Source organism: Molossus molossus, unplaced genomic scaffold (assembly GCF_014108415.1).
Source record: "Molossus molossus isolate mMolMol1 unplaced genomic scaffold, mMolMol1.p scaffold_m16_p_33, whole genome shotgun sequence".
NCBI classification, from domain to species: domain Eukaryota; kingdom Metazoa; phylum Chordata; class Mammalia; order Chiroptera; family Molossidae; genus Molossus; species Molossus molossus.
In genome coordinates this window covers 837,414-972,136 of record NW_023425370.1, presented here as the reverse complement: position 1 = coordinate 972,136, position 134,723 = coordinate 837,414, and the positions used below count along the sequence as shown (strand labels likewise).

Genomic DNA, 134,723 nt, shown 5'->3' with positions numbered 1-134,723 from the left:
TCCCAGCCACTTTTCCGAGGGCAGTGCAGTGGCTCTGGACAGTCACCCTGCCAAGCAGCTGCCCCCACCGCTCAGTTCCAGGACTCTGTCCTCTTCCCAAAGGGAAGCTGCCCCCACCAAGCAGCTCCCCACTCCTGTCCCGGCCCCGGGCACCCCTCCTTCCTGTCTCCTGTCTTGACTGTTCAGGGGGCCCACCCAGCGGGATCTGCAGGGTTTGTTCGGCGGCCGGTGCTCCAGGCCGGTCCACACGTGGTGCGAGTCCGTGCAGCGCAGCCCGGGCCGCACCCAGGGAGGGCAGGGAGCCCCGGGAGACCCCAGGAGTGGAGGGTTGATGGAGGAGGCAGGGCGAGCCGGCAGCAGCGGTAACTACAGTCCAGCAGCAAATTGATGTCTCCAGGCCTGCGGCCGGCGGCCGAGAGGGTTTTAATGGTCCCTAAAGCCCTTGGTCAGAGGCGCTGAGCTCAGCATCCCCCTGTGCGGCCCGAGAGGCCCACCTCAGCGCTCATCTCCCCACCACCTCCTCCTCCCCACCAGGGCCACCGGAACACCATAGAAGGGGGGGCAGAGCCCTGTTCTGTGGGTCCCCAGACCCCGGTGCTGACCCCTTCCTGCTGCCGGAACTACCCCACCCTCAGGCCCTGTTGGGGGGCAGGGACGGACGGAAGCTCCCTCAACACCCCCATCCTATTTGTCACAGGGCCCATTAGGTGTGACAGCTGCTTCCCTGTCTGCCTATCAATCATGGGCCCTGGGGTCTGCAGCTCCCTCCACCTTGCTCTGGGCTAGGGGACTCTGTGGGCAGCCCCCACTGTGGGCCCACCAGAGAACCGTTTGTCCAGGAAGGATGTTGTTGAAGACCGGGCAGCATCCCCAAGCCAGGAGGGGCTGCAGAATGGCCACCCCCCCACACTCGCACCCTCCACACACCCCCTGCCCCCAGCCCAGTCCTATGGCAGCCCCAGCAAGTGCCTGGACCACAGGGACCCAGAGTCTGGCTGGTCAGCAATGCTGCCCCCTGGCCCACCCTCTAGCGGGGCCTGAGGCAGACCCTGCTGGGGCTCTGGATCACCGTCGCCAGGCTAGAGGGTACATGGGAAGCCACCCAGACCCCAGGACACGGGGACAGGGTGCAGCCACTGGCCTTCTTGGCCTGAGACATGGGGTGCTGGCCAGGGAGGAGGGGCTGGCGGGAGGCTGGCAGCTCCTTCGCTCTTCCCGGAGGCTGCGGGCAGGCCTGGGTGCAGGAGATGGCTATCAGGGCTGCCTGGCAGGCTGTGGTTTATTTATAGGGTTCCCCTTGGGTGGTGCCAGCCCGGGACTGGGAATGCCCGGCACTAGAGGCCCCACTGTAGAGGCCCCCCTGCAAGCTGGCCAATGTCTACCCCTCACAGGAAGCAGTTCCCATGTGCCCCCTGTGGGGAGGCAGGGGCCACACAGGTGAGGGCCACCGAGGGTGTCAGGCCTCAAAGGTGCGGCATTGCCAGGACCGTGACCACACTCCTCCAGGACCGTGCCCATTGCGCGCACACCCGGGCCTGTTCCCAGCACTCTGGGTGGCCTGCTGGTCATCAGCCCGGGAGGGCGCTGGGATGATGGGGGCCGAGAGGCCTGGATCTTCACAGCAAGACCCCCACTCGCCAGGTCTCCAGGTTGGACGCAGCCGCTGTGCAGAGGGCTGTTCCCTCTGGATGTGTCCCCAGCGGCGCGTGGGGCGCACCCTGGGTCCTGCCATTGATCCGAAACCGGGTGTAACTGGGCCTCGTGTTCTTCTCTGCTGAATCCGGACCTCGAACACCTGCCCCGTGCCTGCCCAGCCCCTGCTGAGGGAGAAGGGCCAGCACCCTCCCACCCCCACTCGGCAGAGCCTGGGGTGGGCCCTGCCTGCTTCCTTCCCATATTTCAACCTCCCACTTGCCCTGGGCCCCGCCCCTGCTGCCCAGATTAATTTGGGAAGGACAATGTTTATATTAACCATTCATTTATCGACGTCTGCTTGCTGGGTCAATGGCCAAATTTATTGTCTCACAAGATGGGCCTTATCGAGCCGAGTACCCCTCCCCCGCCAGCCTGGGGTGGACAGATGCTGTCAATACTCAGCCACTGACCTTGGGCCTGCCAGGCTCTGCTGGGTCTCGTCCTGCACCCCACCATCGCCGCAGCCCCCTGAGGGCTGCACGCTCCCCGACAGCTGGGGTGGCACTCCCCCTAGTGTCCTGGGGGGACATGAGACCACAGGCGACTGGGCTCCTGCCCAGTGATGGGGAGGCAGCAACAGTGGCCCCGGGTGTGTAATTACAAAAGGGGAAGGGGCTGTGGGGGCACCTCGGCCCCTGTGGAGAGGGCATGAACACCCCCACCACCGCCAGGCAGCAGGGGGCAGAGGAGCCAGGGAGTGCAGAAGGCCTGAGACCTGGCTGCCCACCTCTCGGTGTAGATGGCCGGTGTAGACACCTGTGTCAGCCTGGGCAAGGAGGAGCGCTGAGGGTCTGTGCAGACAGATTGGGAGGGGGCAGGCCTCAGGGAGACCTGTGCCCCAGGCCACGGGCAGGGGGCTGAGATTCCCTACAGCCCAGGGGCAGGTGAGCTGTCTCCTCCCTCTGTCTGTGGAAATCCCATGGGACTTAGGAAGGTGGTGTGGAGGACATTCTGCAGGGCACCTGCAAGTGCAAATGTCCTGAGGCAGGAGCTTGTCTGCAGTGCAGGGAACAGGGTTCAAGGGAGGCGCTGTGAGCTGTGTGTGAGAGCAGGCTGGATGCCAGGCACAAGCAGGTGAGAAGGGCAGTGCCACTCTGAGGGTGAGTTCTGGTGACCTGTGAAGGGAGATCACCTGGTGCGAGGGAGGTGGGGCCCTGTGGCTGCTGGTGGGCTGGCCAGAGCGGGGGAGTGGTGATGTGTGCTGCTTCTGCTGAAGACATCCTCATGTACCCACCCCCTCACCTACCCCTCACTGAACCCTTCCCAGGTCCTTCCCTCCGCCACCAGGAGCCTGGTAGGTGGAGGCCAGGGGACTGGTCAATAGGCTCATTTGTCCGTGAGCAGGGTGAGAGGCGGCGGGGCAGGCAGTCAATGGACCTGGGACAGCCGAGGCCCCTGATCACGATGCCACACTTGACTTAGAGCCTCCAGCGAGCAGTGACGAGCCATTGATCAGCTTGTCAGAGAGCAGGGCCCAGAAGTGGGGAGAGGTGGAGACAAGGAGGAGGGGCCAGGGACAGAGATAGGGAGACAGAGAGACAGAGAGATGGTGAGCGAGACAGAGACGGGAGGAGAAGAGAGACAGAGATCGACACTCCGAGATGAGGGACCCAGAAAAAAGAGGAGGGCATACCCAGCCCCACCCTACCTGCTGCTGTGTCCCCACCTGTATCTCAGGATGGGAGAGGGGGAGGAGCCCCTTGGGGAAGGTGGATCCTAGCTCCTCAAAGATCCCCCTCCCTTCCATCCCTTCCAGTGTGGGCAGGGCCATCCTTTGTTATTTCCTTTGATAGATATAGATAAATACATAAAATTATTGTATTTTTTTTATCCTCATCCGAGGACTTTTTTTTTTTTTTTTTTTGCATTTATATTCAGACAGAGCGGGAGGGAGAGAGGGAAGAAGAGACAGAGAAACATCGATGTGAGAGAGACACATCGACCGGTTGCCACCCACACAACCCCAACCTGGACAGGGGACAAACTGCAACTGAGGTACGTGCCCTTAGCAGGAACCGAACCCCGAGCGGGCCAACGCTCTGACCACTGAGCCAAACCGGCCAGGGCAGGGCTTCATACTTTTAAAAGCACTTTATATTTACAGGAAAACGAGCAGAAAGTAGTTTCCATATGCCCTCTCAACTCCTTCCCAACATCTGGATTCGTGGGATTGTTTTGTTACCATTCATGAGCCAGAACTGATACATTGTTATCAACTACAGTCCATAGTTTACATTACGGTGGCTCTTGGTGGTGTACATTCCCGGGTTTTGACAAATGCATGAAACGTGTTTCCACCGTGACAGTGTCCTACAGAAGTTTCAGGCCCTCAAGCCCCGGTGCCCCATGGGCGCATCCTCCCCCCTCAGCCCTGGCCACCACTGATTCGTTCCTGTCGTCATGGTTTTGCCTTCTACAGAATGTCATTTGGTTGGACGCACAGTACGTAGCCTTTTCAGACTGGCTTCTTCTATTTAGTCGTATGCATTTACGGTTCCTTTTCACGGCCTGACAGCTCCTTTCATTTTATACTGAGCACTAGCCCACTGTCCGCACGGCGGTGTGCTTGCCTGTCACCTGCTGAAGGACATCTCGGTGTCGCCAAGTGGGGCGGTTATGATCAGAGCCGTGGCAAACGTTCTCGTGCATTTTGCGTGGACCCACGTTTCCGGCTCCTCTGGGAAAATGCCAAGCAGCACGACTGCTGGAGCGGACTGGGGGGCTGTGTCCACTTCTGAAAGGGACCGCCAACCTGGCTTCCGAGTGGCTGCGCTGCTGTGTCCCCGCCAGCAGCAGAGAGGGTGGCCCTCGTCCTCCAGCACCGGTGTTCCCTGTTTGCTCCAAAGCATCTGTGGATGTGGCTCTGCCTTGATGTCTCAGCTTCACTCTGTCCCTGTTGCCTTCCTCCCACAATAGGAGTCTCTGCCCCTTACCCCTGGTTTGCCCACCTTCTCGTCCCTGCCAGCGGTGTGAGGGCCCCATCCCCGCTTGGTTGTTGCTGTGACAGGGGAGATTCTGTCCACAGCTCAGCACTGCGGTGTCCCGGTGTCCCGGGGCTCACAGTTCCCAGTCAGTCCCTCTCCTCCCCCCACTTTAATCTCTGCCTCTGTCTCTCCCTCTCCCCCTCCTGTCTCTGCCTCTGCCTCTCCCTCTGTCTCTGCCTCTGTCTCTCCCTCTGTCTCTCCCTCTGTCTCTGCCTCTGTCTCTCCCTCTGTCTCTGCCTCTGTCTCTCCCTCTGTCTCTGCCTCTGCCTCTCCCTCTGTCTCCCCTTTCTGTCTCTCCCTCTGTCTCTCCCTCTGTCTCTGCCTCTGTCTCTGCCTCTGTCTCTCCCTCTGTCTCCCCTTTCTGTCTCTCCCTCTGTCTCTCCCTCTGTCTCTCCCTCTCCCCCTCCTGTCTCTGCCTCTGTCTCTCCCTCTGTCTCCCCTTTCTGTCTCTCCCTCTGTCTCTCCCTCTGTCTCTCCCTCTGTCTCTCCCTCTGTCTCTGCCTCTGTCTCTCCCTCTGTCTCTCCCTCTGTCTCTCCCTCTGTCTCTCCCTCTGTCTCTGCCTCTGTCTCTCCCTCTGTCTCTGCCTCTGCCTCTCCGCTGTCCTCTCCCTCTCCCCCCGCCTGTTCTGCCTCTGCCTCTGTCTCTGCCTCTGTCTCCCTCTGTCTCTCCCTCTGTCTCTCCCTCTGTCTCTCCCTCTGTCTCTCCCTCTGTCTCTGCCTCTGTCTCTCCCTCTGTCTCTCCCTCTGTCTCTCCCTCTGTCTCTCCCTCTCCCCCTCCTGTCTCTCCCTCTGTCTCTGCCTCTGCCTCTCCCTCTGTCTCTCCCTCTCCCCCTCCTGTCTCTGCCTCTGTCTCTGCCTCTGTCTCTCCCTCTGTCTCCCCTTTCTGTCTCTCCCTCTGTCTCTCCCTCTGTCTCTCCCTCTGTCTCTGCCTCCGTCTCCCCTTTCTGTCTCTCCCTCTGTCTCTCCCTCTGTCTCTCCCTCTGTCTCTGCCTCTGTCTCTCCCTCTGTCTCTGCCTCTCCCCCTCCTGTCTCTGCCTCTGTCTCTCCCTCTGTCTCTCCCTCTGTCTCTGCCTCTGTCTCTCCCTCTGTCTCTGCCTCTGCCTCTCCCTCTGTCTCTCCCTCTCCCCCTCCTGTCTCTGCCTCTGCCTCTCCCTCTGTCTCTCCCTCTGTCTCTCCCTCTGTCTCTCCCTCTGTCTCTGCCTCTGTCTCTCCCTCTGTCTCTCCCTCTGTCTCTCCCTCTCCCCTCTCTGTCTCTCTCTGTCTCTCTCTGTCTCTCTCTGTCTCTCCTTCCCTCCCTTCCTCTTCCTGACACGCTCAGCTCTGTCCCTGCCTCGCGGGGCCCTCCCCCACCCTTGATGCCAGCAGCGTGGAGCCCCCGGACTTTCCCAGGCCTCACTTAGGGACCTTCCACCAGCAGTGTGTGCCTGGTTCTGGGACAACTGCCATTGTCCTGCGGTTGCCTCCCTGGGCCTCTCTCCTGTGCTGGAGTCCGCCTTCCTGGGACCCGTGCCCCCCTTCCCTGCTGTCTCACACGCGTGGCTCACTCCCTCAGGAAGGACTCCCGAAGGCAACCCTTCGGGGACGTTGCACCCCTTAGAATGTCCTTATTCCACAGCCCCGGAGGGGCAGCGGGGGAAGGGGTGTTCAGCGGGGGGAGGAATCTCAGATTCCTTCTTTGCACGGGACCTGCCCCCACCGAGGCTTTGAGGACCTTGAGGACCTTCTCGGCCTCAGCTGGGCGAGTTCCACGCTGGTGTCCGTCCTCTCACTCTGGCCCAGAGGAGGGACATGTCTTGGGTGCCAGCAGAGCCTGGCAGCCTCCCTCCTCAGGAGTCTGAGGGACAAGCCCTGGGGACCTTGGGACCCACGGGGGAAGCTCCCAGTCTCCATGTAAAGGAAGGGCGCCCCATCCCCAGGCTGCCCCACCCCATGCCTGCCCCGCAGAGGCCAGGGCACAGATGGACAGCCAGCTGGATGCTCAGACAGAGCCAGGACTGGGAACCCTGTGTCCTGGTGGGCAGGCGGGAGGCTCTGGGGGTGCCCCCACCCCCAGGCTGAGGTCACCTTCCAATCTCAGCCAGCTGCATTATTCATGGCCAGCAGAGCGGCCTGAAACCCAACCCCACAGCTCCAGTTCCCTGTGCAGGGCCCGGGCTGCCCGCTAGGAATGCCTTCCAAAAACGCCAGAAGGCAGTGGGGGAGCCGGTGCGCCCTCTAGGGCCAGAGCAGGTGAGACAGGCCAGGGTGAGGCCAGACACCATGGGGGGCACTGCCCACAGTCGCCTGGCCAGGGCCCTGCCATCTCCATCCACTGGCCAGCCTCTGCTTTTCTTCCCTGGCTGTAGGTCACCTGGGAGGTCATTTCCGATGCCAGGAAGCCCTCCCTCTTGGCCACCATCCCTCCACCTCCTCAAGGCCCTTGTGATCCAGCCACGTGGTCAGCGTGGCCCCTGTGTGTCCCTCCCCAAACCCCCGAGGGCACATTCTGGGCAGGTCCCTGGCCCCTGGGCTGTTCCAGCACCTGCCTGGGCCCCCTGGTCGGGAATCCCCTGGCATCTGTCTGTCCGTGGTTTGTCCATGGATGCCCCCCAGCAAAACCAATGCCCCTTTCCCATTCCAGCCTGCTCCTCCCACCCCACCCGAGGCTTGGCCTTCTGCATGCCTGACCTAATGACGAGAGTCCTCATTAGAGTAGGTGGCAAGATCTCTGGGTGTCTGTAAATATTCACATTCTCAGGCCTGCCCCTGGGGTGGGGGCAGCAAGAGTGTGCACCTCCAACTCCTCCTGGTGCGGGGTGGGCACTGGGTGGGGCCCTCTGAGGAAGCCATCACAGCACCCCAGTAACCACGGGGCCAGGACCCCTCCAGAGCCTCTGGGATGCCAGGAGCCTGTGAGAAGCTCTTGGGCTTCTCCCTTCTTGCAGCCGCCTTGCTCGCCCTGAGCGCCCCCCACCCTTCTCAGCCCTGAGCGCCCCCCCCACCCCCGCAAACGTGTGGTCCGTGCCCAAGTGCTCCACTCCCTTCCAATGGGCCTGACTGGGGAACCCGAGATGGATTTTACTGCTTTGAGAAAACAGGGAATGTGAGCTGGATGAACTTATTTATTTCAATGAAAGAGTATTGGCCTGAGTGGCTTTTATTCTTTTTATTATTATTATTATTATTATTTAAAATATGTTTTTATTGACTTTTTAGCGAGAGAGAGGAAGGGAGAGAGAGTTAGAAACATCGACGTGAGAGATACTGGGATCGAGCCTGCAGCCCAGGGACATGCCCTGAGCCACACTAGCCGAGCGGCCTGAGTGGTTTTCAAAAGGCTTCGCCCTGGCCGGTTGCTCAGTGGTTAGAGCGTTGGCCCGCACACCAATGAGTCCCAGGCTTGATTCCGGTCAAGGGTACATACCTCGGTTGTGATTCGTTCCGAGTCGTGGTTGGGGTCGTGAGGGAGGCAGCCACTCAATGTGTCCCTTTCACGTCTTTCTCTCTTCCTCTCTCTCTCTCCCACTCTATCTGAACAAAAAAATGGAAAAATGTCCTCGGGTGAGAATAAAAATAATAATAATAAAATAAAAGGAGGCCGCACCCCAAAGCCCTTCCCAGGTCCCTCACCGCTGTCCGTAGCCTCCAGGTATGTAACAAGTGGCACCACCCCAGTGGTCAGGGCCTCAGGACATGCCCCTCAGGAGCAGCTCAAGATGAGGCCACACGGCCCTCTAGACCCTTCTGCAGCCTTACCCCGCTGCCCGCAGCCCCCCGGTGCCTGCTCCCCTCAGCTCCCACCTGCCCGATCTCCTCCAGGACCTGGAGACCCCTCAGTCCTGCCCCCACGCCTCCACCTTGCCCTCAGCACCCAGCACGGCACCCACAGCCCAGGAGAGGAGGCAGGAGGGAGGCGGCCCTGGCTTCTGCCCGCCGCTCACGGGCCTGCCACCTCCTCCTTGGTCTCCAGCTCTACCCCCCACGTTGGGAGCCTCACAGGTGCTCACAGACGAGGGCTCAGCTGTCCCTGAGAGCTGTGGGGCTACCTTCCCTGCAACCCTAAAGCCCACGCATAGGGGCAAGGCCACTCCCCGGGGACTCCCGCCTCCTCCCCACGGAGGTCCCCCGCAGTCACCCACTGGCCGCCTGTGCCCACTGCCTCTTGGCTGGAGGTGCGCCCCTCCAATTGGAACAACCTAAGTGGACCCCAGAACCCAGAATCCACATCCTGAGGGGGAGGCCGTGCCAGCCCCCATCCCAGACCGAGCATGCGCACCGGCGGCCCGACGCCCCTCCACTCGGGAGACAGATGCGCCAGCCCCCGTGGTTCCCACCTCAACCTCCGCCTCTCGCATGGGGACAGCCTCGGGCACCGGGGGTGGCAGCTCAGCGTGTCACCTCCCCTGCCGCCCGCACGGCACAGCGGGCACCCGGCCCCTCCAGATGAGCAGAGCCCAGGGCCCCAGCGCGCTTCCTCGGCGCCGGGGGTCCCCCAGAGGCGACGCCATCTGACACCCCCTCCACCTATCTCTTCACCCCCGCCCGCTGCCATCTGTCAGGGAGCCGGGCCAGGCCACTCCCCCAGCCTGCACCCCAAACCCTCCCACGTTCTCCTGGAGATGCCCCCCAATGGAAGGGTGGCAAGGGGGAGAAGCAGAGGGCGGGGAGGGTGCTGATGTCTACGTGGAGCCCAAAGTGGAGTCACCGCTGGGCCTGCTCTCCTCGGGGTCAAGCACCAGCCCGCCCGGTGCCCGCCCGGTGCCCGCCTGTGCCTGCAGTGACTGGAGCTCCTCCCAGCCCTGGTGGAAGGCCTGCATCATCGCCCACTTTACAGAGGAGGAAACTGAGGCTGAGAGGGGAGATGGCTATACCAGGCTGGGCGCCCTTCCGCTCCTGCCCATCGGCTCCCTCAGGGAAAGGAGGGGTGTGGTCCTCAGGGCTTCCCTGGGGGGCCCGCAGCCAGGGACTGTGGGCTGGACAAGGGTAGCAGGAGGTCTCAGGACAGACCCCAACCCCTCCCATAGCACCTACCCCCCCCCCCCCCGCTTTTCCTCTCTCCCCTTCCTCATCAGCCTTTCTTCCCCTCCCCCTCCTACCCCATGAGCCCATGGGGGAGGGGCCATTCAGAGGTGATGGGCTCCAGAGGAGTGGGGGTCTGGCCACAGTCCCTGCCTGTCAGACCACTGTTTCCAGTCCCCCATCAGTCTGACCGCTTGGAGTGGAGAAGGGAGGGCCAGAGTCTCGAGGAGGTCAAGGAGGGTGGTGACACCACCCTCATGGCCAGGCGTCAGGGCCGGTGGCCGGAGGCTCCAGGACAATGTTCCCCAGGAAGGGAGCGGGCTCTGTCACTGGTGAACACAAGTCCACTGGCTGTCCCTAGGGCAGGGGTGCGAGGAGCAGCGAGAGCGGCCAAGGGCCCTTGTGTCTGAAGTGGCCACGGGCCAGGGCCAGCGGGCGCAGGGAGAGGAACCACACAGACGGGGAAGGGCCGGGTCTGGGCCGGGCCGGCAGGGCTGGGGAGGCCGGGAAGGTGACAGGCTGAGCGAGGCGGCCGAGTGGGTAGGGCAGGGCTGGGGCTGCAGAGCGGCAGCGGAGGCTGACTGCCAAGGTTGCCCTTCACCCTCCTCCAGTCTCAATCAGGCTGCTAATTAGCATCCTGACCACTCAATTAATTAGGCAGCACGTGCCTAATTATGACAGAGTGTGTCTGCGGGGGTGGGGCAGTGCTATCAGCCCACACCCCAGGCCCCCCAGGAGGCAAGGTTTATTGACCAGAAAAGACATATGAGGAGATCCTGGCCATATCAGAGCGCGGGGTATGAAATGAGTGGAGAGGTAGGGAGGCAGGCAGGAGACCCTCTGCCCTGTGGGAGTACTCCCTCATTCTCGTCCAGTCCCCCCAGTTCCCTGAAGGTGAGTCCTCCTCAGTTCACCTCTGGCCTCCAAGTTTCTACCTGCACCCACCTTCCCGTAGACTGCAGTTATCTGAAGTTATGCCAGGCAGGGTGGCTGTGTGGCCTGGATCCCCAAACTGGCCCCCCCTGCCCAGCCCTCTTCTTTTGGAGCCTGTGTGAGTAGGCTCCTCCCTGCAGCCTGTCTCAGGCCAACAGGGATGCCTAGAGTGAGCTCTTCCTGCCCCCCCAATCCATCTGGCCATGTGGTCCACCAATTCATTACTGTTCTTCCTAACCACCAACCACACTGGCCAGGAGCAAGGCCCTCTCAGAAAACCCCAGCCCAGAGACACCTCCCTGTTTACTGCTTCTTGGGCAAAAATAGCCAATTTGGCACTTAGTGTTTTTCAGAAATTCATGAGGTTGTGTCTTATGATGTTGATGATGGTGGTGATAGTGATGATGGTGGTAATGATAGTGATGATAGTGGTGGTAGTGATGGTGATGGTGGTGGTGATGGTGGTAATGGTGGTGGTGGTGGTGATGGTGGTGGTGATGGTGGTAATGGTGGTGGTGATGGTGGTGATGGTGATGATCGTGGTGATGGTGGTGGTGATGGTGGTAATGGTGGTGGTGGTGGTGATGGTGGTGGTGATGGTATAATGGTGGTGGTGGTGGTGATGGTGGTGGTGATGGTGGTAATGGTGGTGGTGGTGATGGTGGTAATGGTGGTGGTAGTTATGGTGGTGGTGATGATAGTGGTAATGGTGGTGGTGGTGATGGTGATGACAGCAGTGGTGGTGGTGGTGGTGGTGGTGGTGGTGATGATAGTGGTGGTGGTGGTGGTGATGGTGGTGGTGGTGGTGGTGGAGGTGGTGATGGTGATGGTGGAGGTGGTGATGATAGTGGTGGTGGTGGTGGTGGTGGAGGTGGTGATGGTGATGGTGGAGGTGGTAATGATAGTGGTGGTGGTGGTGGTGATGGTCATGGTGGAGGTGGTGGTGGTGGTGGTGATGATGGTGGTGATGATGGAGGTGGTGATGGTGGTGGTGGTGATGGTGGTGATGGTGGAGGTGGTAATGATAGTGGTGGTGGTGGTGGTGATGGTCATGGTGGAGGTGGTGGTGGTGGTGGTGATGATGGTGGTGATGATGGAGGTGGTGATGGTGGTGGTGGTGGAGGTGGTGATGGTGATGGTGGAGGTGGTGATGATAGTGGTGGTGGTGGTGGTGATGGTCATAGTGGAGGTGGTGGTGGTGGTGATGGTGGAGGTGGTGGAGGTGGTGATGGTGATGGTGGTGATAGATGCAAGGGCCTATGCCTGTGGATGTTCCTCACAGGCTTGAGTGGCATGTGTCCCGAACATAGCCTGGTGAGTCCGAAGGAAGCCCTCTTGTCTGGGGATGGCAGGGAAGGGCCTGGACCCCAGAGAACTGGGAGGTTGTTTGGAGAGGCTGGAGGTCCTCAACAGAGACCAGTGGACTCTTGGTTCCTGTGTCTCTTGAGACCGGGCCTGACATCACCATCTGTGGGAACCAGAGAGCAGAACTCTGCCTCACCTCCGACACCTACCCAGGCTGACTCAGCCTGGGCACACAGTAGAGCCAGTCACTGTTGGAGACCTCGGCGCCCTCTGCCCAGCTGAGTGTGGCCTGGTATGTGACAGGGACCTGGAGAGACAGCACAGGAGAGGGAAGAGTGGCATACTGGGCAGGGAGGAGACAGGAGCCACGGAGGGTCTCTGACACGGGTCTGAGGGGCTGACAGCAGCTCCCTAGCGAGTGAGGCTGGGGCAGCAGTGCATGGGGTCCGTCCTGCAGGACCCTGCGAGACCGAAGCTGCCCACTCTGTGCTGGGCCTGAATGCAGCAGCGCAGGGCTGGACGTGCCTGCTGGTGGAGCAAATGTCCCAGCGGAAATGGAGGCTGACCAGGGACAGCCTGTGAGGCCAGGGCCCCCCCATGACAAAGCCCTTTGGGGAATCACAGAGGCCGAGCCAGACCCAGATGGGAGCTGCCCCAGGGAGGGAGGGTGTGCAGCTCCGCCTGGGCTCTGCTGGGGGCGCAGTGGGACCCTGCCCGGGAGGAGGCCCCATCAGCTCTGGAAAGCTGAGAGCCTGTGTTCTCCAGACAGCAAGTCAAGCAGGACCTCTGACCAGGCTCAGACCCGGGGGGCCGGTCCCAGGCAGTGGGCAGAGCTACTTGAGCTGAGAGGGCCACAGGCCCTGGGCCCCCCACCCCTCTCCATGGTGGGCACTGGAGTCAGATACAATTACTCACTCAGTGCGTCATAATTACTGCAAATAGCCCATTAAAGAGAAATTATCATCAATATGATATTAGCAGGCGGCAGGGAAATGAAGAAAGAAAAGTGCTTATTCTCCCATTGTCCCCTTAATGGGGACAAGGAATGGGGAGCAGCGGCACCCCCTGTTTATTGACCTGACCCCCTCCCTTCTGCCTGCAGCCATGAGGGAGCCTGCGGCCTACGCAGGTTCAGTGGCCACAGCCTGGGTGGGGCCTGGGTCCCAGCCACGTCCAGCTGCAGCCCGCCCAGCTGGCTCAGGTCACCTTGCCTGGCCTCAAACCCTGCCCCAGCCTCCTGGGCCTCCCTGGGGAGAGCCTTGGAGTAGGAGAGGTCTCAGCCCCGGCTCAGGGGAGAAACACCGCAGTCCCTACAGGCCCCAGGGCCCAGACCTCTAGGAGACATGGGGCCTGGGCGTCACTCCTTGGGGCCTCCCCAGAAGCCACCAGTATGACAGAGAAGAATACAGAGAGGTGGGACCGAGATGGGGAGAGGACACACAGAGTCTGTGCCTGTCTGGCCAGCGGAGGGGACTGTGATGCTGGCGGCTGACCCTGGAGCCCTCAGAACCCAGAGGTTCCTCTGTGGCCTGTTGGATGGTCGGTGGTCTGCGGTCAGAGCCACAGGCCCATCACGGCCACAGGAACCAGAGAGCGGTTGTCAGGGAGACTGGACCTGGGCCTGGCTCAGGGGATGGCTGGGAGGCTATGGCCGAGCCTCGTGCCCAGTGTGCCTACCTTAACGGGTGGAAGACAGCCATGGGGACCACCTGGATCCAGGTGGTTCTTACTGGGTGAAGGACTCCCCAGTGGGTATGAAGCAGAAAACGAGCCAATGTGGGAGTTGTCCAGTCCTGCCAAGGGTCCCACCCGTGTGCCAGGCCCTGGGCCGACTCTGGTGACAGACTGGAAGCCCACTGCAATGCTGGAGCGAGGTGGCAGCAGGCAGCCTCTAAGGGACAGTGGCTCCGTGAGCCCTCAAGGGGGCAGGGACAGAGAGGGAGGGTCTCAGGACAGCTTGAGCAGCCAGGCTGACCTGGAGAGATGTGGGAGCCACATGCGGGCTGTGGGGCAGTGGGGACAGCTGTGCGGGAAAGATGACCCTGTAAGGGAAGGGGAGGGATGAGGGCTGGAGGCAGGGCCTGGAGGGGCTGCGACAGGGTCGGTCCATCGCTGCGCCCTCCTTTCCGTTTTCCCCCTTCAGCAACTGCTTACTGAGCGCCTGGGAGCCAGCACTGCGAGTTCCAGAAAGCCAGCCCTGCAGACCACCACCCCCACCCCCCACCCCCCGAGCTGACGTGCTGGCAAGGACGCAGGAGGGGCAAGCATGGGAGGGGAGAGGAGGAGAGAGCAATAGGGGTGCCAGGGGGTGATATGGGTTTCTTGAAAATGGGGTGCAAGATTTGAGGAGGGCTCAGAAGAGAGGAGGGAAGGAGAGAGATGTGAGAAGGTTTTAGTGTGTGAGCCCTACTTTTGGAGTTTCACCTCAGCTTTCTGTAGCACCCACCTACTCTCTATCACCTGCCCATGGATCCACCCAGCCAGCCACCTACCCACTTATCCACACCTATGCACCCATCCATCATCCACCCATCCATCCGTCCATCGATCGATCCATCCATCCATCAATCATCCATCCACTCATCCATCCCCCATCCATCCACTCATCCGTCCATCCACCCATCCACTCATCCATCTACTCATCCATCCATCCCCATCCATCCACTCATCCGTCCATCCACCCATCCCCCATCCATCTACTCATCCGTCCATCCACCCATCCACTCATCCATCTACTCATCCATCCATCCCCCATCCATCCACTCGTCCGTCCATCCACCCATCCACTCATCCATCCACCCATCCATCCCCCATCCATCCACTCATCCGTCCACCCATCCATCCACTCATCCATCCATCCATCCTCCCATTCCTGCATCCACCCATTTGTTCACCAACCCATTAGTCCATAGATCATCAACCATCTATATGTCCTTCTGTCCAGCTACCATTCTCCCACCTTCCCACCCATCTTTCCATCCTCCCATCTTCCTGTTTACCATCCAGTTTTCTGTCTGTCCATCCATCCATCTCATTTGTATTGACTGTCTCTGTTCACCCCCGGTGGCCAGTCCTGACTCCAGGTTTCAGCTGCCTCCCCAGGGGTGGTCTGGACTGCACGGTAGGAGTTTGAGGGTCTGGTTCTGGCCCCAGTTGCCCAGGGCTGTAAGTTATGCTTTCCTGGGTCATAATCTCAGCATAGCCCATGTGCCCCGTTCACAGCCAGAGTTTCTGGACTCAGCCTAATTCAGATCCTCAAAGTTAGCAAGAAGTGCGTGTCCCCTGGGAATAGCCCCAGGTGCACAGTCTGGGTAGGGGCAGTGCAGGGACAGACCCAGACTGGAGTGGAGGCCATCTGAGGAGCAGGGCTGGGAGCTCTGCACACCCCTTGCAAGCCGCCTCCTTCCCTGCCCCTCCCACCGGGACCAGGGACCAGGGGCCCAAGCTGAAGCTCCTGCTGAGAAGGCATCCACAGACATGGCCCAGGTGCCCCTGATGTGGACTGGGGGACGCCCTCCCCTGCAAACCCTGCCCCAGAGCTCCTGGAGAGCAGTCCAGCTCCAAGCCCTGCCCCCCACAGAGCCTCTCTTCCAGGAAGCTGACCCAGAGGACGAAGAACCTGCCTTTTCTCATTGTCTCTCACAAGGGCCCTGTGTGGCTGTGGGGGGTAGACAAGGGGAGTTCTGTGTCTTTTTTGTAGGTGAAGTGACAGCCCAGAGAGTCAACCCCCCGCCTCCGCTGAGGGACAGAGCTGAGTGGCATTGGACCTGACTCTAGCCCAGTAAGAAACCCTGTCTCTCCATCACCTTGATGTGGTCAGTGGTGACTGGGCTGGAGGACACTGAGGAGCAGGGGAGGTGTTCCCCCAACCGGGCCAGGCCCCCGGGGTGGCCTCCACTCACCCCACACCACCATGACATACCTCCAAGGCCTGGGCAGCCCCCACTTCACTGCAGAGAAGGGGCACCTGCTGCTCCTCTGCCTGGGGGGGCTTCCCCCTTCTGCCCTCCCCCACCCTCCCCCTTCTCTCCTCCCTTTCTTCTGTACGTGTTACTCTCAGACTCACTCTACCATTTCACTCTTTTTTTTTTATCCTCACTCTAGGATGTGTTTCTATTTATCTTCAGATAGAGTGGGAGAAAGGGAGAGAGAGAGAGAAACATCAATGTGAGAGGGACAGGGACACATTGACTGGCTGCCTCCCGCAGGACCCTGACTAGGGCCCGGAAGAAACCTCAGCCGAGGTTTGTGCCCTTGGCTGGAACAGAATCCGAGACTCATCGGTCCACGGGTCCGATGCTCTACCACTGAGCCAAACCGGCCAGGGCCTCTACCATTTCATTGTTTTACTGGCTGACCAGCTCTCTTCCCAGCTGGGCGGGGCTCCCACTGCCCACGTGACCCTGCAGTGATGGTGCTCACACTCACGCCCTGGAGGGACAGGCCCGCTGTCCTGTGCAACACAGCCAGAGTGTCACACACCCAGACATCCGGAAGCACCTCCTCTTGACACCCTCAGCCGCCACACTGCAGTCATGTGTCCCCCCACCCCCGCAAGGCACAGCCCCGGCTGGTAGCCACAGGAAAGGAGGAAACCCTCAGGCTTGTGGGTGCCAGTCACACCCCACCCCCATGAGACACACCCCTCTGTGCTCCCCCACTGGCATGAGATACACCCCTCTGTGCTCCCCCACTGGCAGAACCCCCCATCATTCAGCCCAGTCACATCCCAAACGATGGGGTCCCCCTGAGGAGAGGGAGGTGTCAGCTGTGTTGTGGCCCCAGGCAGTGGGGGTGGAGCTAGGGTTAAGCCAAGGTTGGGGTGAGGGGGCGGCAAGGATCCTCCTAAGAGAAAGCCGTCAGGTTGTGGCCTCTGCCCCTGCTTGTGGCTTCAGACCAGAGCGCCCTTCAAACGCGTGGGGTGAGGGGGCCAGACCTGCACGCCTGGAGGCTTCCTGGCGGAGCCGGTGAAGGAGGGGGAGGGGAAGGATGAGCAGGCTGAGCGCCCCCCTAGCGGAGGGGGGACTGACCAGGTCTGGTGCACGAGGCTGGCCCCTGCCCCGTCCCCCGACCTCACCGCCCGGCTCTCGGCCCTGGATTCCGCCGCCTGCCCGCTGCCCCTTCCCACCCCTCCGCCCGCCCGCATTGCCCCCACCGCGCCCCCAGGCCTGTCGCCTCCTCGGGGCGCAGGCCACTGGGCAGCGACAGCTGGCGCCCCGCAGCTGAGCGGCGTCACCTGAAGGAGGCGGGCGCTGAGCCCACCAGCCGGGCGCCTCCTGCCGCTGGGCTCGGGCCGAGCGTGCTCCCGACGGTTCCGCGAGCTGTGGACGCGTGAGCCTGCGGACGCGTGCGAACGGGCTCCCGTGTGGTGGGAGTGGGGGCCCGAGGGGGTTTGAGGGAGGGGTCGGACTGTGGGCACCTGGCAGGGGCCTGTCCCCTGTCCTGGAGCCTGGCCCTGGGGACCCTTCAGGCCCCCCCTCCCCTGCTGCCCACACCCCTGCCTTTTCCGTATTACTGCAGAGCCTCACCCCACCCCAGCTGAGGGCACCCGCTTCGGCTTCTCTCCCTCATCCCCAGGTGCAGCCCCACATCTGCTCCTGCCTGGTGCTCTAGCTGTCCCCGCCCCCACCCCAGCTGAGGGCACCCCGCCTCGGCTTCTCTCCCTCATCCCCAGGTGCAGCCCCACTTCTGCTCTGGCCTGGTGCTCTAGCTGTCCCCGCCCCCGCCCCCGCCCCAGCCCATCGACCTGCCCTTCTTTCAGCAAAATGTCCCCTAAAGTGACTGAAGTCACCCCCACTTCCTGGGCCCTTGGGCTCTGCAGTCACCAGGAGCCAAGTCAGACCCGCCTCCGGCCCTGCACTCACTCTCTGCACCTGGGCCCTGGCTCCCCAGGCCCCTGGGGCGGGCTGGGCTGGGCTGGGCTGGGCTGGGCTGGGCTGGGCTGGCCAAGTGCCCTTGTGGTGGGGCGCAGGCCTGCACCCTGTCCTGGGAGAGCTCTGGCTCTCCACACCCGTCTGGGTGGACCTAGGGGCACTGCCCGCCTGTCCCCCTCAGCCTGAAGGCACCCCGGTCAGGGCCCCCGTCCTGCCCACCCCGCCCACCTCTCCCGTCCCTCCACCTGGAAAGTTCTTCCCAGGTGTCCCCTCTCCCAGCTCGCTCCCTCCCTCTCCTCAGTTTCCCCACTACAGGGCCCCAGCGGTGTGCTTCCCCTCACGTGGCCAGTTCTGTCCCCTGCTTCCCAATAGCCCTTGGCGCGCTGTAGGTTCCAGTGACTGAATGAGTCCCCTTGGGTGTCAGGGCCCTTGGGCTTTGCTCCGCTCTGACCCTCCCTGGATCCTGGGGCAGGGAAGGAGGTGGGGGGTGCTCCTCTGAGGGCTGCGCTGGGCTGACTCAGGGAGGCAGGGGCACAGAGCCCCTGCCCGCACCCCTGCAGGGCCCAGGGCGGTGACAGGCAGGCGGGGGCCCTTCCCTGCCCCCCAGCTGTGCCCTCAATGCTGGAAGCTCTCACACTGCTCCCACTGGGGTCTGGGTGGCCAGTTTCTTCGACACCCGTGCTGTTCCAAGTCCCCAGGCCTGGGCCAGAGTCCCCAGGCTCCTGACCCTGTCTGGTGGGCAGGTCACTCTGCCTGTTCCCCATAGGCTGCCTGGGGGGCAGAGCTTGTCACTGTTCCTGGTGCCCTTTCAAAGCAGCTCAGGGCTGGCCCTGGCACCCACTGGCCAGTGAGCCCTGGACACGGAGTCCCCCAGCTCAGTGCAACTGGTGATGGTCCCTCCCAACTGAGGCAGGGCCTCGGGGTGAGGGGGACACACCTCCATCCTGAGGGGCACCTAGGCCCTCACCGGTGGCACCAAGAACCCAGTTTACCCGGAGTCTTTACCAGCTGGAGGGTGAGGGAGCAGCTGTGCTGTGTGCCCGTTGGGGGCGGGTGTGGGGACCCTGGGAGATGAGGCCCAGCTGGTACTCTGGGCAGGGTGGGTGCTGGCACGGGCTGTGGGGTGCTGGGAGTGGGCAGCTGGTGCAGGGGAGGCCCTGGCTCCCGGGAATTCCAGGGACACTGAGTACAGCTGTGGTGGGGAAGGGCGTGGAGTGACCTCTGTCCTGGGCTGGTGGCTGCGGCGCGGCAGCCGGGCTTGGGCCGTGTGTGTGTGTGTGTGTGTGTGTGTGTGTGTGTGCCCACCCCAGCGGACCTCTCCCCCCAGACTCCTGGGAACTGGCAATGCTCATGCCGCCCTCCAGGAGGCCCCAGTCGAGTCTAATGTTCCAACCCTCCCCAATATGAAACCCAACCCCCCTCTTCACTCCCACACACTCAGCACTCTGACCAACTCCAGTCTGACCACTGGATGGGTTACTGTCTACCTCCCCAGGGGCCTCATTTTGGTCCCTGCGCTGGTCCTGCACTGGGCCTGTAAAGAGGAGGGACAGACTGAGCCAAGTGACACGTGAATGAATGAATGGCACCCCCAGAGGTGGAGTGGAAGTTGGGGGTGGGTGGTGCTGGGGAGGCCTGGGATGGTATGGCCCCGAGGCTACAGCGTCATTTCTGTCAGCAGGGTGGTTCCTGAAGCCTCCTCAGGGAGGGCACGAAATGGACCTGCGACCGACAGGGCCCAGGGTGCCAGGGGATAGCCCTTGCCAGGAGTCACTGAAGCAAGGATGCGCCACAGCCCCCGAACATCCAAGCAGGGCCCCCCCGCAGCCGGCAGCTGGCACCCTGCCCCAGGCGATCGCTGCCCTGCCAGCTCCCCTCCGACCTGAGAGTCCAGGTGGCTCCTTGCTGGGCATCTGGGTGCCACCTCTGCCCACACACACCTCCCGGGGCTGGGACGTGAGTGCACACCCACAGTCACACGCAGCGGCAGGTGTGGACAGACCCGCCTGAACTTCCATCTGTCCACACTCCGAGACCCCTGCTCTCTGTCTGTCCCGGGGCCCATGAGCTCCGAGGCCTCTGGTGGTTCTCACACAGTCCCTCCCTCCTGTGCCCAGCCCCAGCCTGGCCGCAGCAGTTGCTCCCCGAGAGGCCTGATGGGGCTGCTGGGGGGCTGTGGAGGGCAGCGGAGGAGGCCGGGGCACCTGCAGGCACGGCAGCCGCAGTGGAGAGAGGCGGGGCCTCGCTCTGCACTCCTGGCCAGGAGGGCACAGGACTCAGGAGCCCGAGCGGTCATGGACCCCAAAATGCGTTTGGGAAATGTCTCGGGACACACAGGAAAAGTGCACCTCTTGCCTCCTGCAGTTAAGCCCACACTCTCTGCCTCCTTTCACCTTCCCTGGTCCTATCCTGGGGGAAACTGGAGGAAGGAGGGAGAGGGAAGGAGGAAGGAGAGAAGAAAATGAAAGAGGGAGGGAGGCAGGAAGGTAAAGAGAAACTGGAAGAGAAGGAACATGAAATCAAACCCAGCACCACCAGGCTCAGGCTGGAGCCACGGAGGAGGAGAAGCTCCTTCCTACCCTCCACCTTGTCCCGCTTTCTCTCTGGAGGAAGGCCCCCCAAAGACCCCTCAGGCGGTAACAATGAAAACTAAGGTGTCTTCATCAAACACAAGCCAGTGGGCCTGCCCGTTAGTGCCCAGGCTCCAGCTCCTCCTTGGCGAGACGGCCTCTGTGCCAGGATGCCTAGGCCCATGGCAACCTCAGGTCTCAGCTGGTGGGTCCCCCATCCCCGAGGTCTCTCTGTTTAGTCCCTTTAACTCACCCCATCCTGCTCCTCGCACAGCGGGGTCCTCCTGGGCGCCCCGGAGGTCTCGCCCGTGGGTGGAGGGCTCTGCTCAGACCTCATCGCTCTGCCTCACTCGGAGGTGAAGGTGCAGCAGCTCCCCCGCCTCTTCTCCCTCTTCCCCGGGTCTCGGACTAAGACAATAAAAACAAACCCGCGACATGGAGAACCGGGCAGGGGCAGAACACAGCTGTCTGGGCCGCCCTTGCCACCCAGAAGAGTGCCAGGGGCTCTTCTCTCAAAAGTGCCAATCCTCTTGGGAAGGGAGGTGACAGTCAACTAAGCCCTGGCCCCCTTCAGGGCCGCCAGATTTCCAAAGGTGCTGCCCCTCCCCAGGGCTCGGAAGTCCAGCCTGGGCCCTTCAGGTGGGAGACCCTGGGCTCGGAAGAGCTGGGTACAGTGTTTGCCACCTGGACACCATGCATTGCACATGGGGTCACCTCCAAGGGCGGCCTCATTCCACCTCAGTGGGAGCCCAAGGCCATCCCGGTTGCCCTCCTCCCCTCAGGGCAGCCCTGGAGGGGGGACTTAGGGCAGGCACCCTGTTCACACTCCTGCTCCATTTCTCCCGTGGCCCCGGGCTAGTGCCCTCTCCTAACCAGGGAGAAATACGACAAAAACAAAAGCCACAGAAAAACTAGCCAGGCTCCAGTGACTTCTTTTTGGATCTAAACGGATTTATTGTTTGTTTCTTCCCCTTTCCTCAGTTTCGTAGCAAATGAAAAAAGAACCCAACAACACAACAAAACTTTGAACGAGTTCCACGCTTCCTGCTCCCGGCGTTCAGCAGGAGCCAGGACCCCATGCGCATGGGGCCTGCAGGGCCAGGGCGCCGCCCGCCTCCCCACCCTCTCCCGCTAGTCCAAAGAGCGATCAGGCTTTTTAAAAAAAGATCCCACAAACAAAACGAAACACAATTTAAATGAAAATAAAAACACTTTCTTCACCCACCCCCATGCCAGGAGGTTCAGGCCAAAACCTCCTCTTAAAAAAATTTTTTTCTGCTAGAAATACTGTGCATACTTTTATTTCTTTCATTTCTCTTGAAGGTTAAAATAAGATATATTTCCCCGGAGTCGTAAACACGACCTGGTGCGTGGAGAAGAGCAGCACAGGTCCCAGCCCCCCCTCCCCCCAGTGCAGCAGGGCAGCGGGACTGAATAGGGCCGAGTGTTCCCGGGCTGCAACCTCCAGGGGACACGGGGGCAAGTGGGGGCAGACAGACAGACAGGGGCCAGGCCCCTTCGAGCGAGCGACACATGCTGGGACACGCGGACGTCCAAGGGTGACCCCGGCGGGAAGGAGAGAGCTTCTTCCGGGGCCTTCTTTTCTAATTACCAAGCAAAATAAATATAAATACTTCGAGAATAAGACCGCTTCCAAAAGGAGTAGTAAAAAAGGGCAAGGGTGGGAGGCGAACGAAAGACGAAGAAGGGCGGGTGGCCCAGGACGGGACCGCGGCCCCTCGCGGGCCGCGCGGCGTCGGGGCGGACACCGAGAGCCGTGTATGTACACGCGGCCGCCAGGAAGAAGTTCCGCCTGGCGCGACTTTCCTGGAAATCACTGCGCTCCACGCGAGGAGGAGTCGCGGCCCCGCAGGTGCGTGGGCGCTGGTCTTCGAGCGAAGGCGCCGCGCCTCGGGAGGGGCCTCCCGTCCGGCGCCTGCGGACTTGGAGCGGGGTGTCCGGCGCAGGCCGGGCCTGGGGCGGCGGCGCTGACTCCCGACAGCCTTGCGTCCTCGTCCTGGGCCGCGGAGCCTGAGCCTCTTGCCGGCGGCAGTGCGGGCTCGGGCCCGGAGCTCACAGGAAGAAGTCGGGCGCGCCCTTGGCTGCGCCGGGGCCGGCCTGCGGCGGCGAGGACTCCCGCGGGAAGCCGGGCCCGCCCGCGCCCCCGGAGCCACCGCGGCCCGCCAGCTTCTCGTATTTCTCCTTGTACAGGTCCCGCTCCTTGGCCAGGCGCCCCACCTCCAGCTTCAGCTGCTCCACCTGGCTCTGGAGCTGGCACTTCTCGCTCTCCAGAATGTGCCGCTGCTGCACTCGCTTGAAGCGGCACGACTGCGCGTAGCCGCGGTTCTTGAGCGTACGTCGCTTCTGTTTCAGCCGGATGACCTCCTCCTTGCTGAAGCCGCGGAGCTGCCGGTTCAGCTCGCGCACCGACATGGACACCAGCTGGTCGTCGGAGAAGCGCTCCTCCAGGCGCACGTGGTGGCCCGCACCGCCGCCGCCAACGTGGCCCGCGCCGCCGTGATGGTGGTGGTGGTGATGGTGGTGGGCAGCGTGGTGGTGGTGGGTGGCGTGGTGTGCGCCGTGGTGGTGGCCAGCGCCCACGTCGTCCGCGCCGCCGCCGCCGCCTGCGAAGCCCTGGCCCCGGAAGGCCTCGTAGGCCGCGGCGGCCGCCGGGTGGTGTGCACTGTGGTGCCCGGCGTGGTGGCCGCTGCCGATGAGAGCCTCCACTGCGTCCTCGGGCGTCAGGTTGAGCGCCTCGGGGTTCAGGTGGTGCTGGTAGCCGCTCATCCAGTACAGATCCTCCAGCGCCGGTTTCCCCGAGGCGCCTCCGACGGCGCCGGGGCCCCCGCTGGCCGGCCCCGGGGCGCCCCCGGCCTGCGGCGCGCTGCCGCCGCCCCCTGAGCCGCCGCCGCCGCCGGTGCCCGGGCTGGGTGCGCAGAAGCTGGGCGAGGAGGGCACGGAGGAGCAGGGTGTGCTGAGCGGCGTCGAGGACAGCGAGCCTGGCGGCAGGCGGTGGCAGAAACGCTCAGCCTCGGGTGGCTCCTTCTTCACCTCGAACTTCATCAGGTCGAAGTCGTTGACGTACTCGATGGCCAGCGGGCTACTGGGCAGCTCGGCGCCCATCGCCAGCTCTGCGGCCATCGCCCGGGGCCCCGGCCCCGCCGCCGCGCCGGGTTGCGCCCCGAAGGAGGGCGGCGGGGGGGGAGCCGCGGGCCTCTCCCCCCCCTCCGATCCCCACCGGCTTTGGGTCCTGGCTGGGCGACCGCGGGCGGGGTGGGCAGTCAGCTCCCGGCTGCCGCGCCGAGGCGCGCGTGTAAAAGTTTCGCGCAGTCAACTCAGGGACGGCCGCTGGGGACAACGCCGGCCACGTCTCTCGGGCGGCCTCGGGCCGCTTCCGAGCGGGCGCAGGCCAGCCGCCTCCCGGTCCCCGCGCCGGCGCCCAGGCAGGTGGCCCGGCGGGTGGCGGTGCGGCCGCCGCCTCGGGCTGCTGGGACTGCCCCTCGCTCTGCTCGCGCTCGGCCGGCCCCGCCTCCGCGGCCGAGCGCCGCGCCGCGCGCTCCCCTTTTATAGAGCCGAGCGTCCGGGCCCGCCTCCCCGGGAGGGGCGCGCGCCCCCGGGCCAATCGGAGCCCCAGACCCGCCGCTCTCATTTGCCTATCCCCATGGCAACCCGGAGCCCAGCTGTCAATCTCCTGCGGGGAACAGCTGTGGGAAGGGGTGGTGACCGGCCGCGTGCTAGAGGAGGGGGCAGGGCCCTCTGGTGGCCACCATGGGGAACTGCAGCGGCGGGGACGTAGGGGGCGCGGGGGCGCGAGACAGAGGGGCGCCGGGCGTGGGGACCGGCTTGCGATCTCTGGAGCCTCGAGTTCGCGACGGGGCGGCCGGGGAGTCTCGGGGAGCAGAGGACGATCCTCGGTGTTTCAGTCCCCCCGCCGCCTCGCGGGCCGTGAGCGGCAGCCCCTTCTCCGGCCTTTCCAGGCTGGCGGAGAGGCCGCGTCCAGTCCGCTAGTGTGGCGGTGCGGGGACCTTCTGGCCTCTTGACCCCGTGACCCTGAAGCCCGGCGGGCGCGGCGCGGCGCGCACCGGTTATTTTTAGCGCGTGGTTCAGGCTGGTTCAGGAATTCAGTCAACAAAGTTGCTGGCACCTCGGTGCCGCGGGATCCAAGGGGCGCAGCGCAGGTGGGGAGCGAGATGGCAAGAAGGGCCCGCGGAGGGGGTGCTTCAGGGACCAGGGTGGGGTCACAGAGGGGCGGAGGCCACGCGGCGCGGGGGCTCGGTTTGGGAACTCGGAATCCCCGGCCCCAGCTGCCCACCAGCCCGGGTTTGGCGCGGGACGGGGTACGATGGGGCGCGGTGCTGGGTCTGGCAGTCATGGGGAACCGAGGCGGGAAGGCTCCAGTTCGAGGAAGTGGCAGAACCGAGCCCCCAGGACAGGTGTTTGGACAGGACGCACAGGGTGCCAGAAGGGTTGCAGGGGTTGGAGCTCCCTTTAAAGACCCGTGTCCAGAAGGAGACTGACTCAGAGGAGTGAAGCGTTGGTCTGTCTGCCAAGGAGAGCACCCGCACTGGGCTGCCATGCCTGCCTGGCCTCTGTCTCTCATACTGTGACTCCAGCCAGGCCGCTGGGCCCTGCAGGGGTTCGGTCCCAAGCCTTACAAGGTGCTGGGGTGGAGGAGCCCAACCCCAGGGGCCAACCTGGGCCTCCTCACAGCTCCTGGTCTCAGACTTAGGGGCACGGACCCACAGCCTTGCTCAGGCTCTGTGGCACCACCCCCTAGTCTGCACAGGTGCCTCCCCTTGTCCTGAGAGGTGCAAGCAGGCAGCTGAGACCAGGGAGGCCTTACAGAGCAGCCTGACCCACCCACCCGGAGCCTCCTCCAGGCCAGTGCTCAGTTACCACCAAGACAGTTGCCCCCACAATCTGCCCTGAAATGTGATGTGCAAAGATGCTGGGCCTTGTGCTGGCCCAGAGCCCTCCACCCCTTCACCTACTCTCACACAACTGCATTCACCTTGTCCAGCCATTCATTCCTCCACGGAGAGAGAGGGACAGCCAGAGCAGGCAGCAGCATTCAGAAGTGGGGGAGAGGCACAGGGACATTCAGAACTCAGTGACCCGGAGGGGGCTGCCTGAGGCTGAGCAGGGCACTCCTGTCCCCAGCTGGCTTAGGCACCAGGCAAGCTCCCCCAGCCCTGGGCTTGGCCTTGGGTCAGACTGGCTTTCTAGAAGTTCTCTGGGTCAGCAGCCTGCCCTCAGCTCTTGTCCACGCCTGAGCCCGGGAGCAGGAACCTTGGGGAGGTCCACTACCCTCCTGGGCCCTCGCCAGTCTCTCTGTCCACTCCCAGGCTTCTGTGTGGTCTCGGTCTCGTCTGTTAGTCCCAGCCTGTCCGGGGGGGGGGGGGCACAGTGAGCCCCATAAAGACTTTAGAGGGTTCATCTGTCCAGCTGCCCAGCGGGCCCTTGTGGGTAGGCATGACGGGCCCTCCCAGTCCAGGGAAGGTGCCAGCCTTGGTGGGAGGCCAGGTTTGGGGAGCAGAGGCGGGGGGGCAGGTCTCCCCTCTTGTCTGCCAGGAGTGGCCAATAGAAGTGCCACAGAAAAACCAGACAGGTGTGCTGTGTGCCAGGGCAACACTGTCCTGTCTGCTCCCTCGACAGTATATCCTACCCTAGAAAAGGCCTTTTTGTTCTGGTCCAGCAGCAGGATGCCCTCCTAGGGCCTCTCACACCCATCAATCAGCCCTGGAACCCATGGAGTTCAACAGGCACCACTTACGTGGCTCGTGATTAGACGCACCCCACCAATCTTTGTTGAGCACCTACTATCTGCCAGCCTGCCTGCCCCAGGGGCACCTTCCATCAGGGTGGTGGCTCAGGGATCCCTGGCTGAAAACAAGCCCTCAAAGCTTGACAGTGGAATGCAGCATTTCAGGACGTCTTGGGGTCTGTGGTGGAAAGTTCATCCTGGGTGCAGGGGACAGCTGGTCTCTAACACCAACAGCTGGGAGGACTTGAAGATTAGCTAATGGCTGGAGCCATGGGCACTGTCTTCAGGTCCACACCTGGCAGATGATGCTGGCTGTTGTCTGGACTCCGTGCGGTCTCCACACCTGGCTCATGAGGGCTGGGTGGGCTTCCTCCCAGCATGAAGGCTGATTCCCCGAGGGAGCAAGTGTCCAAGACAGCCAGGTGGCATGCCTGGCATTTCTGTGAGTCCCAAGGGGCACTGTTGGCTGAGGTGTGACAGTGGGAGGGCACAGATGCCACCTCCTATTGTAGTATCTTTGGAAAAAAGTCTTCCAGAGTAGAGGTCAGAGGGCAGAAAGTAAACCATAAATAATAAGTAAATCATTCAGTGTATCAGTTTCCTGTTGCTATGTAACAAATTAGCACAGTCTGACCACTTAATTCAGTTATCTCCCAGCTTCTGTGGTCACGAGTCCCGCAGAACCAACCGGTGGGGGTCTCTGCTCAGGGCCTCAGGGGGCCAGGGTCTCTTAGGAGCTTCCTCTGGGGAAGGGCCCTCGGGGGCGGGGGGCCCTCAGGTTGCTGGCAGGACCATTTCCTTGAGTCTGAGGCCCGGAAGCCCCTCTTCTTGCTGGCTGGGGGCTGGGGCGTCCTTGGCTACCTCTCCCTGTGAGTGCCGCACCAGGGAGCTGGATGTTTATTAGGTGATGTAATTACACCAGGTTCTATGTGGAAGCAGGTCCCAGGTCCTGCAGGCTCTCATGGGTAGGGGCCCCGTGAGGGCAGGACCAGCAGCACTGGGGAGACACCATGGGCCTGCCCCCTCGCCCGGCATGTGAGGTGAAAGGTCAGCAGGAGTGTGAGGGACCTAGTCTGATGGGGGAGGGATCGAGAGCTGCAGGTGGCCCCAAGGTGGGGTGCCCACTGTGCAGATGGGGGGCACAGCTCCCCTCACTTGGCCCTGTGATTCCCCATCTGTCCTGTTTGTGGGGCACGAGTTTTCTCATGCTCACTGTGTAACGCTCCATCAGAAAGTGCTGTGCTACCCAAGAAGCCATGCAGGGGGTCTAGGTGGGTCATTATTGTCTCTGGGAGGCAGCTCCTGAGCTGGGGCAAGTGGTCACCTGGCTGGCCACCGGCACGGAAGTGGAGACGGGAAGCTGCAGGCCTCCTTTGGCCAGCAGGGCCCAGCTGGCCTCTCCCTGGCCCGCTTCATCCCCAGGCATTTCCTCTTGGGTTGTGGCTGCAGGGCCAGCGCCCTCCCCGCCCAGGAGCCTGCTTCGTCAGCCACCAGTCTGGGTGCACTCAGAGCTGCCACCGGCCGGCGTCTCCCCCTTGCAGAGTGCCCAGCCTTCTGGAGCCCTCCATGCTGTCCTCCAGCTGGCTGCTTCTGGGCAATGGGCTACAGTGTGGGCAGTGGGTCTTGGGTCCCACTCCATCTGCCATCAGGTCTTGCGGGAGGAGGGGGCGGAGCGGCTCCCCAGTGAGTGCGGAGCCATTAGGGCTGACTCTGGAGAGGAGGGTGGGTGTCCAGCAGGCATGGTCCAGCTGCCCACAGTGGACACACCTGCCTTTCTCATTTCCTGTTGGTACCTACCTGGCACCTGGGGGGCAGGCATGTGTACCCTCATTTACTGAGAAGGGGAGTGCAGGGAGGAGGGAGGTGCGGGCCGCAGCTCCCACCAGGCTGAACCAACAACTGTGTCTGTCATTCTGTCTGTTCAGGCAGGAAGTGGAATTCACCCCCAGCCCCTCCCATCATCAAAGCTTCTCCCTTTGTGGAGAGATTAAGAAGGGCATCAAGCCCTGACCGGTTTGGCTCAGCAGTTAGAGTGTGGGCCTGCGGAACAGAGAGACCCGAGTTTGGTTCCCGCTAAGGGCACCTACCTTGGTTGCATTTTGTCCCCAGGGCCCCGGTTGGAGTCGTGTGGCTGGCGACCAGTTTGTTTCTCTCTCACATAGACGTTTCTCTCTCTCTTCCTCCCTCTCTCCCTCCCACTCTACCTGAAGATAAAAATGTAAAAATCCTCGGGTGAGGATTAAAAAAAGAAAAAGGGGCACCTGTGGGAAAGGCAGGCGGCCAAGCTGTCCCAAAGGCTCTGCAGCAGGTGGGCACTTAGCCCAGGACCCAGGTTGCCACTGGGCCAAGCACCCTGCACCTCCAGTGGCTGGAGGGGTGGCCAGGTCAGAATCCTGGCCCTGCGAACATTCGGCCCTTGGGCCAGGCCAGGGTAGGTGAGCTGCCCACAGCGGGCTCTGCTGTTTCCTGACGGGGTGGAGACCCCTCCAGACCCGCCGCCCTGCTGAATGAGTCTGGTGGCAGCCAAGGTCGCTTGTTGGACCCTAGGGAGAGCGTCATGGGACCCTGCGCAGTGCACCAGTGACGACCACCAAACGACTGAAAACGACTGCTCTGCTTGGCTGAGACCTGAGATCAGCCCTGGTTCTCGGCACCTTCCGGGTGGTACGGAGACACCACATCCCACAGGCAGAGCCTGGTGGAGAGCAGGACCCCTGGGTCCTTGTGTGACCTCAAGGGGGTGGGGTGCCCACCACACCCAAGTGTGGGCTGGGCCAAGGGATTGCATTTTTGAGCTGTGGACAGAGCTGCCCCTTATACCTGGGCTTAGAAGGGGCAGGCAGGGATGAGGGGTTGCACAGCAGCGCCACCTCCAGGCAGAGGGCGGAGCTGCGGGCCAGGGAGCGGAAGGACCCGCAGCACAGGTGTCGGGTAGGCAGTGATGTGGGCCTGGCTGGTACCAGCTCCCGGTCACCAGGTGGAGCCACCCTCCCTCTCTGCAGGGAGTCAGGAAACACCCAGGAAGGCCCTGTGCCCTCCAGGCCGTGGCCTTGGCCTCCCAGAGGCCCTGTCACACCAGACCCTGCCCCAGGCCCCCAAGCTCAGGTCACAACCCTCAGCCAGGCCTCCCTGGGGCCCCTGCAAATGGAGACACTTCCAGGGTAGGAGGTGCCTGAGCCTGGACAAGCTGACCCCCCCCCCCCCCCGACTGCTCAACCTGCCGCCTCCCTGCCTTGGCCTGGCCACTCTCTTGAGATGCCCAGGGGCTCCGGGAGGACCTCAGCTTGAGGGATCCTGGCCCCAGCATGTTGCATCCATGTCCCCAGGACTCCCTTTGGGCCTCTCTCCACAAATCATGTTGGCTTGGCCATGGGGGACAGGCTGCCCCCAACCCTCTGAACCATCGCAGGGGGCAGGAACAAGCCAGCATTCCCGCCCAGGGGCAGTGTGGAGGGTGCACCTTCCCCTGCAGGCCCTGTTCAGATCCAGGGCCTGGGGGGTGGCGGGCAGAGCAGAGGCCCTGGGAGGGGCTCTGCAGCCAGCCCCTCACCTTCTCCAGGACGCCTCTCCACCCAGCCTCCAGGTCCCACCAGGGGCAGCCTGCGTGAGTGAGTGGGCGGCAGGGTGACAAGCAGACAACCCAGCAGACAGACAGAGGACACAGACCTTTATTGCTGAACGTAAAATACCTGCCAGGGAGGCCTGGCTGGCAGCCTCTTCCCCAGGCAGGCGTCCCAGGGGAGGGCTGGGGGCGCACTACCACAGCCCCACCCACAGTGGGAATGGGCCTGTGGGTGGGCCCTGCCTGGCATCCCTCAGGGCAGGACGCGGGGGCGTGTCCTGGGTGGGGCTGAAGACCCAGAGATGGGAGGTGACAGGGCTGAGGGCCGGGCTGAGGGCCCGGCAGAGACCAGCCCGAGGGAGAGGGAGGCCCCGGGCTCGGGCTCGCACTGGTCAGGGAAGGCTGAGGGCCGGTGGGCAGGGTGACAGCTGCGTGACCCCACCTCTGGGGCGGTAGCAGGCGGAGCCTCCTTCCTGTCCAGGACTGAGGGGCTGAGGTAGGTGTGGGCTGGCACCCTGGGCCCTCACAGACGGGGTTTGATGTGCAGAGGTTTCCCTGTTCCAAGAAGGGCAGAGGTCAGGTGCCAGGAGCTCCGAGCAGGAGGAGTGTCCCACCCCAGAGCTCCCAGATGGAGAGTCTGTGCTCCAGGTCTACACAGCAGGGGCACTAGGAGGGCGGCAGCTCTGGACAGGCCCCCAGGGTCCAGCTGCCCAGTGGGGTGCAGGCCTGGCTCGCAGGGCTGAGGAGTGGTAGGTGGGCCCAGGCGGGAGCCACCACAGTGCACAGCTGAGCTGAGACCCAGGTGGGCCCAGGGCGAGACCGCCTGGCACATGCGTGGTGGCCGCACAGCGCCCGAGAGGGAGAAGCCAGGGTGTGCAGGCAGTTGGCTGAAGGGGCCGGGGACGCCAAGGGCCCTGTGCAGGGACACAGGGCGGCAGCTGGTGGTCAGGAGCAAGGGGCCAGAGGATGGAGGGTACCATCCAAGGGGCTCCTGCCCTATGTGCCCACACTTGTGGAGCACCAATGCCTCTCCCTTCCCATGAAGCCACAGGCCATGTTCCCGGGGGGCCACTGGTGCCTCCGTGTAGCTGCCTACAGAGGACTGTCCGTGAGCCGCTGCAAGCCCACCCTTCCTCCCGGGTGCCCTTCAGGACTGAGGACCCCAACCACCTGCTCAGCTGAGCAAAAACCCAGAAGCCAGGCCCAGTCAGCTGGGGCCCCAGGCCGATGGTCTTCACTGGCCTTGGCCCCTAATGCGTGCAGCCCGGGCAGGTGTAGTCTGGCCTCCTGCCCTGGGGCCCTCCCAGGCCCACCTCCATCTGCCCTCCAGTTCCCAGCCCTGGCCAGGCAGGGGTGAGGCCTGCGAAGGGAAGGAGGGTTGATGGGGGCCTGCAGGCCAGGAGGTCTTTGCAGCCTTCCTGGGCCCCACCTGCCCACCTGCGTCCTCTGAGTCTGGGGTTGGCTGCCGGGCCTTTATCTTACAAAGTAAAAGAGGGGGCTGCCCCCCCTCCCCAGTGAGCCACACCCAGTGGGAGAGCCCAGCCCAGCTCTGCCCCTGAAGTGGGGGCTGGATGAGGCGGCGCGGCTGAGCGTGCTCAGCGGAGCTTTGGAGGAGGCTGTGCAAGCATCTTCCATTAGCGTTACGACCGTGAAATATGACAATAGAATGACGGCCGTATGGTCGCAGATTTGCAGCCCGCCGAGCTGCGTGGGGTTTATCGTCACTCGGACGCGCAGAGAGCTGTAAAATGTTTACAGAGAGGGTCGTTTGCAGCCATAAAATCCTCTTTTCTCTCCTAAACAAGGCTGAGTGGAGCCATTTACCAAGCCCCAAATGCTCTTCGGGGAGAGGGAGCATCTGTTCTCTCCAGGAGTGTGCGCCGATCTTCCAGAACAAATTAACAGAAATGGGTGCTTTCTAATTAAATCAGCCCTTGGCTGGGGTGGTCTGTGCGCTCGCACCTCGGCGCCCGCCCCGCCCGCAGTGCAGGTGCTGCCCTGGGCTCCCGGAACCGTCGGCCCGCTGGGGCTCCAGGCCTGCTGGGTCCGAGGTGGGCATGAAACCCGGCCGTGCCGAGCTGGGCTCTGGGGCCGGCTGCCTACCTGAGTCCTTGGCCGGGGGACTCCGGGGGGCCTGGGCCCTGGGCTGGCCTGGGCTCGGGGAGGACCGCAGGGAGATGAAGGAAGGCAGCCTGGACAGGCTGCTGGAGCCCGTCGCTGCCGAGGCAGCCTCCTCCTGGACAGACGGCTCCTCCTGGTCTACGGACAGACAGGGGGAGGTGGGGGAAGGGGCAGAAGGGGAGGAAGGGGAGGAGGGGGCCTTCGACGACAAGGGACCAGCTGCGCCTGCAGCTAGGGCCCTTGCGGAGGAGAGAGGAGAGGCCAGGCCAGCTGCCGGTCTGGTGGGGCGCTGGGCAGCAGAGGACTTCCTGCGGGAAAGAGCCGGGGAGCAGCCGTGTGAAGTGGGCAGCTGCTGGCAGGGCAGGGTGCCCATCCCAGCAAGGCTCTCAGGCCCCCCCCTCCACCCTTCCTTCCCCAGCAGCCACCAGGCATCACCTCCCAGGTTCAGGGCCAACCCGCAGGCCCAGGACAGGCTGGGGACATCATGGGGCCGGTGAGCCCTGCACCACACTGCCCCTGACCTCGCCGTTCAGGGCCTGCCCTCTTCGTCCACACCCACAGGCAGGCGAGCAATGTGGGCCCCCGCTGTATGCAAGGCCCGGGAGGGGTCCTTCTCCCCTGGGGAGTGGGAGTGAGTGGCCAAGGATCCCCACCTTCCTCCATGGGGCAGGGGCTGGGGCACCTCTGAAGGCCACTTGATCCTCAACTTTGGACTGGGCTTTCTTTTTGGGTCTGAAGCTGAAAGGGCTGGATGGGGGGTAGGAGCTCCCTAGAGGGCCCTGAACGCCCCAGGAAGGGACAGGACGCTCTCTGACACCCCCCCCCACCCAGCTCACACACAGTGCCCACCCCCACCTCACCTGGGCCCGTGCCCGGTGGAGGCCCTGCACCTGGGGGGCACGTCGCTGGGCTCCAGGGCTGGGGGTGCAGCTGCCCGGCGGCCGAGGCGCTTCTGGTTGCGGTGGAGCAGCTGGCACTGGGTGCCCCGGGGGCAGGAGCCCCTGCGGGCGAAGTCGGGGCACAGCAGCGTGTGCTTCTTCTTGCACTGGAGGAGACGGTGCAGCTGCGTCAGGCCTTTGCACTGGGGGGGGGGGGGCAGCCTGCCTGCTCTGCGGGCTCAGAGCTGAGCTGGGCTCAGGGCCCAGGCCCAGGCTGGAGCAGCCCCGCAGGTGATGATGTCTGTACCGTGTGCCCTGAGCCACCTCAGGGCAAGGGCACCACCCTGCTGGGACTGAGGGCAGGCTGGGGGTCCTGCCAGGCTGGGTGGAGGTTCCCAGGGTGTTAACCCTTTCTTCTGACCACAGCTTGCCCACCCTGGAGGAAGATGGGGAGGGGTGGGATTGGGGGACTTGAAGCCTGGGGGAACCTCATGGGGCAGGGTTCAGGCTTCAAGCCTACGGGTGCGGCAGGTCGGCCCGGGGTGCGGCAGGTCGGCCCGGGGTGCGGCAGGTCGGCCCAGGGGTGCGGCAGGTCGGCCCAGGGGTGCAGCAGGTCGGCCCAGGGGGTGGCAGGTCGGCCCAGGGTGCGGCAGGTCGGCCCGGGGGTGCGGCAGGTCGGCCCAGGCCAGAGCAACCTGACCCACCACAGCCGTCAAGGCAGCTAATTATACCCTGGAGGGGCAGGGCCTCTAGGAGGTGCAGCTCCAGCCCCGCTGCGCCTCTTCCAGTGAGGGGGGTCCTGTTCTCCCCCACTCTCTGCCCCTGGCTTAGGAGGCAGGATGAGGGAGGAGAGGGCCAGACTGTAATAAGCCTGAGCACCCTGATGTCCCTCATGTTGGATCTGGAGAGAAGACCTGGACGAGAACCACTGCGCAGACCCTGCTGAGCCCAGCCAGAGCTGCCGCAGTCACAGTGCTCAGGGGGGTGCGCCAGCACCACAGGCCAGCGTCACCCTCTGTCGGGAGAGTCAACTGGCGGCAGCAAGTCTCCTCAGGACACAGAGCAAGTCTTGATGTCAAAGCCGGGGAGCTTCCTGTAGACCACGCACACTGACGAAAGGGCAAACCCGAACAGAAAACCCCCAAAGATCTGGAAATTCAGGTCACCACGAATAACTCATGAAAATTCGACGACGTCTAGAGCCCAGCGGGCCAGCGCCGGAATCCGCAGGCGCAGCCAGAGCAGCTCTCGGGTTAGGGGAGAGGGTCCCGCAAAGTCAGGGGAGACAGCAGAAGGACCCGAGGAAGCAGAGGGAAGAGAAGAACAGAAATGAACGAGAAGACAAAATCACAACAAAACCAGGAGAGCTAAAGCTGGTTCTCTGAAGACATGAGTGTGTCTGCAGTCAGACTCGTCGGGAAACGAGAAGGAAGATGCCGCCACACGAGGAGCGACGGCCGGGGCTGCCAAGACCCGCGCAACACAAGGGCCACTTCGTGAAAACACCGGCGAAACGGACAAGTTCTAGGAGGCAGACCGACAGGAAGGAAAAGGAGACCTGAATGACTGTTCCCAGGACCATAGAAAAACTTGGATCAGTGGTTAAAAATCGAGGAAGCCCAGGCCCAGGGTTTGACTGGTGGTTCCGCCCAGCGGTCAGGAGAGCAGAGAACACAGCCCAGCCCAGTTTATGGGCCAAAATCATCCTGAAACCAAAGCCTGACCAGGACTCGGTGACACTGACCGGGACTTGGCTGATAATGACCAGGACTCGGTGACAGAGAACATTTCGGCCGACCTCGCTGACGGACAGGCTCCGAGTCCTGCGTGAACTGGAACAAGCAGCCTCCTGAAGGGCCTGCGCTCACCGTTCGCGGGCTGTGCTCGCCACGACCCGCCTCGCTTGTCCAGTCATCATTCCCGAACTGGTACGCAGAGCAGGGTGAGATCCCAGCACGCGAGACAATCAGTGGAAACGGGGCTGCCCACAGAGCCCGCTCTGAGGCGGGCAGTGAGGAAGGTCCGGTTCGGAGAGGTGCTGACCGGGGGACTGCGTGCGGGGTGCACGTAGACTCTGCACTATGTTCACAATTTTTCCACGAACCTACAATTATTACAACGTAACAAGTTTATACTGAAACCCTGGATAGAAGAGACCAATTGCAGGGAAAATAAGCCAAAAGTGGCCTAACGAGAAAGAGAAGGGACAGTGTCCCCTGGAGGGCGGAGCAGACAGGCCTCTCCCGGCTCCTCCACTGAACCGCACGAGACCCCTGCAGGGGACCCGAAAGGCGGAGCGAAGGCAGCCCGCCAGGACCCAGGGACTGAGGAGGGACACCGCAGTGGTCCTGGGACTTCCTTCTGCTTTGTCATCCTGACTTGGAGCTGGAGAGGCTGCAACCTGGAGCATGAACAGGTGCAGATGAGGGTCAGCCAAGACAAGAAATGGCCTGCCCCAGCCAGACACCTCAGACACTGCAGCCCCAGCCACCCGGGACAGCAAAGGTGAGTGGGAATCTGGGCCCCTGTGTGCCCCCTCCCCCCACCCCTGGGCCAGGGTGGCTCCAGGGGAGGCTGAGTGGGAAGTAAGTACAGCCACCCCGCCAGGAGCAACAGGGACCCCCTCCTCAGGTGTCAGGGGAGGCTGAGTGGGGCCCACTCCATGCCTCCACTCCCCACCCCTGACTGCTGAGTGGTGTCGAGGAAACCAGCTGACACAGATTTAAGTAAGATCCGGACCCTCATAACGTAACACCCCAAACGCCCAGGCCTCCACAGAAAGTGACTCATCCTGACGGGAACAGGAAGACCTCAGACTGAACGACAGAGCAGCCGATGCCCAGGTGAGGCACAGCGGAGCCGGGGTCACGGCAGAGACTTGAAAGCAGCACAATAAGTATGTGTCAGTGAGCAGCTACAAGTAACCTGACCCCACAAAAACATGGAAGCTCTCAACAAAGAAAAGAAGATATAATGAAAAATTTATTTTCTAAAAATATGTTTCTATCCATTTTTAAAGAGAGAAAGGGAGAGAGAAATATCACTGTCACATCATTCAGTTGCCTCCGCACCTGATCTTGCAACCTGGGCTTGTGCCCTGACCGGGAATCGAACTGTCGGCCTTTCAGTGCACAGGACGATGCCCAGTCCACTGGGCCACACCGGCCAGGGCAGAAATTTTAGAACTGAAAGATACAATAACAGAAATAAAAAACTCAGTGTATGGGCTCCTCAGCAGAGTGAAGGGCACAGAAGAAAAAACTGGTGACCTGGAAGATAGGGAAATAGAAACTAACCAATACAGCCTGGCCAGTGCGGCTCAGGGAATTGAGCGCCGTCCCCTGGACTGAGAGGTCCCAGTAGGACTCCGGGTCAGGGCACATGCCTGAGTTTCAGGCTCAATCCCCAGCAGGGGGCGTGCAGGAGGCGGCCAACCAATGTTTCTCACAGCCATGTTTTTCTCTCTCCCACCCCTTCCCCTCTCTCTTAAAAAAAATCGAAAACAATTAGAGAAAAGTTAATGAAACAAAGAGCTGGCTCTTTGAAGATTAATACAGGGTGGGGCAAAAGTAAAGTAGGCTAACAGTTTTGAGTACAGGAAACAGAGTTTATTCCTGTATTATTGCTCATTAATTATTGTATTATTGTCCACACAAACTTTATAAACCTACTTTTGCCTCACCCATATTAACAAATCTCTAGCAAAACAGAGAAAAAAGAAAAGTTGTAAATTTCCAATTCAGGAGAGAAAGGGTCCCTACAGACCCTGCAGACACCGGCAGGGAGCTGGGGTACATCGACAATCCTGCACACGTGCATCGAACGACACAGGCGGAATGGACCACCAGCTCGTCAAACAGCCTCCAGAACTGACTCGAGAAGAAACAGAAAACCTGACTAGACCTGCGCATAGTGAGGAGACTGAATCAGCACCGAAACCTGTGAACAAAGAAAGGCCCCCACCAGACGGCTACCCTGGTGACTTATGCTGAACATGTGAAGAATTAACACCCATTCTTCAAAAAAACTGAAGCGGGGGAAATACTTCCTAATTCCAAACAGCCAAAACAGTCTGTGAAGCCAGACTTACCTTGATACCAGAACCAGACACAGACACCACAAGAAAAGGAAACTAGAGATCAATATTCCTTGTGAACACTGATGCAAAAATCTTCAACAAAATACTGGAAAACAGAATTGAGCAGCACATTAAAAGAATTATATATCATGACCAAGTCGGAATTATTCTCAGAATGCAAGGATTCTTTGACATCCAGAATCAATCAATGTAATTGTGACTCAATACAATTGATTGACTACCTTACTAAAACAAAAGGGAAAAAAACAGGAAGCCTGCCCGGTGTGGCTCAGCGGTTGAGCGCTGACCCATGCATCAAGAGGTCGCCGGTTCGATTCCTGGTCAGGGCACACGCAAGGTTGTGGGCCCGATCCCCAGTGGGGGGCGTGCAGGAGGCGGCCAGTCGATGTTCTCTCTCATCCATGTTTCTATCTCTCTAAAATCAATAAAGAAAAATTACAAAAAACAACCACAATCATCTCAATTAAGGCAAAATGATTTGAGAAGGTTAAACACCTTTTTCTGACAAAAAACACCAAGTAAACTAGACACCTGTGGAAGGGAGCACCCGCAACAAGCTGACGATGTCTGTGACAAGCCACCACTGCATCCTGGTGGCGACGGGAACCAGACAAGGTGCCCCCTTCACCCTTTCAGTCCACACAGTGACGGGAGTTCCGGCAGAGCATTAGGCAAAAATAGATCTAAACAATAAAATAACAGGCATCCAAATAAAAAGTAAAGAAAATTATCTGTTAGCAGGTGAAGAAGCCACACACAAAAAAAATTGTCAGAGCCAATAAATTCAGCAAAATTCCAAGATATAAAATCAACACACAAAAACAATTACATTATCACAGACTTGCAACGAACAATCTGAAAAGGAAGTTCAAAGCACTTCATCCGTAACACTCAGGAGCAGACCTGGCCCGGAGGCGGCAGTGTCGCTGCACCGAAAGCCACGGAGCGCAGACCCAAGTGAAGGGGACACGTCTCGCTGGTGGACCGGAAGACCCACAGCAGGAGGACACCATCACCCAAAGCCATCTACACACTCTGAAATCCCAACAAAATGCCCAAGGCCTTCTTTTATTTTAATTTTTTTACAGAAATAGAAAAACCCATCCAAAAAAATTCATAGGGAATCTCAAGGATCCCTGAATAGGAGAAATGATCTTGGGGAAAAAAGAACCAAGTTTGAAGGACTAACATTTCCTCATTTCTAAACTTATTTCAGAGCTGCAGGGTTACAAACCTGCACAAGGACAGACGTGCAGACCGATGGGCAGCACAGCGAACCCGGAGGCCCACCCTCATAAACGGCCCACAGACTCGTGACAAGGGTGCAGGACCAGCCGCAGGAAAGCAGTCTCCAGGCAGCGGCGCTGGGAAGGCTGGACACCCGCACGCAAGAGAATGAGGCTGGGCCCAAATCTAATGCCTGTACAGAAATTAACTCAGAATGGATCCAAGACCTAAACTTTAGGGTTAAGACTACAAACTCTTCCAAGGAGAGACTGGGAGCTTCCTGTCACTGCACCTGCAAAGCTGCTCGGCCACGACCCCCGCAGCACAGGGAGCAGGGCGACAGCACACAAGCCCGTGCGCAGAGGCCACCGCGAACCCCACGGCCTATGTTTATTTCCAATTCAAAAATGGGCAAAGGACTTGAATCGACATTTCACCAAAGATGACACACCAATGACCAATAAGCACACGCAAAGATGCTCAGGACCCCCGCAGCACAGGGAGCAGGGCGACAGCAGACAAGCCCGTGCGCGGAGGCCACCGCGAACCCCACGGCCTGTGTTTATTTCCAATTCAAAAATGGGCAAAGGACTTGAATCGACATTTCACCAAAGATGACACACCGATGACCAATAAGCACACGCAAAGATGCTCAGGACCCCCGCAGCACAGGGAACAGGGCGACAGCAGACAAGCCCGTGCGCGGAGGCCACCGCGAACCCCACGGCCTATGTTTATTTCCAATTCAAAAATGGGCAAAGGACTTGAATCGACATTTCACCAAAGATGACACACCAATGACCAATAAGCACACGCAAAGATGCTCAGCGTTGTTAGCTGGGGAAGCGCAAATCAAAGCCTCAACAAGAGCCCACCCACCAGGATGGCTATTAACAAAAGGGCAGTAACAGTGCCCGAGGGTGGGGGAAACCTCCGTGCTCTGCTGCAGGAAGGTGAGCAGTGCGGCTCGGGCTCGGGCTCCGGCTCGGGCTCCGGGAAGCAGCTGACAGGTCCTCGGGAGCCAAGTGGGGAATCGCCGTGGGCCCCGACAGTTCCACTGCGAGGTGTCTGCCCCAGCAGCGAAGCCTGTGTGCACACGGACGTGCACACGGATGTTCTCAGCAGGGCCATTCAAAACAGCTCCCAGCTGGAAACGACCCGAATGCCCGTCCACCGGTGAAAAGCCAGACTGTGGTCCCTCTGCAAAGGAGACCATTCAGCCACAAGGCTGCCGACCCCCACGTGGCTGGTTCTGCCATACCCGGTCTTACATAAAGGAAGCAGGCCCGGAAGGGCTCATGGCTCCACGGGGCAGGGAAGAGGCAGGACTGGGGGACCTATGTCGAGCCTGCCCCATTCGGCCCGGAAAGCCACACTGGAGATGAGGAGGAGGGTCGACCCCTTGTGGCCTGGAGTTGGGGCAGATCCTGGAACAAAGACCCAAAAAATGGGAGAACTCTGCCCCTAAAAGGAGGAAGGGTTCCAGCCTAAGGGCGAAGTTGCAGGTGGTGGCAGAAAGGGAAATGCTGTCTGTAGTCTGGAAAGCACAGAATGACATCCAGAGGACACAAGAGCTTCTGCAAGGCAGGAGAGGCAGGGGACAGGCCCGCGCAGAGGAGGCGTCCGCAGGGCAGCGAGTCACTGCTGGAAGACCCTGGAGGCAGCGGAGACTTGAGGAAGCCCAGGGAGGACGGGAGAGAAAAGGGCTGGCTGCAGTCTGCGTGGGGGGCCAGTGCGACCTCAGTTTCTGTGCTGAGGGGTCCGTGGGGTAATTCACACGTACGCAGTATTCCCCAGCTCTGTACGTACTGGACACAGTGAGCACCGGGCGCCCAGACCAAGGGTTTACCCACAAGGAAAGGAGCAGCCCCAGGAGGGCGCCTGTGCAGGGCCGGAAGGAGCAGGGCTGCAGCAGGGGAGCCCGAAGTGCCCAGACGCGCAGCAGGGCCACGTGCACCTTGGAGTGGACAGGGACAGTGATGGTCTGCGGCCCACAGAACCCCTGCTGTGCGGACCCACGGCCAGGCCAGTCTCTTCCTCAGACAGCGCCGCCAGGAAAGGTGGAAGGGACGCGCGGGCGGGCACAGCGGACAAGCAGTGGCTGTCAGGCCGGTGGGGGGGTGGGCTCCCCGGAGTCTCTCCCCACACATGCACTAGGCAGGAGACACGTGGGCAGCTCGATGCCGTCACATCAGGTGATGGGAGCCCAGGGCGTCCACGGGGAGGAAAGCACCCTTGCTGTGCCTCTGGTTATCGGCCCGAGAGCCCAGAGTCAGAGGGCTGCGGAAGGACCAGAGGTCCCTCCCGGTCTGAGTTGTTCACAAGAAAAGGGATGAGCCTCTTTAACAGCTGGGCTTCAGGAAGCAAGGTTAACAATTCCACTTGGCTCAGTGGGGTACTGTAGACTCTCTGGGGCCCGCTCGAGGACGTGCGCCAGGCGAGGTGCCCGCTCAGCACTCTCTGTATTATGTAGAGAATCGAGTTAACCCTCCCAGGCCCGGGCTGCGCCCGCCACTGCAGCCTGCTCAGCGCTTTCCCGCATGATTACGAGCTGCCATCCGTCATGTGGCGGCCACGCAGCGCCCACACGCTGGAAGGGGCTCAGTAAGCACTTCCACGAACAGAAGCAGAACTTAAATATAGCTTTGATACTTCATTTAAGTTGGAATATTTTACAATAATCATCCACGTCCTCCATGGGGGTCCTGTCCAACCCCCCACCTGGGGCTGGGCGTCCTTCAAGGTGACCTGTCCACTCCGGTCAGGTCCCCAGGTCTCCACCTGGTGGAAGGAAGAGGCCAGGCCCGCACCCCGTGCCTGCGGTCAGTCCCTGTGGCCTCCGCTTCCCGGGGAGCCCAGACCAGCCGCAGGCCCGAGGCAGGGCGGTCATTCACAAGGGTCAGGTCAGGGTGCCAGTGGGCCCCTGGTCAGGCCTTCTCTTTGGGTGCCAGGGACTGAAAAGACCCGTCCAGAGGTCCTGAGACCAGGGCCATTTGACCACGAAGCCCTCCGCCCACAGGTCCATGCAGGGACAGGGAGGGTGATGGGACATGGTGCGGAGGAAGGAGGCAGCCTGCTCAGCTGTCCGGAGCCCCGCACCGCAGCCCTCACACTGACAGGAGAGGCCAGGCGGCACTGCAGCACCTTGAGCGCCCCAACCCCAGCTCCCTCACCCCTAGCGCCGCCTTGGGTCTGCAGGCTCCAGGGAGGGCCCAGGAGCCGCTGGCCCGTCGCTGGGTGCCGCCCACCCCGCTCACCTTTGCGCCCAGCGGGCAGTAGCCTTTGAGGAAGTCGGCGCAGACCTCCGCCTTCCGGGACACGTAGACGTGGCTGTAGGGGCAGCTGCTGTTGCTGCAGACGCCCTTCAGGAAGTAGGAGCACACGGGCATCTGCGGGGGGCAGGGGTGAGGCCAGCGGTCCGGCAGCCCTCCGCCAGCCTCGGCACCCAGGACTCCAAGGCCCTGCCTGTGCTCCACGGACAGACTGTGGCTGGAGACCCGCACAAGGTCCTACCCAGAGGAGAAGCGGACACAGGGTGCTGGCCTGCAGCCGCCAAGAGCACCTGGTGGGGACGTGCAGCCCGGGCGGCCAGAGGTAGAGCCCACCTCCTTCCCACTGGGCACAGAGGCCTGAGAGCCAGCAGGAGGGTCTCTGATCTCACCCACCTGACCTTTGCAGTCACCCCTGTTCTAGGTAACTTCTCTCCGGGACCCTTGGACCAGGGAATGGTCACTGCCACCGCCCACACCGGGTCACCCCTGCGGCCTCACCCCTCCTGGGGTACTCTACAGGGGGAGGGGGGAGAGGGGGAGAGAGCTCGCCCTCCTCATCCTTCCTGCTGGCCAGCGCCCCTGTCGGACCCCGAGCTCCTCACGGGCACTGTTCTGGGGGGAGGCTGAGGAAGGAGAGAAACAAAGGGCGATTTCTGTGCCTGTGGGTTTATTTCTGATCGTCTTTAACTGCAGCGCAGAGGGGAGAGGGGCTGGCACGCGGGGCTGGCGGTGGAGGGGCTGCAGACAATCCCCTTAATGTGGCTTTTGATCTAGAGCCCAAATTAGCTCTAATAAAAAGGATAATAAAGCCAGCACTACACCAAACGGAACTCCTCCTCACTGTCAGCACGGCCATTATCCAGAGAAAACGCGTTCTCATTTCAATTAACCTCGTTTGCACCCACCACGTCCACACAAATAACAATAACATTAATTCAGGGCGCTGGCGCGGCGTCCACATTAGACAGCCCGGAAGGCGCGCAGGCTTTGGAGCTGGGAGCTAATGAACCCGAAACTCGACGTGAATTTCCAAACTGCTCACAGCAGAACTTGGAGGCTCTATTAGGGAGGAAAATGCTGATTCTTCTCAAGCTCCTCAAGGGGAAAAGCTGTTGTAGCAGCATCGCCCCTGCCGGATGCACCTCCCTAACCTCGCCACAGGCCCACTCTGCACGTTCCGGGCTCCCCACCAGCACTAACCTATGACCTGAGCGCCCTCAGCATGTGCTGGGACGACAGGCCCTGCCCGGGCTCTGCCCCCACCAGGGGCCTGCATGACGGGTCCTCTCACCTCAACCCACAGGGTAGGGCCTGGACCAGAAGGCCCAGCTGTGTGCTTCCCTGTCCCCTGTGACGGGCACCTCCAGCCCCTCAGCACACCCATGTCACAGGCTGTCCCTTGCCAATCCTGGGTCTGCACCCTGCACAGCAAGGGGGCACCTGTGGGCCACGGGCCCGGCGTGTGGTAGGAGGTGGGGGTGGAGGCCTCCCATGTGGCATGTGGACACCCTCCAGGTCGGCTGGGGTAAGAGCCAGATGAACAGAACAGCCCCAATGTGGAGGTGGAGGGGCAGAACCTGCGGGGCAGACACCCAGCTCCTCACGGAGACCAGGAGACCAGGGTCTGTGTGTCCTCAGCCCCGAGAAAACTTTGGGGACACCACCTGCCAGGAGCATACCCGGTACCTCCGAGCACCCACCTTCTCCTTGGAGACCTGATGGGAGAAGGGGCAGGTCCCGTCTGTCTTCTTGCACGTGCCCCGGACAAACCTGTGCACATGGTGAAGGGAGTTTGAGGGGCTGGTGAGGCCGGGCAGGCCCTGGCAGACCCCACGCCACCCCACCGGGAGGCCCCTGGGCGGCACCTGGTGCACACGGCCACCTTCTCAGGGTCGTGGATGTAGGGGCAGTGCTGGCCGCGGTTGCACCTGCCGAAGCGGTTGTAGTACATGCAGTACTCCGGCTCCGCTCTGCGCCGCCGCTGCCGGGCCTGCCGCACGATGGCCAGGCTTCTCTGCACGGCCCGGCTGTGGGCAGAGGGTGGTGTGAGGGACGGCACACAGCCCTGCCCTCCGCACAACCCCGGGCACCTACCTGGCCAGGGAGCGGCTGCAGCTGCCAGCAGGGTCCAGTCGACCTGTGGGGAGAGAGGACAAGTCAGGCCAGGTCGTACCCTTGGCCTAGGCCCCTTGGGGTCCCCTCCCTCAGCTTAGGCACCGCTGTCCCCTCCAGGAGACCATCCCCAACCCTCCCCTGGGGCCAGGACCCTGACAGGCCCCTCAGGGACAGGACGCTGAGAGGAGAGCTGATGGGCCACCCGCACCTCCTACATGTGCACTGCGGGGTCGCACCGGGACAAGGCTCACCTCAGGGAGGTAGTCCCAGGGACGGAGGGGGGACCTCCTACATGTGCACTGCGGGGTCGCACCGGGACAAGGCTCACCTCAGGGAGGTAGTCCCAGGGACGGAGGGGGGACCTCCTACATGTGCACTGCGGGGTCGCACCGGGACAAGGCTCACCTCAGGCAGGCAGTCCCAGGGACGGAGGGGGGACCTCCTTCACACACCCCTCTGCCTGGAGCAGAGCCCAGAGGCACGTGACTCAAGTTGGTCCTGGAGATGCCTCCTGGCTTTTCATGAGCCAAGAATGGGCTTTACACATTTACAGGTTGTAAAAGAAAGACAGGAAAAGAAGCACGTGCCACAGGCCCGACACACTGCCCAGGTCTGCAGGGAGTGGTGCCCACGGCACTGCCGGGGTCCTGGTGGCCCAAGGGATTCTGCTCATAGAGTGAACAGTGGTGACAGGAAGGAGCAGCAGGGGACGCTCACGGCCAGGGCAGCGGGGGTTCGTGTGGGGCCAGAGACACAGGCAGCCCTGTTCTGCACCGGTGTGAGCTCACCCTGCAGGGCAAGGGTCCAGACTAACATAGGGCCCCTGCCTGCCTTTTAGACACAAGGTCACCTCCCAAGGAGGGCGGGACGGGGCAAGAGCCTCCTGCGGATGACCACCAAGTCCCCAGTTACACACATACAGAGCCCTTCCCAGACCAGATCCAATTTCCCACAGGCAACTGCTGCAATGGATCAGGTGGTAGGAGGCAAATGTGACATCACTCAGAAATTCTAGGGACCTGGGCAATGACAAAGCACCCAGGCTTTAAAGGGCCATCCCCACGCTTCCTAGCCCTGAGCCGCCCCATCAGAGCCGCATGGGAGGCCTGGGCAGGTGCCCCTGCCCCTGCCTGCTCTCCCCAGGGTGACCTTTCCCAGAGTCCATCGACTCTGTCCAGCTCCTAAGCTCCAGACCCAGTCACACAAGCTTTGAGATGCCACACAGCCTGTCCAAACCCAAACTCCCTTGTCTCCCACAGGCTGGACCTCAGATACCCCATCATCTCCACATCGTACCCGCTACTAAGCCCTGACCACTCCCTGGGTACTCCGTGTGCCCTCTCCACACCTGGCCCTCACTGCCGCCCGGAGCGACCCCCCGCCAGCGCCGGCCCCTCTCTGAGCCTGTCTCAAGCCGAGAAAGGGTGTCTCCCAGGCTGGCGGCGGGAGCCCAGGAGGGAAGTGCCCTGCACGCGGCCAGGCTGGCAATGCTGCAGGAGACCAGGGCGTGGACGGGGCTCTGGGTGTGAGGGGCCAGCAGGGAGGGGTCTTAGGGCAGCCCCAGGCTGGGGGCACCAGTCCTGGGGGAACACGGGGGGCCGGCCCAGGTGGCACGTGGTACCATACATCTGCCAGCTGGTGGGTGACAGTGCAACTGGATAGCTGTCGGTGATCGCGGCTCCTGGGCTGTCACCCAGGCTGCCGGTGACGCTGTGGCGCCATCTGCTCCTGCCAGGGACTGCTGTCATCGCGTGTCCACGTGTCAGACCGTGGCCCCGGCCTGGCCTCGCCTCTGAGGGGGACAGGTTTACTCCCCTTCCCACTTTTTTACTCTTAAAAAGATGCTGGTGTGGGGTTCACGTGGGAGTTTTATCAGGAACAGGAGGCACTTTTTCAAATGCTTTGCAGTGTTAAAAAATGCACATAAAGTAGCTCACTTGAACGGAGGCCGAGGAGGCGCTGAGAGGTGCTAAAAAGTTCAGCTGAAACCCGCAACCTGGGAGCAGGAGGCGCTGAGCCTCGGAGAGAACTTGCACTCCCTGGGGTCGTCCCGAAATAGACCTGCGCAGCCGCAGCCCCACCCCCACTGTCTGTCCCTGCCCAGGCTGCACCCCTTCTTGGACAGGGAAGACTGGCACCTGGGCTGGCTCCAGTGACAGAGGGAGCCCTAGGAAGAAGGGAGGGAGGAGCAGTGGATGGGTGCAGGCTGCAGACAAGCTGATCAGCCCTCTGTGGGTGTGACTCGCAGCAGCCACGGTGGGGTCACCTGTCACAGGTCACAGGCGGGAAGCAGCACGCAGACCCAAGACCTGCCTGGGGGCTCGTGATGGCCGCCAGCAGCAGGGAGGAGACTGCCCACGTCTGCCTGGCTCTAGGGTCCAGGGGCAGCCCTGCAGCCCACGCCAAGCAAGGTGGCCCTGGCAGGAGGACTGGGGACTCTGCTCCTCCACAGGGACCAACAGGCTCTCGGGCCATGCCGGGCACAAGGCCCAGGGGAGCACCCGTCGCAGCCCACTCGAGTGCACCCAGGTCTCTGGCCAAAGCATGGTGCTTGGGGTTTCGGGATGGCCCTTTGGTGGGCAGACCTTGGACCCACAGGGAGACACTTGGTCCCAGGGTTCAGGGAGGCTGAGGCCCACCCCCAGGAAGACGCAGCCCTGAGACTGCACTGCTCCCCGAAAGCCTGGGATGCTCACCAGCGCCGGAGGGACAGAGGAGGAGGGAGGTCAAGGAGGCTGCGCCTTCTCGCTGAAGGCGGTCCCTCTGACACCACGGGAGGGAGTTTACCCTAGTCACCACCCTAGGTGCGCCCTCAAAGGGGATGCTGGTCAGGGCACAGACAGGGAGGCGCAGCGAGGAGCCCACCCACAGGGAAGCCGGGCCCTGGCACAGTGGGGAGCCCTGGTGGGTTCTGTCCTGTCCTGTCCCCACTCCCTGCCTGGGCCCTGAGGGTGGGAGGCTGAAGAAGAGTCAGATGGGGCCTGTGCTGGGGAGGAAGGGAGCACCCCCAGGTGGCCAGTGGGGCTCTCCCTGGGGCCAGACTCGGGGCCCAGCAGGTGGCTGCAGCGTGTTCCCAACACAGATGTCTGAGTGCAAACACCCCTCCCCTCCTGCCTCTGGGCACCTCTCCGGCCATGGATGCCAGGGGGTTGGAAGGGACAAGCAGGGACAGAAGCAGCCAGGTATGGGTGCAGCCCCATCCCCACGGGCCCACGTAGCCTACCTGGGATGGGGTTCATGTGGAGATGGTCCCCATGCAGTTAGGGCATGTGGACAGTCATGATGGCCCTAAACCACAACCCGCACCTGGGCCCCTGCTGTGGACAGTGTAAGAGCTAAGACAGGCAAGGTCAGGTCTGGCCAGAGAAGAGTCCCTAAGACCTGGTTTGTGTACACGGCACCCAGATCACTGAGGGCGACATGGGGGGGTACGGTGGCCCCATAATGTTCCCAGTAAAGGAAACAGCAGACTGTCCAGTGAGGACTGTGGGGAGCAGAGCCTGGGTCCTGCCAGCCAGCAGGTCAGCTTGGGGGTCAGGGTAGGACCACAACAGGAGGTGACGTCAGCCAGTGCCCAGTGTGCCCTATGCCAAGGAGGCCCCAGGGGAGACTGGGGCCAGGGGTTTCAACCCAGAGAGGCCACCACAGGGGCCAATCAGACGTCACTGGTTGAGTGGGCCATGAGCCAGCCCCCTGAGTCTCCATCACCCTGTGTAGAGCCCGGCTCAGGGGTGGGGGGGCAGGTGGGGAGCGCTCTGCTTCGTTCATGGGGAAACAGTGGATGGAGGAGGGTCTGAGGCCCCTGACCTCGTCAACGCCAACAAATGTGCATGGGGCCCATGGACCATGAACACAGATGCCAGGGCCTTTGGGCTCTGAGGGTCAGAGGCAACCAGAGTGGGGCCTGGTGGTGGAGGGACGGCCTGACCCAGCACAGCATCTGTGGGCGGAGCCTCTGCCATCCCACCACCTGCAGTCTTGCCCTTGGTTGTTTTTGGGGTTTTTTTTCCCCTTTCTTTCTTTATTGATTTTAGAGAGAGGGAAAGAGAGACAGAAACGCCGATGAGAGGGAACATCGACTGGCCTCCTCCTGCCTGCCCCACACTGGGCATCAGACTCAAAACCTAGGCCTGTGCCCTGACTAGGAATCGAACCAGTGACCTCTTGGTGCAGGGTCAGCGCTCAGCCACTGAGCCACACCAGCTGGGCTTGCCCTTGTTTTTTGATAGAAAACGAAGAGGGTAAAATTGAACTGAAACCAAAATATTTTTCTAGTTAATTTGTACAATAAGCGAGTCCAAAGCACTTCCTCCTGCTCGGCCTGCTTCCCCTGGCCACGGCACACGTGTGGCGGCGGTGGCCGCCTCCTAACACAGTCGGGAGGTGTTGCCAATGTGATTCCGGGTGCCGTGGCCCCAGGTGTTCACTCGCCCAGCCCTGTTTACCATACCTGGCTCATCTCCTTCGTCCAGGAGTGAAACAGAAAATCGGAGGCTGCTCAGCCAAGCGAGAGCTGTCGCCTGCCCGAGGGGCCTTCCCTAGGGACGCAGAGGCTGCAGGGCTGCCCACGGCGCCTGGCCTGCCCCACCCCCAGAGGAACAGCAGGGCAGCGGTGCTGTGGGCGCTGAGGAGCGAGAGCACGGCTAGGACGCAGCCGTACGGACAGCATTCATTCGGACGGGCATAGGAGCACCTCAGGAGCCACCGCAGAGACTGACCTGCACGCAGGAGGGGCCTGCTCCCCTCACCACTGGGCCGGCCGTAGGTCTTGGAGAGCTTGTTGGCCGACACCCTGTAGAGCACCCCTCCGATGCAGCGATAGCCTCTGTCCCGCCACCGAGGGGAGCCAGGCTGGGCTCTTCCACCCCCTCGAGTAGGGCGCAGGCGATTCAGCACCAGGGACCTGCAGGCACAAGGAGATGCCAGTCAGCCCAGCCCCAGGGCCCCAGGCCGGAGACCTCGTTCCCCTGCCCCACAAGGCACAGAAGGTGGTGCCCCCAACCCCATCAAACAGGTTGGGACTGCATGAGCCACTGAAGGGTCACAGGGAGGGGACAAACCTCCTCCTCCAACATGCACCCCAGAGACATGACTGCCGGGCCCCGGAAGGAGACCCGACACCCTCACTTAGAAATGCCCCTGCAGACACCAGGCACCCCAGTGGGATAGCCACAGGCCCCCAGGCTGCCTGGGCAGCACCGCCCATGGCCCTGCAGCTGTCACATGGGCAGGCGTCACCAAGACGGGGGGGGGGGGGGAGGCCAGTGTGCAGACCAGCCAGCCTCGTGACTCCAGAATGGCGTGGGGTTCACCCCTCAGGACAAATTTCAGTAGTGATTTGTTTATGCAAATTGAGCTTAACTCCACATCATCTCAGACTCTGTCCATGACGCTGTTAACACTGAGCCCCTGTGCTCACTGGCCAGTCTGGGCAAAGGAGTAGGGCTGTCACCTCTCCCCAGACAGCCCACTTGGCCCCGCTGGGGAGCAGGCTGAGGTGGCAAGGAGACGATGAGGATCCAGGCCCTGCTGACGCTTGTCCTGGGTGCTCATGCTGAGGCCCCCACAACTGTGCATACGAACCCCCAACTCCACCCCGGGCAGCAGGAGGCCCTTTCCTGGCACCCAGGGCCACAGGGGTGCTGAGGCTCTGAGGAGTGCCACGGGACAGGCAGGCCTCGGGGTGTCCTAGCACCAAGGCAGCCAGGTGGACTCGCCCAGAAAGGAGGTGCTGTGTGAGCTGCCCTGCAGCCCGTGGGCCTCGGCCTCTCCATCTGCGAGCTGGGGTGACTCTCGCCAGCCAGCAGCCTCCAAGACCCGCTGGGGAGTGACGTGTGCCAGGGAGCGGGCACCGGGGGACCCAGAGCTGCGGTGTCAGTACAAACGCCAGGCGGGAAGCGCAAGGAGGCCGCCCGCCGGGAAGCACTTAACCCAGTTTCCCTTCATTAACTTCAAGTTCGCAAGCACCAGTCTTGGAGGGAACAAGCCCCAGGCAGGGACCTGGCCACACGGGCCCGGCTGTCCCCGCCCGATGTGTGCCAGCTGCCCCACACAGGGCACGTCTGGGCAGGAGGGCGGGTGGGCGGGCACCCTCGGGGGGAGGCAGGCGATCTCCAGCTCCCTCAGACTGGGGGCCAGGCCAAGGTGTGAGGAGAGAGGGGCAGGGCTGGCAGGGGTCTTCTCCCGTACCAGCCCCTCACTGCAGAACCCTGTCAGCCCTGGGGACACGGAGGTGGCTTGGACCCTCTGCAGGAACTGTGGCTACTGTTCTCGAGGTGCAGCTCCACCCGAGTCCTGATTCCCACAATCCAGAGCTGAGCCCAGGCCGGTGGACAGCCTGACAAGTCCCTAACAGCCCCGGGGGACCCCATCCTCCAGGGCTGTGGAAGAAACTGCATTCCTGCGTGGTGTCATGGGGCTGCCTGGAGGAGGCGGACACGCCCACAGGACTTGAGGAGGGCTGGCCAGGGCCTCAGGGAAAGAGCCCACCTGTCCATGGAAACAGGCCCAGTCTGCAGACCCACCTCGTCCCTCCCTCACCCTGGCTGGTCCCTGACTGCAGACCTGTGGCTGGGCGGGCACCGGGCAGGAGCTGAGATGGCGAGCAGGGCGCCCGCCCCAGTGCCCTGCAGCTTCTCGTGGCTGCGGGTGTCACCGCACTCCAGTAAATTGTTACCCTAATGGAGAGGACAGCCTTTGGAAACGAACTGTATTGAGAAGAGGGGATAAAATTAACGAGATAATAGCAGGGCCAAGGACCTGGAGAACGCTCCTGCCCTCACCCAAGGGCCTGGTAATTCCTTTTCTACAGCAGGAGCCTCAGGTCTAAAGGCTTCTCCCCTCGTCCGGCGGGCCCACGCCGCCAGGAAATTTCATTAACGCTGGAAAATAGGAAAGGTATTAAGCGTGGATAATGAAGGCCAGGGAGGGAGCCGTGCCTTCGGATGGTCCTCTTTCTCGCCTTTGTAATGGGAGGCATGAACTTTCCCTTCAAATCCATTTCTAATCCATTTGAAATACTACAGCAAATTATCTCTCCTTCAGCCCGAAAGCGGCCAGCCAATTTACTCCGAATAGAAGTGACAATGCCCCAGGATTTATCACCATAACCTTGACTACACCAGGGTGAGGGCTGGGCTCCCCTCGGCTCCCACCCCGGGGGGGCACAAAGGACGGGTGGGGGGAGATAACATTTTAAATGAAAAGCGGTGGTAACGGGGACAGACACACACACCACAAAAGTACCTTTGAAGGGAGAGCTGTCCGCTGTCTGCTGCACGGGGAGCAGCGGGCAAGCTCCGGGCCCAAGGCCGTGCCGCTGGTCAAGGGCCCTGTGTGAGGGCGGGTGGGGACAGGGCAGGCTGTGCCAGGAAGTGGAGTGGAAGAACCAGGGAAGAGACCCCGAGGAAGGTGTCAGGGTCTGGGCCAGACAGGGAGGCTCTCCTTGCGAAGCCGGGGACCAGGGCAGGCGGGTGCGGAGTGCCCACTCTGCCAGGCCTGTCCAGCCCTGCAAGGGCTTTGTAGGCCCACTCTGGACACCCAAGCTCTGCTTATTCAAACCCGAGGTTCCCAAGGCCTTTCCTGGCACAGTGTGCCCAGCCCCAACCGCAGCCTGGCACACTTCTCCTGGGCCTGAGAGGGGCACGGACCCTCCTCCTGGGGACAGGAGCTGCTCCACGGCTGGGCACAGGCCTGTGTGCAGGTCCAGTGTACCCAGACACGAGGTGTGCTTTCCCACGGAGAGCCCTCGGCACAAGTGCGGCGGGTGGGCTGAGCCTCGGCCGTGTGGACCCAGGGTAGCAGGTGCGCTGCTGGCAGAGGACTCAGGCTCCCTGGAGGAATTTAACCTCCGACCCCTCTGCTAGGGCAAGGTCAGTGAGTGGCCAGGGACCCAGCAGCCTCCAGGCCACGCTGCCCAGGCAAGGGTGACCAGGCAGGAGGCGGGCAGGCTGGCTGGGAGCAGAGAAAACAGCCGGGGAAGCAGTTTTAGATGGAGCCGGCGCTGCGGGCTGCGGGCTGCGGGAGTGCGCTGTCAGCAGAAGCGGAGGCGGAGGCGGCTCTGCACACAAATCCCAAGTAGGTCAGGCCCGGCCGCTGCCACCGTGACAGGCTGCACACTGCTTAAGTGCGCTTTCCCCGGAACCACCGACAGCCCCGCCCCGCCGGCCCCACCCAGCCCCGCGGCCGCAGGGGCAGAGAGGTGGCCCAGGGCCCTCAGACGCTCCCAGCTCTGGGCTAGCACAGCACAGGGCCCGCACCTCGGAAGGCCCCAGGCATGCTGGGGTCTGTAGGGCAGGTGCTGGCAGAAGGCTCTGGGTTCTGGAGGGACAGAGATCGAGTCCATCTGGTGCACAGGGCCAGCAGCTTGGGAGGTGAGAGGTGCCACTAGAGGTGGCTTGGAGGTGACTAGAGCAGGCTCCACAGCGGCCAGGGACCTAGGGGACCGCGCAGGCCTCATGGTGGATGTGGTCACCTGGTCTCACTCCCCCTGCCTGCAGCTGCCCCCTGCAGTGCCTGGCTCCGCGTCTGCCTCCCGCCCGTTCCGCCTTGGAGCAGAGGCAGGCCCACTGCTGGGAGCTGAGGGCTGGGGAAGCAGGGGCTGTGTGACCTTGGGGCTGAGCTCCCAGGGCGGAAGGGAAGGTGAGCGCTGGCCCCGCAGGTCACCTGAAGGCTCCCTCCTGTGCGGCTCCTTCCGAGGGAGCCCCCATCTCTGCCAGGCAAGGGACAGAGCCGACTGAGCGCCCTGGCCCCGAGCCGGTGAAGGCACTAACTGTGCTGCGTCCATCATGGCACCGGGGCTCCGTCGTGAGGGGCCGGGTTATTTTATGTGTTCACATCTATTCAATTGGTATTTCGATCAATGGATGCATTACAAGCTTTCCCTTTAAGAGCCTAATAAACAACAAGATGGAAAGTAAAATTCTCCATAAAATGACACTTTAAAAAATCCATTTCAGCTGAAGCTATTGGTGTTTTGTATGTTAGCTGCAAAAAACAGGTATTATTGGGCCTTAATGGTCCCACTAGGGAGTGCAGAGTTCAGCTCACAGGGCCCTGCACCCGTTGCACCCGCCTGCCACCCCTGTGGCCCACACACCGGTCCACACAGCACCCCCTGTGCCCTCCATCCAGACAACTTACGTTGTGTTCTGACCTTTATCACCAGGGATTTGGGGACCCAACCCAGAAAGCACCTGCCGAGCCCAATCACTGTGACCTCTAGTAGCAGGTGCCTCAAACTCCTCCGAGGCTCCCCCTCATCTGCCTGGAGAGCCGCCTCTGGGCCTCTGTCGGCTGAGGGGCCCGCCAGCCTGACCGCACCTGGACCAGCCACTCCTTTGCTGGGCTCCGGGGCCTGCCCACTGCTCCAGGTGGAGGGCCCTGGCCACTGCACCCCAGGGGCTCCAGCCCCTGGATGTGGCCCAGCTGAGGGTCGCTGAGTCCAAGCCAGGGAGTGACAAAGTGACAACATCACAAGACCCAGAGCCACGAGCACTAGTCCTCAGGGCCCTGAGTGTCACTGCTACCTGCTACCGTGAGACTCACACGAGGGGGGAGGGGCCAGCACCCCCCACAACACACTCACACAAACCCCAGTGGGATGCCCCTCCTGGGATCACAGAGCAAGAGCGGACTGGCTCCCCTGAAACAGAGGTGGTGCCCCAGCGAGCTGTAGATGGTGGCACCCACACCACAGGGAAGGCGCACAAACCGAACAGCAAAAGCTCCCGAGAGTCTGGGAGGGTCAGGCAGCTGACTGACAAGTGAACGCTACCAGGACCGGCTGGGGCTGGAGCGGACGGGGGCAGCGACACAAACGCAGAGGGAAGCCAGGCAGACGAGGAGCCGCGCAGCACTCCACCCAGCCCCGTGCAGTGGGCTGAGAAGGAGATGCCCTCGACTGGTGGAGGCTGAGAACCTGAGCATGCTTCTCAAGCTCACCTGGAGGAACACACACGGAGCAGCAGGGAAGACAGAGAAACAAGCAAGCGGCCTGTTGGCCTGTTTCAATAACACATGCACCTGTGGGGAGACAAAGGGACCTTGAGCCTGCCTCAGACCGCAAGTGAAAGTTAACTGAAGCCCTGGCTAGTCTGGCTCAGCGGTTGAGCATCGGCCTGTGGACCAGAGAGTCCCGGGTTTGGTTCCTGCTAGGGGCACGTACCACACACACAAAAAAGTTAACTGAAGAAGGATCGTAGGCTCAAGTGTAACGGCTGAAACAGTCGAGTGTCCAGAAGAAATGACCCGGGGCCGGTGAGTGCTTCCTGGGCAGGACAGAGACCCCATCACCGAGGAAACGGCTGGGAAATCAGTCCCATTACCGAGCCAGCCCAGGTGCGAGGAGACACCCGAGAGAAGGACGCATCCGGAACAGAAAGGGTGCCAGGGCACAGTAACAGACACACCGACGCAGACGTGGGCAAGTGTCGTCACACCCACCCGAACGGCTGCGACCGGAAAGGGGCCCCGAGCTACGCACACAGCGAACAGACCCGACAGTGCTCAGGGGCTCAGAGACAGGGTGCCCCACAGCAGAGGAGGCTCCTCGCAGTCCTGGAGGCTGGAAGTCCAAGGGCAGGTGCCGGCTCCCGCGGGGCCTCCTTCCTGCCTGGCAGACAGAGGCGCCTCTCAAGGTGCTCACAGGCCCTTCCTCTGTGTCTTCTCTTCTCACAGACGCCAAACCCACTGGATCCGGGCCCCACCCCAATGCCCTCATTTAACTTTAATCACCTCTGTAAAGGCCCTGCCTCCCAAATACAGCCCCACTGGGGTTGGGCTTCCAGCCCTAACAAATGTGACAAGAGAAGCCAGGCACAGCCCCATGTACACAGACTCTAGAACTCTGGCGCAGAGCCAGCCTGGCCCAACAGGGGCAGTGGGCGCACAGAATAGAAACCCACAGAACTGGCCCATGAAGACACAAACCACAAGTGTTTGCAAAGGGAGATCAGAGGAGCCTGAGTTCAGGAGTAAGCATTTGTACGTGATAGTGGTGACCTTTTTTGGTTTTTTGTTTATTCCTCACCTGAGGATATTTTTCTACTTATTATCAGATAGAGTGGGAGGGAGGGAGAGAGAGAGACAAAGAGAATGTCGATGTGAGAGGGTCACATCAACTGCTGCCTCCCGCACGACCCAACCAGGGCTGGGGACAAACCACAACCAAGGTACGTGCCATCCTTGACTGGAATCGAACCCGAGACTCAGTGGTCCACGGGCCAACACTCTAACCGCTGAGCCAAATCAGCCAGGGTGATAATGGCAACCTTTGCCTGAATACTGAATAAATGGTTCTGACATAACCAGGTAACCATTATACAAAATTTAATTTGAACTTTAGTCTTACACCATGTCCACAAATACATTCCCAGTAGGTTAGTTTTAAACTTGAAGCCACAGCACTGAATTCATTTCCTCTTGGCGGGGGGGTCTGTTTTAAGCAAATCAATATACTGTCTTAAAAGAATGACAGATGTAAGTACACAGAAAAGTAAAAATTCTGTTAAAAATTCTCACAAGCCCAACTGAGGCAAAACTGAAGGAGGAAAAGCACCACAGGACAGGTGGACAGCGCGTCCGCAGAGGCAGAGGCAGAGGCGCGGGGAGCAGGGCAGCGCTGACTCGACGCAGAAGTGGATCACGCTGGGTCCGAGTGGCCGCGCTGCCCTGAGCTGAGGGCACGGGAGACGCCAACAGGCCGCGGTCCGCGCCTGGCCACCCTGCAGGCTCCCCGACGGCCAGACCAGCCTGTCCTGGACCAGTGGATCCCCGAGATGGACAAAATGATGATGAAGAGGAGAGGTTTCAGCAGCAGGCCCAATGTGGGACCCAAATGGTGATCAAGTTGTGTCTACCGGACAAGCCAGGTCTCCTCCTCCAGCCCACCTGCAGGAGGGGGGAGGCGGGGCAGCAGGAGCCAGACCTGGTGCTCAGCACTGCTGTGGATGACACACCCTGGCACCCACTGGGCAGAGGGCAGTCTGGGTGGACAGCACTCTGCCGCAGCCGGCCCGAGAGGGCCCCAAGGCTAGGTGTGTGGGAGCTGGCGGTGAAAGGTGCTGAGGTCTGGGAGCCCAGGAGGCTGAGGGGCAGAGGGAGCAGGATGTCCGAGCCCGCCCCCCGCAGACCCCGCCCCCGCCGCCCCCCGCAGGTTGTCGGGACGGGTGGGCGGGGCTTCTGGCGGGCTGGGTAGGGAGGAGCCAGGAGGAGCATCTGTCCTCACCCCGCCCCCAAACGAGCCAGGATCGCAGAGGGGACAGAGCTCAGGCCATAATTTATGCTCCCCCGCCTATGCTTTATGGCCTTTTTAATTCGGCTCCTGCTACTATTAATGTAGTTAATGCTGAGATTATATCTATTTTCTGGCGTCAGGCAGTGATTTATTCAAGCCATTTTTCCGGTGGAGGCTCCCACGCTGTTAAATCAAGCGCCTTGCCAATTAAGTGCTGACTTGGGAAGTGGACGCAATCTTAACAGACATCTAACCGCAAATTAAACCGGGGCTCCTTACTCCCGGGAGTGGGCGGGGCAGCCACGGAAACCTTGCTGACTTCGAGGAAAGAGGAAAATAAAACCACTGTGCACCTGCCTGCTGGCTCTCGATTTGGGCCAGAGCCAGGCTCCGCGGGAGCTGGGGGGTCCCACCCGGCAGAGTGACTGCCCTGCCCGCAGAGAGGGTGGCTGGAGGAAGGGCAAGCAGGGCTCACTTGGCCTGTCCACACACTGCAGCCACCTGGGGACAAACATTAAACAGCACACCCCTCAGACATCCTCACGGTTCCGGAGCCGCCTTGCAGCAGCCCTGATCCTGGCCGAGCCCAGAATGGACAGGGAGGAGCCCTGAGGGGTGGGGTGGAGGAAGGCTCACCCACAGTCCCACCTGACAACACGCAGCAGCACATATAGCGGATGAAGGGAGGCGTACAGAAGGAAGGTGGGAGTGAGGAGGGAGGGGTGAAGGTAAATGCCATGGCAGGGGATAGACACCCCCAGGGCCCCACGCCACCTTGGGGGGCCTCCACACCTCACAGGGGCCTCTTGGCCACAGAACCTGTGAATGACACTGGAAAATGGATCCTGGAACAAGGCAGTGGCCAGGCCACCTGAGGCTGGCCAGGGGCCTGAGAGAGCGATCCCCGTGGGAGCCCTCTGCCATGGGACCTCAGCGGCTGAGTCCTCCTCAGCCCGGAGTCCACACAGGGGCCCTGGGCATCTGCAGAGGCCCTGGCCTAGGCCGAGGGGAGGGAGCCCTCAGCCCTGCCTCACTGCCACCCCAAACCAGGACGAGTCCTCAAGAGGTTGCTGACTGTGTGAGGCACCCGGCACTGCTGAGCGGTGAGGTCATTTCATCTCTTCCTATCAGGGGCGTATCTTCAGCTTCATCTGCTCGGCATTGCCAAGGACACCCAAGGCACCAACACAGTCACACGAGGGCCCACGGTGCTGGCCAGGTGTGGCCGGGGACAGGGCTCGACGTGAGGGCAGACCTCCAGGTCTCACGGGGACGCACCGGAGGGGTTCTGGCGAGGCTCCCTCCTCACCAGTCCTGCTGCTTCCAGAGCAATGCTTCTCCCGCAAACCCAAGGGGCAGCCTCTGGTCTGTCAGGAAACACCCCCCTTGGCCGTCTGCCGGCCCACAGGGTGGCCACGCCACGCCCTGTGGTTTTGCCATAGTGGTGGCTGTGCCCAAAAGAAGCCAGACCTGGGTGAGGACACGCCTGCTTGACCCCTCCAACCAGGGCCGGCCTCAGCCACACCAGCTGACTCATAAAGAAGCCATGTGCATGTCACGCAGATCAAGACGCAGTGCACTGCAGGTGGGACAGGCCTGGCCCGGGCGCAGGGTCCCCGTGGGCAGGGGAGCAGGAGGGCCGCGCACTGCAGGCAGCAGGACGGGGGCTGTGCTGAGCCGGAGAGCACAGGGCCCTCGGCACCTGCCCGGCCCAGGGACGGAGGAGAAAGACACAGGTGCCTGAGGCAGCGGCAGAAAAGGCAGAGCAGAGGCTGAAGCACAAGACCAAGGCTCAAGGGCCTGACAGAACTCAGACTCCAGAGACCAGCAGTGCTGGGGGGCTGCCCAGACAGTGGGGACCATCCCCGGCCATGGAGGCAGAGAGCACTGTGACCCCCCACCTTAGCCGTGGCCCTGCCAGGCACCTGCTACCTATAAGCATGACCCGCAGGGACACAGACAGCAGGGATGTGGACACACCAGGCCAGCTCACCATGGGCCCAGAGGGGCAGGGAACCAGCCCTAGTGATAGTCCTGGCCTGAGATGAAACGGATGGGGCTCCAGTGTCTGCCTGCACCCCTCCCCACACTGCCTGCACTCAGTCTCACCACTCAGGCCCCCAGGCCTGCACCCCAGGCCCCGACAGGGAGGAAGCAGCAGCACAAACCCTCCATGGAGGACAACTATCACGGGCCAGAGGCTCAGACTAACGGCACGGCATGTCAGCCTCCACAGCTGCCCACTGTGCCAGTGCCCAAAAGGCTCAGATCTACCCACCTGGGAGCACAGGGGCCATGTGGCACTGGGGTGGCCCAGCTGAGTGCTCAGTCTGACCCTCTTCACACTGAGACCATCCTCCGTCACCGCACAGGGGGGACAGGGACCAAATGAGCAAACAGACCCGGGTACTTGGCTCCCAAGGGCCAGGTGCCATAAAGGAGGGGGGTGACGCCTCCACCTGCTGCCCTCAGCGCCGGGTGTTTGGTTTGAAGTGAGCACAGAGGGCCCTCGGAAACCTCAAAAGGAGGGAGGAGGCAGGGGGCCATCTCGGCCAGTGCACCAGCCAGACCCCGGCACGCAGGGCATTGTCTGCCAGCCAGGGGCTGGGCTCTAAGCTTCTGGACGGGGCTCCAGAGGGAGATCGGGGCCCTTACACTGACAGCCTCGGTGCCCTGGCACGGCTGCCCCCCCAGCTTGCAGACCAAGAGGGGGTGCAGGGGCAAGGCCCCACGTCCCCGCCGAGGAGCACTGGGGGGTCCCTGCTGCCGGGCTGCCAGCGCAAAGGCCGCCTCAGGCAGACAGGGAGATGGATGAAGAGCCCAGGCAGGCTTTGAACCGACTCCCAAATTAAGAGTTGCATCCTCGCTGTCAGGCCCCCGCAGGCAGACGCCGGGCACCTCCCGTGCAGAACGGTGGCGCAGCCCATCCATTAGGATGATGGAGGCAGAGGGGCTGCCACGGCACTCCCTCCTTAATGAGCAGCCGAAGGGATCGGTAAGCATAATCTCACAGGCAGTAATATTTTATATAATCGCCGAGTAGTTTAAATTGAAAACCCCCAACTGAATCAATATTTACTGCATTGAAACGAAATGAATAGTAATAAGTCACTAAGTTCCCTGTCCTGTTTCATAAAATAAAAAATTATAAAAATGAGCACAGCGCATGAGGCTATCACATTAACTTTTACCGCACTTGGGGAGCCGTAACCACCGGTTCCCATAAAACAGGGCTCTCAAAACCCTGCCCAGAGACCTGCCTCAGCACCACTCGGGGTCACCTCAGGGCCCTCCCACCGCCCGGCGCCTACCCTGTCCTCCCTCGCCTCTGGCCAAAGCCTTGGCACCAAGAGCTCAGACACACATGCCTGTCACCCTCAGGTCAAACTCCTCTAAGTTCTTCCCTTATTTCCTCAAAGTCCACCCTGGCAAGGGGACAGGGGCTGACCCTAGACAGATGCTCTTGGCGAACTCCCCGTGGGCAGAGAAAAGGCTGTGCTCTGACCAGGCCGGGCCCTGGGCTGGCGCACAGGCAGGAGCCCACAGGTAGGCTCTCAGAGCCCAGGACAGTCAGGCTCCCCCCAGGCTCCAGGCCCCCAGGCCCGCCTCGGTCTGCAGCGCCCCTGGAGCGCAGCCCCAGGCAAGGGTCCTTGAGTATGTCCTCTGAGCCCGGGGCCAGGCTGGCGGCACGGCAGCCACAGGACACAAGCCCCCCTGGAGGGCCGAGCACCCACCAGCAGACTCCTGGGCAGAAAGCAAGGCCCCACGCAAGCAGGGGAGGCCAACTCAGCACAGGAGGCGGAGGGCACCGCCCTCAACAAGCTACACTTGCTCCTGCCAAAAACAAAAGATAAACTGCCAATTTAAAAGGAGCAGAGGGCCTGAGGGTCTTTCACAGAAGACGACCAGGAATGGCCTTAAACAAGGCATGATGAGCGCTCAACATCACCGGTCACCACAACGAGCTGCCGAGCTGCCGGGCGCAGACAGCCGTGGAAAACGAAGGGCGGACACCACATGCTGTGCTGGGAACGGAAAGGGCGCCAAGGGAACCAAGGCCGGCAGGGAGGGGCAGCTCCACATGAGGCCAGACTACACGCCATGTATCCCTGCTCCCCACTCCCAGGCGTGACCACAGAGGAACCGGGGCAGCAGCCTCCGTCCGTCATCACGCAGAAGCAGCTGCAGGCCCGTGGAGAGGGCGGGCGCAGCCGTGGGCACACACTGGGATGCTGCCCTGGCTGTGGGGCCGCTGCTGGGAGAGGCAGCTGGCTCTGGCCCGGGGGAGGGAAGTGCCAGGTGAGGCAGGGAGCCCTGTGGTGCAGGTGGGGTTGGCTCAGAGAAGGCTGGTGCCCAGTGGAAAGGACCCAGGGCCAGAGCAGGGACAGACCGAGGGTTCAAAATGAATCACGGTGATAACAGAAGAAGCCTGCAGAGTGAACTCAGGACCTGGAGTCCATGTCGTTTCAAACAAAAAATGAGTGTGCAAAGCAGCAGGGGTAGGGGCCGCAGCCTCACAGGGACGAGGCCTGCAGATCACTGGTATCTGGAGTGGGTAAAGCCCACTAAGGAACAGGGGCACACCCAGGCCGGGTGTGCTCCCACAAACACCCCGGCAGAGAAACCCGTGGCCAGGGCAGCCCAGTGGTCAGGCTCACACAGCACCGGGCGAGGTGCCACCACAACTTCCTGCCCACAGATCTGAGTCTTGTCACATGTGAGCCCAGAGACATGGCACAAAGCACCTGCCTCTGCTCTGCAAAGCAGCAGGTCCTGAAAGACAGAGCACAGCTGAGACTGAAGAGGTGGCTGTGACCCCTGAGCCGCGGCAGCCCCCTGATCAGGGCCTCACTCAGTGCCCGGTCCAGGGCACAAGGCCCCAGCCCCTCAAAGACGGCGGTGCACGAGCAGAGAGGGGCTGGGAGAAGCAGTGGGAAGGCTGCACCCAGCCCAGGACGCAGGTGAAGAATCCGGAGCAGGCGTATGCGGCTTCTGCAACTTTCCTGGAAGTGCAAAAAGTCTATCAACACAAAGTTACCCCCAAATAGTTAAATGCTAGAAACTATTAGGACGGGGGCAGACTGACCCCAGGAGCCCAGGACAACTGTCCTCCTTCCACCTCCGGCCCCTGCCCCAGGGCGTCCCTGCCCCTCTTCCAGACACCTCCCCCCTGGCAGCCCCTGCTGCCTGGAAGCCCTCCCTGCGGCTCTGAGGGGTGATCAGCAGCAATGGGCACGGCCCCCACAATGTGCGGACACAGTGGGTGGGAGCAGGCTTCGGTCCCCTCAGACCACAGCCACAGAGCAGGTCTGCCTCGGGAGGGCTGCTGCCCAGCCATGACCACCCGCAGGGGCCCTGGGCAGCTGGGTGTCCCCAGAGTGGGAGCTAGGTCAGGGTTACACATCAGCTGACCGGCACTGCCCAACGTGGGCCGCTCCGCAGGCTCCAGGACCTGGGCAAGCCTCTGCCTCGACCCAGCCTTGCCTGCTGCCCGGGCTTCCGATCTCAGCCTGCACTTCCTCTGCTCGGAGAGCCCCCGCCTGGCGGCTCCCAAGGGCCACTGCAAGACTGCTGGGCCAGGCCACGCAGAGATTCACCCCAAGTTCCTCTGACGCCACAGCCTTCGGGACAGGGAGCAGGCTGCGGGAGCTCCAGCTCCCCTGGCCGGGTCAGGACAGGTCTGGGAACAAGCAGAACACTCCCTGCTATGGACTGATTGGTGTGTCCCCCAAATTCCTGTTTGGATGTGATGATATCTGGACGTGGGGCCTTCGGGAAGTGACTACAGTTAGATGAGGGGGTGAGGGGGGCCCCATGAAGGACTGGGGTCCTAGAGGAAGGGACACAGCTGGAAGGCGGCAGTAGGCAGCGGAAGAGGAACTGACCGAGGGTCCCTGATCCCAGGCTTCCAGCCTCCAGAGCCCTGAGAAACGGACACACTGCTGAAGGCACCAGCCTGCGGTTCGCTCTGGTTTCCGAGCGGCCCCACACTCCTCCAACCAGAGGTGGGCAGGAGGCTGTGCGGACCTGCCTGGGGGCAGGCAGGGAGTGTGGGAACCCTGGCCACCCAGCAGGCCGCTGCCCATCCTCGGGCTGAGTTTGAGTTTCTCTGTAATGAAGCCTCACTTTGGAGAAGCATTTCAGAGCTTCAAACTCACAGCTCAAACCTCACCAAACGGCCCAGAGAGTCTTAAGACGGACTGCACAGACATACAAGTAGAACAGGACACAGTGAGGCAGCCCGGCAGCGGCAGCCCCGACAGCGCCACTCGTAGCCCAAGGAGCAGCCCGAGGCAGCTGCTTCAGCACGGGCTTGCTTATTTCTCACTCTCACGTCAAATGAATTTGGAAAGAAAAAAAAAGCGACAGGCAGTTTAGGGATATAAGTCACACTTCAGCTTCAGTGCAGATTAATGAACTTGTTGGAAACCAGCGAGAACACAGGCAAATCCACAAATCTTACAACAAAAAAATCAAACCCTCGCTCATCATGAGCCTCGGCCCTGGGGGTCCTTCTGTTGCCCCCAGACCCCGTACCTAACAGACCCCTGGTGCAGGCCGGCTCTGGGCAGCAGTGGTCTGGAGCCTCAGTACCCGCCAGGCCTCCCGTGGGACCGTGGTCGGGAGCAGTACGTGGGCTGTCGCATAGCTTCCCACGTGCTGGGCCGAAGCCGACACGGGGCTGAGAGCAGGGTTCTGTCCAACTCAGGGGAGCAAAGCCTCTTCGTGAGGCAGAAACGCACTGGTGCCCTGCACGCCAGGGCCAGGGGAGGACCGCGAGGGAGGGATGAGGCGACAACTCGGAGCACTCAAAGGACCAGGCGTCCCCTGAGAGGGAGGCCGCCAGCTCCCTGGGGGAGGCGAGGGGCCCTGACCCAGGGGAGGCCTCGGGCCAGGAGTGCAGTGGCTCAGTCACCTCCACCGTCTTAAAATGCCGGGCCCCTCGCGGTGCAGGGTCAAGCGTGCTGATGCCCCACACTGTGGGGGTGGGCCATTGCTCAGCAGGTCACCAGCTGCTGGTGCAGGGACGGGCGCTCAGGATGCCTGGCTGCTCCCAGCTGTTCTCCAGTCGGCAGCCGGAGGCTCCACCCCAGCCCCGGTGGCCACCCCACCTGCCCAGGGCCACACAGTGTGCACCACCTGCTGGGGGTCCTGGCTCCCCAGGCCAGCAGCCCCCGCCCACAGGCGCCTCCCCTGCAGTGAGCACGTCTACCCGGTGAGCATCAGCAGGAGAATGGGCCCGGAGCCACCGTCTCAACTCCCGTCTGTGTCGCCTGCCGGCCCCTGCAGGGTGTCCTCCCTCCAAGGGGTACAGATCAGGAGGCCCAAGAAGAGTCCTTAGTGCCCTGGCCCAGGCTGGCAGCCTGGCGGGACAGCCTGCATTGTCCCGTGGCAGCAGCCTGTCCCACACTGGCCTGAGCTCCACCAAGGGTCGCCCCTTCATCTTCTCCTGGGGGCACTGAGGAACCTGCAGCTGCTCAGGGCAGAGGTCAAGGACTTGGCCAAAGCCAGTCGGCCCCAGAGCCTCACCGGGTGAAGCTGACGGCAGCAGGGGGGCACCAGACTGGCCCCTGGCCCCAGAGGCGGCCCTTTCTGCTGCCCCGACAAGCAGAGCCACGGTGCACTGCTGACAGCGCTGGGCAGCTGCGGGCAGCCCCTGCCGAGAGAGCAGCCCTGGCCAGGACACAGGGGACTTTGGCGAAGGAAGTCCAGCCCACTGGCAGCCACTCAGCCCTCGGCACCGGCACCCAAGCCCAGGGGCCAGGCCCCCTCAAGGGTCCAGGGCTCTGTGCTCAGGTTGCATCCCGGGCAGTCAGGGCAGAGGGAGCCCACGGAACACGGCCCACACGTGCCCTTGGTTAGTGCACAGCCATCCCAGGGGGCTTCACCGTGCTTCCTCCCACAGGGAGGTGCTGAGGTCTGAGAGCCAAGCCAAGGCTGCAGGAGCTCCGCCTTCTGGTGCCCAGCACAGCCCTGGGGGCTGCACGGAGCTAGGGCATCCAGACAGCAAGGCAGCAGAGGAGGGAGCGTGGGGGGAGCAGTGGCTATGCCCAGCTGGCAGCTGGGCCTCCCCTGTGGCTGACCCCATCCACCTGACCCAACGTGAACCCTACACACCTGCCTGCACGGCACATGGCCACTCTCTCAGCCCCACCTGCTCTTCGTGGCCAGGCGGCTCTCTGCCCAACAGCCTGGTGCTCTGCTGAAGGCAGGCTGCCTCGGGGGCGCACATGGGTGCCGCCTGCGCCAGGAGCCCTCGCCCCACTGGGCCTGCAACCAGTCCCCAGAGCCCCCGGCAGGCCCCAGCTGCGCCCAGACCCTGACCCTTCCTGTGCTCAGAGGCTGGGAGGAGGCGCCGGATGGTGCCACTCCGACAAGTCGCCCCAGTCCTGGCTGCCCCTCGGGAGGGCAGGCCTGGCCAGCAGGTGGGGTGGGAACACCTACGACAGGAGGGGCGCAGGAGCAAGAACCAGTAAATCTGAAGCTCATTCACGGTGATCTGGGGCTCTTATTAAGTAAATTAATTCCAGTTAATTCAGCTCGATCCCGACTCCCGATCGCAGTGATTTAATGAGGGGCTGCCTCAGGAAAGGCCACCCCACCAGACAGAAGAGCGAAGGAAATTAGACCCACTTCTCACGGTGAGTTAGCATGGAAACAGCAGGTGTAAATTTAACCTTATCGAGAGAGTGAAAATTATCTTCATAAATCTGTAGAAATAGCCCCCAAGGTGCTTATAAATCAATTTAAAACAAAAATATTACAAAAAGTGCAGTAAAATTAGTTTAAAATACACTTCCAGCTATTGTCTCCAGAGAAGCAGGTGGCAAGGCCAAGTTCCCTGTGGCCTAACAGTGAGGGAGGAGGGCAGTGGGCACACGGACTGCGGGGCAGGCTGAGCGCCCACACATCTGCAGAGGCCAGCAGGCCGCCCTCCTCTGCCCACAGCCCAGAGCCAGGCAGCCTGGCGCGAGGCTGGAGGGCTGCTGCCTCCCCTCCCGCCCTTGGCAGTCAACACACTACCAGCAAGCCGGGCCCGCAGGTTCCAAGGGGCTGCTCAGGGCCCAGCCTCTCACCACAACTTGCTCCCCGAGAGACACCTCAGCCCTCCCACGCCAGCTGACAGCGTGCTAATAACAGGAGCGGGCGCGAGTGTGTCCGCGGGCACGTGGCACACAGGCTGGCCATGTGTCTGGGGCAGAAACTGCTGAACAGAAAGACCACCCGCTCCCCAGCCAGCAAACTGGAGACTGAGCACTTCCCAATGCAAGCGCAGTCCCCTTGGCCTCAGCCCGGCTCCGTGGCCTTGGAGCCCACCAGCCCGCCCCGCCCACGGGAGCCCGGACAAGGGCCTCGTACCTGGACAGAGAGCGCCGACGAGTCCGCCAGGAAGACTGGGGCAGGGGACAGGGAGCTGCGTTGAAAGGTGAGGCCTGGGTCTTCTTGACAATGCGGTATCGGGTCTTGATCACTTTGCTGGTGGGAGGGGACCGCAGGGTGTTCAGGTTGGATGCTGCAAAGAAACCCAGACAGTGGGTCAGTGGGTTGGCAGGGATGCCCTCACGCTCCATTCCAGCTCCACCCCATGTGGCACGCCCATGTCTCCAGAAAGCCCAGCACAGGGGCTCCAGGAGAGCTGGACACAGGTCACCAGGACATGAGTGACGTGGGTGGGAAAGCAGCTCGTACCCTCAGCAACATGGCTGAAACCCGGAACTCGGCGCTGGCCCCGACCCCGAGCTACATGGGCAGCAAGGAGGTCCCTCGGGCGGTCCAGGGGGCTGGGGGTGCAAGCGGGTGCCTCCACCACGTGCAGACGCAGACTCCTGTGCTCAGTCACCTGTTCCCCTAACATCTCGCAGGCCGATCCACACGCTTTCCTTCCCGCTTCGTGTTCCACGCAGTTAACGGGGATGTTTTGCCCGAGTCCCTTCCACTTGATAGCTGGCAATTTCTCCACAGCTTCGAGGAACATGTCTAATTGCCGACTTTCATAATATCCGGCTCTAACCGCCCAGAGAGTTAAAGCTGACAGCACAGGACACAGCACCCCGACGCCCTAAGGACGGCGAGGCTGCCTCGGGCTCTTCCTTGTGACCCCAACCTGCCTGCGCGGCGCCTAGGGCTTTGCTCCGAAAGGGGTTCCGGGCAGGACCCTGCACCAGGGGCTCCTCAGGGTCTCTGCCCACAGAGGCGCCCACAGCTAGGCAGCTGCCCAGACAGCCAGCTGTGGGGGGGCATCGGCAGAGACCAGGGCGCGTGCACCAGGCGAGGCCTCCAGGACAGCACGCTCCCAGCCTCACTGCCGGGGCGGCAGCACCAGGGCGAGCCTGTGACCAGTGGGTAGGGACTAGCTGACCCGCAGCTGAAGGCCACCTGATGTCCGGGATGGCCTCAGAGAGGAAGCAGGACAGGCACACAGTGGCGCCAGACCCACAGGTCACTTTGGTTCAGTGCCGCCCTGGCTGTGGTCAGCTACCCTACTCCCCTGAAGGCACAGTCCAACGCTCCATGACCCACACCTGCTCCCCTGGGCACCAAGGAGACAGCCTCCCAGCACCCATGAACCCCTGACGCAGACCCAGAGCCTCTCCATTACCAGCCCACAGGAGCTGGTACTGATCCATGGACAGTGACAGGAACTGTTACTAAACATCATCTCTCAGAGCCTGAGACCAAACAGGCCTCCAGCCCACCGTGGGGCCTCCGCAAGTCAGCACCTGGCCCACCCAGGCCGCGGGGCGCAGGGCGTGCTGAGATCAGAAGGCAGACACCCGCTCCCTCCCTCCGAGGACAGCAGTCAGGGAAGTCGGGGAGGAGAGGGAAGTTCAGCAAAGCCAGTCACTGTGGCATCACCTGGGGTACCTGCTCTTGCTGAGTGAGCGACCAAAGTGAGTCGCTAGCTCTGGGCACCCTGCACACACCGGGGATGTAGGGGACAGCCTGCACACACAGTGGACGTTAATAAAAAATGTCGAACTGGATTTTCAAGGACTTACAAGCAAGAAGATACCAATGAGAACAAGTGACAGCTTGTTCCAGCCGAGCGCTCGCGAGCACAGGAGCTCCTGTGAGCCACGAGCCAGCAGAGCTCGTGACCCCAGCCCTGCTCCCTTGGCCCTCACGGCCTGCCTGCCCACAGGCCTGCCCACAGGCCTGCCCTCGCCGCACACCCGAGGGCCACACCGTCCTGGTTCTACAGCCTGGGCCCCTGGAGGGACACCTCTGCACAGGGTGGGAAGGAGGGCTGGTCCTTGCTGGGGCCAAGTCCCCTCCTCAGCAACCTCATCACCTTCATCCTGAGCACAGGGAGCCCCTGACCGGGCTCAGCTCCACTGCACAACACTGCCTTTCCCTGCCCTGCAACGTGGTCAGGCAGATGCCACCTCCTCCAGGAGGCCCCAGTGCCAACACCCACAGGGCTGGACTTTGCAGCCCGAGAGCTCCTCAGGGCCCAGCTTGCTGCACTCAGGGCCAAGCCGCCGCTTCTCCACCAGCGCACACTGCGGGCCTCCCTCACAGCTTGTCTGTTGTTAGCCCTCGCCCGAGGGTGTTTTCCACTGATTTTCAGAGTGAAAGGCCCTGGCCGGTTCGGCTCAGTGGTTGGAGCGTCGGCCTGTGGTCCAGAGAGACCCGGGTTCGGTTCCCGCTAAGGGCATGTACTTCGGTTGCAGTTTGTCCCCGGCCCTGGTTGGGTTGTGCGGGTGGCAGCCACTCGATGTGTACTTCACGTCGATGTTTCTCTCTCTCTCTCTCTCTGTTTTCCTCTCTCTCCCTCCCACTCTATCTGAACAAAAAATGGAAAAATGTTCTTGGGTGAGGATAAAAAATAAAAATATTCGCGCCCTGGCTGGTTTGGCTCAGCGGTTAGAGCATCAGCCTGCAGATCAGAGTTGAGGGCTCGATCCCCGTCAAGGGCACGTGCCTTGGTGTGGTTCGGTCCCCAGCCGTGGTAGAGGTCCTGCAGGAGGCAGCAGTCGATGTGTCTCTCACATCGATGTCTCTCTCTCCCCCCTCCCATTCTATCTGAAGATAATCGGGAAAGTATCCTCGGATGAGGATTTTTTAAAAAATGTTTGAAAGGCCAGCCTCTTGTCACTTCCCCGCTGTCACCTGTTATCACCCCAGCCCACGCCCCATTCCCACAGGCCACTCGGTCTCTGATGACAGCAGCTCAGCCACGAGTGACGGACGCTCTGTGGCGATGGCCCTGGAGACCCGTGCCAGGGCACAGAGAGCTCGGCAGAGTGGACAGACGGGGGTGGCCCCCTGTCCAGCAGGAGTGAGGGCTCTGAAGACCATGCAGGGACCAGAGCGTCCGGGCCCCGCTCCAGGCCCGCGCAGGAGCCCCCACCCCACCCCACCCCACAGCAGCCCACCAGGCAGTGCTGAGGGTTTGTGTAGATAATCATGTTATTTAGATAGGATGTTGGTTTAATTCCCTTCATTACAGACTCCCAGGGTTGTAATTTTTTTCTCCGCATGATGTATTCCCCGTGGCACATTTCACTCAGATCAAGCCCTTCGCGCCTTTACTGCCGACGAGGCCCGGGCGCCTGTTATCAGGCCCGCACACAGCCCTCCCGCCCCGCCGTGCGGAGGTCAGTTCTAATGACTAATCGATCTCATTAGCTTTCCTAATTAAAAACTTTACTACCGCAGTGGAAGACAAACTACGAAAAACTGCTGGCATCACATCTGAATGGAATATGAGCCCATCCATCAGCAGGGCCCTCGCTCCTGCACACAGCGGCTGCCCAGCCTTTCCTGTTCCCACGCTCCCGGCCTGCGGGCACAGGGGCCTCCTCTGCACCGAGCTCGGGCACAGCTGCTGGGACCAGCAGTCAGGTGGCAGCGCCCAGGCGGTCTGGCTTGGCCCTCAGCATGCACCGCCCTGTGTCCCAGCTGTGGAAGCAGGGAGCTCACCAGGCCCTGAGGTTGGTGCAACACGGGGTGGCAGGGCCCCCCGCACACTGGGAGGATGGCAAAGTCCTGAGCCGTTGGCAGAGGACCAACCCCTCCAATGGTGGGCACACTCTCACTGTTTTACTGTGGAGTGGGAGTCGAGAGGCAGTTCAGATTTTATGGAACTTCGAAGGGAAATAACTAGGATGAAAATGAATTACTAATTTCACAATTCTTTAATGCGTAGTAAGATGAACCCAGAACTGCTAGTCTGTACAAAGAACTGCCTGAGGCCACTGACCAGGAGAGAGTAGGCTGCTCCCCAAACACGCCCCTCGAGCCTGAGGCGGTGGGGAGGGGACAAGTGAGTGTCCCCAGCAGCCATCCACCTGTCTGTCCAGCTCCCCACATGCCGATGGAAACAGGACCACGCAGAGCCTTCCGGACACCCAGAAAGCAAGCCGTGCCCCAGGGGGCACCAGGCCAGTCCCTGAGGGCGAGGGGAGTGGCAGGGCCGGCAGAGGTGCCGGGACCCTCGGGCAGGGCCGTGGCTGGGCTGAGGGCGCAGAGTCAGGGGACGGCCGCAGGGCCGGGGGCTGTCAGCCAGTCCAGCTTTTCCCCTCCGTCCAGTACGATTCAGCTTTCCCCAACCACTGCCCGATCGCTTTCTCTCAACAGCCACCCTGACCCGGTGCATCGCCTCCCCACGGCCCACGCCCTCACCGGCTGCAGACAGCTCTAAGGGCCGCACGAGGCTCAGCCTTTCCGGAAGCCACTTTCATTTCTGGCCATGAACCATCCTCCCTTTCCAGTCACTCGGTCCTGGCTGGCCCATCATCAGCGTCAGTGCCCCAAGCACACAGGATGGGCCCAGGACCTGAGGTCAGGCAGCCTCTCCCGATGACTGAGCTGCACTCCTGGGAAGAGGCCACAGAACTGCAGGCATGGCTCGCGGGAGGCCTTTGGCAGCTGGCACAGCCCCTGCACCCGAAACCCTGAAGCACATCTGAGCCGTGCACAGAGCCCAGGCCTGGCAGGGCTGCAGTGCCGACTGCTGGAGCTGAACTCGTCAGCAGGGCGCTGCTCCCAAGGGCCATGCAGGCACGTGCTGCTCCCGGGCCCGAGGCTCTGCCAGGGGCCCAGCCCCTCCTGGAAGACCCAGCGCACGTGTAGGGCGAGGGCTTGGCCTTCGAACCCTGCTTGGCTCCAGCCTGCCCTCTCTGGACACTGCACGTCCATCAGGGCATTTCTGAACACTGGCCCCATCTGAGATGTCCCCTCGGTGACTACTATGGTCCTAGAGACCGTGAAGCTGGGGGCTGCATTTGGGGGTAAAAAGGGCCCTGGGCTTCAAGGTGAAGGGTGACAGGCCCCAGGAGCCTCCAGGAAGGCGGCGTGGATGCCATTTGCAGGAAGCAGCCGAGAGGCAGGCAGAGTGGGGCGTGGGCTCTGGTGCTCAGTGCAGCAAACGGGGTCCCCAGGAGCGCTCTCCGTGTCCGCGCCCCTCTCCCACCCAGGCTCAGGCCTGCTCCTCCTCGGTCTCCGCGGCAGCCACCACCACCCTAGTGTCCTCACTGCTGACCCTGGGCTGCCCCATCGACCCTGCACCATCCTGCAGCTGCGCCTCCACGACACGTGCAGACACACACGCACCACGTGTGTCACCTGCTCGTGTGGCCTGGCTGTCAGCCTATGACCACCTCCACTCCCAGGTCCTTCAGGTCTGTGCTGAGCTGGGCGGGATGTGTCCAGATGCAGGGCTGGGGACCCCAGATGCCACTCCATCGTGCTGCTGGGAATAAGCCACCAGACTGTCCCTGCAGACCACTGTGCTCAGCCTGCTGCTGCTGCAGCCAGTGTCGGGGCGAGAAGCCACTGCTGTGAGAGCAGGCTGGTGTGGACGCCCGCGGGGCAGGCTGTGCTCTGGCCGGAGGGAAGAGGGGGTCTGTGCCCTTCTAGGGGAGGCACTCCCACGGACTGCTGCCTCTGCAGCCCAGGGGCAGCCAAACTTCCAGAGGGAACACAGCGCTCTGCCCAGATCTGTGACCAACTGCGTGAGCTGCTTGCTAAGGAGGCCGGCAGTGTGGACAGAGCACCTCCCAGAGGGGCATTCCCTAAAGATTCTGGGCTCCTTAGGGAGACACCCGGCCTGCTGCTGCCCCAGACTTAGTGGTTGAGGAGGCCTGGACCGCCTGCTGCTCCCGGGGACCCAGGCCAGGCCCTTCCCAGGGCCCCTGGCTGACAGACCAGAGGGGAGCCCAGCCTCACCCCCACCTCACACTCGGTGTATCACGCTCACTCTCCCGCAGGTGACTCGTGGACCTCCTGCCCTGCAAGGCGGGCCCTGGGGGACGTGGGAACCCGCCGCTGCCTGCCGGGAAGCAGTGGGAGCAGGCACCATAGGAGGCTGGGTCACCCCAGGCCTCCAGACCGCTCCACTGTTTGCAGAGGAGGACCCAGGGAGGGTTGGCGCTGACCAACTCTGGCAGAACATCCTTGTTGGGAGAAGTGGGGCGTCCCTGTCCCTTACCCCACACAGAACCATGGTGCCTGCTTCACGGCACAGCCAGCAGTGCTCAGCGGCTCCTCCGTGCACAGATGGGAGGCGGAGGCCCAGAGAAGGAAAGTGATTGCCCACCATGCCCAGGAAGACAGCCCAGGCTGGGCCAGGCGGGGCTACTCCAAGGGGCATCTGCTTTGGAGTCTCGGGGAGAATGGAGAAGGCCTCCACGCCCACTGACACCTGCCTGGACAGCACCAAGAAAGCCACGCCACTGCCGGCCCAGACTGCTAGACACGCACCGCAGACCTCTGGTCCCCGCAGGGAGGGGTTCTGGCTGTGCTCTCACACAGGTGCCCTGTTCAGCGGGCCCAGCCCAGCTGCAGGTGGGCGGAGCCGGCAGGCGACAGGGCTGGGCCTTTCTGCTCCCACCGACAGGAACACACTACAGTGTTAGAGCACAGCCCCGCCCAGGACAGTTACTCCTGCGCCTGCAGGGCGTCCATTTCTCCAAATGAGCCGGGTGCAGCCCAGGCAGGCGGCTCTGCGTGTCCACCCAGCGCTGACACGGTGGGAGCTGCCAGGGACCGCGCTCTAACAAGCCTCAGACGTGGGATGACTGGAATCGCAAAGTATGAATTTTTATGAGTCTAATAAATCACTCCCCTTTTCCTGTGCTTGCTTGATGGTCCCCAGCACTTCAAACGCTGGGAAAGCCCTGCTGCAGCAGGGGCCTCAGCCCTGGCGTCTGCTGGCCCGCGGGGCGCAGGCACACAGCTCCCCGGGGTGCAGGAGGGCTCCAGGCCCTCAGAGGACAAGGGTTCTGCTGGCCCGCGGGGCGCAGGCACACAGCTCCCCGGGGGTGCAGGAGGGCTCCAGGCCCTCAGAGGACAAGGGTTGTGCTGGCCCGCGGGGCGCAGGCACACAGCTCCCCGGGGGTGCAGGAGGGCTCCAGGCCCTCAGAGGACAAGGGTTCTGCTGGCCCGCGGGGCGCAGGCACACAGCTCCCCCGGGGGTGCAGGAGGGCTCCAGGCCCTCAGAGGACAAGGTTCTGCTGGCCCGCGGGGCGCAGGCACACAGCTCCCCCGGGGGTGCAGGAGGGCTCCAGGCCCTCAGGGGACAAGGGTTCTGCTGGCCCGCGGGGCGCAGGCACACAGCTCCCCGGGGGGGTGCAGGAGGTTCTGCTCGCAGGCACACAGCTCCCCGGGGGGTGCAGGAGGGCTCCAGGCCCTCAGGGGACAAGGGTTCTGCTGGCCCGCGGGGCGCAGGCACACAGCTCCCCGGGGGTGCAGGAGGGCTCCAGGCCCTCAGAGGACAAGGGTTCTGCTGGCCCGCGGGGCGCAGGCACACAGCTCCCCGGGGGTGCAGGAGGGCTCCAGGCCCTCAGGGGACAAGGGTTCTGCTGGCCCGCGGGGCGCAGGCACACAGCTCCCCCGGGGGTGCAGGAGGGCTCCAGGCCCTCAGAGGACAAGGGTTCTGCTGGCCCGCGGGGCGCAGGCACACAGCTCCCCGGGGGTGCAGGAGGGCTCCAGGCCCTCAGAGGACAAGGGTTCTGCTGGCCCGCGGGGCACAGGCACACAGCTCCCCCGGGGGTGCAGGAGGGCTCCAGGCCCTCAGGGGACAAGGGCTTTGACTGGTGTCACAGCCCAGGCCCATCCCCAGGGCCCTCCAGGAGCCAGTCCACACACCCTGGAGAGGACGAGGGCAGCAGCCTGCCCGGTCCCTGGGCCTCACGCCTGCACGTCAGGAGCACAGGATGGGCTCCATTCGCTGGTTCTCCCGCCTGAAGCCCAGAAGCCCGAAGGCACTCACCACGGGCATTCCTACAGCAAGTCGTGGGATCCAGGGATGGGCCTCTGACAAACGTGTACCAATCATCAAATCGCAGCAGCAGCCCGACAGGGCCATGCGTCACCTGAGCAGCCTCTAGCACTGCGGGCTGAGGAGCGTGGGCAGCTCAGTGATGACAAACAACCGTTGTCAGCCGCCAGTCCCGTGGCGGCCGTGTTCTCTGCTGTCCCACACTACCTGGTGTTTAATGACAACACTGTCAGCCAAGACGCAGCGCCAACACCGCGGACTGTCAGGGCCTATTAGAGGAAAGATTGAGACCCTGCTCTTCTTGAACTCACTCAAGCAACACGAGCGCTAGTTCCTGTAATTGCTGAGCGGGGCTGTCGATCGCACGCCAGTGCCGACCTGGCTGTATGAAGGGGCCCTGACAGTCGCTATAGATTGTGGGTGATGGGTTCCCCGCCCCTCTGCACCACTGCTCTACAGGACACAAGAGGGAAGAGAGCACCCCACCTGCCTCACCCCAGTTGTTAGACCCAGGAAGCAGGGAACCCCAGCACATCCCCAGGCTCAGAAGGTGTACCCCAAAGGCAGAGGTGACAGTCTGGCAGGAAGCTAGGGTGACCCAGGTGGAGCATGCAGTAGCAAGAGATGGACACAGCGCCAGGCCGTGCTCTCCCAAGGGCAGGAGATCGGTGCCATGCGGACAGCCTACTCTCCCGGGGCCTCTTTCAGAGAAGGGGCAAGGCCAGGACCATGCCAGTGAGCAGGACCCACACTGTTGCCCCATCCTCCTGCCCTGCGGCCACCAGCCCGCATGGGCCCCTGGGCCAGAGGCACCAGAAGAGCTGGGCCTGGGGCCCATCATGGAGGCTGGTGCCCCTTCCTGCCGGGCCTGGGAGGCAGACACGCAGGCGAGCCAGCAGTAACTGGACACTCAAGGACTAGGTAGGGGCTGCTGGATTTATGGTCATTGTGTGTGACTATAGATTTCCTCTGCAAACTCCATCAATTCTACGCATTTAAACATGATCTTCGCATTGGAAAGTGACCTGCGTGAGCAACGAGAGCTCCAGGCCACACAGGGCGCCGTCCTGGGGGCTCCAGCAGGGCCCGGCTGAGCTGTGGGCCTTCCTGGCTCCTCCCAGCCTACTCCCTGCCAGCCTGGGCTCCACTAGGAAAAGGTGCCAGCCTCCTGCTGGGAGCAAGGGCCTCTGACCGTCACTGTCCACAATCCTGGGGGAGCCACTACCTCCTCCCATCGTCAGAGAAAGGGAACAAGGACGCAGGAGGCCCATGAAGAGCACAGGGCCCCAGGAACATAGGCACCGTCCCAAGGGTCACAGCATCCCCCTAGAAGCTCCAACAGCTGAAGAGGAGCAGCCCCTCTGCAGGGCGACACAAGGCCCTGCCCTCCTAGGGCAGCTGAACCCACAGCCCTCACATCCTGCCCTCAGCCCTTCCTGAGGGCTCTGCCCCCTACCCCATCCTCAGTCCCTCCTGCACAGACCTGCTCAGCAGGACCAGCCTGTTGGCAGTGAGCAGCCTGGCCGTGAGATGGAGGGAGAGCGGAGCCGCAGCCCTCCTGGTGCCCACAGGCCGCCCAGCGCAGAGCCCGCCACAGGGCACAGCCCACCCCCTTGAGGCTATGCTCAGGCTGGCCCCCAGCAGCCTGCTGGAGCATCCTCACTGCTGGGGTCCACACTCCCCACACTGTCTTCCCAGGGCTGCACATCTTGAGTGAAGGTGATGTCATCCAGCCATGACTCCACCTACAATGAGGGCCACTCAACACAAAATAACCAGTCATCAGCAAATCAGATTTGACCCAAAACTAAGATGAAAAACCCAAATAATAGAATGGACAGGGCCTGGCCCATGTGGCTCAATGGTTGAGCGTCAACCCATGCAGCAAGAGGTCGCTGGTTTAATTCCTGGTCAAGGCACGTGCCCAGGTTTCAGGCTCAATCCCCAGGGGACTGCGTGTAGGAGGCGGCCTATTGATATTTCTCTCTCACATCAACGTTTCTATCTCTTTCTCCCTTCCTCTCTAAAAGCAATAAAATATATATATATATATTTATTTATTTTTTTATCCTCACCTGAGAACATCTTTGCATTTATCCTCAGACAGAGCAGGAGGGAGGAAGAGGAGAGAGAGAGAGAAACACCGATGTGAGAGACACATCGACGCTGCCACCCACACGACCCCAAGCGGAGCCGGGGACAAACTGCAACTGAGGTACATGCCCCTAGCGGGAACAAAACCCAGGTCTCTCTGGGCTGAGGGCCAATGCTCCAACTGCTGAGCCAAACTAGCCAGGGCAAGAAAATTTTTTTTTTTTAAATAGAATGAACAGGGATTCCGATAACTAAGTGGATATATCTGGTGCTTAAAGACAAGATTGAAAATTTTGGCAGGGACCTAGAAACTACTTAAAAAGACAAATGGAGACCCTGGCTGGGTGGCTCAGTTGATTAAAGCATCATCCCGATACGCCAAGGTTATGGGTTCAATCTCTGGTCAAGACACATACAGGAATCAACCAGTGAATACATAAATAAGTGGAACAACAAACTGGTATTTCTCTCTCGCCCTTCCTCTTTCTCTAAAATCCGTCAATCAATATAAAAAGACAAATGAAAATTGCAGAATTTAAAAATAACTGAAACCAAGGCCTCAGCGAATGGGCTTAGCGTATTACGATGAAGCTGAACAGTCGATAAGCAAACTAGAAATAGGTTGGAAGAAGCCGTCCAGATTTGAGCACCAAGAGAAAAAGTTACGGAAGACAGAAAAGAGCACAGGGAGCACCCACACGCGATGAGAGCGTGTCCTGCGCGCGAGCTCCCAGAGGCAGCACCGAGAGGCAGCACCATGCTCAGGGTCTTCCGACGTGGCGAAGACCATCAAGCCACAGCTTCAGGAAATGTCACCAATGCAGCAGGACAAAGCCACAGCAGAGGGGACGCCACCCACGGGGGAAGGACGGCAGGTCTGAGCCGCGCAGCTGAGCTCAGGCTGAAGGACATCCTGCAGCCCAAGGCTTCTCACTCTTCAGGGACTGGGGCAAACACAAGGGTCGCTCAGATACGCCGACCCGCAACATCGCAGGCAGCATTAGGAGGCGTTCTTCGGGCAGAAAGACAGGGAGGGAGGCAGGGAGACAGAACACACAGCTGAGCCCCAGCAAGAGCAGACTGTGAAATGCTCTGAGCACCCCGTACACGGAGACCTCGTCGTGGCGGTGCGGCAGATGGGGAGAGCAGACTCTCGGACCTGGGGCTCCTCGTACCACCTGTACCACCTGGGAGGTGATCGGACAGTCACCTCTAAGTATCGTCAAGTGAGGAATGCGCACTCTGACCGCTGGAAAACCACAAGAATAAAAGTACATCCAGTGAACTAACCAAGGAGTCATGGGATAAAAAGTATACATTCAACAGAAGGAAAACAGGAGAGGAAAAAACAGAATCGGCAGAATGAAGCAGCAGCAGATAGCGAGACGGGTTTCACACCCGGCACCTTGGCAGTTACACGGTGAACAGAAACGCTCTCCTCCTCGATTCCAGACTGCACGGCATGCAGAAACCCGTGCTGGCTGCACAGAAAGCAGAAAGGCTGGGGCAACGCGAGCTGTCACGCACCCGCCCAGACCACGCACGCACACCCTGCAACACTCGCTCTGCTTGTCTCGGAGAAAGGAGACTTTAAGGCAAGAATCATTCCTAGAAACAAAAAAGGACATTTCTTAACATTAAGAGATTCAGTCCACCACGAAGATGTAACAATTCTCAACTGTTCTGTACACAGCAAAGCAACCTCCAACTAGTCAGTGCAGAAATGACCACTGGAGAAGTGGACGGTCACGGCACAGTGAGACAGAGCACATCTCTCGGTGCCCATGGAAAACACAGGGAAGGTCTGAGACCAGGGCTGACAGTTCACCCTCTAGAGCCCCACACCCGATGGCAGGAGCCCCGCCCTCCTCAGCACACACAGGGGTGACCTGGCCTGGCAGACCTCGCAGGACTGACACCACACCGCTGTGCACACACTGGGGTTCAGCTAGAACACAAGAAATAAAAATAACTTCGAATCCCACAGCTTTGGAAATGAAACAATTTCCTTCTAAATAACCCATGGGTCAAAGAAAAAGTCAAAAGAAACCAAAACAATGGGAGGAAAACAGAAATAACTAACCTGCGAAATACAACTCTGCTTAGAGGGATCTTATACCCTCACAACTACCTACTCTCGGAAAACGAAAGACTAAGGCGCTGTCCCACCACCTGGTCCTCATGTCCGTCTGCTCTCAGGCCCACTAGCCCATGGGCAGCTCAGACCATGAACAGCAGCCCCTCTCCCGACTTGCTGCCCCCTTAGGGCCCAGAGCCAAGGACGTGTGCCAGTCATCCCTGCGGCTTTGCAGCCCCTCTGTCCACTGCCTCGTCCTTCACAATCCCAGGGGACAGTAGAGTGTGGGGACAGCAGCCTGAGCCAAACCCAGATAATGACCCCACCTAGCACCCCACCCCCTTTTGTCTTTGGTACATGCCCCTAATGGGAACTAAGCCTGGAACTCTGGTCTGCAGGCTGAGGCTCCAACTGCCGGGCCAACCCTGCCGCGCAGCACCTCCCCCGTCGGAGACAAGAAGTGAGGAGGCCAAGGAAAGGAAGCTCGGAAGGAGAACTGCGTAGAGCCCCCTGCAAGGGCCTTGCCCCCAAGCCTGCCGCCAGGTAGCAGGACAGACAGGGCGGCCCTGGTCTCAGTCTCGGGGCCTGGGATTCACAGACCCCAAGCCCTCCCACAGCAAGTGTGCCCCAGTCCTTGAGACAGAGGTGTCAGCAGCCCCAAGGGCAGAGGAGGAAACAAGCCGAGGGCGATGACCTGCTTAGCCACCAGCCCCTGCCTGCATGCCCAGTCCCCTCAGCACCGCCCAGCCTGGGACACCCTGCTGAGCTGGCACTCAGGCCGCTGCGTCCTGGTCCTGTGAGCTCTACAAGGGACACGCCCACTTAGCTCCCGGACGCCCCGCTAGGATGCCATCACCCAGGACCAGATGCGGCAGCCTTCAGCCTGTACCAGATTCTCGCCTAGGGAGGGCCAGGATTCGTGCCCTCCTGGGCTGCCACCTCGACATCGGGACGTCGTCAGACACGCGGCGCCCATGCCTGCCGCTCCCACCTGTCCCACCTCAGTGCCGACCTCCGTGTCTCCCGCGCTGGCAGGAGGCCTGGTGACTGCACGGCCCCGCAGGAGTGGCTCGGCAGGCCACACTCAGGTGCAGATGGCTGCCCCCCCTCACTCTCCACCTTTGGGAAGGTCACCGGGGTGCAGGGTGTGGAACAGCACCACTCAGCAAACAGCATGGCTCCGTGCCCTCCCTCGGCCGCCTCCCAGAGCCCAGCGCCCAGCGCCCAGCACCGCGAGCAGCACTGATGGTGCTGACAGTGCTGCAGTCTGGGCCGGCACCTCCCAGGGCAGCACCACAGGGACAGCCCGCGAGGGGTGGGTGACAGGGAGCCTGGCAGCCGAGGAGGAAGGTGGAGCAGGAAGGTGGCCCAGAGGCTGCAGAAGCAGCATTATGGTTAGCTGACTTCGGGCCTCCTGCCCGGGCGGTCACTCTCAGCGTCCCTGCCCCTTCATTCCAGGACTCCAGGTGAAGGGAAACCACACCTGCTCCAACACCTGCCCTGACCCTATTGGTACTCACTGTGCACTCTGTCAGAAGCCCCCGCCCTGCCCCAACCCCATCCCAAGGTTCCGCCACCCTCTGGCCCTCAGGAAGCCCTGCCCAGCCTGGCACCACCTCCCGCCAGCTGGCCAGTCTGTCTGTCTTCTCTCTGCCATCATGAGTCGCATCTGTGCTGGCGTCATCCCTTTTTGTCCCGAGGCTGTTGGGGGGGCCTCCCAGGCTGGCCCATTGGCCACATGCCCAGCATAGCACCTAGGGCTTGCTGACATTCAATGACCGTCAGCTTACCAGGGACAGGGATGGCATAGAGAGGAGTGAGTGGCCAGAACACGAGATGCCCTGTGGGCAGGAAGCACAGCAGGGCTACTTCGTCCCCACGGCCCTCCCTTCCCCAGCCCGCCTGCCAGCCCTGCACTGGGCAGGAGACGCCAGGGGAGTCAGCTCTTCCTGCTCACCAGGAACTTGCCCCAGGCACCAGTGGACTAAGATCCACACCCACTGAGGGCCAAGGGGAGAGGCAGGGTGGGTGGGCAAGGAGGCTGGGCTTGACTCCGACGTGTGAAGCCCTGGGCACTCCATCTCCGGCGTTACACAAGGAACAGCCAAGCCATCCCCAACCTGGGACCCAGCCCACAAGAAGGGTGCTCCCAGACTCCTGGGGTGCAAGCTCCAGCCGTCCTGAGAACAGCCCTGCTGCCCAGGCTTCAGGTTCTCCGGTCGTTTCCCCCACCCCTGCTCCGCAGAGGGCAAGGCGGCCCTAGAGGCTGTGACCCTGCCGAGGCTCCACTCGAGCCCGTGTGCACACGATTCCCGCCAAACTGGGGAACAATTACTTGGCGCAGCCACAACCGATGCAGGACCGGAGCCGTGCCCAGTAATTCATGCAAGACCCAGGACTGCGCTGCCGCCTCTCGAGCCCTAGCTCAGCACTTCCTTCTCCCTTCTGCAGGCCGGGCTGCAGACCTAACTGCTGGCTCGCCCCTCGCTCGCTCGCCACAGGAGAAAGCGAGCCCTGCAAGCAGCGTGTGGGGGACCGCAGACCCCGTGCGGCAGCCCCACAGCAGCAGGGAGACGGCCCTCAGCCGGTCACAGGCACGGAGAGGGCGAGGCCGTGCAGCACCAGCCTGGAGCCCTTCCTGGGCTTGCCGGTGCCTCCAGAAACCCGGGACGGGCGCAGGGCGCAGGGCTGCTTCCCAACAACTGTGGGAGAGGACAGGGACGCAGGGGAGAGCCGACCGGCCCGGCCTGCACCCTCCCGCCTGCCCTCTTCCTCAGCTCTGGGGCGGGAGACTGGGGCCAGTGGCCTTGGGCTACCTGCGGAAAGAGAGCTGGCCAGTGCTGTGCTCCCGAGGCGGGCTGGGCAGGCAGACCCCACCACCAGGCTTCTCTGCTCCCACAGTGCTGAGCCCGGGAGTTTGGGCACACAGCCCCTAACAGTCAGTCCACCCAGCAGCCTGCACTCTAAACTGGACCCCTGCTCCCAGTCACCCAAAGCACCCTGGGAAAGCACTAGTGGTGCGAAAACACCTCCTGTCTGTGGAAACCCAGAGCTGGGCTCCCTCTGCCCACGGACGCTCTCACAGCCCTGAGGCCTGCACGGGCCACACACACGGCTGCCCAGGGCCAAGCAGCAGGCTCCTGGCCACCGGACTGCTGCCCGGCCCACTAGGCACACCTGGTCAGAGAGGTGGAGCCTGCTGAGAGGGGTGGGGGCTGGTAGAAGGGCAGCTCTGGTCGGAGGGATGAAAACGGGCCTTCACTGTCGACCACAGCCCTGCCCAGACAGTGGTGAGCAACTTGCCTCCCTCGCCCTCCATGCTGGCTATACTTCTGTGCGGTCTGGGGCTTCATGGGCAGGGCCCCTGGCTCAGGAAGGAGAGGAGGGTGGGCTACCACCACATGTCCACCGTCCTGAGCAGGTGAGGCAATAGGACTCTCCCATCCCAGTAACTTCTGACACCACCACCTACCCCAGGCTTGTCCTTGGCACATGACAGCAAACATTTTCCTCTGGCTGTAGGAATCCTGTGACCTGCTGCCACCATGAAGCCCCATAGTCTGGGGCCCACGGGGCCGGATGGGCTGCCAGGCCCCACGAAGCCGGCAGTATCACTGGCTCTCCCTCCCGGTCTGGGTGCCTGTGAGCTGGGCAGCATGCTCTCTGCATTTGGAGCCAGGCTCAGTGGCACACACCCAGCCTGTCACAGCACTGGGGCCCAGGGTGGCTGGAAGGGGACACCCCGGAGCTGGCCCTGGGCTCCTGGGCCTGCACTGAGGGACAGTCTGTGTGGGCTGCGTGTGCCGTGAGCTCCTCGCTGCAATGACTAACTGCCACAAGCACACAGGTGGTGAACTGCAAACCATGTCTGAGGTCTAGGAGAGGTTTCCTTCTCTGCTGCCTCCTCCAGCCTCTGTCTGCCCTGAGGCAGACCACACGGGTCTCTCCAGCCGCAATGTGGGAGCCCTGCCCGTCAGCAAATGTGCTCCCCGGGCCCCTTCTCAGGTGTCCTGCTCGATCCCCCACCTGCCAATGGCCTGTCCCCAGGACAAAAGGGAAGCAAGGCAGGCAAGAGGCATGCTGACTGCAGAGTGGAGACCCCAGGCCCTCAGCTCCCTCAGCACGTGGTGACCCCAGGGCCCTCGCCCTGCACCCCAGCCAAAGTCTGACTCTGATCCCAAAGAACCAGGCCCTTCGGAAGGCAGGGGAGCAGGGAGGGGAGTGAGGGGACAGAGCAGGGGAACCAAGGAGTTAGGCTGGAACCTTCACAACTCAGTCCCCAGGGCGCCGCGGCCCCAGCCTGCTGAACAATGCAGTTTTGAATTCAATTAAAGCGATTATCTGTTGTGCCAAATACACTGTGTACAGCATATATCCTGCGGCACGCCGCACCTCCGGGCTCATCATCCCCTAACTGTTTCCTCCTGTTTATGCGCTCTCAAATTAAATTGCTGATAATATGCGCCAAAATAAAAAATGAGCGCACCTTGTCCCAGGAAAATTGATTCTCCTTCTCCCTGAACCGGCGATCACCAGGTTTTATATACTCTGTTCCTGGTGATCATTAGTAATTCAATTTTCTTTTTATTAGCCCCTTATCTGCTGAGCAATACAGTGGCAGAGCTGACCTCTTTCGCACGGGTAAATGTTTAAAATCTTTTCCCTGATTAATTTTGCCAGTTAAGAAAAAGAGGAGAAATGGCCCGGCTCTTAGCCATCACAATGAATAAAGCTTAATGTTGATTGTGATGGAATTTCTAATGCCAGGGAAATTGATTGAACGCGGCAATTACACTGCAACAGTAACTCAAGGGAGATGGGATCGCCTTCTCCTGGCCACAGCCTTTTGGTTATTTAAAACAATCCAATTTGCAAGGATAATTATGTATTAGTGTTTTATCTGCCACTTGAAATGAACAGGGGAGTTTTGATACTGGCCCAGCATTAGCAGGTTATTGCTGCAAATTACTTGATATCTGCTTTCTTTCACATAAAGAGAAAATTAGGCAATCAATTACCAGAAAAAGGTGGACTGAAGGATAAGAGGGGCAAGTGCGCCCTCTGCTGACCACCAGGCCACACGGCAGGGCTGAAGTGGGGACGGGGCTGGGCTTCCACCACCAGCAACCCTACCCAGCCCCTTTGCTCTGAAACTCTGGGATGTAGTCCACACTCGCCATGGCATACAGGGTGTGGCAGCCAAAGAAGGCAGGTGGGCAGCCAGCTCCCTGCAGCCTGTCCTCCTCACCTCCTCCTGTGGCCCCACGCCCGCCCTCTAGTGGCCAGCTCCCACGAAGGTGCTCAGCTCTGCCGACAGGATCTCCCCGGCTTCAAGCCCTCAGCTGGGACCTGGGGTACCAGGCACAACACAGTAGAGAGAGCTTAAGTCCCAAGCTGAACTGCCTGGGGCCAAGCCTGCTGAGCCCCAAACCTTGTTACCTCCATATTTCACAGGCACCAGCCTGGGAAGCCACTACCCCTTGCTCCCCCAGCTACTCAAAGGGGAGGGAAAGGGGACACTACAGGGCCAGGTGAGTGATGCTCCAGGGCAGCATCACGGTGATCGCCTGCCTCCACCTTGCCCACTCCCCACAGCCCCTGGTCCCGGCCATGGACCCCCCCAGCCCGTGCCAGCCTGGCCACAGTTCCCCCAATGTGTTGCCATCACCTTACTGCAGGGCCATGCCCCACAAACTCCCCCCAACCCTGTTCACTAAACACCAGTGACTCACAAAGAAGGCAAAGCTGACCCTCCCAGGCCAGGAGAAAGGCAGGGAGGCCTGGGCCTCCTCCTTCAGGACTTCATGGTGGCCACCCTCTCAGCTCCTTCCCATTCCTGCCACCAACAGGAATGCAGCGGGGCCAGTGTGGGGCCACCTCAGGGCTTCCCAGAGCTTGTCCTCCCCAGAGCCCCCCCTCCTGTCCTCATACCTTCCTTGGGGGGAGGCTGGGCCCGGCTGGGAGGCAGGCAGCATAGCCGGTGCCTGGTGACCTGCATCAGGCCCTTGGTGGGGGTCTTCTTCTGAACGGGACTGCTCTTCCCCCGGAGGGCCTGCCTCCTCCGCAGGCTGAACTGGCTCTTAGCAGTGGCAGGTGTGGGGGGACTGCTCTTCTTGTCTCCAGGAAGGCTGCGGAGATAGAGTTGGCTGCTTTCAACAGGCCGTCCTGCAGCAGACGGCTCCCCCAGCCACCCTGGCCCACTTGGACCCCAGTACCTAGGAGGCAGCTGACTGGGCCCCATGGGTTCCAGCCCTACCTGCTCCCCGTTCCCACCTCACCAGTAGCAGCAGATCTGCCAGCTCCCAGCCACAGTGGGGGAGAACCCAGGATCCCCAAGCCAGGGAAGGTTGAAAGCAGAGGAAAATGGCCCAGCCCTTGACCCCCACCCAGACTGTCTCCTCCATGTCCCCAGGCCCAATGAGCCCCCAGTGGAACTGGGATGGCAAAGGAGACTGGGGATGTCCAGAGACGCTGCCACAAGCATCCCAGCCCTCTCTGCAGGAGAGGCTACTTACACAGCTTCCCTCCTGCCCACCCTCCTGAAACAGAGGCTGCCATCCAGAAAAAGATGGGGTCATTCAGAGAGGGACAGCAGGGTCAAAGATCAAGATCAGTGGGAAGGACCTGTAGAGGGGCACTCACAGTAAGGAGGGGCATGGGCCATGTCTGATGGACTTGCCAGCAGTAGCGGCCTCAGATAAGTCCCTGACCCCAGACCATGCACCAGGCCATGGTGCCAATCTTTGAGCCTCCTCACAATCCATAGGGTTGGAGGCTGGGAGGGGGACATGTGGTCACCAGGCCACTATGAGGCACTCTGCTTCCCTAGTGGAGAGACAGCTCCTCCAGCAGACACCCTGTATTTGCCCGGCCAGCACCGGGCCAGGCACAAAGCCTCCTGTTCACAAATCGGGCGCCCAGAAGGAAAGCTGTCCCAGCAGCGTCTCCCAGCCGGAGAAAGAGTGGGCTAGCTGGCACTGGCTTCCACCTGTCCCTGCCTGGCTGGAGGCCTGAGGCAAGGCCCTGGCCTCATCTGCTCTCACTCAGGCTCAACCAGGCAGTGACCAGGAGGTGGCAAGTGATACTTCATTTCCTCCTCCCACACCCCTGTAGGCAGGCCCCTCCCACTGGCTCTGCAGACCAACAAGAGAGTGCCAAGTTCAGCCCCACTCTGCTGGCCCATACAGGACCCTGGGGTGGCAGCTGGGACACATACTTAGCACTCCCCCGCCTCTTGATGATCTTGGTTCGGCTCTTCACTTTGTAAGCAGAGAGGCCTGGGGTCTCACAGAAGAGGGGCTTCAAGCCACTGGGTCCCCCTGCTGGTCTGTCCCCCGGGGGGGACCTAGATGGGACTGGAGAGAGCTGGGAGGCATGGTCCTTGCTGCCAGCCTCTGACTGCCAACGGAAGGAGGAAGAGGAGGAGGCCGAGGGGCTGGAGGCCTTCCACTTGTACTTGCTGGCAGTGGCCCTCGGTGTGGAGGACATGATCGACTTCTTGGGCTTGGCATCTGGGTCAGCTCTTGGTTGCAGCTTCTCCACTCGCTCTGTGGCACACACATTCTCCGCAGCTGCTCTGGGACTGAGGGCCCTCCGAGGGGCCCGAGGACTCTTTGTCGAAGCAGCCACCCATTTGTAGTTGTTTTTCCGGAACTTGTTGGTTCGACAGGACACAAGCAATGAGGCCTCCTGGGCCTGCCTGGGTCCGGAAGCTGGCCTAGGGGACCCTGCCATGGAGCCAGAGGGAGCTGGCTGATCTGAGTGGCCAGCATCTGCTCTCCCATCACCACAGAGCTGGGCAGCACAGCTGGCCACAGGGTGTGAGCCCGCCTTCCCAGCCAGGCCCATGCCACTGCGCTGGGACAGGGTGGAAGACAAGAAGCGTGCCTTAACAGAAATGGCGCTCTCACTGACCGTCCGCCGGGACTCTGACAGGCTGTCACTCAAGCTGCTCACAGATTTGACCACCCGGGGCTTGCCAGCCTCTTTCTGGCAGACCAGATGGGAGTCCTCTGTGGTACAGGTCCCCTTGGCCCTTCCTGGCTTCGAGGGCTGCCGCTGCCTGCCAGGGGTCTCACCCTGACCTTCCTGAGGCCTGTGATCATTCCAAGGCGGGTTCTCATATTCTTCCAAGGAGCCCCGAGAGACCCCTGCATTGCTGGCCAAGCCAGGCTTTGAGGGTGGCTTGATCTTGATGACCATGCTCTGATCTGGACTGAGCTGAACCTGCCTCTCTAAGACATACTGCTGGGGGTTGGGATCCTGGCTGCCTCCAGCCCCGAGGGTCTGCTGTGCAGCACAGTCGCCGGGAGGGTCCAAGGATCCTGGGGGCCGATTCACAAGAGAGTACTTCTTGCGCCATGCAGGCCCATGGCTCGGGGCGAAGCCCCTCCAGCTTGCACGAGGATAGCGAGCACTGAAGGCTCTGCTGCTGTTGTAGGCTGGTGGCTGCCACCGGGAAGTGGCTGAGGTGCTTGGGGCAGGGGCATTGCCATGGAGGTTTTTGTAGTCATCAATCAAACCTAGAAGACAGAATCACAGGCTTGACCAGAGGGCCAGAGTAAAATCAGCAATAGTCCCCTGGAGGGGCCTCAGCTGAAACACACCCCACATCTCCTCTATCTCTCCTGAGCCCCTCTGCATCTGAGAACCAGTGACAGTTCAGCCTAAATCTCTTAGGCTTGTTTTTTCCATGAGTCTTTTCCCATCAGTTCACTTCAGTCCTATTTCTGGTTGCCTACCCTGAAAATGTAGCCCTGTGGCATAATATTTCCTAATTGCTAGGAATATTATTCTGAGTCCACCACCCTTTGAGGAGCACTGTCACTCAATATGAGGACACCAGCGAGGCCCCACGCTGCAGCGCCTCGACAAGAAGGGGGACAGCCTCTGGCTTGCCCACCGACGGAAAGGGGGCAAGGCTGCACCTTAACGATCTCCCTGCCTGTTACCCAGGACAGTGAGTGTAAGATGGCCGACGGCGGGCACTCCAGGCTTGACAAGAACATCACAGTCCTCCCCTCCGGGGATGAGACGCCTGACCAGGGCAGCCCCAGTGCAGCGGACTGACGGTCCACCACAGGGCCTTTCCAAGGAAGCCCCGGATGCACGTCCTGCTGCAGGAGGGGCACAGGTCTTGGCTGGGACAATCCAGGCTCCAAGGCATTGACAACTCAACTGACAACTAACGGCCAGCACCCCAGTTATGACACTCTCCCAACACAGGTCCCAAAGAGAGCCAGACCCGGTGACACCTCAGGGCGGCTATGACGGAAGCCCAAGAAGTGGCCAAAGGAGGGGCCGGCACACCTAGACTCTCCCATACGCACATCCCAAGTCCTTAAGTCTGCACTTTGTGGGAGTACCTTGAAAGGGGGAACATTTTTTACAGTACAGAAAACCCAGCCGGGCTGTAAAAATGGAGAAGTTTGGAAGCTGAGGCTGGGGAGTCTGGGTCTGGAGTGCCAGGAGTGTGACCGAACCGAGGAGAGGGGCGTCAAACGGGGCGTCCGGGAGAAGCACACCCCTCGCCGGGCGAGCTCTGCCTGCCGCGCCCCCGCCGTCCGCCCCACGGCCCGGCCGCGAGCGCGCGGGCGCCGGGGACCCGCCGTGGGGGTCGGCGGGCGCCCCCGGCCGGTTGCTAAGCGACCGCCCGCCGCAGCGCAGGAAGGGCCCGCGGTATCCGTCCAACGAAACCGGGCAGGGGGCTGACCCGGCGGGCCCGGGAGCCCCCCCGGGTCGCCACCGCCCACTCGACCCGACCCGGCCGTGGAGACCGGGCGCGGACAGCGACCCCCGCGAGGTGAGGGGAAAGAAAGGGACGCGCGACCCCAGTCCCGCCGGACTCACCCTGCAGGAGGCGGATCTGCTGCCGTAACAACTCCTTTTCCTCCATCTCCGGGGTCCGCGACGCCCGGCCAGGCCCCCGCGACGTCATCACTGCGCGACCGCCCCCTGCGGGCGGGGCTCCGAGGCTGCGCACTGCGGCCAGGCCCGGGCCTCCGCCGGGTCGCGAGGGACGCACCGTCGCCCTGGCAACGCCTGCGGGCCACGCACGCACAGAGCCGGGGGCCGGGAGACGTCACTGCCCGGCGCCGGGAGAGGCCTCCGCGCAGGCCGGAGACGGCGCGGTGTCGCGGCGGGAGGGGCCGCGGCCGGCTTCTCCGCCACCGGCTCTCGTGCCCTGCGGGGCTGGGCGAGAGACCGAGGCCCCGCCCCGGCCCCAGCCGCTGCGCAGTTCCTTCCCCAGCCCCCGCCCGCCCCCATCTCCGCCCCGCCCCCTGCGCCCCCTTGGGAGTTCCTGCCCCCAGGCTCTCGGGTGGGAACAGGTGGTTGGCAGGCTGGGACCCTCCTCAAGATGCCCCCCTTGCATTTGTCGCACACGGAGGGGAGCAGGAAATGGCTGGGGGAGAACTGCCCTCGAAGCCCCCGCACGTCCTCCACCCCAGCACCACATCTCGCATCGACCCTCACTGCCACCCTCAGACCTTTCCTTCGTCCTGGAAGAAAATATCGTTAACCTGCTGTTCCCTTCACGGCATTTCCACGAGGCTCTCGGAACACGGCGGGTGGGTGGTGTGAATGCACCACTCAGTCTTCCACATGCCCTGCTACCGGACAGATCTTGGGCAGCGGGGCCCCTTCCAGCGGGAGCACAGGGTGAGGCTCACAACACCTTCGCAGGACTAAGGCTCTGCTTCCCCTGCAGAGGCCCAGGGGGGGGCTTGATTCCGCGCCGCCCGACCCCAGCCGGCAGAGAGCACAGGGAGCCAGGCAGGATGCGGCAGGCCTCAGGGCAGGGGACCCCAAAAGGAAGCAGAACGGACAGGGGTGTGCCGGAGAGGGGCGCCTGGGCGATGGGAATTTCCAACCACGTCCCGGCCCCCTCCTGTGAGCCGGGGGGTGACTGAACTGCTTTCCACATGTCCATTCTCCTCCTGACTCCCGGGAAGCCTCTGAACCCAAGACCCCCTTACTCCGGGGCTACCCAGGCCAGGCGCTTGCTTTGGCTGCCCCCATAGCCCAGCGATCCCCGAACGTTGATTGAGCACCCCATGGGCAGGAGCTGCAGACCACCTGTGGGAGCCGAAGCTCAAAGACCACCTGGGTGCCAGTCCTGGCTGCGCCCTAAGGTCTAGGACGGTGAGCAGGAGGGAGGCCCCACGGGGACTCAAACACCCCCCCCAAAGTAAAGGACTGTTGGGGTTTTGTCCACACTCAGGTCCTGCAGCCCAGCCAGGCTGGTACTCCATTTTTTTTTTTTTAATATGTTTTTATTGACTTTTTTTTAAGAGAGAAACATCCATCCGCTGCCTCCTACTGGGGATGGAGCCCACAGCCCTGACCATGAATGGAACAGGGACCTCTCAGTGCTTGGTTGGAGGCTCAATCCACTGATCCACAGCAGCGGGCAAGGGCTGGTACCCCTTTAATCGCGACTGCTCCTGTGTCGGGGCTCACTATGCGGAACTGTTTATCAACAGGGGTTTCTGGTGGCCCAGCTGGGAGGGGCGGGGCAGGAAAGGGTGAAGGCGGAGCACTGAAAGGGTTAAGGAGGAGGAGGGCTGCCATGGGTGGAGGCCAGCCCAGGGTGAGGAGGCTCCAGGCTGCTCCCATTCGAGACTCTGTGGAGCCCGCAGCTCCACCCACGCACCTGCTCCGAGTCCGGATTTAGGGTGGGTCTGCCTAGGGCTCCTATGAAGCGTAGGTGGGTTCCTGGAGCTGGCTGCCCCTCCCCCCACCAGGCTTCACGTCATCCTGGCCTCTGCTGTCCCTTCCGGGCTCAGCTCAGCGGCTTGACTCCTCTCCCTAAGCCCACTTCCCCATCTCCTGCACAGCGTTGCTCCCTCCAGTGCCCTCTCCCGGTTATCTCCGGGATCTTAATGACCAGCGCTCTCCCTCCCAGGGACACTGCCTGCCTCTGCCCCATTCCCAGTGTGCCTGGCAGGCAGCCAGCCCCTTACACGTGTGGATGGAGACAGGGGCCCAAAGCAGTGGCTTCCTCTTCCTTAGAGCCTACTCAGGGCAGCTGACCCCTCCCCTCACACAGGCAGGAGCTCCCTCCCAGCCTTCTAGTCCCTAGTCAAAGCTTGACATTGGGGACATGGTGTCCTCCTCTGCTCTGTACCTCCACCCAGGGCCTGGGCAGACCTTGCCCAGGGCGACCTCACCCACTCCATATAACATGGGGTAGCCAAGAGGAAGAGGTCATGTGTCCCCAGAGTTCCTGGCTGTATCCCCTCCATGAGTGCAAGGAGGGATGGAGATTGGGTGCAGGGCCAGCCGCACCCACTTTTGTCCCCAGCAGGCACACTTCCTGCCCTCTCAGGCTGACCTCTGTTCTCTGTGAGTCAGGAGCTGAGGCAACACCACCACTCGCCAACACAGTACTTCTTGTTTGGGTTATTGCTAAAGAGCTGAGGATATGACAAGAAATAGAACCAGGCCGCATGGTGCCCCACCCAGCCCAGGCTGTGGCAGCCCTCAGTCACTGCCTCAAGGCAGGTGGGTGCAGTGTGCCATGCTGTCCCTGGCTGCCATGTGGGTGGCACCTGCCTGGTACCTCTGCCTCAGACCAAGCCCCAGGGCAATGCCACCACTTCCACCCAATTCTCCCACGCAGCGGCCAAGGCCTTCCAGAAAAATAAACCAGGCTGGTCACACCCCCGCTGGAAACCCACAGCAAGGTCACCCCACTGAGGAGTCTGCCACCTCCTGACCTTGGCCTGGAGCCTGCCCGATGGAGAAGTAGTGATAAGGAGCAGCAGGACTGGAGGCCACACAGAGCTCTGACTGGGGACGGGGAGAAGCAGGCCTAGCTGGAGCAGGAGGATGCTCTGACTCTGGCATGACCAGCATGCAGCATTGATGGCCCCCAACACATACAAGCACACACACCACATACAAACACGCACGCACAAACGCCCGCACCTGCATGCACAAACATACCACACACAACATATGAATACACATACGTGTGCAGGCATACACCATGCACACGTGGACACACACACACTCAGTCCTACTGAGGTTCTCAGAGCCTCCTGCCACCACCAGCAAGGGTGTCCTCTTACAGGGGCTGGATCAGTGCTGGGAGCCCCTCACCAAGCTGGATGGGTGCCCACCACCCCACCCTAGGCCTCAGCATGAGAAGAGACCACAGGCAGGCACTGGAGCAGGCCAGCCCCTGCTCAGGGCTTCACCTTCCTCCGTCCTGCCCAGGGTACCCAGCAATTGGGGACTTCTGCTTGCACAAGACAATGTCTCCTTTCTGTTTGAATGGGCCTCTCCAGTTACTACAGCTGCAACATGTCAGCACAAGAAGTCACCTTCCGGTTCACAGTGACAGCCCAGGCACCAAGAGGTCACCAGTTCGATTCCCGGTCAGGACACATGCCCTGGTGGATCCCCAGTGGGGGACATGCAGGAGGCTGCCAATTGGTGTTCTCTTTCATCAATGTTTCTATCTCTCTCCCTTTCACTTCCTCTCTCTAAAATCAATAAAGAAAAAATAATTTAAGAAAAAAAGATACAACTCAAGTGCCATACAACTCACGCGTTTAAATTATGTAACTCCATGAGTTTTAGCATATTCAGAGTTGTGCAACCCTCACCACAACCAGAACATTTTCATCACCCCAAAAGAAACCATGCCCCTATTAGCTGTCACACCCCTCTCCCCTCCCCCAGTCCCCGGCAACCACCTGTCTCTATGGACTCTCCTGCTGTGAACACCCCCAGCCACGTCAGGTGACTCCTGTCTTCAGAGTTGGCTTCTTTCACGTCGGATGGTGTTCTGAGGTTCATCGGTGTTGCCTTGATATCAAACCCGCACTCCTTTTCCCGGCTGCCATTCCACCCTGTCCTCCCCGCCTAGGTTTGCCCCGCTCGCTCTGTCCCTGCCCCCGCCGATGGGCGGGGTGTTTCTGCGTCCCTGCTGCTCTGGGCAACGCTGTGCCGAGGCCTGTGTGCAGGCTTTGTGGCCAGGTTTCCACCTCTCGGGGCACACCCGGGACTGGACGGGCTGGGGGCCGCTCCCTCCCCAGCACTTGCCCAGCCACCGGCGCGTGTGGCTGGACTCGCACCTTCCCAAGGGCTCGCCGGCCCTCTGACATCTTCTCTGGAGGAACGCCAGCTCCGCCCCTCCGGGCCGCGGAGATTTGGAAAGGCCCGCGGAAAAGGCTCCGCCGGGGCGGGGGCCGGCAGGACATTTCCGGTCGCTGGGCGGTCCCTCCCCACAGCCGCAGGTTTCACTTTTGGGTCCGCGAGCCTGCCAGCGGGGCGCTGGTCTGGCGGCTCCAGGGCACCGACGGTGCAACCCCAGCCCAGGGCGGCCTCGCCTCAATTCCTGCGCCCGGAGCCTGGGCGCCACGGTCACGGTGAGCCGCGCCCCCGCCACCCCCTGGCACCCGGGTGGCCCTGTCCCCTCTCCCGAGCTGTGTGGGAGGTGCTGGCCCTCCGGGCAACAGCCTCCTCCCAGCACCCTCTCAGAACTCCCCACAACCCCAGACACGCCTGAGGAAGCCCAGGGCCCCTGGGAACGTGGCCCCTCACCCGCCAGACTGGGTTTGGGCTAACTGAGGAGTGGGCCCTGCAGGCCCTCCTTGGCCCACTCGATGGTTTCAGGGCAGCCCTGAGCTCAGGGCCCTCCTACTAGAGGGGCCCTGGCTGGCAGCTCCTCTGCCTGGAGCCCAGGCCTCCCGAATCCTGGATCAGGTCAACTTCGGTCTCTGACCCTGAAGCCTCAGCTTGGACAAGTGTTCATGAAGATCAGGACACAGAGAAACCCCACATCTGGCCTCTGTGCCAGCACCCCTGACGTGCTGCTTCTGTTTCCACCCTGTGAAATCCTCAGCTAGGGAGGCAGCTGCCACAGCAGACACAGCATGGGCCTGGGGGTCACCCTGTGGCCCCTGCCCTCCCTCGGTGGTGGCCCTCAGCCACGTTGGACTGTCAAAGTGATGGAGGCCTCGGGTGGCCCAAAGCTGCCCTGCCCCCATCACTGACGGTCGGCTTAGCTTCCAGAACAGATGTTGCGAATGGCCTGAGCCCCATTGAGGTTTTTTTGTTTTTGTTTTGTTTTTAATCCTCACCCGAGGACATTTTTCCATTTTTTGTTCAGGTAGAGTGGGAGGGAGAGAGAGGAACAGAGAGAGAGAGAGAAACATCGATGTGAAAGGGACACATCGAGTGGCTGCCACCCGCACGACCAACCAGGGCCGGGGACAAACTGAAACCGAGGTACGTGCCCTTAGCGGGAACCGAACCCGGGTCTCTCTGGACCGCAGGCCAACGCTCTAACCGCTGAGCCAAACTGGTCAGGGCCCCATTGAGGGTTTTGAATGACGTCCCACCCTGGAGGTGCTCGTGGCTCCCGGAGAGATGGCCTCGTGGATGACGGGGAGGACATTCTGTTTATTTCTACGTTGGGTCGTGGCCAGGGGCAAAACCTTTCTGCCAGTCAGAGAATCCCAAGACTGACCATGCAGGTTGCTTTGCAAGGAAACAGCTCCCTGTCACTGGAGGCATCCAAGTGTCGACCATTCCCCCATCCCCACTCGTTCTCTTGCATCCCTGAGGGTGCCATGCCTGACCCTCTGCCCTCCTCAGGAGCATGGCATCAGCCTTTGAGCGGGTGGTCAAGAGCGTGGTCCGGGAACTGGACCACAGCGGAGAGCTCATCCCCGTGGACAGCCTGCGGAGTTCCACCAGCTTCCAGCCCTATTGTCTTCTGAGCAGAAGGCGGTCGAGCTCATGGTTCTGGAGACCCCGGTACACACGTGTCAACCTGTCCATCAGAGACATCCTGGAGCCCGACGCCCCGGAGCCAGGTACCCCACCTGATTTAGGAAGGACCGCCACCAGAGGGCAGTGCCTTTTCAGAGGTCTTGTGCCAGGGTGGGACAGGCACAGCAGGCAGGAGGGCCTCAGCTCTGGTCTTGTTCCAGCTGTCGAGTGTGTCGGTCCCTTCCACTTCCAAGACGCCGTGGACGGGCAGCTGGAGGGCAGCGTGGAGCTGGTGGGCCCAGGACAGGGCAGGGTCTCAGGCGGGGCTTCGGTGTCTGGCAGCTCCAGCGCCTCCATGAATGTGTGCACGCTGCGAGTGGACCCCAACACCTGGACAGCCCTGCTCCAAGAGAGGTGAGCCCGCAGGGCAGGCCCTCCTGACCTTGAGGAGCCTTGGGCCCAGGGTGTCTGTGCGAGGTGGAGGGTCAGCGCAGCGGGAGCAGAGTCCCAGGTCAGGGGCAGGCTGCAGCCAGCAGCGGGAAGGAGGCTGCAGAGGTCATGGGGGCAGCATCCTGAGAGCCAGGGAGGCCAGGCAGGGCCCAGGGTGTCTGGGTCAGTCTGAGCCTCAGGCCACTGAGAGGAGGCTGGAGGCATGGGGACACCCGTGTGGAGGAGTGTTACTTTGAATTGGGGACTGGAACTTGAACCAGGGAGTGGAGGGAAAGAGCAGCTGGAGGAGCAGGTGGGCATCTCCAGGGCCAGCAGGTGTCCATTCGTCAGGGCATCCATGGAGCTCCCCGTCCCTCAGCCACAGCAAGCCCTGTCATTCCTGCTGATGAGCACCAAGGCTGAGTTTAGGAAAGGAAAGCCATTTCCTGGGGGCGGGAGAGTGGGTGCACACCCTGAGCCTCGTGCCCACCCCATTTGCCACAGGCGCCTTCGGCAGCCCCAACCCAAGATCTTGCAGCAGCTGCGGAGTCGTGGGGATGATGTGTTCGTGGTGACTGAGGTGCTGCAGACACAGAAGGAGGTGGAAGTCACCCGGACCCACAAGCAGCAGGGCTCGGGCCAGTTTGTGCTGCCCGGAGCTATGTGCTTGCAGGTAGGGGTGTGGGCCACACCACGGACTGGGGCGGTGGGGCAGAGGGCCGTGTTGCCAGACAGATCCCGCCACCAGCCCATTCCCAGCCCCAGAGCCCAGAGCCCAGTTCTGAGCCCAGATCTACCCTTCAGGGCAAGGGTCAGGGCCACCTAAGCCAAAAGAAGACGGTCACCATCCCCTCGGGGAGCATCCTCGCGTTCCAGGTGGCCCAGCTGGTTATTAACTCTGACTGGGGTGAGCTGGGATTGGGGTAACTTCTGGGGCCCGGACTCCATGGCAAAGATCCAGGGAGGCCTGGGAAGAGCCACCAGCCGGTTGGGGTGCTGCAGGCATCTGGCTGCACACTTCCTGGGTCAGGTGGCCGAGGGTCCTGTGTCCTGGCATGTGAGAGGTTGGGGCACACTTGGGGAACTGTGAGGGGAGCTCCAGTGGGTGAGGGGAATGCCGGGAGCCTCGGCCCACTTGCCTCCCCAATCTGTGCTCCCACCTGGCCACCAGATGTCCTCTTCATCCCAAACAAGAAGCAGAGGACCTTTGAGCCGCCCCAGACAGGTGAGGCCCATGGACCCCCACAGCCCTGCCTGGGCAACGGGACAAGCTCCTGGCCACTGAGGCCATCTCCTGCATAGCACGGTGCAGCCAGGGGACTCCTGAGGGCTGGGCGTGTCCAGGGCACATCCAGGGTGGGCAGGTGCGTGCGCGCGCCCGCACACACACACACACAAGGGTGACACCAGTCTGGCGAGGCTTTGCCCCCTGCCCTGAGCTGCCAGTGTTGGGGGTAGTGGTGAGGGGCAGAGAGGGCCCAGGGCGGGCTCAGCCCTCTCTGGCTCGGGGACCCATGCCCTGTGCTGACGAGCTCTGCCCGGCCAGGCCACAAGCCCCCCAGCGATGTAGGCGACCAGCCACATCAGAAGTCTCCCAGCGACTCCATGATAAATTCCATAGTGGAATGCCTCAAGTTACTGTCAGGTCAGTACCTTCCTGGCCACCCCTGGGACACCTGGTGGGCTCCCCTTCTTCTCCCTGGGGGTCTCCCCTTCCTGACCAGGGCTCGCCAGGGTCCTGTGGACACCCAGGCAACGCCAGTCCTGTCCCCACAGATGGGCTCGAGGAAGACAAGCTGGAATACACAGAAGACTTCCAGGGCCTGCAGGCAGAGGTGAAGGCCTGGGCCAGGGTCCTGGAGAACTTGTCCAAGCCACTGTGTGAGCAGCTGCTGAGGGGCCTGGAGCAGGTGCTCTGGGACGAGCAGGCCCTGCAAACCCTGGAGGAGTCGGTGAGCAAGCCTCAGGGTAGGGGTCCTGGGGGCTGGCAGGGTCTGCACTGGCCATCCAGGCTCATCTGCCCACCTGTGCCCCCAGCTGGAGCAGGGCCGGTGTTGTGGGCGGGCAGAGCCTCTACCTGGTGCAGCTGGTGATGTCCTAGAGTGCCTGGTGCTCCCCTGCAGAACCCTAGCAGAGGAACTCACAGGCCCCATCATCTACCTTCTGGGAGCACTGAGTGGTGAGGCACCCCAGGTGGGGCAAGTGGGGGCAGGGATGTGGGCTTCCCAGCTGGGCCTTTTGGAACCCTCTCATCCCAGGTCTCTTCCTAGCACTGAGTGAAACCCAGCACGTGCTGCTGGCCAAGGCACTGAAGGCCTTGGCCCTGTCAGAGCCCTTCAAGCTGGTGAGAGGGCCCAGATGCTGGGGAAGGGGCTGGGGCTGCAGGGTGGGGCCTGGGTGCATCTGCGACGGGGAGGTCCAGGTGGGCCTGGATGCCTGGGGGCCCCCGATGACAACCTCCCACCCTGTCCTGGCAGGTGGAGAGCCTTTTGGAGCAGAGCACCCCATGGCAGGAGTGCAGAGCCCTGTCCCTGCCACCTGGACTCCTGGGGAGCAGCTGGGGTCCAGAAGTGCCCACCTGGATCCTGCTGGAGGCATGCGGCCTAGAGCTGCAGGTGGACACCCGCCAGGTGTGCTGGCAGCCGAAGGCCCAGGGCCGCACATGTGCGCTCTACGCCTGCCTGGCCCTGCTGTTAAAGCTGAGCCAGCTCTGCCAGCCCGCCAGCCCGCACGCCTAGGCAGCTCTTCAGGCAGGGATTGCTCCTGGCCTGCCCAGCTGCCAGCCAGCCCTAGGAAGATGAGAGCCCAATCCACCCAGTGGCCAGTTCACCACGGGCTTCGGAGTTGGGGAAAGTCAATAAATGTGGTATTCAAAGGAAAGTTGAGTGGAGTTTTTTGTTTTTGTTTTTTGTATCTTCACCTGAGGACATTTTTCCTTTTTTTTGCCCCTACTTGTTCAGATAGAGTGGGAGGGAGAGTAGAAGAGAGAGCGAGCGAAACATCCCCGATGTGAAAGGGACACATCAAGTGGCCGCCCCACACACGACCCAACCAGGGCCGGGGACAAACTGCAATCGAAGTACGTGCCCTTAGCGGGAACCGAACCCGGGTCTCTCTGGACCGCGGGCCGACGCTCTAACTGCTGAGCCAAACCAGCCAGGGCAGGTTGTTGAGTTTTTGAGGTGCTCTAGAGCTGGGTAGGGGCAGGGGTGGGGACTTGCCTGCACAGGTTAGGGAGGGAGTTGAGTCGAGGCCTCTCTGAGGCAGCAGCGTGGGGGAGGGGCTTAAAGGGCAGGAGGACATTTCAAGGGGGCGCATTCTGGACGGAGGAACCTGCCAGTCCTGGGCCAGGAGGGGCTGGGTCACAGCTTAGGAGGCCTCCAGAGGGGCTTCTCCCCTGTACATCCAATCATGCCTTCCTCATTCAACACCATGCACGGTGCTGGGGTGCCAGTGGGCTCAGTCTGGTGGGGGTGCAGATGCCAGCACCCCACACTTGAACCCACAGACATAGTCCCAGGCCTGTGGTGTCCAGTGGAGAGGTCGGCGCCACCTTCTGGAGAAGGCTCATGTGGGTTCTGATAGGACGAGCAGGAGCAAGGAAGTGTGTGGGAAACCGTGCCAGGCTGAGGGACAGCGGGTGTGGACAGGAGGACGGGCCAGGAAGCTCAGAACCTCAGGCCAGCTGCTGGGTGGCCAGCAGGGCCCCACAGGCAGGGAGGGGAAGCAAGTGGGGCGGGGGTCCAGGAAGCAGGCCGCTCCCGGGGCTATGCCAGCTTCACAGTGTCCTACACCAGACCCCAGCTTGGGGGGCCAGGTGTCGTCCAGGCCAGGGGCCAGGCAACTCCAGGACCCTCATAGGAACAGCTGGGTCCTCGGAGGCACAGGTGGGCTCACAGGCGCAAGAGGCAAAGGCTGAGGGTGAGTGGTGCTCAGACATCCCTCTAAGGAACGTGGCCATCACGGCGGTGAGCTCCTGCAGAGGGCGGTGTCGGGCTCAGCTGGGTCTGGAGCAGCCCCACCGGCCTGCGAGGCTCCTGCGCTGGAAGGGGTTGTCTGGGTAGACTGGCAGAGGCCGGACAGGGCCGGTGTGGGGCAGGTGGCGGCGGAGAAAGCGCAGGCCCTGCCGACAGCCCTGCACGCGGGCCAGCAGCGCCACCTGCTGGGAGGATACTTGCGCAGCGGCGACCACAGCCGGCTCGGGATCGCTCTGCAGCTGCCCCAGGTCTGTGGGGACAGGGTGGCTCAGACAGGGCGGGAAGCTCTCAGAAACTCCAAATGCTCCAGGACTCCTGGCGCATGCATCCTACCCACTCTGCCCAAGCACCCACCACCCCTCCAGGACTGCACACCCTGGCGAGTTGGGCCTCACCCTGGAACAGGGAGTCCAGCAGTTCCTGGTTGAAGCAGCTGGGGCTGGCATGATGGACGAGGAAGCCTGGATCAAAATAAACCGGTGAGTATTGGCCCCACGCCCCCAGCAGGCAGAGGCCAGCCCAGCTCCCAGAACTCTGGACGCAAGAGAAGTTTGACACCCAGGTGGCCTCACCTATGAGCACTGCAGCTGCTCGGCGCAGGGGGTCCTGCGGGCTTCTCAGATAGCCCTGGGTCTGGCTCAGGAAGCTGGGCACATGGCTCGGGTACCACTGAACCTGGGGACATAAGGGCTCATGGCAGGAGAACCAACTCTGCATGGAGAGAGGTGGCAGAGGTGACCCCAGGGGTTGGTGTCCCCTGGGGAGTGCCCAGGGCAAGGGGTCAGGCCTGAGGTCTTAGACCTGACACCACCTTGGCTGGGAGGGTGGGAGCCTCAGTTTTGGGGAGAGTGTATACTGGAGTAAAGGGGAGCTGACCATACCCCATCACTGGCACTGTCCACCCCCTACTGACCAGGCGGTGGCAGATGTGACTTAGGGCCTCAGGGCTGTCGTAGTGGGCCACAGTGACCATCTCCTCCAGCAGGCCCAGGCGCAGGGCTTGGTCACAGCGGGCCAGGGTCCACTCTGAGCTCTGGGACAGGGGAAGGGAGGTGGGGTTAGGGGTCCAAAAAGTAGCAGAGGTGACTTGGGTGTGGCCAGCATGAGGTCTGGAGAAGTCCAGGACAGGAGGCCCAGGAAACTGGGAGCCCAGGAGGCTAGCACCTGAGGTCCTTGGAAAAGTCCCTGACGTGCTATCTTCGGAGAGGTAGTGGTGAGTATGAATGGGGTTGGAAGGGGACAGCAGTGGTTGGACAGTCTTGGGGGCGGCTGACCTCAGCGGCATCCAGGCTGGGGTCATGCAGGCGCAGCAGCAGTGGCACCAGACTCTTCAGCACCAGCTTCCGCAGGGGGCCTCGTAGCCCCAACCGGAGCCCTCCCCGGCCCCGCCATACCAGCGTCCCCAGGAGCCCGACTGCGGAGGCTCGGACGGAGTCTCTGGCCTGCATGGGAGGGTGCTGTCAGGGCGCAGCCAGGAGGGAGAGGGTCTCAGGAGACAAGCTCTGGGGGCGTGAGGGCGTGGGGGCGTGGCTCCTCCTGGAGCCAGAAGGACTATACCTTGTTGGGGCGGGGAGCCTGGGGAGAGGCGGTGTGTCCTGGAGGGGCGGGGCCTGGAGGGCTGGATTTGGGGGGGAAAGCAGAGGGGGAGTGGTGCTCACGTGATCCAGCAGCTGCGGGAGGCGCGACCCCAACTCAGTGCTCAGGCGCCGCACGGGTGCCCGCGGCTGCAGCAGGACCCTCCGCAGCGAGCCCAGGGCCGCGTCCACGAGTCGCGCGTCGCCCTCGCCCAGCGCGCCTAGGAGCGCGGGTAGCAGCACACGCACAAGCCGCACCTGCGGAGTCGGGAATCGTGGGCGGCCCCGCGCGCAGACCCTGCCCAGGCCAGCCCGACCCTGTTTCTCACCTTCCCGCGGTTCAGCGCCAGGTGGCCGAGGCCGAGCAGGCCCAGCCAGCGCACCGTGGGCTCGGGGTCCCTCTGCCAGGCCCGGAGACGCTCCAGGATGACCTCCTCCCGCAGGAGCCGCGTGGTGGGCCAGCTCTGCAAGAGCTGGGCGGGGGTGGGGTGTGGGTAGGGACCTGGAGTCAGCTCGAGGTCCCAGTGCAGGTGGCGATGCTTAGGGGCCAAGTCCATGGTCACCCCTCTCCACCCACCTGGAACATGGGCTCACCCCAGTGAAGAAGGCCATAGCTGTAAGGCGCTGAGTGTCCTCCACGCTGCGCAGCCGGGGCAGCAAGTCAGCGAACAGGCCCCGCAGGTGGTGGTCCGCGTGGGCCACCATGGCGCTGGGATGGATGAAATGGGAACTCTCCCTCTGCTCATGGCCTCACCCCTGGAGAAGCCCCCACCCGACCACCCTCATGCTCCTGCTCCTTCCCTCACGCCCCTGCGCCACACCTGGCCAGCAGAAGGACACCTTCCAGGTGAGTGTGGGCTCCCACCAGCCTCCTCCAGCCTCCAGCCTGCTCCATGCACGTGACCACCATGCGGCTGCCATCTCCGGTGAGCAGGGCCTTCAAGGCTTCCACCGCACAGCTGGAGGTAGGGCAGCAAGAGAGAGGGCAGTGAGGGCCGAAGGGACAGAGAGGGCGCGGGTCCAGCCCTCATTTCCCCCAGTGTTCACCTCTCACCTGGCATGGCTGTGGGGCGGTCCCCGGTGGGAAGGGGCCCAAACCTTGTGGGGGTTGGGGGAGGATGGGCCCTGGGCCAGCTCATGCAGCTGTGTGACCAGTGCCAGGAGGAGGTGTGAGTAGAAGCCTCGCGTGGCGCCCACGCAGCCCGACACAGACAGCATCTCCCCAAGGGCGCGAGTAGCCTGCGGAGCGAGCAGCCCACTCAGGGAGGAGGAGGGGACAGAACCTCAGACGTTTCAGGGACATTATGGATTCATGTGACTCAGGCCAGACCCTCCTGCCCAGATCCCCCTGTGGCCTGACTTGCCCCACCCCTTAAGGGGGGGTCAGAGGGAATCCCCTGGCAGTGCTGGCTGGAGTCACCTACTGCCAATGACTCCTGCTCCGGTCCGGCTGTGCCCTTCAGTGCCCACAGCAACTGCACCAGCACCTGCCCGTTCACACGCTGGTTCCTGCTCAGGCTGCGCCACAGCTCAGCTGCCGCCCTGGGGGTTCGGGGTTTGTGAGACCGGGAGACCCCAGGTCAGGTGGAGGTGACCACTAAGACTCCAGCAGGGGGAGGGGCTGATAAGCCACGCCCTCTCCCTGCATGTGCCCCCATCCCAGAGAAACAAAATATGTGGCATCTGCAGACCACACAGAGCAGGGGCAGCAGGACCAGCAGGTGTGGACGCTCAGAACCCTGGCAGCCAGCGACAGGGAAACAAAGCCGGCACTAGAAACAATCACGGAGCCCTGGCTGTACACCAAAAAGTTTGTAGGTTCAATTCCTGGTGACAACACATATCTAAGTTGTGGGTTCTACCCCCAGAAGGCAACCAATCAATGGTTCTCTCTCATATCAATGTTTCTCTCTGTCCCTCAAATCAATAAACATATTCTAGGGTGAGGATTAAGAAAACAACAACAATCACATAGAAAATGTAACCAGATCACTTCTGGGGCAGATTAAACCAAAGAGCCAGGGGCAGTGAGTGGCATAGAAGCTACCTACCTCTTAACCCCGCCTTGCAGCACACCCCCAGTCTGGGCTCCAGGAGTGACCTGGACAGAGAGTTCAGGCCCCAAGCCAGGAACCCAGTACCAAGGTCCCTGAGGTAGGAGGGGCGGGGGAATAGAGGAAGGCAGAAGTGGGGGTGGGGAAGGCAGTTAGGAGGTTCTGCCCCCTCCATGACCTGCCCACTGGGGACCAGACTCCACTGGCAAGCGGGAAGAGGGAAGGAAGCCTCATGGGGATGTTGGGGATGGGTCCTGGCTGGGTGGGGCAGGCAGGTTACCGGTCTGGGGGCAGCGAGCAGGGCAGCAGTGCGCACACCACGTCCCGAGAGTGCTCCAGGGCCAGGGAGCTCAGCACCCGCAAGGCTGCCCACCGGGGCCTGCCCTCTGCCAGGCTGGGCACCTGTGCCAGCAGCCCGAGCACCAGGGCATGCACCTGGTGTGGAGAGGCAGATGTCAGTGACCAGGCCTCCTGGGCCCCCCAGACATTATTCTGTATCCCCTCTGGGCTGTGCAGCCTGAAAGGGGCATGCGTGTCAAGCTGCCCACTCCAACCCCCAACCTTGGAGGGACTGGGCAGGAGTCTCCAGGGATAGGAAGGGGGGGGGCTGACTGCTGACCTGGTCCTCCAGCCGCTCCCCTCGGGCTTCCAGGGCTGAGGACAAGGTGAGCGCTGTGGCCTGCGTCCCTGAAAGGCCAGCCTCTTCCAGGCAGGCAGCCGTGTACAATGCCAGGTCTGAGAGGGCCCCCTCCTCCCAGGAACTCTGGGGGACCTAGGGCAAGGTGGGTGGGGTGTATGAAGTCCCCCTGCCCCTCCCCACCCCTACCTCATCCAAATAAGTTCCTTAACTTCTTGTTCCCCAGACAGATCAGCTCCTATGCCTGCCCCCAACTTCCTCCCTTTTCAGTTCCCCTGTCCCCCAGGCCATCCCTTCAGCCTCCCTTCCCTTCCACTCACCTTCTGGGGTTCCTCGGGGGCTGGCTCCTGTGCACAGGGTGGGGAGCAGGGTTCCTGGACAGCCGTAGGGATGGCTTCGACTACATTTCCAGGCTCTGCTTCAGGTTCAAGCTCAGGTTCGGGCTGAGGACCAGGTTTGGGCTGAGGACCAGGTTCCAGCTCAGGTTTGGGCTGAGGGCCCTTGGAGGGGGTTCTCATGGGCTGCCCCTGGTTGGCCCGGATCCCTTCAGCCAGAGCTGTCAGGGTTAGGGCCCCCACAGGGCCTCCCCGGGCCCGGCCCCGGCCCCAGCCCCACACACCCCCAGCCATGGCTGCCACACACAACCCTCAGCAGAGCCAAGCCTGCGGCACCTGCCAAGGGTCCTCCCAGGAAGTCATGCCTGGGCCTGACCTAGAAGCCAGCTCTGGGTTGGTGGCGGGTGGAGCCAGGGATGGGGCGTGGTGGTGTGTGAGCATTTGCTCTATGTATGTGGGGGTTGGGGAGCCACACAGTGTCCCCAGGCATGGTGCCCTCTGAAGGCTTGTGAAGGACCTTCTTGCCTAGGCTGCTGGTGAACAGCCAGCCTGAAGCCTGAGCATCTGGGGTCTGGCTCTGCCCCCAGGGCCCTGGGGGAGGGACAAGATTCCCAGGAGATGACCCATCTGCAAGGGGAGGGGAAGAAGGGCCCTTGAGTCTGACCTCAAACCCCTCTGGGCAGGTGACCGCCCTAAGGAGGCCCCAGCAGGGTCTAGAAGTCTGGGCCCAGCCCCAAGCTGAGTCAGATCAAGGCTGAGCCACCGCGTTCCTGCCCAGCTGGACGTCCTGGCTGCAGGTGACTGGGAGCGCTGGCACCCTGAGCTGGGGACAGCCCTGGGCAGAGCAGACAGGGCAGGGAGCTGCCCGGCTGCCTCCCTGGCACTCTCGCAGATTACCACTGTGGTTGGGGTGGACCTTAGGGTCCTGGACAGTGTGGGGTGCCCCTCCCCCCACTGCTGGACCACAGGGTTCCTGGGTGCTAGGAAGTGAGTACACAGCTGAGAAGTGGGGACCTGTGGGGACCCAGAGGCCCGGTTCTGCTGTTTGTGTCTGTGTCTCCAGGACGCATGCTACTCAGGACTGGCCTGACGAGGCCTCTGTCCCCAATCACCACTGTCACCCTAACCAAGTGACATAGCAGGCATTACCCACACTGACCCCAGGGAGCCGGAAGAGCTGGTTGGGCCAAATACCTGGGCAGGCGGAAGTGCTGGGGAAGCACCCCAGACAGCCAGCGCTCCCCCACGCCCTCCCGCTCCAGACAGGAGAGGCCCAGGCCTTCCCTCTGTGTCCCGCAGAGACCACAACCTCCCCCAGAGCAGTTCCCGGGAGTCCACATTGCAAAGCCAGTGGAGACCTGACAAGCTTGTCTGCAGAGGCAGGGCCAGCCCAGAACCACTGGCCAGGTGCCCAGAGCTGAGCCGCCACCTGGTCCCTCAGCCTCTTCACCATCTCTAGTGCAGGCCCCTGACCTCCTCCTCTCCCTTCCCAGGGTTGCTGGGTCAGGAGCTGGGTCTCCAAGGCCTGGGCTTGGCTGAGCCTGTGACAGATGCCAGAGTCTGGAGAGAGCCAACAGGTGGCGCCCAGGGGCACAGGGCTTCCCAGGCAGAGTCATGTGCTTAGGAAGCTTGAGGTGTTCCACTGACCCTGAGCCTGGGGCCACAGTTGGACACAGGTAACCCTCAGACCCTCTGTCTGGCACCTCATCCCCACCCCATAGGGCCTGCTCCCAAGTTTCCAGCAGGGTGGTGGGGCCTTCCCCAGTATCTACCCCAACTCCTGGGTGTGCACTAAAACCCTCCCTTTTCTCGAAGCCCTGCCCAGTCCAGCCTCAGATCTGCCCGGAGGCCCAGCTCCAGGAGCTCAGACACTGGGGGCCTTGGCCTAGCTCCTGGCCTCAGCACAGGGCCCAGCTCCAGGAGCTCAGACACTCGGGGCCTTGGCCTAGCTCCTGGCCTCAGCACAGGGCTGCCTCCCTACGCTGGCTGAGCCTGGGCCTTCCCGGGACCATGAACCCGCATCTGATTCCCAACTGCACCCAGCTGGGAAGCCCTAGGAATCGGACAGTGGTAGGCTGGGTGAAGAAAGACACAAGACAAGTTGTGACAGTGAGTGATTCATGTTAACTTCAGGCAGCCCACCATGGGGCTCTCACAGAGATGCTCCAGCTCTCAGTCTGTGCACCAAAGCCTGCAACTTCTCAGACAGCGCCACCTGCAGGAAGGAGAGGAGGAAACAGTGGGTGGCCGTGGGGGCAGAGGGCACAGCGCCACCTGCAGGAAGGAGAGGAGGAAACAGTCGGTGGCCGTCGGGACAGATGTGGGTCCTCCACCCACCTGGTACAGTGCAGGTTGCTCCAGCCGCCTGTGTGCGGGGCTGAGACGGCTCAAGGACAGCTGGGCAAAGGCTCTGGATTCGGCCAGAGATGGGAGGGGCTTGCACAGCTGGGGGAAGAGGGAAGGGAGGGGCTGGCTCAGGGTCAGGGCTGGATTTGGGATGCAGGTGCAGACTATGGGGTGGGTGGAGTGGTCACCTGCCCCTGCTGGACCCAGAGGTGAAGGAGTGGCTCCACCTGGGCTGGCCTCACGAGACAGGACTCCCGGGCCCCTCGAGGCCAGATCCTCAGCTCCTGGCCAGCCTGGGGGGGTGGCTCCTCCGCCAACTGCAGCACGTCCAACAGCAGAGACCCTGTGTGTGGGCGTGGGGGGGACACCAAGAATGACGTGGGGGCCTGGGGCCGTGAGGGGGACCACAGAAGGGTGGGGGTCTTACCATCGGAGCCCAGGAGCCGGAAGGCGGCCTTGCTCCCAGGCAGCGTCTGCTTGTCGGGGTCCTCGGTCAGCTTCATTCGTGGCTGGCCTCCCACAGACACCAGCTGCAGGGACAGGGTGTTGAGAGAGCTGGACCCTTCTCCCCCAACCCACGGTCCCCACCAGGCCTCGTCCCTGTCTCCACCTTGTAGACACAGCCCAGGGACGGCTGGCGGGGGCAGGTGACCATGCTGGTGCCAATGCCGATGACATTCACCTCGCTGCCCTGGAGGATGGGAGAGGAGGTGCACTGGGCTCAGGCAGCAGTCGCAGGGCCTCCGAGACACCCTCCGCTTGCCCTGCCCCACCCCACCTCCTGGGCCAGCCGGGCCAGCTCCTCTTCATCAATGTTGTTGCTGACAGCAATAGGGACCGACTCTAGCCAGGGCATCTGGAACCTGCGATGGGGGCAGCCCCTCAGAAGTTACTAATTCACCAGGGCTCCCTCCCTCCTTGGTCATGCCCCCCTCCCATGGGAGAATCTGCCCTCAGCCCCATGGACTCTGGCTTCCCCTGCAGGACCACAATGTCTCCGCTGAGGTAGGCTCAGACCAGAGCCCCCCACTACGGGAAGGGCAGGGTCCCTCCCTCCCTTTGTTCCATCCCAGTATCTGCGCCCCAGGGAGGGTCTCTCCGCACACACAGCCCCTCCTGGCCTCACTGGGCTGCAGTGGTCCGGAAGAGCCCTCTGATCTCCTGGGCTTGCTGTAGCAGGTCGCCACTGTCCAGCCTCACTCCCACAGCCTGGTAGCCCAGCTCCCCCAGGGCCAGGGCTACTGCGAGGAAGTTGGGAAGACCGCTTCTGCAGGCAGGGACCAGCAGTCAGGATGCTGCAGCTTCTCTCCTGAGCCCCCCGGGGTTGCCTGGGCCTCACCTCCTCACACTGTAGGTGTCCAGCAGGCCCTGGAAGGCCCGGGGAAAGGCCAGGGCATAGGCCACAAAAGCCGCCCGCTCTCCCGGGTGTGGATCCTGCACCCCCAGCCCCAGGTGTGCACACACACGCTCCAGCCATGCCTCCACACAGGTGGTCAGGTCCACCCTGGGGCCCTGACCAGCAGCCGGAGCCAACATCTAGGGAGAGGGATCAGTGAAGGGGGGGGACCCCGAGTGTAGGGTGGGGCCTGGTTCACCCCCAGGAGAGGGTCTGAGCAGGGGTAATGCCACCTCCCCAGTGCAGCACTGCGGCCACCTGCCCAGGGTGGCTTGACAGGCCAGACGTGTGGCTTCTGCCTTTGTGCAGAGCAGAGACTGGACCACCCTTCCTCCAGGCAAGGGATGGCTTTGGGGTACTGACCGGGTCAGGGGGCACCTCGGTGCCTGAAAAGGAGGTGACGAAGGAATGCGCCAGAGTCCCCACCACCGGCACGCCCCTCAGCTGTCCGGCCAACACGTTGCTGCTGCCATCGAAACCTAGGCCAGGGCATCGGGCTGGGCTGGGGGACTTCAGGCCATGAAGAGGGGGGCTCACAGGCTGGGCCTCCTCCTTCATTCACCCTTGCCTCCCTTCCCCGGCCCTTACCCCCCAGGTAGCTGTAGGTGGAGGCCGTGAGACCCCCGTCGGGGCCCTGAGCGCGCCGCAGCCCCAAATCCAGCAGCCGCTTCTCTGGCCCCGCGATCAGGCGAAGCCGCGCCGCGTTGGTAGCGACCAGGCTGTGGGGAGCAAGTGAGCTGGGAACGTGCATTAGGGTCTGGAGGCCACCAGAGCCCGCCCTCAGATCAGACCGGAGTGCGCAGCCCCCCCCCCCGGGCTGGCCTCCCGGAAGTCCGAGCTCCCGCGAGTGGCTACCCGCCCACCTGGCGTAGCTGACCAGGCAGAGGAGGGGCGTCTCCAGCAGCTGCACCAGCAGGAGCGGCCCGGACACCTGCAGCAGCGGCACCTGCGGGCGGGGTGTCAGCTGGCAGCCACGTGACCTCGCCCAGCCCCACCCCCCGCCCTGCTCAGCCCGCACTCACGCCGGGGAAGGCGAGGGAGCCCTCGGGCAGGGCCCGCACCGTCACCCCGGAGCTGTCCAGGGCCCGCAGGTGCTGGAAGAACGCGGGGTCAGTGTCTGGGGGCAACACCGAGGCCAGGAACTGCACGTCTGGGGGAGGTGACAAAGGCCCGTGTGGGCTGGGGCGAGAGCACCGCGGAGGGGACCCGCCAGGGCGGAGGCTCGGCGAGCGGCGGGCGGGCCAGGGGGTACCTGCGTCTCGCAGGCGGAAGGCACGCAGGAAGCGCACGCAGTCGCGCAGCCCGGCGGCGAGAGCGAAGGAGCCGCCGAAGGGGCACTGGCGAAAGAAGAGCTCGAACTCGGCGGGGTCGTGCGCCCGCCCCGCGCGCCAGTAGCCCAGCGCCATGGTGACCTGGTAGAGGTCCGTGAGCAGCGGCCGCGCCGCCGCAAGTGCCTCGGGGTCCTGCTTCGCCGCCATCTCGCCCCGATCCGATCCCGGACTCCGGTCTCCCCGCCCCCGCTGTCCACGTGACACCGCCCTCCCCGGGAGGGAGCCGCTGGTGCCCGGGCCAGCGCATCACCAACCGCCCTCGAGCCCTGCGAACCCGACCGGAGCCAGGAGGGTGGAGACACCCTGGAAGCACGACCTTTTCCCGCAACAAGAATGGGTGGGGCGCAGGCAGGGCTGCTGGCCTCCGGATACAGAGGTCCCGAGACCTGCCAGACTAGGCTTAAGTGGGGAATGTGTGCGAAGTCGCCCGTCATCCCCGCTTCCCTCAGCCCCTCAAAGCATGGTCCTCTCCTGCCCCCCCCCCCCAACTCTGTGCATTGGGTTTAGGGGGCAGTGGTAGCTCCAGCCCCTCCTAGAAGCCAACCCAGGCGATTCTGAAGTCAGCTCTGGCACTTGGGTGTGGCCCACACTGTTCAGGAAGAAGCCCGGCTAGTGCCCACCCCCAGCTGGCACCAGAGCTGCCAGGTCCTGCACCCTGAGTCCAACAGGAGTCCTGTAAAACAGGGCAACCTCAGGGCCTCCACCACCAAGGGGAGGACAGTCCATCCATGCGTGGCTCAAGGCCGGGGAGGAACCAACTCTGACAGAAGTCACTGCAGCCCACACCTTTCTCCCCAATGCCAAGAGCATCTGCCATGCTGGCCACCCAGGGAGGAGCCCTTAGTGACACAAGTACTGACTGATGGGGTTCGGGAGGGCAGGCAGGCAGCAGGCATGACTCCACAGAATGGTTTGTCGTGGAATCCGCCCAGGGCCCAGTCTCCAGCAGGGGGAGCAGCCAGGCAGTTGCTGGGAAAGGCTGTTGCTTCCCAGGAGTCTCTACCCGGAGGGTGAGTGCCCTCTGGAGGACTGAATGAAGGCCAGGGAAGGACTTCAGAGCCAAGACCACAGGACACTGGCAGGGTCTCACACAGGTCAGACCTGGTGGGGCAGGGCAGGTGACTGGTCACAGCAGCAGGGCCAGGTGGGCCTCTTGGACCTCTTTCCTGGGCAGCTGCAGGCTGGCACTTGGCTCCCACAGTGGCGGCCCAGCTGGAATGGAGCGACAGGACGCAGAGTGGAGAGCGGAAGGCTGACGCCTCCCGGGCCTCTACAGTGAGGAGCTAAGGGCGTGCTTTCTTCTCGGCTTCAACTGCTTGAACTGGACATGGCACTTGATGGGTGAGTGAAGACAAGAGGCAGGCAGAGGGTGAGGTCACACAGCCACAGGCTGTGCAGAGGCCAAGAAAGGGTAGGATGTCAGTGGCTCCTGGGACCACTGGTGTAGGACAGATGGGGCCCAAGCAAGACACTACTGAGGCCTGGGGCCTGGCAGAGTGCTGCTCACTGAACACTGCCCGCCCACAGCACCCAGACCACGACAGGAGCCAGACAGAGGAAATCTCAGTCTTTAATAGGGGCAAGGCCTCTTGTCCAGGCCCAGTGCTAGGGCTCAGATCTTGTTGAAAGCAGCAATGTCTATGCTCTGCACCTGGAGAGAGGAGAAGGAAGGTGGTCATGTGGGGCCACTCCCCAAAGGCCCCCCGTGCTGTGCCCTGGACCTGCCCCCCATGTGGGCCTGCCCACTCACGTGCTCCTCGAACTTGATGATCTCCTCCTCCAGCAGGTCAGTCCCCACCTTGTCATCTTCCACCACACACTGGATCTGCAGCTTTCGGATGCCGTAGCCCACGGGCACCAGCTTGGAGCCCCCCCAGGTCAGCCCATCCAGCTGGATAGAGCGCACACAGGCCTCCAGCTGGGACATATCCGTCTCGTCGTCCCACTGGGGGAGAAAGGGGAGGAGAGGCTTGGTCAGGAGCCTGCAGACCCCAGGGGAGGCCCCAGCACAGCAGAGCAGTCCTTGCAGGCGTAGGAACAGGTTCTGCTCCTGCCCTGCCCCTGCATTTCTCTTCTTAGCCCAAGATTTCTGAACCCAAGGCAGGGGGAGGTCAGAGGCAGGCCACTCACAGGCTTGACATCCAGGAGGATGGAGGACTTGGCCACCAGCGCTGGCTTCTTGGCTTTCTTCTCTGCGTACTGTCGTAGCCGCTCCTCCCGCAGCCTGACAGCCTCCTTGTCATCCTCCTCGTCACTGCCAAACAGGTCGATGTCATCGTCCTCGTCATCCTCTGCAGCGGCGGCCGCCTTTTTGGTGGGGGGCTCCACTTGGCGCATGGGAGATACATGCTGCCAAAGGGAAGGGGAGGCTGAGACCAAAGGGCCCTGTCTGGCAGGCCTGGAGGACACTGAGATCCAGGCCTCCAGCCCTTTCTGCTGCCTGGGCCAGCCTCCTAATCCTCTGCAGCACCAGGTGTGGGGACTCTGGTCTGAAGGGCCGGAAGCTCACCTGGGTCTGGGGGGCTGTGGCCCGGTGGGTGGGTGAGCTCTTCTCCAGCACACTCAGTCGAGCCTCCAGCTTGCAGATGGCCTGCTGCAAGTCCCGCACCACTGCGGGAGTGAAGGAGATGCTGGTCAGATAGTGAGGGGCGACCTGGGACCCTCCCCCAGCAGGCCCAGAGCCTCACCGCCTTGCAGGCTCTGGTTCTCCGCTTCCAGGCTGGCAATCCGGGTGACGAGCTCACTGTGGTCTCCGCTGGGCCCGCTGGAGGCCCCAGGGCCTGAGCTCTGCAAGGCAGGAGGGGAGTGAGGGCTTGGCGCTCCAACCTGCTGCTAGAGTCCCCCACTCGCAGCCACGGAGAAGCACAGCCCTGAGCTGGGTGGGAGGTCTGTGAGACACCAGCCCAGCTGGTCCACATGCCATGCTCCACCCAGGAGAGGCGGCAGCCCTGTGAGCATGGGACCACAGTGACATTCTCAGCCAAGCAGAAAGCACAGGACAGAAAGCAGAGGCCAGGGCAGGAAGCTCAGACCCATGGCTGCCACTGCCTGTGGGTGGGAAAGAGCAGACTTAGGGTCTCGGGGGCAGCCTGGCATGGGGCTCAGGTGGCTGGGCAGTGTGGCCTTGAGCTGGAAACAAGAGGGGAGAGCAGATGAGGGGCCAGTGGGGGCAAGAAGGAGCATGCCCATGCCAAGGGCAGCCACCTGCAGCAGCCAGCACAGTGCCTTGCCTCTCCCTGGCCATGTACCAACTGTCTGGCTCACTAGGTCTGCTCTTGAGGGCTCTGGGGGACTTAAGAATCAAAGCCCAGCCCTCATCGTCTGACTCACGCAACGCTGTCCAGGGAGCTCACCCACAGGGCACCACAGCCCAAACCAGTGGGATGGCTCTGGGGACATGGTGCGTCTGGTCCTTTCCCCAGGGCCGCGATCCCCTCATGTCCCCTCATGATCCAGACCTTGGCCTGAGGCCCACCCAAGCTGCATAGGACAAGCCACTGCTCTGCACCCTCTGAGACCATGGCCAGGCTGCCAGGTGCCGGCTCTCCGACTCTCGTTGCCAGGCAACGGCAGGCGGTGCTGTCCTATGACCCACCAGCCAGCTTGCACCTAGCAGAGCCAGCCCAGGGGGCCAGGGCACCGTGTGGCTGGAGAAAAATCCCTGACCGGCCAGCCATAGGGACCAGGATGGGCTCTGCTCACACCACTCCCCTCCTCTCAGTTCAACTCAGCACCCTACTTCAGTCAGTCAACAGCGTGCACACCGCCACCCTGCAGCACACACCGAGAGCTGTGCTACACCCACCTGAGCCACCGCCACTGGCACGTGGCTCCCATGCCATTCCCACTAAGACCTCTAATAGCCTCCATCACACGGGATGAAAGGCAGAACCTCCCACCCACTGCACCGAGCCCCAGTTCAGGAGGCTCCTCTCCCAGGGGCTTAGTGCCTGGAAGCAAGTGAACTGGGTCCTAGCGGCAGTGCCCTGCTGTGCCTGCTGCCCGGCACGCGTAAGTGGTGGGGAAACCAAGGTGCCGGGGCCAGCAGGTCGCCGGTGCCTGGCCCTCCATGCTACCTGGCCCTCCACAGTCCACGTCCTTTTCCAGTTTCTACATGAACTCATCCTGGCAGGAGCAAAGCCTGGGGGCCCAGGGCCCCTACCCCAGCCCCAGGCACAGGCCACCTGGTCCCAGTCACTGCCCATGACAGCAAGCTGCAGGCAGCTACCTCAGGGCCTCGGGGCAGGGTCACACCCGTTTTGAATCTAGAACCCTCTATCCCTACCCCCGACCCTGGTACCACCAGGCACAGTTCCAGGAACCTCTGGGTGCTGCAGTTCCAGGGTCTGCTGAGCTCCACCCCACCCAAATCTGAGCCTGGGGCTGGGTCAGCACCATTCTTCCTGGGACCATCCCTGGCTGAACGATGTTCCTCATGGAAGCCTCGGCAGCAGCACCTCAGACGGGAGCTTACCTGGAGCAGGGTCTTGACAGGGTAACCCAGTCACACTGAGGTCAGGAGAGTGGTCCTAACCCAGTGACTGGTGTCCTCATAACACGTGGAGGGATGAGATGCAAAGACAAGAGGAGAAAACGGCCATCTGCACAAGGAGGGAGGCCGCAAGGAACCAACCCTGCCCACACCTGATCTTCAGGTTGTGCAAACACAGTGTCTGTCGTTTAAGCTGTGTGGTCTGTGGTGCTTTGTTACCCAAGCCCTAGCAGCACACCACAGCTCTCCCCAAAGACCAGGGCCCAGCAGCTGAGTAACACAGCCAGACCCGAGGGTGGGAGAAGGAAGAGCCTCCTGGGTACAGAGATCTCATGCCACCCAGGTCCCGTGTCTGCCTGGCCTAAACCTGGTCGGGTAGAAGGCAAGGCAGGAAGGAGCATGTGGGGCCAAGCACAAGGCAGGGCCTGCTGGGCAGATGGCAGTGGCACCGCTTCCCAGGGGACACCTGTCCAGGGCTTCCCAGAAACCAGCTGTGCCGACAGGTGACCTCACGTGGCAAAGGGGACTCTGCGGACGTGATGAGGTTGGGGACAGGAGATGACCCTGGACTGTCCAGGTGAGCCCAGTGTCATCACAAGAGCCCCCAAGAGAAAGGCAGAGAGAAGGCAGTGAAACAGAAGCAGAGGTCAGTCACGACACAGCTGGCTAGAAGCCACCGGTCAAGGAATGTGGGCAGCTTGTAGAAGCTGGAAGAGGCAAGGAAATGGATCCTCTCTGGAGTTTCCAGGAGCACAGCTATGTCAACACTTGGCCTTCAGGGTCAGGACACCCCCTTACGTCCCAGAGGGAGAAAGAGGTGCCAGCTCCTCTCCAGGAAGGTGGAGCAGCAGGTCTGATGCCTCCTAGGGACACACCTCCCTGGCCAAGCAGGGAGGGACAGACGTGGACATGGTCCTGTCCTTTCCTGATCCCATCTGGGACCAGGAAGCTGAATTGGGCTTCAGGGCCCCATCCAGGCTTCAAATTCAAGATGGTGCCTATTCTGTGATACGAACTCCACACCCTATGAACCCATCCCTCTGGGGAGGTCAAGGCCTAAGAGGGAAGAGAGGCTTCCCTTAGCATGGAGCAAGCAGGAAGGGGTGGCCAGGGTGAGGGACGGAGACCCAGGTGAGCACCAGCGAGCAGGCGAGAGGTGCAGCAAGGAAGCAGAGTAAGTCCCTTGTGGTCTGGGCCCAGGTCCACGTCCAAGCAGGAACACAGCCTCCCCATGACTTTGCTCCAAGGGCAAAACAGTCAGATGTGCCCTTGGGTGTGTGGGCGGCGGCGGCAGCGCTAGCCAGCGAGTGCTTGGGCCCAAGTACTCACTCCGGCCAGGGATTTCTGGATGTTCTCTCTGGCTCTCGCAATGTCCCGGAGGATCACGCTTGCGCCGTTCTCCTGCAGACAGTGCAGAAAGAACCAGTCTTTTTTTCATTAAAAAAAATTAATTTCTAAAAAAAAGAAGGAACCCTATATGTCCCTTATGTAGAGAACGAGGAAGTGATGTGCAGAACGAAAGCCCAGCAGGGCAGCAAGAAGTGCTAGGTGTGGGCGTCTTGCAGCCGGGACAACAGGCCCAGCCCAGCCTGCGTGCGCTGTTCTGCCCAGCAGCCTGGGGCACAGTGGGGGCGTGCCGTCACGTGCCGAGACAGGAGCAGGTCCAGCACCCTGGGAGCCAGCCAGGGCCACCCCTCCTAAGACCCCACCACCAGCACCTGAAGCAGAGCCACTGGGGGAGAACATGCCACTGCCCCCTGGGCGTCAGCACGGTCACCCAGTGGCCCAAGCGCAGCCCTTACCTGGCGTGAGGAGCCAGCCACAGGCCCATTCATCTGCTCGTAGAACTTCCTTTCTGCATCGTCATATTTGAACTTGTCAAACCAGATCTTCTCCTGTGCTAGGAAGTTTGTGGCCATTTTCCTGCTGGGAGTAGGAGAAGCTAAGACAGCCTGGACCGCACAAGCGCCCCTTCTAACAGTCCAGATGCCAAAGGTACAGACAGGGCAACTGCCCCAGTCCCTGGGGGAAAAGGCCTCCAGGCTCCATGGCAGAGCACGGAAGCCCCCCACCCATATCACCCCCTGCTCCCACTGCCACAGTCCCAGGCCTGTCACCAAGACCTGCAGCTGTCAAAGTGTGACCAGGAACTTCTGGGGGTCCCGAGGTCCCCCGTCCAAGCACAACATCTGTGCAAGGCTGGGTCTGTATCAGATACACACCCACATCTGACCACAGAAGCAGGTGGGACTCCAAATGAAAACAAACAAAAATAACTGAAATTTTGGTTGTTAATCCTCGCCTGAGGATTTTTTTCATTGATTTTTAGAGAGAGTGGGACAGGAAGGGAAAGAGAGAGACAGAGAAAAACACTGATGTGAGGGAGAGACATCGATCGTCTCCCACACAACCCCGACCAGGGCCAGGGATCAAACCTGCAACCCAGGTACATACCCTTGACTGGAAATTGGACCCAGGACCTTTTGGTCTGAGCCAAACCAGCCAAGGTTGAATTTTTTTCTTACAGAAAAACCATTTCTCATAGAAGTGTCTCACTACCCTTCTCCAGTGGGCACAGCGTCACCTCTGCTAACGCAGTGCAGACGCACACACACCACAGACACTCCCGGGGCCCCGACAGTGAGCTGAGAGCTGCTGCTCTAGACCCGGGCAAGCAAACTACGGCCGAGAGCCACACCCAGCCACTGTCCGCCTGCCACATCGCTGCCCTGGCACAGATGCCCACCTGCTGCTTTCCCTCAGCTCAGCAGGTGGGGAGCTGTCACAGCCCTGGGCCCGCAGAGCCCCTTCTGCTCTTCACCCAGCATGACAGAAATGAGCCCCACCCCACCAATTCTCTGTGCGGGGGAACCCAGGCCATCACTGGACCTCGCCAGTGTCCTCTTGGTGGCAAGAGGAAGTGGATCTCAGAGCTCCATGTACCAACCCTCGCCACTGCCTAACAGGGACGCTCTCTACCCACCGCCACAATGGGGCTGTGCCGTCCCTCACAAGCTGGATCCTGTCAACCCATCAGATCAACCCCACAGAAGGGCAGAGCCAAGGGGCTCCTACTGGGAGCCTGGGGACCAGGCCACCTGCATCCCAGGGCCCCCAGCTCCCTGCTGTGCTGTCTTCCCTAGAGTCCAATAGTGTTTTTGCCAACCTTTCGTGGCCCGGCATTGGAGGCCCTCAGCCCTGGCCTTCTCCAGGCCCCTGGCCTCCAGAGACAGCTGCTGGTTCTGCGTGAAACCACCCTTGGGCAAGGCCCCTGGGTCCCAGGCTGAATGCTGGCTGCAGAGCCCAGCAGGTATCGTATCCTCAGACTCAGGCCGACAGACTGGCCGTGAGCTGGTGTACCTGAGACACCACCTTATCTTAGAGGAAGGCAGGAGTGGACAGATAGGAGGGGCAAACGGGGTGTGCTGGCTTCCACATCTTGCCCCTGTGGGGCCCAAGGGCCAGGAGCCTTCAATGCTCCCCTGGGAGTTGCCCAGAGCAAAAGAAAACCTTATACGGGGCAGCCAGGTGTTGACCCCCCACCACTTCCCTGAGGGGTAACCCTGGAGGCTGCACTGCCCAACCCACTCCTGCCTTCAACTAAGCCGGGTCCAGGTGTCTCAGGGAGAGCCCCTCTGGGGTGGGGACAGGGAGGGAGCACCGATGGCCCCAGCCTGGGGAAGCTTAGGCCTGACAACCATCCAGCATGTTTCTCCTACTTGGGTCTCAGGCTGGACATGGATGGGCCAGATCGGGCACTGGGTCGGTGAACCAGAGATGTGGATTCGAGGCGCCAGGCCATGCGCAAGGCCTCAGCAGCGTGGTGACGGCACTCCGCACTGTCGTAGGTGGGCTTGCTGAGCCAGGGGGCCTCAGCATCCTTGTGCAGGAAGTACCAGTAAGGCAGGGCAGACGTCGGGACCCCCCCATCAGCCCGCCTCGGCTCGGCCCGCTTGCTCCCCATGGTGTTGCGGCCCCGCCGGTCTCTGCGGCCACGCTTGGCATTCTCAGCCTGGCTGGCTCGCTCCTGCAGGCGCACCTTCCCAGGGGGGTGGCCATCAAACAGGGCCTCGTAGAAGCCCCTCTCGGCTGCATCATACCGAGGCTTCTCCAGCCACACCTCCCGCACCAGCGCCTGCAGGCTGCCCAATGGGGGCTGGCCATTGGCCGGCGAACTGGGCTGGTGGGTGAGGGCCAGGTCCAGGGCAGGTGCTCGCTGGCCTGTGTCAGGAGCCCCCTGCCTGCTGCTCCCCTCTGTGGCCAACAGCAGAGCCTGAGACCACTCCACGAACGCCCGCTCAGCCTGGTCGAAGACAGACTTGTTGACCCAGATGCCCCAGGTCACATGGTGGCAGGCCACCTGGCTTCCATGGGTGCAAGGACCCCTGGAGGCCAGGGCCAGTGGCCGGGCTGCCTGGGCAGCCAAGTCTGCCAGCCTCTGGCGGTAGGAGCTCTCCGCCTGGTCGAAAAGCGGCTTGTCTAGCCAGACGTGGTCAGCCGAGAGGCCTATGAGGGCGAGGTCTGCCCTGCCGAGCCAGCTCTTCGGGGAGCGCTTTCTCTTCTTCTGCAGGGGCTGCCTCCCGTCATGGCTCTTCCCAGGACTGTCCCTGCAGCTCTCAGGGGCCTCGGCCTCCTCTGCCTCCTTGGTGTCCTCCTGACCCGGCCCATTCACGGCTGGCACTTGGACCAGGAGCTGCTGGGCGGTGGCGGCTCGCGTGGCCTCATGCTCGTGGAAGCGCTGCTCAGCCTCCCCATGCTTCTGCTTGTCCTCCCAGACGGTCTCCAGGGCGCAGGAGGCCTTCCCGCTCCTCATCTTCCACGCAGCGTTAAAAGCAAGCACAAGAAGGCAGTTGAGCACAGCAAGCCGGGCTGCCAGTGCCCCGCCCCTCCCTCGGCAGCCTGGCTGTCGGGGTGGAGGAACCTGGGGACGCTTCCCCAGGGGGTGCCATCAGACAACATGCAAGGACCCCAAATCAAATCCACAGGGACCTCCATAAAGCAATAAGCAAATAACATACACATATGAGTGTGTAAATGTATGTATTCTTTTAGCTGCAAAACTTTTCTTTCTTTTCCAACCCAACGTGTACCCAAGCTCTCCAAAGGGATCTAGAGAACACTATTTCCAAACCTCAGAAACCTTTTCTCATAGGATCTCCCAACAGAATGCCAGATAAAAGAGAGAGTGCACTCACTTCATCTGACTCTCACACGAACAACAAATAACCTTTACAATGAGTACATCCCATGAAATACTTGAGACTCACACTAAAAAGTTATTCATTGCTTATCTGAATTTTTAACTGGATTAAATCCAGGCACCTCCCCTGAGGCACTGGTTTTAAAGAAAGCACTCTGCAGTCTCTAAGGATGGCCCATGGTGGTGCGCCCAGCTTCTGAGTCACCCACACCACAATCCACAGCAGCACCCATTCCAAAGGGAGCTGCCCAGGGTCTCAGAGAAGAGACAGCCTCTTAGTGCGCAGCTGGGAGCAGAGGAGGGCCCACCTCCACAAGGCCGTATCAGGGAAGACAACAGGGCAGATGCTGGTGACTGTCCAAGGGGAAGGAGCTGGGTGGCTCAGGGAGAGAGTAAGAACCACGCCTCTGACTGGCAGGCAATCAGTTCACACCTTTCACACCTTTGGGTGCACTAAACTGAAGGGACCACCGGGACTCTCTGAATCCCAGAACATCAGGACACCCCCCGTCTCACTACTGTCTGGTGTAAGGGGCACCATCACTGGGATGGTGGGAGGCAGGTGGGGGGCCCTGAGCCCCACCATCCTCATTGGAAGTGACCTTAGTGGTCTGCTGCCCCTGTGCAACTTCCAAGGGGTGCTGGCCTCAGAGCAACAGCCTCACCCACACTCTGCTGACCAGACCAGAATGCTGAGGCAGCCCCCCACTTGGCAAGAACAGAGGGATCTGGGCCACCGCAGCCTCTGGCTAGGAGCAGACCAGGCCCAGATGGCCTCGTGCCAGTCTGCTCTGAGGATGTGCCTAGGGTCCCCGCACGCACACTCAACTGGCCTGTTCCAGAAGGGTGGCTGTGACCTGCACAGGGACTCCTTCCCAGCCGTAGACCCTACTCCTCAAAGCAGAGGGAGGTGTCCTGACCAACACCCAGGCGCTCACTTGCCAGGAGCTGAGCAGCTGTCCCTTAGGACACCTCTGCTGTCCCCTGCCAAACAAAGGTCAACCCACTGTCCCACAGAGCGTCTGCCTGCTGCCAGGTAGGCCCTCAGACCCAGGAGGCAAGGTCTCCAGAAGCAGGACAGCCTTTCAGCCTAGACAGCAAATCCTTCCTCCTACTCACTGTGGATTCTATGACCCTTCCCTAAGGCCCCAGCAAACTAAGAACCGATTCCAAGGATCCCGTGGGCCCTGTGGACGAAGTCCCACCCTGCCTAGCACTCTGGGGGAGAGTCCCCCTTACACTCTGGAGGGTACATTGGAGGCTTTTACTGGCACATGCCACAGGCCTCTTACGAAGTCCCAGTGAGGTGCCGGGGCTGTCCCCTGGCACCTTTCTGCCCAGGCTGGAGGCAGCACTTACCAAGGCCAGGCTGACGGCAGAGGTAGTGGTGAGAGAGCAGGAGCGTGTTCCCAGGAGGCAGGGCATTGTGACATCACTCACTGTCCCTGAAGGCGCAGGAGGCTGACCAGGCAGGGCTCATGTGCCTGACCTCTCTGATGCCCCTTTGGCCCAGCCCACAAGGCTGGCCCCTGGTGCCCAAGCCCTGCCAGACCCTGTTGGCTTAAACACTTCCTTGGCTCCTGACACCAGACCAGGCTGTGCGCAGGGCTCTGGGAGCCACACCTCAGGCAGAGGAAACCACTTCTCTAGATACCCTCACAAGGCACAGGACCTGAGGCGAGGGCTTGCTGGGGACACAGCTCTATGCCCCACCCACAGCCCTAACCTGCTCAGGAGGTGGAAGCTGGCTCTGTCCAGGGAAGCACCTGAACCTAGGAGACCAGAGGCTGAACCCAGCAAATCCAGCTACTTTGTGCTCCAGAGGAGGATACAAACCCAGCAGCCTGGTCAGCCAGGCCCCACACTCCCAAAGGGCAGTGCCGGCTACACCTGGATTTCTTGGCTCAGGTGAAGGGAGCAGGGGGGCATGGGACAGGTGGTACTTACTTTCGCTCTGACCTCCTAGGACAGCATGAAGAGAAAGCAGCAAGGTTAGAGGCAATCAGACAGGGCAGCCCGAGAAGGCTGGAGGGCTCTTCCAGAAGCTGCGTGGCAAAGCGGCGTACAGGTGAGTTTGGTGAAGGAGCAGAGATAAGCACTAGACAGACCCACCAAGTCTACTCACTCAGGTACCTCCATCACACTTGAAATGGGCAATTCCTGGGAGGCACCGTCTGAACACCCCTCCTACCTGCTCCTTGCTCCAGCCTGAGCACCCCTCTGGAGAGGAATCCACCCCCGCCCCGCCCCCACACTGCCATTAGGTCCAGGCTCATAGATAAGGCACAAGATCCCAAGGACCACTCCAGGGGTCTCAGCGGTCACCCAAGAGCCCTGTCTCAGGGACAAAGTCTCCCTGCTGTGTGCAAAAGGGCAGGACCTCCACTGCATTCCCAGACGGGACCGGCCAGGTGCTAGATGCTATGCCCCAGGAACCAAGAAACTCAGCTAGTTTGAGGCAGGCTCTGTAGGCAGACAAGACCTAGCCTTCCTGCCCTGCACCACCTCCTCCTGCGATTAGAACCCTAAGAATCTGTCTCTGCTCCAACAAGAGCTCTGCCACCCAGGTCCCTGCATGGCATCAAGTAACTGACAGACAGGGACACACGAGGTGCCCCATGGGAGCAGACTGACAAGAAGCTGGTATCAAGGGGAGACAGCTGGCCTATAGGAATGCACAGACAGGCTCCCTCCAGGAGCAACACCACTGCTGGGACTTCGTAGGAGGTGAGGCTCCCAGAGGGGACACGGGGTATGTCTCTGCAAGGAGAAGGGCCAGTCTAGCCAGTGGAGCATCACCTGGAGGCTGCCACAGCCGAGGACGGTGGAGCGCCACTTGGGCATGAAGCCAGTACTGGGGACAGGGCCAACAGCACCCACAGGGACGCTCCTGGCTCCCCCTGCCCGGCTCTGATGCAGGAGTCTACCTCTATTTCCTCAACACCCCTGGTTCCTGTCAGCCTGCATCCCATGAGGCCCTGCTGAACTGAACACCCATCTCTCCTAGTAGAAAGTCGAGGTGGAGTTTGAATACTTCTCTTTAAGGCACAAGCACGCAAACCTATAGCTCTCGTAAGGACAGCCCTCTCCCGCAGAACAGCCAGCCCCTCCTCTCCAGAGGGTTCTACAGGCAGCAGCAGTCACAGCTCGAAGCACAGAAAGCAAGCTCGCAAACACACCAGAATGGCCTCAGGAGTCCCCACCAGCTGCTGGGCACATCTGCAGGGCAAAGAGTTAGACTGCCCCCACTATGATACAACCCTCATCCATCAGGCAAACTGAAACCTCTCCCATAAAAGGGGGCACTGCCCTGCCAAGCTGCCAGGGTTCTCGGGAGCCCATGGTTTGGGAGGCCCCAGAGAGATTATCCCCTGCCTGGCCACCAGGCCTAGGGGTAAAGGCAGCCGGCATAGCACAGGTGGCCTGGTTAGAGATGACCCCTCTTGGTGACATTCCCAGCCCAGTGCCTGGTGCGTCCACCCAAACCTGCAGGGCCTCTGAATCTGGGGGCCCTTCTTGGCCTCTGCAGAGCCAGGAATGCAGTTCTTGTGGTGCCAGCACAGGTAACCTGGGCAGCACCCCCTGCCCAGGACACTACTGGCTGGAGGGCCCTGAAGGAAGATGAGGATGTAGCCTGTCAGAGCTGTGCCCACCAAGGTGCTGAGAAACCTGTGAACAGAGGTTTCTGGGAAGGGGTGGCTGATGGCCCCTCCCCCAGCCCCGCTGTCTATACCACCTTCCCATCAGACAATGCTTGAAATAGCCCTGTGCCCATGTTACCCCAATTGCAGTCGCACACAGGAGTTCCCAGACTGTACATCCAGGAGTCAAAAAAAAATGCCCACCTTCCATGGAAAGTGGAAATAGTATGAGCAGGTGTGAGGTGCACAGGGGCCAGGATCTGTGGGCAGTTCAGCTTTCTCTGGGCCCCCTGGCTGGCATGGCTGGGACCAGTGCTGTGTAATACAGCTTTCTGTTTGCAGCGTCTGCCAAGATGGCAACAAGCACCTGCAATGTCGATGAGAACAGCAAGTAGTAGGGCAGCTGTATAGACAGTACAGATGGGTAGGATGCCCTTTGCCTTCCTTTGGGGGAGCTCCACAGCCCCAAATTCCTACTCAGATGCTTTCTGTCCTCTGACTCCTGGGTAGTTAAGCCCTACTCAGAAACATCAACCTGTCCTGCTGGCAGAAAGGGGGCCTCTGCACCTGCAGGACTTACACCGTGTCTGCCCAAGTCACCCCATCACAGGCCCAGCCAGCAACAACGAAATTCCTGCATCAAACACCGGCCAGGCTCCTTGCACCCTGCCCTTGTAGCAACTCTAGTATTGTGCACGTGCTTCCTCAACCCTTCTGTGTGCACATTGCACATGCTTGTGTGCATGTGTGTGTGTATGTGTCCAGGCCTCATACACAGCTGGTAGACAGGAGTGGGAAAGGGAAAGTAAGGTTCTGAGTCAGTGAGGAGCTGGGGATCCTTCTCTCCAATGCCTGTCCTTTGCATCAATGTCACGCACGCTGCCACCCACTTCCAACATACACAAGTCGTCTCAAAGGAGTGGCATAGGGCCAGGGTTCAACAAATGCTCAGGCCAGCATTTCCTGCCTGTGGCCCCCAAAAAGCTGACACTGACACATGACATGCTGGATGTAGTGTTCTCGCTGGCCTTTAAAAAATACCACTTTCGCCCTGGCTGGTTTGCTCAGTGGTTAGAGCGTCAGCCTGCGGTCCAGAGAGACCTGGGTTTGGTTCCCACTAAGGGCATGTACTTCGGTTGCAGTTTGTCCCTGGCCCTGGTTGGTCGTGCAGGTGGCAGCCACTTGATGTGTCCCTTTCCCGTCGATGTTTCTCTCTCCCCCTCTCACTCTACCTGAACAAAAAATGGAAAAATGTCCTCGGGTGAGGATAAAAAATAAAATAAAAAAATGCCACTTTCAAGAAACCGCTCACAGAAACACCAGTCAAGCACGTTTGCTCACCCAAACTGAACACAGCAGCCTCACCCCTCTCCGCAGAAGCAAAGCGGGGGGGGGGGGGGGGGGGGGGGCTGGCTGGCAACCACCCTGGCCCATGCAGGGTGAAAAAGAATGGGTGGCCGAGTGCTCGCTCTGTCCAGGCTCCCGTGAACCCCACAGCAGCCTCAGCCCACGGTGAGGAAAGGGAAGCCTGGTCTAGAGGACACCCCCCAGACTGGCACAGGGCCAGAACACTGCTCTGCACAAGTGCACAGGGAACCTGCTCCTTAGAGTTTGTGCCAGGCGCGCCATGAGAAGGCGCTTTCTCGGGGACATTCTGTCCACAGGACTCGGGAAGGGCAGAGCCGCACTTGAGCCAGCGCCCTCACCGGCTGGGAGAGCCGGGGAAGCAGCAGCTGCTCCTGCGAGTCCGAGCTGCGATGCTCTTCCTGCCCCAGGCCAGGCCCGCTGCCAGGGTCTATTTAAACGGCTCCCCCGGGAGGCAGGGACCACCCAACTGCTCCAGGGTGGCCCTTCACTCTGGAAACCCCGATGTGCAGCCTCCGTGGGGCCTCCACCCGGCTCCATCACCATGGCTCCAGCACCAGCCTTTCCCTCCTTCCGCTTCAAATGCCCCTGCCCCGTTTTTTTCAAGGAAAAGTGTCACCCTTCCCTTCAGAGACAGCCTTCGACATCGCCTCCCGTCCGGACTCTCTAGCCAAGTCAGGGCCCCGGTCCATCTCCGAGGACCCTGTGTGTGTCGGTCGCTCAGCAGCCACGTCCTTGTCCCTCCCGCTTTCACGAGCCGACCAGGTTCCAAGAGGCTGGGCCCGCGCCGGTACCCCTCGGCCCGGGGCCGGCGCACGCTAAGTGCTGAATTTGCATTGCCTTGTCCACGTGCTGGACACAGGAAGGTCTACAGGCCCCGGCCAAGCCGGTCGGACATTCCTGCCACCCGCCGCCCCCGCCACGGCGCTCAGGCCCCGGCGGCCCCAGGGTTCGGCCCGACACGTGGCCGGCGGGCCCCGCCCCTCTGCGCTCGGCCCAGGAGCCGCACTTGGCCTACCGCCCCTAAGCCGGCACGCCGGCGGCCCTTGCGCCCCGGAGCCGCCGCACAGCCCGGGCCGCCCGCCCCTGGCCCGTGGGGCCTCCGCAGCACGTGCGGCTCCTTCGGCGCCGGCCGCGGTACTCACACGCCTGCCAAGGACGCAGCGACCACAGACGAGTGCTCGGCGGCGCGGGGCGGCGGAGGAAAGGGATGGCGCCGGGGTCGCGCACAGGAAATGAAACCGCGGGGTCTACCATGCGACGCGGGCAGGGACCCGGGGGCAGCGGCTCGCGCGGCCGGCTCGCCCCGCCGCGCGACTCTCTCCGCGGTGGCAGAGACGAGGCCAGAGGGAGACCAGCACGGGGCTCGCTCTTTCCCGGAGGAGCCGGAGCAAACAGCTGGGACTTGGGTTGGCAGCGCACCTCGTCCCCCCCGCTGCCGGCGCAATGGACTCGTCGGGCTGGAGCGGAACTGACGGGCCGGCACGCGCTGCGTGACGCACGGGGGCGGGGCCAGCGCGCCTGCGCCCCCGGAGTCGGCGAGACAAAGGGGAGGGCCGCAGCCAGCCCCGCCCCCAGCGCCCCGCCCCGCGCGGCCGGCCGGGCGGGCTTATGGCTCCCGAGCCCCCGCCGCCGCCGCTATGTATCCCACGGGTCCCCCGGCCGGCCCGGCCACACGCCGCGGCCGCCACCCCGCGCCCGGACGCTCCGCGCCGACGCCGCGGCCCCCCGCGCCCGCCCCGGCCCCCGCCTCGCGGCCCCGCGTGGCGGTGAAGATGGCCTTCCGCAAGGCCTACTCCATCAAGGACAAGCTGCAGGCCATCGAGCGCGTCAAGGGCGGCGAGCGGCAAGCCAGCGTGTGCCGCGACTTCGGCGTGCCCGGCGGCACGCTGCGCGGCTGGCTCAAAGACGAGCCGAAGCTGCGCTGGTTCCTGGAGCAGCTGGGCGGCGAGGTGGGCACGCAGCGCAAGAAGATGCGGCTGGCCAACGAGGAGGAGATCGACCGCGCCGTGTACTCGTGGTTCCTGGCGCTGCGCCAGCACGGCGTGCCGCTGTCGGGGCCGCTCATCCAGGCGCAGGCCGAGGCCTTCGCGCGCCAGATCTACGGGCCCGAGTGCACCTTCAAGGCCAGCCACGGCTGGTTCTGGCGTTGGCAGAAGCGCCACGGCATCTCCAGCCAGCGCATCTACGGCGAGGCCGAGCCCCCGGCCGCCGGCCCCGCGCCCAGCCCGCCGGTCAAGCAGGAGCCCGCACAGACCCCAGGCGCCGGCCCCCTGCCCGGCCGCGCCCCGGCCCCGCCGCCCCCCGCCGAGGGCGGCTATGGCGATGAGCAGATCTACAACGCCAACGTCACTGGTCTTTACTGGAAGTTGCTTCCGGAGCAGGCTGCACCCCTGGGCGCGGGGGGCTGTGGCCGGCGCTGGCGGGGCGACCGGGTGACGGTGCTGCTGGCCGCTAACCTGACTGGCAGCCACAAGCTGAAGCCGCTAGTCATCGGGCAGCTGCCGGACCCGCCCAGCCTGCGCCACCACAACCAGGACAAGTTCCCGGCCTCCTACCGCTACAGCCCAGACGCCTGGCTCAGTCGCCCGCTGCTGCGGGGCTGGTTCTTCGAGGAGTTCGTTCCCGGCGTCAGGCGCTACTTACGTCGCAGCTGTCTGCAGCAGAAGGCTGTGCTGCTGGTCGCCCACCCGCCCTGCCCAAGCCCAGCCGCCAAGATGCCTGCCCTGGAAGAGAGTGAGGAGAACCCCAGGCGGTTCCGACCTGAGCCCCTCAGCCCTCCAGAGGAGCTGCAGACCCCTGACGGGGCTGTGCGGGTGCTGTTCCTGTCCAAGGGCAGCAGCCGAGCGCACATCCCTGCGCCACTGGAGCAGGGAGTGGTGGCTGCCTTCAAGCAGCTGTACAAGCGGGAGCTGCTTCGGCTGGCCGTGTCCTGCGCCGGGGCCTCCCCGCTGGACTTCATGCGCAGCTTCATGCTCAAGGACATGCTCTACCTGGCCGGCCTCTCCTGGGACCTGGTGCAGGCTGGCAGCATCGAACGCTGCTGGCTACTGGGCTTGCGGGCCGCCTTTGAGCCTCGGCCAGAGGAGGAGTGTGCTGGGCTACCAGCTGGCCAGGTTGAGGAGAATGCTGAGCACAGCAGGGTGCTCAGCGACCTCACACATCTGGCAGCCTTGGCCTACAAGCGCCTGGCCCCCGAGGAGGTGGCTGAGTGGCTGCACCTGGATGATGATGGGGGCCTGCCTGAGGGCTGCAGAGAGGAGGCAGGCCCTGGCCGGCCTTCTTCCTTGGTCTCTGTGGCTCCTCCACCCTCTGGCATCCTGTCTTCTGTCATGGAGGGGGGAGAGGAGGAGGAGGAGGCTGCTGTGCCCACTGCTGGGGAAGCTGTTCGGGGTCTGGAGACAGCTCTTCGGTGGCTGGAGAGCCAGGACCCCCAGGAGGTGGGGCCTCTGAAGCTGGTGCAACTGCGGTCACTGATCAGCACAGCCAGGAGGCTGGGGGGCATTGGGCCCTCTCCTGTAGCCCCTGATGATGGGGTGTGACCAAGCCAGTCCTGTTGGCTCCCCAGGGGCCTTTGTCCTGCTGCACCTGGAGGGAGGGGACACACAGTTTCCCTCTGCCCTCCTCCCCTCCCCTGGAGTGGCCCACCCCATGGCTAGGGGTTACAGGGATCCCAGCCCCAGTAGGCTTGGAGGGGCTCTGTTGGAAGGGTCATCCTGCTCCACTGGTCCCCCAGTCTCCTGGGAGGAGCTGGAAGAGAGGCCCTGGGCTCATGCTCCTCCCTGAGCAAGCAGGTGGGGTCTGTGGTCTCAGCTAGGAGCCCTCCCACACACACTTGGTTTGCACACACCACAGCACTTAGCAGAGCACAGTGTGCTGTGTTCCTGACCTGGTCTCATAGGGCTGTGGCCTCCAGCCGTTGCCACCCCTAACCTCCACTGTCAGCTTGCACTGAACAAGGGTCTTGTCCTCTTATCCACCCTGAGCCCTGGTGTTGTGGTTTCTGTGCCACAACCACAGCCATGGTTTCTCAGTGGGGAGGCACACCCCTCCGCTTTGTTTTTATAGAATTAAGTCATTTTTACAGATACTCTGGGGGAAGGGGAGCCTAGGCCCAGGCTTGAAGGATGGCTCCATGGGCTGGGAAGGGAGGGTGGTACCCAGCACTCAGGCCTCCTGATGTTCTGGATGCATCGGGCATAGATTTCTGTTCCACTGATACTTCTAATTTTCCTTAAGAAAATACATTTTCTGAACAGCTTTCTTATTCCATGGGGTTGGCATGCTGCTGGACAAGCTCCCTGGACTCTCCCAGCAGTCATAGCCCACACTGTCCAGGGCCCAAGGCCACCCACCTACCTGAAGCAGGCCCCCTGACACTGACAGCCATTCAGAACAAGTGCAGTGCCTTAGAGCCCCCAGCACCGCCCCTCCCTGGCACAGCCAAAGGCGTGGCTGAGCAGCTGCTTCCCCAGCCCAGGAATTGGACTTCTGGGTGGCAATTTGAAAGGGGAGAAGAGCCTCCTGTGTTCTGGCCCAGCTCTTCTATGGTCTGCTGCCACGTCCACTGTGGATTCAGATCACTGCTGGCAGTCTGAAGCCCAGAGATGCCTGTCCCTCCTAGGGGCTGCCTTGGCAGAGATGCTGCCCAGAGCCCTCATGAGGGTTAGGGGACTGGCAGTGGGGCACTGCCTGTCCCGGAATCCTCTGCCCCATGTCATCTTGGTGTCCCCAGGCTGCAGACAGGTGGTGTTTGTGGATGTCTGCACCTCAGGGAGGCAGCTAGAGGGTGCCCCTGAGCAATTTCCACACAAGTCCAAGAACCTCCCCCAGTCAAAACACACATCTGGAATCTGAAAGCTGAGGGAAGGTGTGGAGAATTTGGGAGCAAGGGAAGTGAGCCAGGCCCAGAGCAGTCACTCCAGGGAAGGCCCACCTGACACCTCCCGCCAGCTGTCTGGAGCCTGCACACCCAGAGGAGCCGTTGGCTGTCAGGCTGGCGCTGGATCTGGCTTGGGGCTTCAGGCATCCTGCCTTTTACAACATCTGCTGCTCCTGCTCATTGGGACCCAGGGCTAGGAGCCGCTGGGTGTGTGGGAGGCAGACCTCAGCACAGATGGGCAGCAGGCGAGGGTGCACCTGAGGCTCCATGTGGCCCAAGTGGTCTCTGGTAGGGACCCTTCAGCCTGCATCAGCACTGTGCCTACTGGCCAAGGTTTCCATCTCAGGTCTTTCTTCCCAGTCTGTCCCTCTGTGGGCCTGTGCAGGCGGCCTGGATTTGGTAATGAGGCCCACATCGGATCTCTTGCATGCCTCTCGAGCTGCTTCACATCACACCAGGCTCCTCCCATCTAGGGGACTGCTGCTGCACCCCAAGAGGAGGCTCTGGCCTGTCTGGGTGTCCCTGAATGGGGACTGTAAAACGAGGCCAGTCCATGATAGCCTGGGGCCTTGAGGAGCTAGTTTGAGTGCTAGCCAAGTTTGCTCTGCTGGGGAAGGGGATCCTCTCACAAGAGAGCGTGTAAAGGTGTCCTCTCTAGAATGGAGGTGCAGGTTGTTGCATGTGCCTTGGGGCAGAAGCTGCAGGTGCCTGGCCCTGTGGGCAGTCCCACTAACATGTCATCATAGTCCCAGGTTGCCCTGGGGCCCCATCCCAGCCCTGCATCTCCCTGGGCTCGGTGTGAAGTCATGGGGCACCTGGGCAGACGCTTCCAGTGGGAGACCCATTTGTCTCTGCGGCATAGCGGCTGAAGTGTGCCCTGGTTGGTGGCCTCACTCCACAGCCTGCCCTCGGAGTTATCTGCTGGGCCCATGGGTATTTGACCATGTCACCCTGGTGTGTGATGACCTGAGAATGTGGTGGGTGACACTGGGTGGGGGGCTGGTGTGATGCTGCTAGAACCCTTTCACCCATTGTCCGCAAGCTGGAAACTTGCCCTGGAGGATTATACATTCCCTGCCGTGGTGTGGGGACTCCTGTAGCCTGGGAGGTGCTTGGGGACAAAGTCATCAGCCTCTCCCTATCCTGTTAACAGCCCATTGACAAAGGCAGTTAAAGTCACTGACCTTCCAGTGGCCCGTGGTCAGGGTCATCGTGAGCTCCCCCATGGGTTTGGCAGTGGGCGAGGAACATAAAAGTATACACAGGCTTCTGCTGAAAGCACCCCTGATCTGCATGTTTTGGGGGTGTGAGATCAGCCTGCAACAGTCGGGGCATGCTGCCTTACTGAGGGGGCTGTGTGCTTGGGAAGTGGCCCCCAGATGCCAGCTGGCGGATGAAATGTCTGAGCGAGACGTAAGGAAGGGGAGTGCCCTCAAGCTGAGGGGTCCAGGGTCCAGGGATCCCGGCCCATTGGCCGAAGTGCAGGTTGGGATTGCTGTGGGGAACCAGATGGGAGCAGGGCCCTGGGCACAGTTTGGCCCATGGTTAAGGGTGCCCACAGGTGAGGCCTAACTCCAGTGGTGTATCCTTGACAGGACTGTGGGCTGGTGGGCAGCATGCTCTGTGAGGGGCCCTTTCACATTCAACCACACTGATGGCAGAGTTCACTGGGTCAGACGGACCCAATGTACTTTATAATAAAGGCTGAAAGTGTCAACTTCACCCTCACCCCTCTTCTAAAGTCTTGTTTGTGTACCTTTGACCCAGTGCTTGGACCTAAGATGCATGTTGAAGAAGTGGGGAGGGTATAAAAGTGGGACAGTACTGCAGAAGGAGCCATTGTCATATGTGCCAGTTTCCTGAAGGTCATTTTAGCTTCATGGTATAAGGTGAAGAGACCTGGCCAGCCAACGATTGGGCCGTAACCCTGCCCCCTCCTGGGCCAGGCCCTCTTGAATCAATGTGTCCTGTCACAGGCCACTACCATCTGGGGCAAGGCTACCCCTCCAGCTGGGCTGGGGGCTCACCAAGGTGACTCTCATTCAGGGAGTACTCTGGTCCCCGAGGACTGTAAGGTGATGTACCACTGGGGCCCACTGCTGGATGGCGGAGGGTGAGTTGAGGTGCAGGGATCTCAGGAGATGGTGTAGGTCACTTTCATGTGCTGCCAGGCCCCTGGAATTTGGTTTTATCAACCTCCCATTAAATATCAGTCACTCCATGCTACAGGACAGCAGTTTTATTCCCGTTTCACAGGTAAAGAAACCTGCCATGGAAATGAACTCAGGCTGACCCTTCTAACAAGTGGCAGGCCCAGGTCGGACCAAAGGAAGGTAGGAACAGGGTGGGGGCTGGAGGCCCGGGAAGAAGGGGTCATGGACAGCAGATGGCAGACCACCAGGTCAGCTCGGGAGAGCTGCTGCGTGGGAGCCTCAGACGCCTTGCAGGTTCCTTTCCTGAAGCCTCCCCTGGTAGGTGGCAGCGGGAACTGGGTAAAAGCCGGGGGAGCTCCAGCCTCTGGGGCCTTTTTGGGCAAGGTACCAGCCTCGGGGGCAGTATAGGGGCAGAGGTGCAAATACCCCCTCACCCCCACTGCTGAAGGCCCCATGGCCTTGTTTCAGGCCCCAGTCCCTGGCCTGTTGGTCTGTTCAGGGACATGCTGGAGAGCCAGGTCCTACAGTCAGAGGCCGGGTCTTGTGATCCTCCAGGACTCCTGACCAAGAAGTGTCATCAGAGTCAGCTCCACCTAAGCCATTTGCCAGGAGCTTAGGGTCTGGGGGAGAGGCCAACACCCAGCTGAAGCTAGATGGTAGTGCCCACTGGCCAAGGCCCATCCTCCCAAACCTGGAGCAGCACCCCAACCTGGCCACAAGCCAACCCAGTGACAGGACAGACCTGCAGCATGGCACCGCTGCCTTCACTGAGGGAGCAGGTCTCTTGTGTGAATTCCTATGTCCCCACGTCCCCCAGCTGACTGCGGTCACATAGCTGCTCCTGTGCCAAGGGCTCTGCTCATGTCTCTGCCAACCGGCCAGTGCCCAGGCCCTCAGACGTGTATCACCACTTACAGTGAACTATCACCATGAGGCCTTGTGCCTGGGTGGAGGGACTGCTGAGGGATCCCCTATCCCTCAGTCCTATCCCTCACTTTCCCCATGCGAGAAGCGGGGTGTAGCCGATGAGGCTCCTGTGGGTTAAAGAACCACAGTCCTCAGGAAGGGGCAGGGAGAAGGGAATAGGGGTGGCAGGACTGCTCTGGGCACCCAGGAGCTGTGGCCCATGTCCAGCACTTGCACCCTACTTCCTGCTGAGCTCCTTGGCTCGGCAGGTGGCAGCCTCCACAGCGCTCATGGTGGCTGCTCGCAGCCCGCCCTGCTCCAGGACGTGAAGCCCATGGATGGTGGTGCCGCCGGGCGTGCACGTGTCCGTGCGCAGCTGGGCCGGGTGCTGTCCCTTCTGCAGCAGCATCTTGGCTGTCCCCTGGGGAGAGGAACATTAGAGCCAGCGACTCAGGGAGAGGCAGGCAGCCCCTTCTTTCTCCAGCTCAACCCCCTGCTCCCTGGAGGCACAGAGGCCCATCCCCTTTCACTCTTTACCCTGGGGCTGCAGTCACTCACCAGCAGTGTCTGGGCAGCAAGGCGGTGAGCCAGGCCACTGGGCATGCCCATCTTGATGGCGCCTTCAGCCAGGGCCTCAGAGAACATGCACACCTGTGGGGGCAGTGGTATCAAAGCCAACACTCCCCTGGACACAGCACCCAGCCTGGAGAAGGCTCAGAACCTTCAGGAACAAGGCCCAGAACACCAGCCACCAGTGCAGGGCCCAGGGCCAAGGCCTGAGCCCAGGGGTCTGCCAACAGCCAGCTGCTCAAAGGCAATGATGTGGGGGGAAGCAGAACTCACAGGTAGCCGGGGACCACGCCATCGGGCCCCAAGGGTAGGGGCAGCTACAGGGACTTGGCTGATGGCTGGCCTGTGGGGGTTGGGGGACCAGGCAACACTCACAAAGGCCACACCACTGCCGCTGAGGCCAGTGTGGATGTCCACGTGGGCCTCAGGCACCTCCTCGCACTGCCCGCAGGCCTCCAGCAGAGTCTGTAGGAGTTCTGCCTCACTGTTCCCAGCATGGCGGCCTCGGGCCATCACCATGGCCCCCTCCTGGACCACGCAGGGCAGGTTGGGAGAGACACGCAGCACCCGTGCGTTTGGGGGAAGGAGCTGGCCAGAGAGAGGCTTCAATCAGAGAGCCTGTGAGATCAGCCTGCCAGGCAGGCACACACCTCAGCCAGGCTCCCTCCACTGCTTCTCAGATGCAGTGCCAGGAGGAATCCTAATCTCGTCCCCTTAGCCTCCTGGCCACTTCTGCAAGCCAGCTAGGAGGCTGTCTGACTCCTGTCCCACCCATGCTAAACCCAGATTGGAGCTGGTCTGGGACAGCAGAGGCTGGGAAGCTGAGTTTGGCCAGAACAGCCTATTCTGGGTTCACAGCCTCATCTGAACCTCATCCCCATGGGCCACTCACCTCCTCCAGGGTGCTCAGAGAGACCCCAGCAGCCACAGACACCAAGATGTGCTCAGAGGTGACCACGGGGGCTACCTCTGCCAGGACAGTTGGCAAGATGTGGGGCTTGGTGGCAAAGAAGACCAGTGAGCAACTCTGAAGCACCTCCTGGTTGGAATGGGTGGTCTGGCAGCCCAGAGCCTGTACCGGGAATGCAGGGACCAGGACAAGGTAAGCTGGCATCCTCCTAGACCACAGCCCTTCTGGCTGGAGGCCACCCTGCATTCCCACTGGTCCCCAAGGGTGTCTCCCTGCATTCCCACTGGTCCCCAAGGATCTCTCCCTGCATTCCCAAGGGTCCCCATGGGTCTCTCCCATCGCAAATGTCTGCACCACTCCTACTCCTACTGCCCCAGACTCACCCAGACCACCCACTCTTGCTCAGGACCCAACCCTGAGCCTCACTGACACCCTGATGTCTGCATCTCTGAGAGCCCTCCAACCCCAGTAAGTTCCCATGACCATCTCTGCCCATCCCAACATTTGCATGCATGCATGCATGTGAATATACACATACATGTGCACACTCACAAATACACACCCACCCACACCACTTTACTCTGCCCCGGCCCTCCACAACCTTAACTTTCTTTCTGGCCTTTGACCTACCCTTCCTCAGCTCAGCCCAGCCCAGCCAGCGTCAAACTTTAGCTACATAAGCAGTACTTCCCTGGCCTTAAGAAGGTCTCAGAGGGACAGGAGCCAAGAGCTCCCCTGGGCTCCTGGAGGAAGCCTCAATTCAGAAGAACTGGGCCCCAGCTCACCCGGAAGTGGCAGAGGTTCCTATCAGTTGGTGCACTGGCCAGCACATGCTGGGCTTCCACTTTTCCTGGAGAGAAAGGCAAAGGGCTGGTGCTATTGAGGACGTGGGTTAAAAGGAAGGAGGGGGAGGGAACTAGCCTGGCCTGCCCCTTACTGAAGGCTGTCAGGTTCAGCCACACCTGGGCCATCATGGCCCTTGGCTGGCCTAAGACTCTCCCAAGAACCCAAGTGCTAAGCAGGGGTGTTCCATGCAGCCAGGACCAGGCAAGCAGATCTATTCAAGTCTGTGGAGTTGGGGGGTGGAAGACAGACATTTCGTAACCTTGTGTTGAGCACTCTCACCTGGTGGGGCGAGGGTGGGATGGGGTGGGGAGACCTGGCCTGCCCAGGTGTATTAGGTGTTTCATTTGCATGTGACTAAGGGTTGGTTATCTTTTGGCTTCAAGGAAATTTTAACCTGGGGGTAGCCATCTGCAAATAAATGGGACTGCGTCCAGAAATGTGGAGCATCTGCTCTCTTGCAAAGCTTCCTCTCACTCCAACCAGCACGTGGTTGTAGGTTCACTGCGCTGCACCGACCCTGGCGGCCAAGAGACGGCACAAGTCCTCTCAGGAGTCACCACCACTGCCTGCTGCTGCTGTGAAATCTAGAGGCCCTGCTGGACACAGGGGCCACAAGCTTGCCTTGTCTTGTGAAGACACAGATCCCAAGGGCCTCTGCCTCCAGGGACAGGAAGTGTGGAGAGGAGGGGGACATCATGGGGAGGGAGGCCCAATGGGGGCTGGGCTTCTCTGGGAGACGGTGCATCTGTGCTGGGATGTCCGAGAAGAGGCTAGGTGCTTATTTAATAGAAATCACCTGTGTTTGTGGAGTCTGGGGGGGCAAGGAAGGTTAGATTTCTGTAGTGTCTAACTGTTAGACTCTAACAGGATGGCAGAAGTGCACCCCAAACCTAAGCCCAGCGTTGATTAATCATGGCTGTGATGTCCACTATGCAACACACACACCAGTACTGTGCACAACACGGAATCTGGACAGGCCTGGGAGGCAGATGATACTATTGGGCTTTATAGGTAAAACACTTGAGACTTGTAGTCAACGATTTTGTGACCAATTTTGGCCCCTCTGGACTCTGATATATGGCCAAGGGCAGAAAGCCAGCCCATTATCCATACGTAAAGATTTCTAATTACTGTGGAGTAGGGTTAAAACAGCATTGTCATCCCTTGCAGTAAAGCAGTTTTCCACAGGGGACGATCTGGCCCCAAATGTCCCTAGTGCGGAGGTAGAGAAATCCTCCAGGGTGCCACCAGGCCTGAAGCCGGCATACCAACAGGAAGAAGAACCAGGGTCTCAGAGAGGTGAAGCAACAGGACCAAGGCCAGAGAGCTGGCGGGAGATTCCAGGCCCTGAGCTAGCCCTGTCCAAGGGAAGTATCACTGGAGCCACACATGCAACTACATTTCCTAGTAGTCATATGAAACAAGGTCCAGGTGAAGTTAACTGCAGTGTATATTTTAAACTCCAGAGTAGCACCTTCCTTTTCCTTTTTTTGTGTGATGCATCTTCCAAACCCGGTGTATACGTTATTCTACAGTTCGGACAGCCACATTTCAAGTGCTCTATGGCCACGTGTGGCTGGTGGCTACTGTGGGGACAGCCGACTCTAAGACTCCTGGCATGTTTTCAGAGGGAAGTCGAGTCCGCAGAGCAGGGTCCGCGTCCAGCCCTGGCCCACGCCCGCCGGGCCCCGCCCGGACCTGCCCCACCTGGGACCCCTGTGCGCAGGCCCTGGCTGCCCAGGCTCCGCCCAGAGGCACAGCGGGACTCCTGTTTCTGGGCAGGTGAGCTCCCGCCCGGCATGCCCGTCCCTCCCACACCAAGCCGGCGTCGGAAGCCCCCGCGTGCACACCCGCCTGCGGCGCCCCACCTGCTCGGATGAGGCCCTGCGCGATGGCCTCCGCCATGCGGCCCGCGCCCACGAAGCCCACGAAGCCCACCCGCTGAGAGTCGGGTTTCGCAGCCACCGCCGCCATCTTTTCTCCCCGGCGCCTCAGGCCTCGCCTCGCCCCGCCCCTCGCCCCTTCATTGGGCCACGCTGACCCGCCCCCTCCCCGTCACTGGCTGCTGGGAACGTACGCTCCGCCCCCTCCCGTCGGGCTCCGGGTCCGCGCTCTACAGCACGTAGAGCAGTGGGTCCGGTTCCCTCTGTTCATTGGTCCGAGTTTTGCGTCAGAGATTAGGGGGGCGGGGCGGGGCGGGGCGCCCACGGGGGCGGCACACCGGGAGGGGCGAGGCGGAGTTGGCGGCGCAGGGGATTGTTTCGCGCGAAGGAGCCTGGCTGCCTGGGACCCTGGGTCCCGGTGCTGAGGGCGGTGACGAGCCGTGGCAGAATTCTGCTCGGATGTGCACATCAGACCCTGGTTTTCCAAAGGCAGCTTGAAAAGCTCCATTCAAAGCCCAAATCGGGAAAGGTGGGGTCTCCTCTGACCCCGTCCCGGAGGTCGGTGCCCTGGAACGTGCCTGGTGGGTGTCCCTCGTCCGGACGCCGCAGAGCCCCGGAGGCCACTGATTGATGGTCCCTGGGCAGCTGAGTTCCCAGGAGTTACATCTGCCCTGATTCTGATGAAAGACCAGCAGGCAGGGCCCGGACTCCGGCCTGTCCTCACGAAGATCGGCGCAGGGGAGTGGGGCCCTGCCAGCCTCAGGCCGGTTTCTCTGCGGAGCAGCGTTTTCAGAGCGCCCTGTTTGAAGCCTGGCAGTGGGCTCAGGTGGAAAGGATGGGTCTGCCTGGTTAGAGCTTGTGACCAGCTCCCCCCAAGCTGCAGCGGCTCCAGGTGACAGCGTGAAATTAGCACTGCCAGTGAAATGTGTGGGCAGATGTCTCACTTCTCAGTGTTCAAGTTCCTCTGGCCAGCCCGGATCCGGGTTTCCGTGGGCCTCCCAGAGCGCTGCAGGGAGGAGGCAGGAGGCCTTCCTGAGACTT

At 61.8% G+C, this 134,723-nt stretch overlaps 8 protein-coding genes across 16 annotated transcripts; 2 read left to right on the top strand and 6 right to left on the bottom strand.

Annotated features, from left to right (window-relative positions):
* Nucleotides 1-22,431: 22,431 nt before the first annotated feature.
* Nucleotides 22,432-23,499, bottom strand: MAFA (MAF bZIP transcription factor A). The gene has a single exon (XM_036281313.1). It carries the CDS (start codon nucleotides 23,497-23,499, stop codon nucleotides 22,432-22,434), a length of 1,068 nt encoding a protein of 355 aa, XP_036137206.1.
* A 6,301-nt stretch (nucleotides 23,500-29,800) lies between these two features.
* ZC3H3 (zinc finger CCCH-type containing 3) lies at nucleotides 29,801-86,966 on the bottom strand. Its single transcript, XM_036281242.1, has 12 exons — nucleotides 86,879-86,966; nucleotides 84,246-85,551; nucleotides 82,961-83,157; nucleotides 64,992-65,145; nucleotides 48,115-48,299; nucleotides 43,376-43,418; nucleotides 43,147-43,308; nucleotides 42,982-43,051; nucleotides 41,267-41,398; nucleotides 32,666-32,850; nucleotides 31,788-32,113; nucleotides 29,801-30,239 (listed from the first exon to the last, which is right to left on the bottom strand). Exons 1-12 carry the CDS (start codon nucleotides 86,964-86,966, stop codon nucleotides 30,208-30,210), a joined length of 2,880 nt encoding a protein of 959 aa, XP_036137135.1. The 3' UTR covers nucleotides 29,801-30,207.
* Nucleotides 86,967-91,299: 4,333 nt separating this feature from the next.
* On the top strand, nucleotides 91,300-96,058 carry GSDMD (gasdermin D). Of its 2 annotated transcripts, XM_036281381.1 has the most exons (11): nucleotides 91,300-91,407; nucleotides 92,639-92,859; nucleotides 92,977-93,169; nucleotides 93,689-93,857; nucleotides 93,989-94,091; nucleotides 94,356-94,409; nucleotides 94,731-94,829; nucleotides 94,961-95,136; nucleotides 95,222-95,363; nucleotides 95,455-95,528; nucleotides 95,662-96,058. In XM_036281381.1, the coding sequence occupies exons 2-11, from the start codon at nucleotides 92,643-92,645 to the stop codon at nucleotides 95,920-95,922; spliced, it is 1,488 nt and encodes a 495-aa protein (XP_036137274.1). In that variant the 5' UTR covers nucleotides 91,300-91,407; nucleotides 92,639-92,642; the 3' UTR covers nucleotides 95,923-96,058. The 2 variants fall into 2 exon arrangements, with proteins under 2 accessions (XP_036137274.1, XP_036137275.1); XM_036281382.1 differs by lacking the exon at nucleotides 91,300-91,407 and having other exon boundaries at nucleotides 92,665-92,859; nucleotides 93,098-93,169.
* A 994-nt stretch (nucleotides 96,059-97,052) lies between these two features.
* On the bottom strand, nucleotides 97,053-102,055 carry MROH6 (maestro heat like repeat family member 6). The gene is made up of 14 exons (XM_036281380.1): nucleotides 101,747-102,055; nucleotides 101,409-101,561; nucleotides 101,070-101,224; nucleotides 100,160-100,277; nucleotides 99,790-99,974; nucleotides 99,557-99,694; nucleotides 99,330-99,444; nucleotides 99,065-99,208; nucleotides 98,820-98,993; nucleotides 98,436-98,603; nucleotides 98,075-98,194; nucleotides 97,734-97,836; nucleotides 97,557-97,622; nucleotides 97,053-97,411 (listed from the first exon to the last, which is right to left on the bottom strand). Exons 1-14 carry the CDS (start codon nucleotides 102,053-102,055, stop codon nucleotides 97,182-97,184), a joined length of 2,178 nt encoding a protein of 725 aa, XP_036137273.1. The 3' UTR covers nucleotides 97,053-97,181.
* Nucleotides 102,056-103,872: 1,817 nt separating this feature from the next.
* NAPRT (nicotinate phosphoribosyltransferase) lies at nucleotides 103,873-107,002 on the bottom strand. Its single transcript, XM_036281379.1, has 13 exons — nucleotides 106,756-107,002; nucleotides 106,526-106,653; nucleotides 106,367-106,449; nucleotides 106,092-106,222; nucleotides 105,867-105,982; nucleotides 105,447-105,643; nucleotides 105,234-105,374; nucleotides 104,886-104,970; nucleotides 104,718-104,798; nucleotides 104,535-104,637; nucleotides 104,296-104,450; nucleotides 104,099-104,206; nucleotides 103,873-103,976 (listed from the first exon to the last, which is right to left on the bottom strand). The coding sequence occupies exons 1-13, from the start codon at nucleotides 106,979-106,981 to the stop codon at nucleotides 103,914-103,916; spliced, it is 1,617 nt and encodes a 538-aa protein (XP_036137272.1). The 5' UTR covers nucleotides 106,982-107,002; the 3' UTR covers nucleotides 103,873-103,913.
* A 1,382-nt stretch (nucleotides 107,003-108,384) lies between these two features.
* EEF1D (eukaryotic translation elongation factor 1 delta) lies at nucleotides 108,385-122,739 on the bottom strand. Of its 8 annotated transcripts, none has more exons than XM_036281370.1 (10): nucleotides 122,678-122,737; nucleotides 118,474-118,488; nucleotides 115,046-116,139; nucleotides 113,129-113,252; nucleotides 112,656-112,727; nucleotides 109,522-109,621; nucleotides 109,344-109,444; nucleotides 108,965-109,183; nucleotides 108,585-108,779; nucleotides 108,385-108,485 (listed from the first exon to the last, which is right to left on the bottom strand). In XM_036281370.1, exons 3-10 carry the CDS (start codon nucleotides 116,137-116,139, stop codon nucleotides 108,447-108,449), a joined length of 1,944 nt encoding a protein of 647 aa, XP_036137263.1. In that variant the 5' UTR covers nucleotides 118,474-118,488; nucleotides 122,678-122,737; the 3' UTR covers nucleotides 108,385-108,446. The 8 variants fall into 8 exon arrangements, with proteins under 8 accessions (XP_036137263.1, XP_036137264.1, XP_036137265.1 ...); XM_036281371.1 differs by having other exon boundaries at nucleotides 113,129-113,249; nucleotides 122,678-122,717; XM_036281372.1 differs by lacking the exon at nucleotides 112,656-112,727 and having other exon boundaries at nucleotides 122,678-122,718.
* A 433-nt stretch (nucleotides 122,740-123,172) lies between these two features.
* TIGD5 (tigger transposable element derived 5) lies at nucleotides 123,173-128,271 on the top strand. Its single transcript, XM_036281312.1, has one exon. The coding sequence runs from the start codon at nucleotides 123,173-123,175 to the stop codon at nucleotides 125,072-125,074; it is 1,902 nt and encodes a 633-aa protein (XP_036137205.1). The 3' UTR covers nucleotides 125,075-128,271.
* A 374-nt stretch (nucleotides 128,272-128,645) lies between these two features.
* PYCR3 (pyrroline-5-carboxylate reductase 3) lies at nucleotides 128,646-133,778 on the bottom strand. The gene is made up of 6 exons (XM_036281250.1): nucleotides 133,668-133,778; nucleotides 131,739-131,803; nucleotides 130,936-131,115; nucleotides 130,419-130,631; nucleotides 130,032-130,124; nucleotides 128,646-129,894 (listed from the first exon to the last, which is right to left on the bottom strand). The coding sequence occupies exons 1-6, from the start codon at nucleotides 133,771-133,773 to the stop codon at nucleotides 129,712-129,714; spliced, it is 840 nt and encodes a 279-aa protein (XP_036137143.1). The 5' UTR covers nucleotides 133,774-133,778; the 3' UTR covers nucleotides 128,646-129,711.
* Nucleotides 133,779-134,723: the final 945 nt, after the last annotated feature.

Excerpts from the sequence above, each read along its gene's own strand:
- TIGD5 (XM_036281312.1), top strand. The coding sequence starts at position 123,173 with ATGTATCCCACGGGTCCCCCGGCCGGCCCGGCCACACGCCGCGGCCGC.
- GSDMD (XM_036281381.1), top strand. The coding sequence starts at position 92,643 with ATGGCATCAGCCTTTGAGCGGGTGGTCAAGAGCGTGGTCCGGGAACTG. Across the intron at positions 93,170-93,688 it reads ACAGCCCTGCTCCAAGAGAG|GCGCCTTCGGCAGCCCCAAC; the intron begins GTGAGCCCGCAG and ends CATTTGCCACAG. Across the intron at positions 94,092-94,355 it reads GGTTATTAACTCTGACTGGG|ATGTCCTCTTCATCCCAAAC; the intron begins GTGAGCTGGGAT and ends CCTGGCCACCAG.
- EEF1D (XM_036281370.1), bottom strand. The coding sequence starts at position 116,139 with ATGAGGAGCGGGAAGGCCTCCTGCGCCCTGGAGACCGTCTGGGAGGAC. Across the intron at positions 109,622-112,655 it reads TCCAGAAATCCCTGGCCGGA|AGCTCAGGCCCTGGGGCCTC; the intron begins GTGAGTACTTGG and ends CCTGCCTTGCAG. Across the intron at positions 109,445-109,521 it reads GAACCAGAGCCTGCAAGGCG|TGGTGCGGGACTTGCAGCAG; the intron begins GTGAGGCTCTGG and ends TCACTCCCGCAG.
- MROH6 (XM_036281380.1), bottom strand. The coding sequence starts at position 102,055 with ATGGCTGGGGGTGTGTGGGGCTGGGGCCGGGGCCGGGCCCGGGGAGGC. Across the intron at positions 99,209-99,329 it reads CTATGGCCTTCTTCACTGGG|CTCTTGCAGAGCTGGCCCAC; the intron begins GTGAGCCCATGT and ends ACCCCCGCCCAG. Across the intron at positions 97,623-97,733 it reads AGCAGCTGCAGTGCTCATAG|GCTTCCTCGTCCATCATGCC; the intron begins GTGAGGCCACCT and ends ATTTTGATCCAG.
- NAPRT (XM_036281379.1), bottom strand. The coding sequence starts at position 106,981 with ATGGCGGCGAAGCAGGACCCCGAGGCACTTGCGGCGGCGCGGCCGCTG. Across the intron at positions 106,223-106,366 it reads TGCCTGGTCAGCTACGCCAG|CCTGGTCGCTACCAACGCGG; the intron begins GTGGGCGGGTAG and ends TGCTCCCCACAG. Across the intron at positions 104,799-104,885 it reads TGGCCCGGCTGGCCCAGGAG|GGCAGCGAGGTGAATGTCAT; the intron begins GTGGGGTGGGGC and ends CCCATCCTCCAG.
- PYCR3 (XM_036281250.1), bottom strand. The coding sequence starts at position 133,773 with ATGGCGGCGGTGGCTGCGAAACCCGACTCTCAGCGGGTGGGCTTCGTG. Across the intron at positions 130,632-130,935 it reads CTCTGAGCACCCTGGAGGAG|CTCCTTCCCCCAAACGCACG; the intron begins GTGAGTGGCCCA and ends CTCTCTGGCCAG. Across the intron at positions 130,125-130,418 it reads GCGGCAGTGGTGTGGCCTTT|GTGTGCATGTTCTCTGAGGC; the intron begins GTGAGTGTTGCC and ends CTGCCCCCACAG.
- MAFA (XM_036281313.1), bottom strand. The coding sequence starts at position 23,499 with ATGGCCGCAGAGCTGGCGATGGGCGCCGAGCTGCCCAGTAGCCCGCTG.
- ZC3H3 (XM_036281242.1), bottom strand. The coding sequence starts at position 86,966 with ATGACGTCGCGGGGGCCTGGCCGGGCGTCGCGGACCCCGGAGATGGAG. Across the intron at positions 43,419-48,114 it reads CAGGCCCCTCCTGCGTGCAG|GTCGACTGGACCCTGCTGGC; the intron begins GTCAGTCTCTGC and ends CTCTCCCCACAG. Across the intron at positions 32,851-41,266 it reads ACTGCCCGCTGGGCGCAAAG|TGCAAGAAGAAGCACACGCT; the intron begins GTGAGCGGGGTG and ends CGTCTCCTCCAG.